Below are 144,179 nucleotides of genomic sequence, written 5' to 3'. Positions count from 1 at the left end.
AGAAAGCAGGCCAACCCAATCTTATGACTTCATTCATCATAACTACAACCCATGACGTCTCTATGGCTACACACAGTCATACTAGGGAGAATGGGGCTTCAACAGGAATTTTGCAGGGACACATTGAGCCTAAACACCAAATTAATTTGTCTCTCTAAAGCTTTCTCCATTTCTAAAATCATAAACTAAAAGACTCACAAAAGCACTATCAAAAAGATGATTTTTAAAAGTTCCTGGAATTGGATAATAAATAGTACTTATTTTTCTATAATTTACTTTTGTTATATTTATTGCAAAAATTTCCTATCATAATTTATCATTTAACTTGGTAATATATTTTGAAGAAAGTTTTTTGTTTCAGTGTGTTTTTGTTTTAGAGCTTCTATGTTTAGATATTTTTTTTCTTTTAGAACTCAGATCAACATTAAATGCCATTTTATTTAAATTAATTTAATTTTTACCTGTAGCTATTCACTAATTATGGTATTTATTTAGATATATGACAAGATGTTAAAAAAAAAAAAAACTTTGCTTCTAAATTGCTAATTAATTTTCAGAATTGTGTTTGAGTATCAGTATGGAAGAATAAGAAAAACAATCATGATGATTTCTTACAGCTAAATAGAGAAAAGAGAAGAAAGAACAGGAATAAAAACAAGTTTTATGGGAAAATACATTATTATTTATTTGGAAACTTCCCAGGTGGCTCAGTGGTAAAGAGTCTGCCTGCCAAGCAGGAGAAACGGGTTCGATCCCTGGGTTGGAAATATCCCCTGGAGAAGGAAACGGCAACCCACTTCAGTATTCTTGCCCAGGAATCCCATGGACAGAGGAGCCTGTCCATGGGTCACACAAATTGTTGGACACAATTTAGTGATTAAACAACAATAGTCAATGGGGTGGGCTATAGTCCAGGGGGTTGTAAAGAGTTAAGAACGACTTAGTGACTAAACAACATTTATTTTGACACTGAAATTAGGTGACTACTTTACATATGTTAAAAATTCAAACCATAAGACACACCTAAACTCTGGGGTGGAGGCTAGGGGTTTGAGCTAAAATAAATATAGCTAACTTTATAACAATGGCTGCAAGTCAGAGAGGAAAATAATTATTTCCAATTACTAAAAAGTAAAATATTTTGAGCTGTTATTTTGGAACCATTACAGGCATGTTGTAGGAATATTAAATAATTTTGCTACTATTGTTAAGAATCACAATTTATTGATACATGCATGTGTATGTGTGTACAACTAAATCACTTTGTTGTACCCTGAAACTAGCATATTGTAAATTGACTATTTCAATAAAAATGAAGCAATATTTTTATTGAGTATAAAGAACATTTAAATGATTATGAAATATTAAATTTAAATTTGAAATAACAGATTATATACATGCTATTTCTCATTAAAATATTAATAGTCTGACTCATGAATTTAAAAGATCTAAAAACAAATAGATGAGCATAGGCTATCTTTTTATGCTAGGAAGAAAAAGTCCAACAAGGTTATGACAAAAGAACAAAGATACTTTGACAGAGCTCCCATTGGACAACTTAAACAGTGTGAAGAAATGACTATGGTGAATTATGGTAAATGTATAAAAATTCATAAGATAATTACACTTTAAAAAAATAAGTATCAAATATCACTTAAGTTGCTAAGTCACCAATTCATTAGTGTGAAGTATTTATGCTACCTGTGCCTTATGTTTAGATGCAGAGTACCCAAAAGTAGATGTGGTAAATTTCCTTTTCATAGAATTCCAGGAGATAAAGGCAGAAGAAAAGATAGTACTAGAAAATTTCCATTAAAAAATACTAAGGCAATGGGTGCTAAAAGCATTCATCATTATCTTAATGATAAAATGTAAAAAGATTAGAGTCATCCATAAGGAATTCTTGCCTAAATATCAAGTCTATAGATATAACTTCAATTTACAGGAAATACTGGAGAGAGAAGCAAAATAACTCCATGAGGGACTAATCAGCAAATTCAAAAGCATCTCAGACAATCTGGGTGCTTTAAATATGAGCTAGGCATTAAATGATATTAATGAGCTACTGTTAATTCATGAGTTCTTAATGAGATATTAGCTACATCAATAAAAAGCCTGATTCATACGTGATAACTAGGGTTTGCTTTTACAAAAAAATAATACAGGCAGAGGATGAGATGGTTAGATAGCATCACTGACTCAATATGAATTTGAGAAAACTCTGGGAGATAGTGAAGGACAGAGAAGCCTGGTGTGCTGCAGTCCATGGGTTCACAAAGAGTTGGACACAACTTAGTGACTGAACAACAATAAATAAGTGAACACATAAAACTGGAAAGGATGTGTGAAGAGGTATGGGAAAAATTGATAATTGTTGAAGCAAGGTAATTATTAAATGTCATAATTCTGTCATAATTCTCTTTATTTCATGTGTGTTTGAAAAATTTTTAAAGAAAATGTTCAGCAAAATGAAAAGAAGTTACAGAAAGCCAAAATCATGTGGAAACTGAACTTATAAGGAGAAACCAGGTATAAAAAATTAGTAGAGAAAACAATATTAGGAAGGAAAAGAGGGAAATTGGTTAGCCTCTAAAGCTATCTAGAGTATCCACTCCTTGCAGCCTTAAAATAAATCTTTTCTTTTTAAAAGGTAAATTAGTGATTTATCAACCAAGTCATCCTAATTAAACTATTTCAGAATTAAAAATATATCTTAGTGAACAATGACTCAAAAGATTCAAACTCATAATTAAAGTTAACCTTTATTACTGAATGTTGTGAAAAAATTTTCAAAAACTTATTATAGCATATTCTCTTTAAATTAAAACACGAAACGCTAGGCCTCTAGTAAGAAGAGAGACAAATCCTTTGTCTATTTAATGGTCTTGCAGAATCTCACTACTTGGGTAAAAGACCTACTGAAGAGACACATTCAGTTAAACTGACTGAACTGAAGGGCTTTGAGGTCTTTAACTAAAACTCCAACATCCCTTTGAAAAATCAGGTCTTTTCTTGAACCGAGTCAGTGCGAACTACCGCTGCAGATCCCAGGGTGCTGGTTACTTACGGTTCAACCCTACGAGTTCCCAGATTCTAGTGGGGATGTCTCTACTAGAACTCCTCCTTTGCCTGGATTTATGCAGCCCAGGCTGGACAAAGCCCCTGGGTAACACTTTAGTGTTCTTAATGTGATAGCAGTTTTTTGTGCTCTGCTTCTCCCTCTGCATTCTTGTTTTGATTTTCTTTCAAATTTTATTTGGATTTTTTAATAATCTTATCAGGATTTTCAGCTTCTGAAACTCCAATACTTTGGCCACCTGATGTGAAGAACTGACTCACTGGAAAAGACCCTGATGCTGGGAAAGATTGAAGGCAGGAGGAGAAGGGGACAACAGAGAATGAGATGCTTGGATGGCATCACCCACTCAAAACTCAATGGACATGAGTTTGAGTAAAACTCCGGGAGTTGGTGATGGACAGGGAGGCCTGGCGTGCTGCAGTCCATGGGGTCACAAAGAGTTGGACACAACTGAGTGACTGAACTGAACTGAACTGAACTGAATCAGGATTTTGATATTCAGAGAATCGAAGATTTTTATTTTTATTATGGCATTTTCAAAGGCTTTCAATGGGATATTTAGTCTGAATTACCTATGTCACTGCTATCAGAAATTAGAATTCTCAATTTTCAAATGTTTAACAAGCAGATGTATATATGTTAAGCCATGGATTTAAGTGAGGCAACCACAACAATAGAGTGAGAGATTAAATGTTTGAAGACAAATCTTTGAAAATGTGAAGAATTGAGCAAATGAGTTTATGAAAAATCAGATAAACCAGTAAATCATTTGGAAAAGAAACAGAAGAAAACAGTATCAGAGGAAATAATGGTAAAGCTGGGTGTGTGAATGAGAGCCTATTCAATGCCAAATGTAGCAAAACCAATAAATAATGTAAAGCCAGAAAAACAATTAATGGATTTCCCCATGTGAAAGCATTAATAATTTTAGCAATAGCACTTTCAATGGAATGGAAGAGACTGAAGCCAAATCAGCACTACTCTGAAAGGGAAGTGGAGAATATATCAAAAGCTCTACATGTGTTTTCCAGAATCTTTAATGAAAAGAGAAGGAAAAAGAGAACCAAAAAGTCCAGAGAAGACTTAGTGCAATGTACTGAAGACTAAGTACAAGCTTCAGAAATGAACCACTAGAAAAAAACTAGAAACAATAGAAACAGAGGAAATGTATTGGCAGGACTTTGTTAGAGTTATTGAAACCCACTTAAAATTATGGTTATGGGCTTCCAGGTGGCTCAGTGGTAAAGAATCTGCCTGCCAGTGCAGGAGGTGGATAAGACACACATTCTCCCAGAGGAAGAAATGGCAACCCACCCCAGTATTCTTGCCTGGAAAAATTCATGGACAGAGTCTGGTGGGCTACAGGCCAGAGGGGTCACCAAGAGTTGGACATGAGTGAGCATACGCACACTGCTATGATTAAGGTGCTGAATTTAGAGATTCAAATACTATCATCTGACACCACCCCTCCATCTTCCTGAGACTGTGTCTACTTGGATAAAAATGAGGCCAGTGGTAAGACACATATTTAACTAACCATATACCTTCTAGTTCTAGGAACATCTTTCTTAGTCAGTACCTCTCATAGAAGAGTCTCAGAGAAGATAATAGTATAAGGAATGAAACAGATTATGCATACAACCCTTAACTACTACTGGATAAACAGCTTATCCCAGTTAGGGACATAAACTGTTGACGGATCATGCTTAGAATGTATCTGTAACTTAGTGGCCTGACCCAATCCCAATAGGAGAGAATGGGGCAAAAACAACCAATGTTTATGGAGTGGGAAATATACAGCATAAGCTCTTCTAGGAAGTAAGCAGAGAGATTCCAAAGGAAAAGTTTGAGAATTAGCCCTCTCATCTTCATTGAAGGTTCAACTATAGTTTCTGGAAATGGAGTAGAGAAATGTAAACAAGTAAGAAACTATCTAATTTTGAAAGAACTTAGAAAAATATTTAGGTAGTAAAAAAACAATTAAACATTATAAAAACTGTAATATATAGGAGAAATTACCATTTGGAACAAAAATGTGAAAAACATCTCAGGGCAGTTTGCAAAGCTATATCTAAATGCCCTATAAAAAAACAGAGGTAGAAATCCCCACAAATTGGATCAGCCCAGGATAACTTTATATACACACATATAAAAGAATAAAAAAGCAGATAAGAAACATCCTGTTATAGGTTCCACATGTAAACAGCTTCAAGTTGCCATCCTGTCATCACAACATATTAAAAAAAAAGAAAAAAAAAAAAAAAAAAAAAAAAAAAAAAACCCTCTACAGGCTAAAACAAAACAAAAAAAAAGATCAGCAACTCTTATTGGACCCATAAGAGAGGGGAAGGCACACAGGAAAACAGTTGCCCCCCAAAATTGGAGACAGACAAATACAGAGATTCAAGGCTTATGGAAGCAGAGAGTCACAAGCTGAAATCACTGCACCAGACATGTCTGGATAGGAGAACAGGAACCAAAATTGATGAATTGCTGGAGATTCAATTCTGAGCAATACCATAGGTGGGCCCCCACAATTTTGGGAGGTTTGCTTTCAGGCACTCAACCATGTTCTCACAGTAAATATCAGAAGTCCCCTCAGACTTCCCACAAGAAAAGAGGAGAAGGAGCCATCTTGAAACACTCCAGAGTTGCCTAACTGCTCAACAAGGCCTGTCCTCAGCGAGAAGTATTTGACTAGAGCCCAACCAGTTGCATATTATCAGAGTCTAACCGACCTGGGGAAGGGAGTTAACCAGCTCCAGCTGGGTCTTGCATTCTGCATAGAAAGTGGGAAATTCCCAATTCCAGCCCACTCTAGCCATCCTCTCACATCCAAGGAGAAAGTAAAAGAGAAACTTTTGTGAAATTCATGGCCCAGATACACATAGACTCTCTCAAAGACTGAAACCTAATCGTAAAACTTTGGTTTTGCATTTTTAACAATGAACAAAAGTAACTGTAGCTTGTACTTAAGAGTGTGGTTTGGGGAAGTGTCAGGGGACATTCAACTTTAAGGGATCCAATATGTTTTCTTCCTTTGCATGCCGTTTCTCAAGGACTCTCTGTTCCTTATCAGTTCCTGGAAGACAGGAATGAGCAGAGCTGCACACAGTTCTCAGGACTGAGATCATGGGAAAGAGCAGCTGCTTGGATTCTCTTCAGTGACTCCCTTCAGTGACCTTTTACTTAAAGGACTATCCATTTTGATGCAACTGGTGGAATTTCATTCTTTTTAGTGGTTGAATAATCATTTTATTGAAGATATATAAGCACGCATTTCTGCAAATAAAGTACCTTTGTTTCACTCGAGACTTGGGTCCCCTGCATCCTTCTTCTTGTCGACTCCAGTCCCCAGGTCCCGGTCTACAAAGACTGTGACAGGGAAGCAATTTTATCTCTTTTGTTAGATTAAATATACAACAAAATTTAATATTTCATGCAACTAAACAAAAATAATTTTGCTCTACAAAGTAGGCTTCCTTGGTTTAGATGGTTAAGAGTCTGCTTGCAATGCAGAAGACCCAGGTTCAATCCCTGAGTCCAGAAGATCTCCTGGAGAAGGGAATGGTAACCCACACAAGTATTCTTGCCTGGAGAAGTCCGTGAACAGAGGATCCTGGTAGGCTACCATTCATGGGATTGCATAGATTCAGACGTGACTGAGTGACTAACACAAATATAATATAGCTCAAAACATGAAACAAAATGCACTAGTATGTGTATAGTTGTAGTCATAGAGATAAGTATGCTAACTGAAAATTATATAATATGAAACATTAATGGCAAATATAAATGTGTATATATTCCCCACCCCCCTACGTTACACCACCACATCATTAAAGACCCAGTTATAGCAGTTCCTTTTACTTGGGACAACATGTCCTACTATCAAGAAAAAACTCTTAGGCATACCAAAAGACACAAAACACAATCCAAAGAGATAGAGTAAGAATCAAAACCAATCATAGTGGAAAGGTAGGAATTTTTAGGCTGGGAATTTAAAACTACCATGGTTAAGATGCTAAGGGCTCTCATACATAAAGTAGAGGCAGCAGAGAATAGATAGTGAATGTAAGCAAAGAGATAGAAAACATAAGAAGGAAGGAAAAAGCAAAAAAATAGAAATGGTGGAGCTAAAAAGGCTTATTTGAGAAATGAATGTCTGATGGGCTTGTAGTTATACTGGAAATGGCTGAGGAAAGAATCTCAGAAGATACTTCAATAGAATCCTCAAAAACTAAAAAGCAAAGAGAACAAAGATTGAAAAAAGGATAGAAAAAGAAAACAAAAAGAATATCCAAGAACATATCATTCTTGTGGTTCAGTGGTTCAGGGACTAAGTCATGTCCAGCTTTTTGCAATTCCATGGACTGAAGCATGCCAGGCTCCCCTGTCCTTCAGTATCTCCTGGAGTTCGCTCACATTCATTTTCATTGAGTCAGTGATTCTATCTAAACATCTCATCCTCTGCCACCCACTTCTTTTGCATTCAATCTTTTCCAGCATAAGGATCTTTTCCAATGAGTCAGCTCTTCCCATCAGGTGGCCAAAGTATTGGAACTTCAGCTTCAGCATCAATCCTTCCTATGAATATTCAGGGTAGATTTCCTTTAGGATTGACTGGTTTGATCTCCTTGCAGTCCAAGGAACTCTCAAGAGTTCTCTGACACCACCATTCAAAAGCATCAATTCTTCCTCACTCATCTTTCTTTATGTTCCAACACTCACATCCACACATGACTACTGGAAAAACCATAGCTTCGACTAGACAGACGCTTGTTGGCATTCTAATGTTTTCTTCTACTTTTTTGCATAAAAGTGGGTTTTCTCATCTCTCCTTGATATTCTCTGGAACTCTGCATTCAGTTGAGTATATCTTTCCTGTTCTTCCTTGCCCTCTGCTTCTCTTCTTTTGTCAGCTATTTGTAAAGCCTCTTCAGATAATCACTTTGCCTTCTTGCATTTCTTTTTCTTTGGGATGGTTTTGGGCACTGCCTCCTGTACAAAGTTACAAAGCTGCAACCATAGGTCTTTAAGCCTTCTGCCTACCAGATCTAATCCCTTGAATCTATTCATCACTTCCACTGTATAATCATAAGGGATTAGATTTAGGTCATAACTGAATGGCCTTGTGATTTTTCCTACTCAATCTAAACCTGAATTCTGCAATAAGGAGGTCATGATTTGAGCCACAGGCAGTTCCAGGTCTTGCTTTTGTTGACTGTATAAAGCTTCTCCATCTTCGGCTGCAAGGAATATAATCAATCTGATTTCAGAGCTGACCATCTGGTGATGTCCATGTGCAGAGTCTTCTCTTGTGTTTTGGAAGAGGGTGTTTTCTATGATCAGTGTGTTCTTTTGACAAAACACTCTTAGCCTTTGCCCTGCTTCATTTTGTACTCCTAGGCCAAACTTACCTGTTACTCCAGGTAACCTTGACCTCTTAATTTTGTATTACAATCCTCTATGATAAAAAGGACATCTTTTTTGCTCTCTAAGACCATGGGACAACCACAAAAGCTGTAACCTATATTTAATGAGAAGAGTGAAAAGAAAGTGTGAGAATACCAGAAGGTTAAAAAAGAAAAGAAACAGAAAAAAGTATTTGAAGCAATAATGACTGAGAATTTCTCCCAAATTCATGTCATATATCAAACTATAGATCTAGGAAAGGATAGAAGGAAATAATTAGTATTATTTTATTTTTAGAAGTATTAACACTACCCAGGAAGCTCAGCTGTTGTTGTTGCTCAGTCTCTAAGTCATGTCTGACTCTTTGCCACCCCATGAACTGCAGCAGGCCAGGCTTCTCTGTCCTTTACTGTTTCCCTGAGTTTGCTCAAACTCATGTCCATTGAGTAAATGATGCTATCCAACCATCTCATCCTCTGCCACCCCCTTCTTCTCTTGCCCTCAATCTTTCCCAGCATCAGGGTCTTTTCCAATGAGTCAGCTCTTCACATCAGTGTTATTTAAAAGTGGACTTGGATTAGTTATACATGTATATTGCAAAATTTAAAGAAATTACAAAAAGAAAAGATGTATAACTGATATTCTAAGACTGAAGATAAAATGGAATTATAGAAAATACTCAATTAACAACAAAAGGCAGGAGGAGTGGAAGACAAAGATGGGAACACAGAACAAGGGCAACAAATGTGGTAGATATTAATCCAATTATATCCATAATCACTTGGAATGTCAGTGGTCTAAAACCACCAATGCAAAGATGGAGGTTGTAGGAATGAATCAAAAAACACAACCCAACTGCATGTCATCTACAAGAAACCTGCTTTACACATCTAGAAATATGCACATTAAAAGTAAAGGGATAGAGAAATACATAACATGCTAATCTGAAGAAAGCAGAATCAGCTATATTAATTTCAGGCAAAGCAGACTTCAGAGTAAGGAAAGTTATTTAAGGTAAAGAAGGGCATTAATGATGATAACAGAGTCAATTATCCAAGAAGACATAATAGTCTTTAATGTGCATATGCCTAGCAACAGAACATCAAACTACGTGGAGCAAAAGACGATGCAACTCCTAGGAGAAATAGATAAATCCACTATCATAGTTGGAGACTTCAACACTCTTAGAAATGAACAGATCCAACATGCAGAAAATCAGTAAGAACACAACTGAACTCAACATCATCAATCAACTGAATGTAATCGATACCTACTACTTCATCCCAAAATATTGTTGTTGTTTGGTTGCTCAGTCATGTCCAACTCTGCAATCCCATGGACTGTAGCCTTCTAGGTTCCACTGTCCATGGGATTTCCTAGGCAAGAATAGTGGAGTGGGTTGCCATTTACTTCTCCAGGGGATCTTCCAGACCCAGGGGTTGAACTTGCATCTCCTGAATTGGCAGGCAGATTCTTTACCACTCAGTCAACAGGGAGGCCCATTAACAGTATTAAGTACACATTTTTCTCAAGCTCACATTGAACAGTCACCAAGATAGACCACATTTAGGTCCATAAAGTACACTTTAACAAGGTATAAGAGTAGATATCATACAATGGCTGCACAATGGAATTAAATTAAAAATCAATAGCAGAACTATAACTGGAAAGTCCCAAAATATGTGGAACTTCTGAGATAACACATGGGTCAAAGAATAAATCTCAAGAAAAATTTTCAAATATTCTGAACTACTTGAAAACGAAAATATACCGTCAAAATTTATGGGATGCAGTGAAAGCAGGACTTCCAGGGAAATTTAAAAATAAGTATTTAAAGTCAACAATCTACGCTCTCACCTCAGAAAAGTAGGAAAAGAAGAGCAAATGAACTTAACAGTAAGCATGAGAGAAGAAACAAAAAGAATTCGAGCAGAAATCAAGGAAATTGAAAACTGGGGCATCATTTTAAAAGAGCAAATTTTATTGATGAAAAACTGAATTGCAAAGAATAGAATTAGTTTAAAGACATTACAACCGCTCACCAAGATTCATACAATATGGGTAATTACCTTAAAGAGGAAGGAATTTTGGGTGCTAATAAGCTAATAAGCTAGTAATTCAAATTACCTTGTAGTTCACCTCACTGGCCTCTCAACACATTTAGTCATTCAACAAATATACATATTTCAATTCCTACCATGTTCTAGCTACTTTTCTAATAGCTATATACATTCTTTTTGGTAATAAAAAATTTTAAAGCTCCTAACTAAAAATAGCCCAAAACACACTCTTACCAACACACCAGAAAAGACAATTCAAATTCTTAACTCTTAACTAATTCGGCTCCAAGTTAAAAATCGCTGAATCATGTCTGTTTTCCCTCTGCTTCTTTTGCCATTTTGTTTCAATAATCAGCTATCTATAGACCAGAATGTGTAATTAGCCTCCACAAACCAATCCTACACACAATAATGGAGGAAAGGGATAAGAAGGAAAAAGATCTAAATTCTGAAATTCTTTGTCTTGTGGACCTCCTCCCTGCTTGTTTGAATTGGCAATTGGTCCCCTGCACATACTGGAATTGGATTCTAATTATAGGCCTGGAGAGAATGAGGAGTGCTGGGGAATGGACATGCAGAAAATTAACTTCCTCTTAAAAGGTAAACCCCTCTGACAAGGCACTGACAGTGTCTTTTTCACACAAGGGAGGAAAAGCGTTATCCAAGGAGAAAGACTGTGCTGAGATTTTGAGCAAAGTGAGCTTAGCTGGATGAGATTCTGATTATTCTAAGACTCTCATCACACAAAGACCCCAAAGTCTCTCAAAACTGTCCTCTGTCTAATTCTTCCCCATTCCCTCTCTCCCAAAAAGTAGGGGAAAAAAGAAATTCAGATTTGTGTTCCCTCCTCTCCCCCGACCTACCCAAACAGATTCCTTATACTCTATTTTACCTCCCTTTGAGCAAGTGTATTTTTTCCCTCCAATTCCTGCTCCAGTGCCCAAGAAGGCAGAAGACCTCCCAATACTACCCACCTGCCTTTTTTTTTCAGGAGAGGAAAATAGCTCTAAAACTCTTCTTATTCAAAGTGAAAGATCAGAGAGCTCAACTTAAGCCCATGTTTCAAGTTGCATTTTACCATTTAAACCTTTTCTTATTCTTGATCGGGCTTCCCTTGTGGCTCAGCTGGTAAAGAATCCACCCGCAATGCAGGAGACCTGGGTTTGATCCCTGGGTTGGGAAGATGCCCTGGAGAAGGGAAAGGTTACCCACTCCAGTATTCTGGCCTGAAGAATTCCATGGACTCTATGGTCCATGGGGTTGCAAAGAATCAGACATGACTGAGTGACTTTCACTTTCACTTTCATTTATTCTTAATAGAGATGATTTTTAAAAAAGCTCCTTCTCTCTACAAATTGGCATTAACAATCTGGTAAAGAAGAACTAGAATCAAGATTGCCAGGAGAAATAAAAATAACATATGATATTGATGCAGATGACACCACCCTTATAGCAGAAGGTGAAGAGGAACTAAAAAGCCTCTTGGTGAAAGTGAAAGAGAGTGGAAAAGCTGGCTTAAAACACAACATTCAAAAAACTAAGATCATAACGTCAGGTCCCATCACTTCATGGCAAATAGATGGGAAAACAATGGAATCAGTGACAGACTTTATATTCTTGGGCTCCAAAATCACTGCAGATGGAGACTGCAGCCACAAAATTAAAAGACACTTGCTCTTTGGAAGAAAAACTATGACAAACCTAGACAGTGTATTAAAAAGCAGAGAAGTTAGTTTGCCAACAAAGGTCCATATAGTCAAAGCTATGGTTTTTCCAGTAGTCGTATATGGATATGAGAGTTGTACCATAAAGAGGTTGAATGCTGAAGAACTGATGCTTTTGAGCTGTAGTGTTAGAGAAGACTCTTGCGAGTCCCTTGGACTGCAAGGAGATCAAACCAGTCAATCCTAAAGGAAAGCAATCCTGAATGTTCATTGGAAGGACTGATGGTGAAGCTCCAATACTTGAACCACCTGATGTGAAGAGTCAACTCACTAGAAAAGACCCTGGTGGCAGGAAAGATTGAAGGCCGGAAGAGAAGAGGACGACAGAGGGTGAGACGGTTGGGTGGCATCACTGACTCAATGAACATGACTTTGAGCAATCTCTGGGAGATGATGTAGGACAGAGAAGCCTGGCGTGCTGCAGTCCATGGGGTCGCAAAGAGTCAGACATGACTGGGCAACTGAACAACAGCAAAAGAAGAACTATAATTAATTGTCTCACCAAAGCATCCAACATCTATGTTGAACAGGAATATATCGGGTTGGCCAAAAATTTGTTCCGTTTTAAGTAAAAAGACATTTTTCATTTTAATCAGGAATTTTATTTAACAGTGTATTCACTGGCCAAGGGCTTCCCTTGTGGCTCAGGTGGTAAAGAATCTGCCTGAAATGTGGGAGACCTGAGTTGGGAAGACCTCCTGGAGAAGGGAAAGGCTATCCACTCCAGTATTCTGGCCTAGAGAATTCCATTGATTGTATAGTCCATGGGGTCACAAAGAGTCGGACATGACAGAGTAACTTTCACTTCACTTTCCCTCACTGGCCAAATAAACTTTTTTTTTCTGTTTATTTTTATTAGTTGGAGGCTAATTACTTTACAATATTGTAGTGGTTTTTGCCATACATTGACATGAATCAGCCATGGATTTACATGTGTTCCCCATCCTGATCCCCCCTCCCGCCTCCCTCCCCCATCCCATCCCTCTGGGTCTTCCCAGTGCACCAGCCCTGAGCACTTGTCTCATGCATCCAACCTGGGCTGGCTATCTGTTTCAACCTTGATAGTATACTTGTTTCAATGCTATTCTCTCAGAACATCCCACCCTCGCCTTCTCCCACAGAGTCCAAAAGTCTGTTCTGTACATCTGTCTCTTTTCTGTTTTGCATATGGGGTTATTATTACCATCTTTTAAAATTCCATATATATGCATTAGTATACTATATTGGTCTTTATCTTTCTGGCTTATTTCACTCTGTATAATGGGCTCCAGTTTCATCCATCTCATTAGAACTGATTCAAATGAATTCTTTTTAATGGCTGAGTAATATTCCATTGTGTATATATACCATAGCTTCCTTATCCATTTGTCTACTGATGGGCATCTAGGTTGCTTCCATGTCCTGGCAATAAACTTTTCAACCAACCCAATATTACGGGAGCCCCTCTTCTCCACAGGGACTATGTTTCAAGACCCCATTGATAATATACACTATGATTTTTCTTATTCATACTTATGATAAAGTTTAACTTATAATTTTGGCACAGTAAGAGATTAACAGTAACTAATAATAAAATAGAACAACTATAACAACATGCTATAATAAAAGATATGTAAATGTAGGCTTTGTCTCACACAAAAACATCTTAGTGTACATATTTAATGCCTTTTCCATCTTAATTAAGCACTTATCAATAATTGTGGCCACAATGTTTGCAGTTTGAGGGAAGACAGCAAAACTAGCACAAATTTCTTTTCCTTTCATATAAAATTTTTTCTTTCCTTATTAAGTCATAACTTTTCACCAAAAGGAAACATGTCATGATTTCTCTTTGGTATATCTGAATTGCCAGCATCACTATTTTATAATTTGGGGGTCATTACTTATAATATTAAGTGAAATAAAGGCTACTCAAACATAAGCACCACAACACAGTTACTTTCAACCTGGTAATTAAGACAGGTAATAAGTGACAAAAGAGCAGGACATGCTGGATAAAGAGATGATTCATGTCCAGGGAAGGATGGAGCCAGACCTTGTGAGATTTCTTCACACTACTCAGAATAATGCATAGTTTAAAACACGAATTGTTTCTGTAATTATCCATTTAATATTTTTCAGACTGCAGTTGACCTCAGGTAAATGAAACCTTGGAAAGAGAAAGTGCAGATAAGGGGGAGAATGACTGTATAATGTATTCAATATGGCAGGATAAACATAGAGAAATGAATCGTACTTCAGTACCCAACCTACCTACCAGAAACCCAAAAGTGACCCAAAACACTCTATTTCACACCTAAGTTGCAAAATTCCATGAATAAATCCAATAAGATAGTCAAAGTTTCATATGAGAAAAATGAAAATACATTATTGAAACCCACGAGGGGATAGTTAATAAATGGCACACCTGGATATTCCTTTTCCCAAGTTAATCTATTCCTTGAATTCATTATCAATGGCATTTTTGAAACCTGACAAGCTGATTCTAACATTCCTATAGAAAAATAAAGGTGCTAATATACCTAACAAGATTATGAATAAGAACAAAGACAAAAGCTGATTTCTTAAAAAACTGAAAATAGAACTGCCATATGACCCAGCAATCACACTTCTGGGCATACACACTGAGGAAACCAGAATTGAAAGAGACACGTGCACCCCAATGTTCACCGCAGCACTGTTTATAATAGCCAGGACATGGAAGCAACCTAGATGCCCATCAGCAGACAAATGGATAAGGAAGCTGTGGTACATATACACCATGGAATATTACTCAGCCATTAAAAAGAATTCATTTGAATCAGTTCTAATGAGATGGATGAAACTGGAGCCCATTATACAGAGTGAAGTAAGCCAGAAAGATAGCTACAAGTATACTAAACATATATATGGACATTTAGAAGAGGTAATGATAACGCCTGATATGCAAAACAGAAAAAGAGCACAGATGTAAGACAGACAGACTTTTGGACTCTGTGGGGAAGGCGAGGGTGGGATGTCTCGAGAGAAACAGCATCGAAACATGTATATTATCTAGGGTGAAACAGATCACCAGCCCAGGTTGGATGCATGAGACAAGTGCTCGGGGCTGGTGCACTGGGAAGACCCAGAGGGATTGGGTGGAGAGGGAGGTGGGAGGGGGGATCGGGATGGGGAATACATGTAACTCCATGGCTGATTCATGTCAATGTATGACAAAAACCACTACAATATTAAAAAAAAAAAAATAGAACCTTGCCAGACCACGCCCCCCCCAAAAAACTATAAAAATGTCATAATTGAAAAAGTATATCACTGATGCAGAGATAGACAAATGGATTAGAAAAATACAGTAGTGAGTACACAAAAGAACCCATGCACACAAATTCCCATGGGAATTTGTATATAATATGCATGGCATTTTAAATAAGTGGAACAATTGAACTACTCAATAAATGCAAAGGAGAATATTGGCTATTCCTACCACACTAAAAAGCAAAAAATTGCTGTTAAATAAAGGCATAAAATCCTAATGCAAATGGTAAAATGTGAAAAAAATTCTACATTAAAAATGTATGACTAGGATACAAGATCATGCACACAGTTGAAAGATACACAAGTGACTGAAAGAAAACATTTGCAATATTTATAACAAAATTTTTAATGTCCACAATACAGTATATAAGAAATGTTTCAATAAAAACATAAAAAATATTTAATTAAAATATACTTCTGGCATAGAGGAAAATGCAATGGCCACTTAATACAGGAATATTAATTAATACATGAATGAAATCAAACTTTATTGATAATCGGAGAAACATCAATTCAGCAATAATGATAAATTATTCATTACTCATTAAAATGGAAAAAATTAAAAGCATTTAATAATGTTCACTATTCAGTTGTGAGAAAATAAGCACTCTCACATACTGCTGGTCAATGTGTGAGTTGGAGGACACTCTGGAGGGAATTTTCCACCATCTATCAAAATTTTAAATCTATTGACTCTAACTCAATAATCTCACTTGGAAGAACATGGCCAAACAATATTCTGAGCATTTGTGTATGAAGACACATTTACAAGGGTGTTCACTGCAGTATAGTTGATATTATTGTAGAATTGTTTCTAATATTTCAGAATTTTAAACAACCCAAATATATATTTGCATATATGGAGACAAATTTCTATTCTGGAATACTACACAGCAGTTACCGAAAATCCAAGCTAGAACTATGATGATTTCATAAAAGATCTGTGGGGAAGAACATGTACTTGAGAAAGATAGAAATTCTCATGAAATAAGTGTACTATGCATATTTACTCCATAATCTTCTGAATCGTCTCAAATTTTTATAGTCACCAAGTACTGAAGCATTTGTTTTACTGTGTTTTAACTAATTAAAAGGTCACAAATAATCAGAATTGTCTTTGAGTCCTGATATTGATCCAGGTACACAATAATATTGATTTTGCACCTATCATCAACATTTATTAAGGAGGCTAAATTCCACCTAATTCCAAATTGTGCCAATGTTAAAATATGAATATCTCCCAATAAAATACGTATCTCTTAGTCTCAAACTCTTTACTTTTACTCTAGAATCCAGAATATTGCAATGTTAAAACAAGAAAAAAATACTCATTCATCAACTACATGCCCCCCAAGAGATCAGAAACCTCACTACCTTCTCCACAACTGTCTTTTCAGCACCAACAGAGGGCCTGGTGCTTATAGGAGGCCAATATTTTCTTAAGTAAATATAAATAGAATGAAAGGTGAGACTACCCTTTTTATAAAACTTTATAAAATAACAATATTTTGTTTCTTGTACTCCAATTATTTCTCTTGAGATTTGCAGTTTCTGTTACTCTCCTTTATTGTGCTAAGTTACTTTAGTCATGTCCAACGCTATGTGACCCTACGGACTGTAGCCGACCAGGCTCCTCTGTCCATGGGGATTCTCCATGTGAGAATACTGGAGTGGGTTGCCAAGCCCTCCTCCAGGGGATCTTCTCAACTCAGGGATTGAACCTGCATCTCTTATGTCGCCTGCATCAGCAGGCGGGGTCTTTACCACTAACACCACCTGGGAAGCCCACTTTCTTTTTAAATTATTAGCATCTTATTAGACGTCTTCAAGAGGAACTGTGCCTTTTAGGTTTCACTTCTAAGAAACACTTATAATGCCTAATACTTGGAGTATTTACATATATTTTAAATTACAAGTATTTTTTAATATCCTATTTTCCTCTAAACAAAAGCAGCATTAAATAGAAGATTTATTAAATATTTTCTGACAGGTACATTAGCTAACTTATGAAGGTGTGTTTACACGTTGCTATCAGAGGAAGCTTCATTGAACTGGGTTCAGCCAGAAATTTTTGTTTTACTTTTTAAAATGTTATTTACTTTTCATTGGAAGATAATTGCTTTATCATATTTGTTGGTTTCTGCCATACATCAAAATGAATCAGCCATACGTAAATATATGTCATTGGGTTTGGGCTCCCTGCATCATACAGCAAAATATCACTGGCTATCTGTTTTACACATGTTAATGTGTATGTTTCAGTGCTACTATCTCAATTTGTCCCACCTTCTCCTTTCTCTCCTTGGGCTGTGTCCACAATCTGTTCTTTATGTCTGCGTCTCCATTGCCGCCCTGCAAATAAATTCATCGATACCATCTTTTTAGATTCCGTGTATATGTGTTAATATGTGATATTTGTTTTTGTCCTTCTGACTTACTTCACTCTGTATAATAAGCTCTAGGTTCATCCACTTCATTAAAACTGAGTAAAATGTGTTCCCTTGTATGACTGATATTCCATTGTGTATATGTACCACAACTTCTTTATCCATTCATCTGTAGATGGACATCTAGGCTGTTTCCATGTCCTAGCTACTGTAAATAGTGCAGCAGTGAACCCTGGGATATGTGTCTTTTTCAGTTATGATTTCCTCAGGGTGCAGCCGGAATTTTAATAAGATTTTATTTTTATATTGTGGCAAAGAATCAATAGCTTGCTTCTCTCCTCCAATTTTCTACCTGAGTTAATCAGAAAGGGGAAATATATATATACATATTCACATACACAGATAAGATATACACACATATATGTGTATATGGGGTTTCCCAGGTGGCACTAGTGGTAAAGAATCCGCCTGTCAATGCAGGAGATGGAAAAGATTCGGGTTCGATCCCTAGGTCGGGAAAATCTCCTGGAGTAGGAAATGGCACCCCACTCCAGTATTCTTGCCTGAAAAATTCCATGGACAGAGGAGCCAGCCATGCTACAGTCCTCGGGGCCCCAAAGAGTCTGACACAACTGAGTGACTGAGCACAGTATGTGTGTGTGTGTGTGTGTTTGTGAAATCAAGACAGTATTGTTTTCCTAGAAACAGATTGTGCAGACATCAAGTTCCGTGATTTTAGTGTACCAAAACTTCAGATGAGCTGGGGAAAAGGGGGGAACAACCACTCTGTGGTAAGTTCTAGTGCTAGGGAAAATATTCCTCTCTTTATCATCAATTTAAAGCGTGCTGACACTGAGGAACAAATAATACCTATCTTTGAGATGTGTTCTTACTTAAAATATCAGTTCATAAAGTAATTAGTGAGTATGCGCTCTCTGTATTGAGAGAGCTGACCTAGAACTGAAGGATACTCATTCACCATTTCTCATCAGACAGAAGCACAGAATATTAGGGAGAAAAAATATTAATCAGTGCACACTTGAGCTGAAGTTTAGGGCACTTATAGAAAGTGGAAGGCTCTGGAAACTGTTAGGAGTAAGATCTCTTCCTATGAAAGATACAATCTTCCTTAAGATGTAATTGCGGGTGGAGAGGGAGGTGGGAGGGGGGATCGGGATGGGGAATACGTGTAAATCTATGGCTGATTCATATCAATGTATGACAAAACCCACTGAAATGTTGTGAAGTAATTAGCCTCCAACTAATAAAAAAATTAAAAAAAAAAAAAAAGAAATATAAAATAGTAAAATAAATAAAAAGGGAAATGAAAAAAAAAAAAAAGATGTAATTGAAGTCTGGTCCCTCTTCCTTGTGGGAGGGCATGAGGATGTGACACAGAAAGGCTTAGGAAAGGATGTATTGAGTCTAAAGCCCCACACCCCAAGGCAGGCTAGGCAGCAAAAAACAGGAAGGAGCAAACCAGTTAGTAAGACCATCCTATGGGTGAGCAAAGGTGATGCCTTGGAAAAAGAGGAGAGTTAGAAAGAGCAACAAACATCTAGGTTGCACTTCCGTTCAACTGAAATTTATATTATTTTTATTAAAAACAGCTATGAGCAATAAAACTTAGAGAGAACCTCGCTGTTCTCATGTTTTCTTCATCTGCAAAGACATCCAAGTCAAAACAAGTGAAACAACCTTGAAAGGTAGCTCAACACTCTTCTTAGATTTCCTTTCTCAATATGTACTTTGAGAAATCTGCAGATACCCAATTGAATAAATCTGAGTTAAAGTCCTTGATAGAGAATAAAGAACAGAGGTGTCCTTTTCAAGTCACTTTTATGACTAGCCCCAAACCGTAACTACAAGCTCAGAGTTCATACCAATGATTAACCCAGGAACAAAACTCCTCTACAATATTAATTGATCTAATAAAATATTCTTCCTAAGGCTACTTTTCACACGTTCATTTTATTATAAAGTAGGCAACCAGTCATAGGAGTTATAATTCTTTTTTTTTTTTTTTTGTATCCATATTCTGGGATGAAGTAATAGATAGCATGATGAGCTAGCCCTTTATAACATTGCTGCAGAGAAACTAAAAAAAATTAAGTTATAACATATCACAGAAGGTATCAAGGTGAGATCCTAATTTATAGAGTTGCACATATTTTCAGAGGGCTATAGTCTGTTTGTCTGTATCTTTTCTTCTGCATTTGACTTCTCCTAGACTTTTCTAGCCTTAATTATAGCCCTCTGATTTAAGCACATCTTTATAATCTGTTGAAATATAAAGGAGATCCATTTTAAACCACAAAGGACTGGCCAAACCTAGAAGTAAACATAAGACATTAGGCAAATGATAATAAATACTATACTTGAAAATTAATGTTTAGAATTATATCATTTCTTATGGGCTTTCCAGGTTGCTCAGTGGTAAAGAATCTGCCTGTCAATGCAGGAGACACAGGTTTGATCCCTGGGTTGGGAAGATCCCCTGGAGAAGGAAATAACAACCCACTCCAGTATTCTGGCCTGGAAAATCCCATGGGCAGAAGATCCTGATGGGCTACAATCCATGGGTTCACAAAAGAGTCGGACATGAATTAACAACTAAACAACAATCATTTCTTACAATGTGGGTTAAAGTTAGCTTGATCACATTCTCTGCTGTATGGCACTTTCATGGCTGTCTCAGCAATTTAAAGTTGTGATATATTTAGTACATGCTATGCAAGAAAAGTCTTCTAAGTTTTAGAGAACGAGGCTGCTATCTGGAGAAAACACAGAGTGACTTTGTTTTCTTTCTCATTACACAGAGTCCGCGATGTCCTGAGGCAAAGCTCAGAGCATACACTCTCCAGTTTGTTTTCCAAACTCCATCATCCCCTCCAATGAATGAAAGGGATTTGCAATTAGTTAGCTTTGGCAAGCCCATGGCAATGTTATTTTGAAATTACATTTTCTAATAAACTCCTAAAGAATGGTTTGCTGACTGCCTCTAAGCAAAGGTCTGGATATTGCTCTTTAAATAAAGAGATAGTCCCTCTGTCCATCTTCAGAACCTTCATAACTGATCTCCCTGTGATAATGACTCAACTTTTATTCTTTACTTCCTGATTAGTATGTAAAGAATTGAAATAAATGAAATCTATTAATTTGGGGGGACAGGCTTTCTCTGAAAATTCAGGTTTGGTCTTAAACACAGCATGTTCAGTCACTAAGGCACATCTGACTCTGCAGCTCCATGGACTGCAGCATGCCGGGCTTTGCTGTTCTCCACTGTCTCTTGGAATTTGCTCATGTCATACATAGAATATGTATGAATAGAAGTAAAAGTAAAAACTATTCAGTCATCTGCCCTATGATATTGAAGATCAATCAGGACAGTGATTAAGTTCCACAAACCGCTTGGCTCTTCTTTGTCATAGATCAAACTCACTTTTTTCTCCCAAGAAGTTTAATTTATTTTGACTATAGGAGAAATAGTCAAATTTATTCTGACTAAAGATCATTTTTTTGGATAGGAGGAAAGTAAATTCTCACCGATCCACCACAAATACCTCTTTAATTCTATTTATGCTGCTTATTTTCTACACTGATTTTTTAAATCATGCACAAATCTTGGAATCCTACACTACCTTCAAAACACAAAAGTCTTCTCTTTCTCTACTGCAACTACATATGTAGTTTTATTATCTTCTCATCCAATTGTTAAAATACTCTCTATAAATTCTCTTACCCAACCATCATATAATTTATGGAAAATATATCATCCCATATTGAAACTCAAAACAGGTAGAGTTTGAAGTGTTGAGTGTCATACATTTAACAAAGTCATCATTTTATCGTTGTCCCTCTGCTCATCATTAGTTGTATGAAAATACTCAAAAATATATTCCTAATGCAGAGGTCTATTACTTATTATTGTAGAAAAACAACAGTGGAACAAAATAAACTAGCTTCATCAATTAAATTTTAACCTGGCGGGGTGTGAGAGCAGACCGAATGTCATCTAAAAACTATTTTCCAAGAAGAAATGTTGCCTAAATGATTCAACAGAACAAGCATGTCAGCTAAGTGTTAGGAGCTGCTCATCAAGGAGAAAAAATTGAATGGATTTCCAATTTTCTTGGTCATAAGACTTCTAGAGAAGAGAACTTTTTCATAAGGCATGAAGGAGAGCATTAAATGATCACAAAACTGTTTGCCTCTCTAATCCCACATATTCTCAGGCTCTTTGGTTTCAGCTGTGCTTGATAATCTGGTGAATCATAGGGGAGTGAATTCATTGGGCCTCCAGGAGAGCTTATTTCCCTTCTCATCACACACATGGCTGCATTTCTAGGGCAGACAGAAGATGACGCTTCTAGGTACTCTCTCTAAGATAATTGAGGAATAGCTGACCCTGTGAAACTAGCAGAAGTTTCATCAGAATTGGTGTTTCATTTTCTTCTCTTCCAAAATTATTATTTCCTATCTTATCTGCTTCCCTTAGAAGAATGTATCTATGCCATGGCTAGAAATTTACGTAGGCAGAAAGATTAGGAGTAAAAAAAAAAAAGAAAAAAAAACAAGACTGTCAAATATTCAAATTGACACTTTGCCAATAGACAACTCTATTCTCCAGAATCAGAAGCAAATTCATTTTACCAAGTTTACCAAAGATGTTACAGTCAAAATCCAATATTGGCAGTTAGGTTGTTATCGACTTCAGTTGTTTTAAAACATCCTTAAATAAGATACTCCAGTTCCAATGACTGGAAACCAATGGCTCAATTGAATTTTTTCAAGCTTTCTAGATGCAGAAGTCTGCCCCATCCACTCCATCCTCCAAAAATGCTCATAGCAAAGGTTTCTCTGTAACTTAAAAGATGGATGAATAATGATGTTGTTATCAAAAGATCATCCATGCTTATAATATCATTGTACTAATTAGATAAATTATTTCCTCAGACACTACTCAGTATTAAGTACAAACTACAATTTTGGTCACTATTTTCTGTGTGACTCCCAGAAAATGATTTCAGAACCTTGAACTGAGGTCTAACCTACTTACTATTATAGTAAAAAATAACTACCATTTATTGAACAGTGATATTAAACAGTGAAATTCTCCAGGCATTGTGTCCAGTGTTTTACCCTATTTAACACTCAAAATAGCTATATGAGTTTAATATAATGATCTCCATTTTTCAGAGGAGAAAACTGAGGCATGTTGAACTCAACTACCTTTCTCAAAGTCCCAAAACACAGGAGGGATTTTAATGGAAAACTGTCTGATCCCAACTCCTGTCTTTTTAAACTGTGCCTTACCCTTCTTCCTCTTCCATTTGGTTTCAAGATGACTGTTCCAGTTTGTCAAAATTGCTAGGTTATGTAAATCCTGATAAATTCAACAAGCTTTTTTGAGACCAAATAAACATCAGTGTCTTTGATCCAGATAAAATAAATAGAAATGAAGAGTCTGTACCAGAGATTAAGGGAGTTTGGCTTTTGGAGAGCATGGTTGGATCTTTCTAAATATAAAAATTAATTATAAAGGAAAGACAGTTTTATATAGCAAATTTGTGCATTCTTTCAAATTCTCATTTAATCAAGTTTGATATCAAATTTCTAAAGCTCATCCTCTGTCATCCCCTTGTCCTCCTGCCTTCAATCTTTCCCAGCAGCAGGGTCTTTTCAAAAGAATCAGTTCTTCGCATCAGGTGACCAAAATATTGGAATTTCAGCTTCAGCATCAGTTCTTTCAATGAATATTTGGGACTGATTTCCCTTAGGATTGATTGGTTCGTTAACTCTAGACACAGTTCAAAAACATCTAATGTGTGTGGCTTCCCTGAATAAGATATTTTTTAAATTGACTTCAGAAGGTGAGAACTCATTGTTTTGAAACAACCTTCTAAATTTGATAACTTTGAAGTAAATATTTCCATCTTTTTTTTCTTAAATATCTTTGCACATCAGTTTTACTAAGTCACCTAAGCATTGCCTACAATTTGTTTGTTTATTTATAGACAGACTCATTGCATGTGGAATCTTAGTTCCCGACCAGGGATTGAACTCCCACTCCCTGCGATGGACGCATGGCATCTTAACCACTGGTAAGTAAGTGTAAGTTGTTAAATGTTAGTCGCTCAGCACCCAACTCTTTGCGACCCCAAGGACTGCAGCCCACCAGGCTCCTCTGTCCACGAGATTTTCCAGGAAAGGATACTGGAGTAGGTTGCCATTTCCTTCTCCAGGGGATCTTCCCAACCCAGGGATCGAAGCCAGGTCTCCTGCACGGCAGACAGATTCTTTACCAATTGAGCTACAAGGGAAGCCCCTTAACCAATGGACCACCAGAGAAGTGCCAATAGTTCCATCTCCTTAATGACAATAACATTTCATAAAACCTTAGGAAATGATTGTGATTAGTTTCATTAATCAGTTGCAATAATTTAATTTTAAAATGTTGACTTTGGTTTGCATCAGATGTTTGGAATTCTTCTTTTCTCAGTTTTTTTTTTTTTTTTAGAGTGTCTTTTTTAAATTTTTTTTAAATTTTTATTTATTTATTTTTCCATTTATTTTTATTAGTTGCAGGCTAATTACTTTACAATATTGTAGTGGGTTTTGTCATACAATGACACGAATCAGCCATGGATTTACATGTATTCCTCATCCTGATCCCCCCTCCCACCTTCCTCTTTACCCGATCCCTCTGGGTCTTCCCAGTGAACCAGGCTTTGAAATTTGTTAAAGGTGCTAGGAATAGAAGGGTCTCAATCTCTGTAGCTCAGGAGCGAATTTTCAGAGACTGTGAAACTTCCCTTCGTGGATGGACATAGCAGATGCCACAGTTTGTTTTTGTTTTTAATAAATAAACATTTCTAATAGAAAACCACAATATACTTCTTTAATAGAATTGCGAGTAATACTGACTTCTTTAGAATATTAGTGGTTAGCTAAACAGTCCTGGGTGTTCAATGGAAGGACTGATGCTGAAACTGAGACTCCAATACTTTGGCCACCTCATGCGAAGAGTTGACTCATTGGAAAAGACCCTGATGCTGGGAGGGATTGGGGGCAGGAGGAGAAGGGGACAACAGAAGATGAGATGGCTGGATGGCATCACCGACTCGATGAACTTGAGTTTGGGTAAACTCCGGGAGTTGGTGATGGACAGGGAGGCCTGGTGTGCTGCAATTCATGGGTCGCAAAGAGTCAGACACGACTGAGCGACTGAACTGAACTGAACTGAAACCCTAACTTCTTTGCACCATGACACATTATCTTTGAGAAAAGGAGTAGTAACAGAGATGGGCCAAATACAAAAACATTCAATGTGACCTGCTTGCAAAAACATATTTCTAAAGAACGCTGTACTTCTTTCTAATTTCTTAGACTACATGGAAAATAAATGATTTTAAAATGTGTATTGAATCCGATTTATTGTTCGTGTCAGTTAATACGCTGTGGGCTATTAACATCAAGCACATATGCCTGGCACATCATTATTTTTAAAGCGTTTTAACATGACACAGACAACAACAACAAAACCCAAATTGCACAAACTGCAAAGAATACTTAATTGTTCCCACTTAGAGGCTGAGAATCCTGTCTTAAATATCTTACATGACTATCTTAAGAACTCTAAGTTAGGAAGTGTCAGACCAAGAATGGAAGTCAAATTATTTTAATTTCTGGTGCAGAAATCTTTCCTCCACATATTATTGATTTCCTGAAAGGCTGTTGAAATTGGTAGCTCTTTTGTCCCTCCTCAAAATGGCCTTACTGAAGCTATGATGTTAGAGGACATGCACACTTTCCCATAATATTCCTGCTCCTCCCATGGGGAACAAGTTGTCAGTTACTTTTCATCTTTTTGCTACTCTGCCTTTTTATAGCAGCTCCCATAATTCCTCCTTTTAAATTCCTGCTACCAATTTGCTGTTGGCTCAAAATCCAATCATTAAGTGTTTAAAATAGGAATCTGCTGGCTATGAGAGACCATTTAAAAGTAAAGCATATGAGCTTGCATTTTACAGGAGATATTTGGTTGCTTTTAATAACTTTTTTCTGACCGAAAAGTAACACATGCTCACTAGTTAAAAAATAAAATGTAGAAAGATCTAAATAGGAAGAATAAATATGTCATATTTAATCTTAACAGCCAGATAACTCAATATTTTAGCATATTTTCCACTCTGCATATTTTAATATTATTACTATTAGTGTGATTATTATTAATGTTTTTATTATATATAAAGAGAACAGCTTATATCCTGCTTTTTTTCACTTAGAATTTAAATTGAAATATTTTCCCATGTCAATAAAAAATTTTCAAACACATTAATTTTGATCTCCACATGAACTTCATGTCTTAAATATGTCACAGTTGACTTACTTTTTTTCCTTGGTTCCACATAATGTTGCTATTGCTTTCATTTTTTGGATCTAATGCTATGAAAATCACTTTTGTCCAATTAGATTTCTATCTGTGAATTCATGGTCTAAGTTTATGAAAAATTTAGGCAATAGTTACAAAAGTCAAATTCTTTCTTTAGCAGTTAAATAAATTTATACTCCCACAAAAAATTAAATACACTTTAATTATTCTTAATTAGTTACTCTAGTTCTGATAGTGGGCTTGTTATTGTTCACTGCAGGGTTACAGGGTGGGTTCCAAATATCTGAGGGTGAAATCAGAGGTCTCTGAAAAATGAGCCGGGCTTCCCCGGAGGCTCAGTGGTAAAGCACCTGTCTGCAATGCAGGAGACTCGAGCTCAATCCCTGGATCAAGAAGATCTGCTGGAGAAGGAAATGGCAACCCTCTCCAGTATTCTTGCCTGAGAAATCTCATGGACAGAGGAGCCTGGAAGACTACAGTCTATTAGGTCACAAAAGAGTGGGAAATGAATTATCCACTGAACAACAAAACAACAAAAGCAAGCTGTTCCTATAATCAAGAATGCAAGGTTTTTATTACACAGCTAGAGAGTCTCATTATCCTTGAAATTCAATTTTATCATTAATAATTAGAAGTGATATTATTCATTCACACAAATACACAAAAGGCCCCGTGCTTTGAGCTGCCTTCGCAGCCTTTTGGGGCTAGCACACACACAGCCATATGCACACTTTCCCGCTCCCCTCTTCAGATCTGTACTTCATCCCAAAACAACTGCCTGAAGTTAAATTACAATCTGTAGCTGTGCCATAGCGTAAAGTTAATTAGTCCATACTGTTAGTGAATCTGTTACAAGAAAAAAGAAGGCAATCATAAAGCAAAATTTGAAAACCATGCAAATCTCCCAAACCGTATATTAGGATTCATCCTAGCCTGTTCAGGCTGCTATAACAAAATATTGGATTGGCCAAAAAGTCCGTTTGATTAGTGAAGACGTTGTTCAATGAAATTCTTGGTGAATATGAAAATGGGTCTTTTATTTTTTTCACTTGAAACCGAATGAACTTTTTGGCCAACCCAATACCATGGCCTGGGACAGAGTAGCTTATAAACAGCCATAATGTATTTCTCACAGTTCTGAAAGCTGGAAATCCAAGATCAAGGTTCAAGAATGACTACGTTCTGGTGAAGGTTCTTTTCCAGGCAATATCCTGCAGGGCTGGGGCAGGGCTGGCCCCTGGCCTGTTAGGAACCAGGCCACCGAGCAGGAGGTGAGTGGCACAAGCTAATGAATTCCATCAGCCACTCCCAACTGCTCCCCATTGCTCCCCCATCACTCCCATCACAGCCTGAAACATCCCCCACCCAAACCATTCCCCATCCCTGCCCCCCATTCACGGAAGAATTGTCTTCCATGAAACAAATCCCTAGTGCCAACAAGTTTAGGGACCACTGCTCTAAAAGGCTGAGTCAGTGCTCTGAGTCCACAAATCAAGCGGTGATAATTGGAGGGACATCAGGCACTATTACCCTAGGGAGCCACAAGCAAAATGCTGCTTCTTCTTCCCTCAAATTTATACTTCGCTGGCCTAGAGATCTTAGTTCCAGTTGGAAGAACAGTTTCACCAGAAGACACAGCAATTATCCCATTGAACTAGAAGTTAAGACTGCTACCTGGTCACTTCGGGCATTCATGCCTCTAAAGCAACAGGAGAAGAAAGAGCAATGCTGTGGCTGGGGTGATGGATCCTGACTACCAAGGGAAAGCAGGACCACTCTTTGGCAGTGGAGGTAAGAAAGAGTATGTCTGGAAAATAGAAAATCCCTTGGGGCATTTCTTAGTATTACCATGCCTGTAATTAAAGTCAATGGAAAACGAATACAGTCAGGGAGGAATGGTCCAGAAGCTTTTTTTTTTTTCTTAATTAGAGGATTATTGGGCTTCCCAGGTGGCACTAGTGGTAAAGAACCCACCTGCTATTTAGGAAATGTAAGAGATGCAGGTTTGATCCCTGGGTTGGGAAAATCCCATGGATGAAGGCAAGACAACCCACTCCAATATTCTTGCCTGAAGAATCCCATGGACAGAGGAGCCTGGCAGGTCACAGTCCACAAGGTCGCAAATGGTCGGACTGGACTGAAGTGACTTAGCGCACATGTACATTGTGTTGGGTTTTGCCATGCAACAACGGGAAATGACCATAATCTTATATATATCAGCCATAATTACATCCCCTCCCTACTGAGCCTCCCTGCCCACTTCCATCCCACCCCTCTAGGTCATCACAGAGCACCAGGCTAGGCTCCATGTGTTACACAGCAGCTTCCTAATAGCTATATATTCTACATATAATAGTGTATATATCTCAATGTTGCTTTCTCAATTTGTCCTACCCTCTCCTTTCCCCACTGTGTCTACAAGTCTGTTCTCTATATCTGCATCTTTGCTACTTCCCTGCAAATAGATTCATCAGTAGTATTTTTCTAGATTCCATATACATGTGTTAATATATTTGTTTTTGTCTTTCTGACATACTTCACTCTGTATAATGGGCTCTAGGTTCATCCACTTCACTGCAACTGACTCAAATTCATTCTACCCTCAGAATAGGAGAAAATAATTGCAAATGAAGCAACTGACAAAGGATTAATCTCCAAAATACACAAGCAGCAAATGAAGCTCAATACCAGAAAAACAAACAACCCAATTAAAAAAGTGGCCAGAAGACCTAAACAGACATTTCTCCAAAGACATACAGAGAGCTAATAAACATGAAAGGATGCTCAGCATCACTCATTTTTAGAGAAATGTAGATCAAAGCTACAATGAGGTATCATTGTATGAGCCAGGTGTATCATCACACCAGCCAGAATGGTCATCATCAAAAAACCTACAATGAATGCTGGAGAAGATGTAGAAGAAAGGGAACCCTCCTACACTGTTGGCAGGAATGCAAATTGATGAAACCACTTTGGAGAACAATATGGAGACTCCTTAATAAACTAGGAATAAAATTACCGTATGACCCAGAATTCCCGCTACTGAGCATACACACCTGAGAAGACCACAATTCAAAAAGACACATGTACCCCAATGCTCACTGCAGCACTATTTACAGAATCCAGGACATGGAAGCAATGTAGATGTCTAACAACAAATGAATGGATGGAGAAGATGTGGTATACATATAACAATAGAATATTACTCAGCCAGAAGCCTTTAGAATGAAGGTTTGGATCACTCCATCAGGTTGGATGGCATCATCAATTCAATCAATGAACATGAGTTTGAGCAGACTCCAGGAGATGGTGGAGGACAGGGGAGCCTGGCATGCTGCACTCCGTGAGGTCACAAAGAGTCAGACAAGACTGAGCAACTGAACATCAGGTAAAGCAGCATGATCAGGTATTTGATGAAGGCAAAGAGACTACAGAATGAGGAGTAGAAGAAGGTAGTTATAAATACCACCTACAACCTTGTGAGCAGTGACAGAAATGAAGACTGTAAGTACAGTCATCCCTTTGTATGTGTAGGGGAGTGGTTCCTAGACCCCCATGGATACCAAAGTCCAAGGATGCTCAAGTTGCTCATATAAAATGGCACAGCACTATCAACCCTTTGTGTCCATGGCTCCACATCTACTGATTCCAACCTTGGATTAAAATTCAGTCTATGGTTGGTTGAATCTATGGATGCAAAACCTGTGGATATAGATAGGGTGACTGTATTTATTGAAAAAAATCTATGTATAAATGAACCTACATAGTCCAAACCCATGTCATTCAAGGGTCAATGATATTTGCTCCTTATTTCATAATTAATATGTTTGTATTAATTTATACATATATTAAACAAGTATCTCTGGATTTTTTCCTCTTTCATTCTCTCATTTTATAGCATAGATGTATTGACTTTATATCAGTATTTAATTATTGTTAATTTTATATTGTAGTATTTAAGTTATAGGACATCAGAAGAAGAATAAATAACACTTAAATACTTCTTCTCCTGGGAAAGAAAGTAGTACATTTTTGGTTTGAATTAGGATAATTATACCATGTTAGTTGGAATCACAACCTTGCTACTGTCTTGTTTGGAGATTAAGTTTAAGGAGACAAGTGTGTGCTCAGTCGTTCAGTCATATCCAACTTGTGACCCCATGGATCACAGCCCTACCAGGCTCCTCTGCCCATGGGATTTTCCAGCCAAGAATGCTGGAGTGGGTTGCCATTTCCTACTCCAGGGGATATTCCCAACCCAGGGATGGAACCCAGGGATTAAACCCACATCTCCTACGTCTCCTGCATTTGCAGGTGGATTCTTTACCGCTGAGCCACCTGGGAAGCCCCAACAAGACAAGCGTGAGTGCCAAATTGATAAGCGGTGGGCTTGTGATGACAGTTTCATGTTTTAACTTGACCAGGCAAAGGAATCCCCAGATAACTGGTAGAACATAATTTCTGGGTATGTCTGTGAGGGTGTCTCCAAAAGAGATTCGCATTTAAATCAGTAGACTAAGTGAAGATGGTCATCCTCAACCATGCAGGTGGATACCATTCAGTCCCTCAAGGGCCTGGAGAGAACACACAGGTAGAGGAGGATCAAATTCACTCTCTCTGCTTGAGTTAGATATCCATCTTCTCCTCCTCTTAGACATTAGTGTTTCTGGTTCTTGGGCTCTCAGACTCAGATGGAGACTTGCACCATTAGCTCCCAACTCTCAGATCTTCAGACTTAGACTGAATTACACCACCTCTTTCCTGGTTTTTTCATCTTCTTATCAGCACATCATGGAACTTCTTGCCCTCCATAATGATGTGAACCAGTTCCTATAATCAATCTCTCTCTTTTCTCTCTCTCTTCGGTCTCTATCAACTATTCATCTATATGTTTTTGGTTCTGTGTTCCTGAAGAACCTAACATGTACGGGTGAGTAGAAAATCCATTTACACAGTATTAATGGTTTTTCTTCATTCCATTAACAAGTTATTGTATATCCCAAACCCTAGCCTTACATAAATAATTAGGAGAAGAAGTCGCCCTCTCAAACTGGAGATACTTACTTCCTCTTAGAGGATCCTTTCCCCAGGATGAGGCAGATCCAGCTCCACGTGTAACAAAGTCTTATTCTTAGGCCCAGTCCCATCATTTCTTTTCCCAAAACACTCTGCCAAGTGAATCCAGGACCAAAATAAGAAGAATACTATCAAGACAAAACAACTGCTCACTCTTATGGTCTATAAAATATAAGTCATGTATTCTTCAGTTCAGTTCAGTCGCTCAGTCGTGTCTGACTCTTTGCAACCCCACGAATCGCAGCATACCAGGCCTCCCTGTCCATCATGTATTCTTAGGAACATTTGTATTTTATACTCCTGCTTACATACTTTTCTTTCACTTGAAGTGATTATTTTCCTTTATCTTTCTCTTCCCTTGGTCCTGTGCACATTTTGTTGCTTTCTCTACTCCAATACTTTGGCCACCTGATGTGAAGAACTGACTCATTGGAAAAGACCCTGATGCTGGGAAAGATTGAGGGCAGGAGGCAAAGGGGATGACAGAGGATGAAATGATTGGATGGCATCATCAACTCAATGGACATGGGTTTGGGTGGACTTCGGGAGTTGGTGACGGACAGGGAGGCCTGGCGTATTGTGGTTCACAGGGTCGCAAAGAGTCGGACACGACTGAGAGACTGAACTGAACTAAACTGAAGAGAGAGAAATAGATAGTTCCATAGCCTTGTAATATCCCTATGGAAAAAGTAGGGTATCTTATGATTTCTAATTGATTTTTGCTGACTCATAATAACATTCTAAGTTGTAAGTGAACTATGTTTTAATTATAAGATATAATTATGTTTTAGCATATTATAACATAAGTTATGAACACTTTGCTATGAACCACTATGAAGTGAGAAATCCTATAATTCCTTTATCATACTTACCTTGAGTGAGGACCACTTGAATAGTTGGGTGTGTGTGTGTGTGTGTGTGTGTGTGTGTGCGCGCGTGCATGCGTGCACGCATGGTACATGCTTTGACTGAATAAGAACCTCTATATTGAGAGGCTCAGATCTCCTCAGCCATTCTTCCTAGTTCCCCAGTGAAGTTTGGCAAGTAACCCATAGTAACTTTCTCTAGTTTTCAAGCCAGTCTGCAAATAGACACTTATTACAATGATGTAAATGACAAATGATGTGTGCAAACAGTATGGTTTATGAGCAAATGCTAATCTAATATATGTTTTTTTTTCCTGGCTCACAAATAAAGGCTGACTCTTTGGGGGCTTTTGTTTATTTAAACCAAGAAGAAGAAAAGATGATGATGTATTGACAGTCTTCGGTATTTTTCCCTTGACAAATGTGTGGCAGCCTTCAATTGCATCCAAGTATTTCTGTTTTTATTCTCAATCCCATCTCTGAAAATGATTACTGTATTTTGCTATTGGTCTTACACTGACTAATTCTTCTACAGAATATTGATTTCTAATTTTGTTGCTGGCAGCTCATCATTCAACTTGTAAGACACATTATTCTTTCTGGGAATTGAAGTTTCATATTATCCATCTTGATCCTTTATTCTAAGCAACGTTATCTCCTTTTTTATATATATATATATATATATATATATACCTCAGGGTTCTTTCTCTCCCTAAGGACTTAACTTGTTTAAAAATGCATGATTCTTCATGGTATTTTTGTTAATGAGGTATTAAGCTTTGTTACAAGGCACACAGGGAGATTGATTTGGGAGCTTGATTTTTGAGGAAGTAGGAAAAAGCCACTCAATTAACCTTAATATTGCACTAGTGGTATAAACTGCATACTCAGAAACTCCCAAGCCACGAGGAAGCCAAAAAGAGAGGTCCAGGTTCTGTTTTCATGGAGTTTTCTTTCCTAGAATCACGTATGGATTTATCTTAGCACTATGGCATCTGTTTCTCTTGAACAAAAAGTGCAGTGAGAAGAGATAAATACATTGAATCAAATGAAGTAGAAGCCCAGATAGGTCTACACTATCACCTGTGTTTGTAATGGGTCAGCACCCTTTACAATTCTTTCCTGGTTTACCTTAAAATGAAGCAAGATTTGAATGTCAGCTGGCTCCTGGGCCAAAAGGATGCTTTCTCCAAGGGCATGGGGAGGGAGGGAAAGGAGAGAACAGAGGACTTTTACCTTCAAAGGAATACCTCACTGATGGCTCAGATGGTAAAGAATCCACTGGCTATGTCTCCACCCAGGTTTGATCTCTGGATTGTGAAGATCCTCTGAAGAAGGGAATGTCTACCCACTCCAGTATTCTTGCCTGGAGAATTCTACGGACAGAGGAGCCTGGTGGGCTACAGTCCAGGGGGTCATAACCTGGACACGACTGAGCCATTAACACTTTTCCCAACTCTGGCTTCTGCTAGCCTTAGGAGAATGCAGTGAGTCTCCCTGTCTGCACTCTCCCTTCGTTTACAAGCCAATCAGCACATCACTCCCACACTAATCTTCTAAAATGAAGCTTTTATCATGTCACTCCCCTGCTCAGGAATCTGTAGTGGATGATAATAATAGTATTAATGCCTCACATTAGCATAAAGGTTTTCCATTTACAGAGCGCTCTCCCATTTGCTATCTCATTTCTTCCTAACAACAAACTCCTGAGTACTTGCTACATCGTGTCTGAACGCCTTACACTGAGCACAATCTTAACGCTTTCTTGACTGGTCGGTTGGCTTTCTCTCTCTTCTCCCAAATGAAGCCTTCAGTCTCTCCTTCACCCCCAGACATCCTTCATGTCTCACCTTCAATCACTGCCTTTTGCATTCCCCCTGCCCTCTGCCTGAAAATACTCCAGCCTTCTTTGCCCCCAGATGAAAACCAGGAGCAATGCCTGATGGCCACAGGAATCATGGTTTCTTAGGAAGGTCTGTAATAGAACACCTCTCCTTTTTGGCTTCACCCCACACGGTTTGTGCCTGGACACGTTGGATGATTTCTTCAACTCCCATGAGCTGACCTTCATTAGTGAAGTTGTATTTGGCATATAAACTAACCCTTCTGACCCTTCTCTGCATGTCATGTTATTTTTTTGGCTCACTTTCCTCGCAGATTCAAGTTAGGCAATGACTGGATCCACCAGGAACTTTGCTCAACCACTAGGCACAGCTCTGAATTCAGAGTTTTGTCAGGATCCTATCATTAGAAAACCTGACATATCTACTAACCTCACAGAGAATCTGTAGAAGCGCTTTCTCCTTTTATTTTTATTACCTTCACTTTCTTTTTGGAAAAGCTTTAAAATGATCAACATGATATAATCTCCCCACTTAAAACCGGAAAAACTAATGAGGTAGGCGTAAGTGATGCAGACTTTCTTAACCTCTTTCATAACCTTGAATGCCTGCATGGAGATGTCTACTTCCTCAGTCTCCCTGGGAGTTAGATTCTAGGTCAGATGAAAGCCAAAGCCAAGGTTTTCTCCTCTATAAAATTATAGCCACAGTATGCACTCCTGAGACCTTTATGAAATTATTTGTAATGGGATTGTATTTTTCTGTGATTATTCAAATCGAGTGCTAAAAGTTCATGAAAATAGATGTCTAAGAGTCCAAAGTTAAAAAGTGCTCATCATTTCAGCATCTCTACAAAGAAAAGAGTTCTTTTTCTCTAATTTCTTTGTCTTTCTCTTAATTACTCTTTCTCCCACTTTCTCTCTCTCCTTCCCTTGCCTTCTTATCTCAGCTCTCCTTTTCCTCTCTTCCCTACTTTTTCATTTTAAAAAATTATTTATTTATTTGGCTGTGTGGGCCTTAGTTGCAGCACATCATATGTCTTTTCATTTTAGTCATCATGCAAACTCTTAGTTGTAGCTTGTCGGCTCTAGTTCCCTGGCCATGGACCAAATCCACCCACTCTGCATTGGAAGCAAGGAGTCTCAGCTGCTGGACCACCAGGGAAGCCCCCTTCTTTTTCTACTTCCCTCTTTTCCTCTCTTTATCCATTCCATCTTCCTATTGACTATGGTAAATTTGACTGTGTAGGTCACAACAAACTGTGGGAAATTCTTGAAGAGTTGGGAATGCTAGACCACCTTACCTGTCTCCTGAGAAACCAGTATACAAGTTAAGAAGCAACAGTTAGAATCAGACATGGAACAACAGACTGATTCCAAATTGGGAAAGGAGTATGTCAAGGCTGAATATTGTCACCTTGCTAATTTAACTTATATGGAGAGTAGATCTTGTGAAATGCTAGGCTGGATGAAGCCCAAGCTGGAATCATGATTGCCAGGAAAATATCAATAACCTCAGACATGCAGATGACACCATCCTTATGGCAGAAAATGAAGAGGAACTAGAACTAAAGAACCTCTTGATGAAGGTGAAAGAGGAGAATGAAAAAGCTGGTTTAGAACTCAACATTCAAAAAATGAGATTATGGCATCTGATCCCATCACTTCATGGTGAATAGATCAGGAAACAATGGAAACAGTGACAGACTGTCTCCTTGGGCTCCAAAATCAATGCAGATGGTGACTGCAGACACAAAATAAAAGATGCTTGCTCCTTGGAAAAAAGTTATGACAGTGCATTAAAAAGCAGAGACATTACTCTGCCAACAAAGGTTCCATATAGTAAAAGCTATGGTTTTTCCGGTAGTCATGTTTGGATGTGAGTTGGACCATAAAGAAGGCTGAGCACTGAAGAATTATGCTTTTGAGCTGTGGTGCTGGAGAAGACTGTTGAGAGTCCCTTGGACTGCAAGGAGATCAAACCAATCAATCCTAAAGGACTCAATTTGAATATTCATTAGAATGACTGGTGTTGAAGCTGAAGTTCCAATAATTTGGCCACCTGATGTGAAGAGTTGACTCATTGGAAAAGACCCCAGTGCTGGGAAAGACTGAAGGCAAGAGGAGAAGGGCACGGCAGAGAACAAGATGGTTGGGCAACATCATTGACTTGATGGACGAGTTTGAGCAAGCTCCGGGACATGGTGAAGGACAGGGAAGCCTGGCATGTTCAGTCCATGGGGTCGCAAAGAGTCAGACACGACTGAGCAATGGAACAACAACAATACTTTTCCACACTAATTCATTATTCATAGAAATTTGCCAGAGAATCTTAAATAGAAACAAATTTTTAATTAAATCATAATTTAATCAGAACTCAAGTCTGAGTAGAACAGTTCTGGAGAATAAGGTATGAGAGTGTATTTTTCCACCAAGATCCCCCAGCTCATCAAGAAACCCAAGTGACAAAGGCAACTATTGACAAATGGCCACAGTCGGTCACCTGGCCAGGAGGGGCCACTTCTGGTGTGTCTCCATCCTCCCCGCCACAGGCTGCTTTCCACTTCCTGTCACTGATCCCCTCGGCTGCCATCTTTCTTGATCACTCTGCTTTGTCCCCTTCAACTTTACTAGCAGATAGATTGCTCTGCCCATTATTCAGTGGAGAACCTGTACTTTTACACCCCCAATCATCATAACATACAGAGGAAAAACAACAATCTTTGCTCCAAAACCAAAAATCTAGCCTAGACTTAAACTATCAAAATCGATAATCCTACTCTTCCATTGCTTTGTTCATCCTAGTTTCTATGATTCCATTGACATCCTGATGACAAGCACATTTGCATCTGCTCTAAGCTACAGCATATTGTCACCCTACCCTGAGCCATACCCCTACTGGCCTTGGTGTCTTACCTGAGGATGTGACCTAGACCTGACCCCTGAGGGTTGTTGAATCCTCTCATCACCAAACCCTGCTCAGCCTGAAGATGCTGACCTGTTCATTTACAAATAAAACCAGGCATTAAAATCAAGATGCACCTAAATGGATTGTTCATGTGCCAATCACAATCTTTCTTTTCCCTACTATAAAATAATACCAATTATTTACTAATAATTAGAGTCAATAACACCTTCTGAGTTGTGATTTCCAAGGATAAAATAGCTTCATGTGAATTTGTCAGTGGAGCTTAGCTTCAGCAGTATAACTCTGGAACACAGAGTAAGACATTGTTTCCAGAATAACAAAGTACTTTGTTTTGTAGGGGTGAGGGGTCGTTTGCTTCATTTTTTTCATCTGTTTCTTTAGCGACTGTACCAGTTAGGGTTCTTCAAAAAAGAGGAGAGACAACAGTAGGTAACAGAGAAAACTGGCCCACATAACTGGCAGATAGCAAGTCCAAAACTCATAGGGCAGCATGCCGCAGCCTAGCCAAGTTGACACATAAGATTAATCAACAAGTGATGATATGTATTCATTTTAGTACCAGTTATTTAGTACCTAAAATGTCATAGGTGATTTTCTTGCTGCTTTGAGTGAGGAGTCCCTTGTAATCCTCAGTACAAGTCTATGAATTATCTGTTGCCATTTTAACTTGTGACATGAGGAAACTGATTCTCTGAAAAATGATTTTTGTCCAGTCACAAAGACAGTCCCAGCTGAGCTATTTTAAATCCTAAAAGATGATGCTGTGAGAGTGCTGCACTCAATATGCCAGCAAATTTGGAAAACTCAGCAGTGGCCACAGGACTGGAAAAAGTCAGTGCTCACTGCAATCCCAAAGAAGAACAATGTGAAAGAATGTTCAAACTGCTGCACAATTGCACTCATTTCACACGCTAGCGAAGTCATGCTCAAAATCCTCCAAGCTAGGCTTCAACAGTACATGAACCAAGAACTTTCAGATGTACAAGTTGGATTTAGAAAAGGCAGAGGAACCAGAATCAAATTGCTAACATAAGCTGGATCATAAAAAAGCAAGGGAATTATGAAAAAAATTACTTCTGCTTCATTGACTGCACTAAAGCCTTTGACTGTGTAGATCACAACAAACTGTGGAATATACTTGAAGAGATGTGAATATCGGACCACCTTAACTGCCTCCTGAGAAACCTGTATTCAGGACAAGAAGCAACAGTTAGAACTGTACATGGAACAATGGACTAGTTCAAAATTGGGAAAGGAGTACGTCAAGTCTTTATATTGTCACTCTGCTTATTTTACTTATATGCAGAGTACATCATGAGAAATGCAGGAATGGATGACTCACAAGCTGGAAAGAAGATTGCCAGGAGAAATATCAGTAAGAATATCAACAACCTCAGATATGCAGATGATACCACTTTAATGGCAAAAAATGAAGCGGAACTAAAGAGTCTCTTGATGAGGGTGAAAGAAGAGAGTGAAAAAACTGGATTAAAACTCATTCATAAAAAAAAAGATCATGGCATCCAGTCCCATCACTTTATGGCAAATAGATGGGGAAACAATGGAAACAGAGTCAGATTTCATTTTCTTGGGCTCCAAAATCACTGCAGATGGTGACTGCAGCCATGAAATTAAAAGACTCTTGCTCCTTGGAAGAAAAGCTATGACAAACCTAGACAGTGCATTAAAAAGAAGAGACATTACTTTGCTGGCAAAGGTCCATACAGTCAAAGCTATAGTTTTCCCAGTAGTCATATATAGATGTGAGAGAGTTGGGTCATAAAGAAGGCTGAACCCCCCAAAGAATTGATGCTTTAGAACTGTGGTGCTAGAGAAGACTCTTGAGAGTCCCTTGGAAAACAAGGAGATCAAACCAGTCAATCCTAAAGGAAATCACCCTGAATATTCATTGGAAGGACTGATGCTGAAGCTCAAGCTCCAAAAGTTTAACCACTTGATGCGAAGAAGCAACTCATTGGAAAAGAGCCTGATGCTGGAAAAGATTGAGAACAAGAGGAGAAGCGGGTGACAGAGGATGAGATTATTGGATAGCATCATTAATTCAATGGACATGAGCTTGAGCAAACTCAGGGAGATAGTAAAGGACAGGGAAGCCTGGCGTGCTGCAGTTCATGGGGTTGCAAAGAGTTGGACACAACTTAGCAACTGAACAACAAGACAGTATATGGTCCAATCAGGAGTGAGACTAGAGTATACTTGACTGCAAAATGTGACAGAATGAACACTTGAGATCAAAAAAGATTCAGAGAATTCAGATTCAGGTACCTTCTTTCACACTAACTAGCTTTTGAACTTGAGCTGTGAACAGCATTATTTTCTTCCTATCTGTAATGAAGAATTTGAATTGGATCTTCTCTAAAGATATTCTGTATTTCTATTTTTGTATAGTACACACTTTACCTGCCTCTCTTTTAGAATACAGATTCTCTTTTAGAATCTTTTAAAGGGAAGACATTTCTCTGAAGTTTGGGTTGGGTTGTTCTCTTGAGCCACATAATGAAAATTTTGTGCTGGTTGATTATTCTATTACAACAGAGAAAAGACAAAGCATTATAAGGAATTATGAATCTACACACTGGAAGGAAATCCTCTGATTTTGTTTTGCCTATCACCCTTCCCATCTGTATTTGTGTTAAAATGAAACAAAATACAATTTAAAGAAAAGGGAGCCAAATGAATGGAAGCAAACCATAAGCATGGCTGATGCCAGATGGTGAAATCTGCAGAGCTTCACTCAACAATTTTTTCTCCCTAGGTATCTTGGCCCAGTATCTACAGACTTCGGTAATGGAAAGCAAGTTTTTAACACCATTACCTCCTGCTGAGCCAATGCAGTTTATGAAAGAGCAGGCTGGATTCTTTTCATCTCATACATCAACTCCAGCACTGTCGGCTAAGTTCCATTTGCAGAATCTTTATTACTGCTGATGATGTCAGAGGAAAGGAACATAGTGTGATTAATAGATTGCAGGTGGAATTTACAACACTGGCAGCAAAAAAATGATCTTTTGATTTATCAACTGGGAACATTCAATATAAAAGTCACTGAGAGTGAATAAATGTGTTCAAAACTCACCAGATCACTTTAGAAATCGATTTTCTATTTATAATTACAATTTAAATGTCATTTTAAAAGCACACTTCCTTACTGTTTTGCATGTATTTCTTTAGTATATTAGAATCCTTTGCATGTCTAAGGGGAATCACTATAGAGAATTTTAATATAAGGACCCACTTTTGCTTTTGTGAATAACTCACTCTAATTCCAAGATAATGAAGCATACTTGTATATTTGCACTGAAGTTACATGATTTTTTATGATTACTGTACTCATTTGCTCAGAACGTAATATTTTCAGAGAGTCCAAGTTTTACCCTACTTTTCTTTTTAACTTCCTCTTTAATCAAAAGGACAGAATTTAACACCTTATTGTCTGACCTAAGCCTTTTTTCTAGGAGATCCAAATCAAGTTGGATTCTTTACTATTTACAGTAGTAGAGATGGCTAGTGTTAGGTAATGACTTTGTAAAAGGCTCACAACTTCTCGGAGTCAATTCAACTGCTTGCCTTTCTCATAACACTATTGCCTTTTAAATAGGCATCCAAATCTAAGAGTAGCTAATGCTACTTTTAAAAAAGAAATGGCACAAAGAATAAAAGCATTACTTTTAAAGAAGAATTCCTGGGTATTGCGAGATCAATGTGTTATTGAAAGGGTAAGAAATAAGTCGAGAAAAAATATCAGTTGAAATTTTTATAGAGTCCACTCTTACTCACATAATCCTAATTTGATTTTCTTTGTTGACTCTATAACAATTCATCCACTCTTATGGAGTTAGCTGAGATGGATTCTTCATTCAGTCTCATTTTTTCATTCAGCTGACATTTTTGATTGATCCTTACATGGTCAATTGTACTTGTAATGGAGGATACTTTTGATAGTATCAGAAATATGTAGTACATATTACAAAGGTCAGCTTTCAGAACATATGGAGAAAGCCCAAGGTAGTATCAGCTTCTGTGCATTAGAGATAACCTGTAGAATTCTTTCTATTACTTTTGTGGCATCAATACATTAAGGTCCATGTTAACTTTATAAATATAGTTGCTTGACAAATTTTAAATTTTGTATCAAAACACAAAATATCCTGGATGTGCAAAATAACCTTGAGAAAGAAAAACAAAACTGGAGGAATCATGCTCCCCAACTTCAGGGTATGCTACAAAGCTACAGTAATCAAAACACTATGGTACTATCACAGAAACAGATACGTAGGTCATCGGAATAGAACAGAGACCATAGAAATAAGCCCATACACTTTGGTCAATTAGCCTATGACAAAGGAGGCAATAATATCTAATAGGGAAAACAGTCTCTTCAATAAGTGTTGCTGGGAAAGCTGCAACTACTGTAGCTACATGTAAAAGAATAAAATTAGAACATTCTCTAACACTATATACTAAAGTAAACTCAAAATGGAAACCATAAAACTGCTATAGGAAAACATAAGCAGAACACTCTTTGATGTAAATCATAGCAATACATAGCACTATTTTTTGGATCTATCTCCTAAAGCAAAGGAGGTAAAAGCAAAAATAAACAAGTGAAAGCTAGTTAAACGTCAAAGCTTTTGCACAGCAAAATAAACCATTGACAAATTAAAAGACCACTTACCAAATGGGAAGAAACATTTGCAAATGATGGAACCAATAAGGGGTTAACATCCAAAATACATGAAAAGCTCATATAACTCAACATCAAATAAAAGCTCAGTTTAAAAAATGAGCAGAATAACTGAATAGACATTTCTCCAAAAAGGACAAGCAGATGGCCAATAGGCACATGAAAAAATGCTCAGTACTCAAAAATCATAACCATACCCAAGGTCATCTATATTGTCCTCCTATGTTATCTTCTAGGAGTTTTAGAGTTTTAATTTTTATATTTGGATCTATGATCCATTTTGAGTTAACTTTGGTAAAGTTATATCGTCTGTGTTTAGATATTTTTCTTTTACCCACGATTATTTGTTTTTTGAAAAATCTTTTCTCCATTGTATTACCTGTGCTCTTTTGTCAAAGATCAGTTGACTATATTCATGAGGGTCTATTTCTGGATTGTTATGTCCATTGATCTGTTTTTCCTTTACCTAGAGTGCCTGATTTTTAACCCCCAGTTTCCTTTTCATAGATTGAGACACTGAACCCTGCATGGTGGTGTCCTAAAATTATGTTGCCATGGTAAATTTGCTCACCAGTTGTCAGTTCTTTAATCCAATTTTCTGTTGATGGGAGGGGCTGTGTCCCTTCCCTGTTGTTTGACCTGAGGCCAAGCTGAAAATGAAAAGAAAGTTAGTCACTCAGTCCTGTCCAGCTCTTTGTGACCCCAAGGACCATAGCCCACCAGGCTCCTCTGTCCATGGAATTTTCCAAGCAAGAATTCTGGAGTGGGTTGCCATTTCCTTCTCCAGGGGATCTTCCCAACCCAGAGATCAAACTCAGATCACCAACATTGCAGGCAGACTCTTTACCAACTGAGCCATCACGGAGGCCAAACTATGGTGGAGGTAATGAAGATAAAGGCGACCTCCTTCAAAGGTCCCGTGCATGCACTATTGCACTAGGTGCCCCCAACCCTGCAGCAGGCCACCATCGACCCACGCCTCCATCTGAGACTCCTGGACACTCACAGGCAAGTCTGGGTCAGTCTCTTGTGGGGTCACTGCTCCTTTCTCCTGGGTCCTGGTGCACAAGGTTCTGTTTGTGCCCTCCCAGAGTCTGTTTCCCCAGTCCTGTGTAAGTTCTGGCGGCTCTGTGGTGGGGTTAATGGTGACCTCCTCCAAGAGGGCTTATGCCATGCCCAGGTCTGCTGCACCCAGAGCCCCTGCCCCCGAGGCAGCCACTGCTGACCTGAACCTCTGCAGGAGACACTCAGACACAGTTCTGCCTCAGTCTCTGTGGGGTCCCTGGGTCCTAGTGTGCACAAGGTTTGTTTCAGCCCTCTGAGCATCTCTGGCAGGTAAGGGGTTTGATTCTAAATACGATTTCACCCCTCCTACCATCTTGCTGGGGCTTCTCCTTTGCCCTTGGACGTGGGGTATCTTTTATGGTGTGATCCAACATTCTCCAGTCGGCGGTTGTTTGGCAGCCAAGTTGTAGTTTTGGAGTTCTCGCAGGAGAAGATGAATGCACATCCTTCTACCCCGCCATCTTATGCTAGACTCATATTTATCACTCAGCAACTTTTGGAGGCACTCCATCCCCAAGTACTTCCCTGATGAAGCAGTGCTGGCCCATGTAATATGAGAGTCTACAAGTCCTCCCGAAGGCATCTTTCAGCTCTATATCCGTAACTCTCCTCGGTGCCTCCTTGTAGCTGAGAAATCTGATCCGTGACTCCTTGGAACCCTGCTCCCTTCATCCCCTCAGCCGGGAGTCGGAGCCCACTCTCGCCCCCACCCCCCTGCCGCCTTCCCCTCCGCGGACTCCCTGGCTGAGGGATATATGCTACTTTGGCCAGCTGATGCGAAGAACTGACTCATTGGAAAAGACCCTGACTCTGGGAAAGATTGAAGGCAAGAGGAGAAAGGGACAACAGAGGATGAGATGGTTGGATGGCATCACTGACTCAATGGATATGAGCTTGAGCAAGCTCCCCTGAGTTGGTAATGGACAGGGAAGACTGGCGTGCTGCAGTCCATGGGGTCGCAATGAGTCGGACACCACTGAGAGACTGAACTGAACCATCAATCCTAATTATATACAATTAAAATGTAACTGTCTTCCTCTGAAGCCTGACCTTACCCTTAACCTTTAAGGCAAATGTATAAACAACTTCTTAATATTCAAATATACATAATCAGTCTTTTTCTAAAAGCTGCTTTCATTTTTTGCCTCCTGTAGGTCCTGGGAACCCTCATTACACTACTGCAACAATTGCCAGGAACTGGCATATCTTGCCAGTGCTATTGCAACAACTGTCTGCAGAGGTTGTTTCCATCAGAATGCTGCTCTTCCCATCTGCTTGATCCTGCAGTTTCTCCTCATTCCCCACATTGCCATTGGTAGTGATTTTGATAACACTGGAGAAGGCAATGGCACCCCACTCCAGTACTCTTGCCTGGAAAATCCCATGGATGGAGGAGCCTGGTAGACTGTAGTCCATGGGGTCGCTAAGAGTCAGGACACGACTAAGCGACTTCACTTTCATTTTTCACTTTCACTCATTGGAGAAGGAAATGGCAACCCACTCCAGTGTTCTTGCCTGGAGAATCCCAGGGATGGGGGAGCCTGGTGGGCTGCAATCTATGGGGTTGCACAGAGTCGGACACGACTGAAGTGACTTAGCAGTAGCAGCAGAATTGGCCAAAAGGTTTTTCTGAAAACGTTACAGAAAAACCTGAACAAAATTTTTGGCTAATCCAATATAAGAATCTTGCAGATTCTTGTGGCACAGTTTATGCATTGCCTTAAAAATTGCTTATCGTAATGAATTAAAATGAGTATTCACTAGATTTCACCTGGAGACCCAGGCTTAGCTTCAAGTTTTGCTAATAGCTATATATATTTTTCCAATAACCTGGAAAAACTACCAACCTTAGAAAAAAGTTTCTAACTCTTTTTGCATTTATTTTTGAAACTTTTTTTTAACAAGCAATGATGTTTCCAGGCCTTGTTTAAATTTGTTCAAAAGACTTTGTAAGGAATGTATATGGCATATGCATGCCTATATGCTTTGAAAATTATTATTCAAATGTTGATATTTCATTTTTATTCCAAAGGCACAGAAAATGATATTATTGGTTCAGTCATGTAGAAATAATTAATGATATGGTGTTTGAATATGTTTCAACTTTTTCACATTTTTTTCTGTTTCTGTGAGAACTAAACGCTTCTAGGAAGTATTGCCACAGGAATGGGCCCTTAGAGACTTCTTGCTCTATGAATATTCTGCTCCTCTGAGATTTTTTTGGAACTTCAGAATATATTATAAATGCTAGGAGATATTTTTACTTCAAGTGGAGCATAAACTGAAATTCAAACATTTTCAAATGAATGAGTGAAAATTAAAGAGATGTAGAGTTGCACTATTTCATCAGAGCATCCGAAAAAGAGTTTCCTGGTAAGGATGTTCTACGTGGATTTATCACCATGCTCATTCAACTATCCTACTCCTTCCCAGAGTCGCAGTTGTATCAGAGTCTCCATTTGTTCACACCCGCTCGTATAAGAGGCTTCTTCCCTGGTGGCTCAGGCCACAAAGAGTCTACTTGCAATGCAGAAGATCTGTGTTCAACCCCTTGGTTTGGGAATATTCCCTAGAGAAGGGAATGGCTACCCACTCTAGTATTCCTACTGGATAATTTCATGGACAGAGGAGCCTGGTGGGCTATAGTCTGTATTGTCAACTCTCCCTGCTTCCTCTTCTAAATCTCAGAATTCTCTTGCTTCTGCACCTTCCAAGTTCACTGTCATTGCTCCTACTCAGGTCCCATCACTCTGATCTAGAGTATTGTATAAATTTCTGAGATCTTTGTCACTTTACACTTTGCAGCCTCCACTGCCAATCAATGCTATCAGGTTAATCTATGCAAAAAATGCAGATCCAGATACATTTTTTTCCTCTTTTAAAGAAAATCATCAATATTTCTCCCTTTCCTTGAAAGGAAACTTAAATATATTAATATGGTTTCAAGACCTGTCTCAGTATAATTCCCAGATAACTTTTCAGCAATCTCTCAATCACGCTTTTCACATTCAATCTTTTGTCAATCATATTCCACACTATTTGCTATTTCACTAAAATGACACTTCTGGAGCACTTCACATCAAAATTGTTCTATTCTTCCTAGTTTCTGAGTTAAGGTAAGAATTTTCTATTTAAAGGGGCTCAGAAAAATTATACATGTGTTTGGAGGAAGATTTGAATACTGTCTTTGAGAAATTCTTGAGAATCAAGGGGTTTGCTAGTTTGTTGGAGTGGGTAGTTGTTTATTTGGTCTAGAAACAATAAAATAAATTTTGAGGCTGACTTTAAATATTTAAAACATATCACGATATACATGAAATAGACTAATTCTTGGTAATACAACAGGAATTGAAAGAATGGAATTTATAGTAATGTAGTCTTTGATGGATTTTTTCTTTCAAAACAAAGGACAGTTTTAATTGGCACTGGAAAAAAAGAACATGAGCTTTTTTTTTTTTTATTTCCTTTAGTCACTCAGTCATATCTGACTCGTTGTGACCTCATGGACTGTAGCACATCAGGCGCCTCTGTCCATGGAATTCTCCAGACAAGAATACTGGAGTAGGTGGCCATTCCCTTCTCCAGGAAATCTTCCCAACCCAGGGACTGAACCTGAGTCTCCTGCATTGCAGGCGGATCTCTTACCATCTGAGCAACCAGGGAAGCCCTGTATATAAAAGCCTCTTGATGAAAGTGAAAGAGGAAAGTAAAAAAGCGGGCTTAAAACTCAACATTCAAAAAACTAAGATCATGGCATCCAGTCCCATCAATTCATGGCAAATAGATGGTAAAAAAGTGCAAACAGTGACAGACTTTCTTGGGTTCCAAAATCACTGCCAAGGTGACTTCCTACCATGAAAGATGCTTGCTCCTTGGAAGAAAAGCTGTGACAAATCTAGACAACATATTAAGAAGCAGAGACATCACTTTGCTGACAAAGGTCCATATAGTCAAAGCTATGTTTTTTTTTTTCCAGTAGTCATGTACCAATGTGAGAGCTGGACCATAAAAAAAGGCTGAATGTCAAAAACTGATGCTTTTGAACTGTGGTGTTGGAGAAGACTCTTGAGAGTCCCTGGACAGCAAGGAGATCAAACCAGTCAATCCTAAAGGAAATAAACCCTGAATATTCATTGGAAGGATTGATGCTGAAGCTGAAGCTCCAATACTTTGGCCACCTGATATAAAGAGCCCTTTCACTGGAAAAGACCCTGATGCTGGGAAGACTGAAGGCATGAGGAGGAGGGAACGACAGAGGATGAGATGGTTCGATGGAATTACCGATTCAATGGACATGAGTTGGAGCAAAGTGAGAGATAGTCAGGGAAGGACAGGGAAGCCTATCATGCTGCAGTCCATGGGATCACAGAGTCAGACACGACTGAGTGACTGAAAAACTATATGTATCTATATGCACACACACTGCTAACCTAGTCCCTTTATATACAGAGACTAATATAATCCTCACTTCTGCAATATTTTTAGGAATGTTTACTGGTAAGAGCAGAGAGATTCAGAAAGGATTAAGCCACAAAGCCAAGATTTAAATTCCAAAATGGCTCACTCAGAATGAAGTGTCTGTCTTTACTCCTGGGCTCTGAGAACCTTGTATTGGAAGTAAGTGAACACTTGTCAACTGCCCAGTTATAAAAGAGGATGAAAGGGCTTTCTGCATTGACTGGAAGGAAGAAATCTGTTCTTTTAAAAAAAATACTCCTTTCAATGTTAAGATTTGATAATTTACTAGGCTAAAAAGGTTGATATTAGTAAACATTTCTTTAAATTTCTAGCTTGTTTTCCAAATGTATTGTTAGGAGTAGTCTTCAAATGATACTAAACAAGTCTCTGCTTTTTCCAGAGAATATTAATCTAAGGAAACTAATGCAAGCTTTCCTGTTTCTTGCTCCCACACACCTTCCCAAGGTCTTCTAGAAAAATTCACTTTAGGAGATTAATGGCAATATATTTTCGTGACATCTATGGTACAGGATTAGCCTCTATAATGGCATTTATATACCTTATTCATAAAATTCAACACTCTGAACTCCATTTCAGATTTTTCAGTGGCCTCGTATTGTTTCCTAATGATTTCCTAACTGATGCCTTCTTTAATACTAAACTTGTCAGAAGGCTTACAAAACTTCTTCAGAGTAAAGGAAACTTTCCAGCAAGGTAAGTCATTCTTCTTTTAAATTGGCTTATATGTCTTACAGTATATAAGTAAACATATGAATCAGACATAATTAACAAAAGAAAATAGCCTCAAAAACTAAAAGGATAGGCATCTTAAAAACTCACTTTAACCATGGTTACATTATATAAAGCAGACCTGAAAATAGAAGCACAGAGAAAAACAGCATATATGTGATTGTTCAGCATTTTATATAGTTTAGTACAAAAAGTAGCTCTTATCCTTTTGTAATACTACATTTTATAACTGAATGGCAACCCACTCCAGTATTCTTGCCTGGAAAGTTACGTGGATAGAGGAGCCTGGCAGGCTACATAGACCATAGTCACTAAGACTGAGTGACTGAGTGACTAAGCACACAGTTTGTCTTTATGCACATAGAATCATTTTCCAAGTTAAATAAACACGAATACTAGTCAATTCTTTAGGAATCCAAGCAACTCGGGACTGAATGTTATTTTTTTATTTACTGAAAAAAATATCTGTTAAGATCCAAGCGTATAACTTGAAAGGAGGCTGGGTAACAGTGGATTAAACTGGGTTTGCTTTCTTCAAGCAGTTTTTCCAATATTTGCTCAACTTAATATATTACCCCATCCATCACTCCTAGCTTGATTCTGACCAAGCAGCATTTCGACCTTGGCTGATACACTAGATTGGTTACCATCTTCTCTAGGTTCTTCTTTTCTTTCTAAAATGTACCAGCATTTGAAAAAGTTAGCAGCTTTAGTTTAAACTTTTCTTGTTCACATTTCAATCATTTCTGATTTGTCTGAGCAAAACTTTCTTTTATGATTACACAATCTGCATTTTTTCCAAGAAAGAGAAGTTACCTGGGAAATCTTTCTAGGTGAGTTTTTTAAAATAGATATTGATAAATTGATTTTATAATACTATTTCTCAGAAGCCTAAACCTTGATATTGGGCTGTAGTTGCATATTCCTTCCCACTGGTCAATCAGCTCTTTGGACTGTTAAGCTTCCGCTGGAGGAGGCCATGACACAGCTGAAAGCTAAACACAATAGGAAGTTCAGTGGTCATCAATATTTTAGGAGAAGGAAAGAAATAGCTGTTGCTGCAGTATTCAACATGGCATTCACTCTGCTGGCCTGAGATAAGACTTAGCACACTGTCATAAGTAAGTAAGGATCAAGCAAGGTCCAAACTGTAAAATCAAATTCAATATATTTGAAAGCAAGTGTTGGATACCATGAAGACAGCTGATCCCAAAACATACTCTTAAATTCACTGAACTGCTTTGGAATGGGCCAACAAGTTGTATCACAATACACCCAGACAGATAGATCATCTATGTCCAGAATTTAAATATTCCCTATGTTATATACAACTTTTAACAGAACCAATTAATTGATTATTTATTGATTATTATTAAAAATCAATTATTAACTAATTAGAGGGAGTATAGCTCAGGGGTGAGCATCTCACTGCAGATCAAAGGGCCCAGTTTAAATCTGAGTGCCCTGCTGCTTTGCTCACATTTTCAATTCCTGAAACAGAAGCTCTAATTTAGCCCCTTCCCCTCCATGCCACTTCTGAACAGTAAGTTAATATACTCAGATAGCAAAGAATCCGCCTGCAATGTAGGAGACACACATTTAATCCCTGAGTGGGGAAGATCCCCTGGAGAACAGAATGGCAATCCACTCCAGTATTCTGGCCTGGAAAATCCCATGGACAACAGAGCATGGTTGGAAAGAGTTGGACACGATGGAGTGACTAACTAATTAACTGATTATTATTTAACTTATTCATTGATTATTCAAGGCCCAAGTTTCAGGAATTATTTTTTTAATTAATATATATATATATGTTAATAACTAAATTTTAAATTCAAATGTGATTCATTTGGGAATCACGAGTAATAATAGTTCATTTAAGAATGATAAAAATACTGATTTAGTGTTTCATAGGCAGCAAATTCTTGTTGTTCATCACTCAGTCATGTCCAACTCTGTGCGATTCCAGGGACTGCAGCATGCCAGGCTTCCCTGTCCTTCACAATCTTCTGAAGCTTGCTCAAACTCATGTCCATTGGGTCGGTGATGCCATCCACCCATCTTGTCCTCTGTTGTCCCCTTGTCCTCCTGCCTTCAATATTTCCCAGCATCGGGGTCTTTTCTAAGGAGTTGGCTCTTCACATCACATGGCCAAAGTATTGGAGCTTCAGCTTCAGCATCAGTCCTTCCAATGAATATTCAGGGTTGGTTTCTAGCAAATTCTACTAGAATGTATTTGGTGATATTTTAAGAAAGATGAAATTGTCTCTGCTTTCAAGGAATTATAATGTAGTGCAGAAAAAAATAACTAGAGCTTATCATGTAATTTGAAAACATTTCTAAGGCACTAGACCATGATAATTCATAGAATTCAGTACCATGAAACAAAATGAAATAAAGAAATCACCAGAGCAAGTGAGCCAACATAGGATTATTGGTTGCAAAGCATTTTAGGATTAAGTATTATATAAGCTCCAATTTTCCATGCAGATCTAGCTGAGTGCAGACAGCTAACTTTTTACCACCACACATGAGTCTTGTAGGAAATCACCAGGCTGAATTTAGTCTCCGCCTGATCTTCCATTGGGCAAATCTGAATCTGCCAAGGGCACAATAGCTGCGATCACAGCTGGCACCATATTGCTTTCAAATTGCAAATTTCTCTCTGGCTCTATTAATAAGAGAGAAGATGAAGCGAAGGTTGCAGGAGCAGGCAGAAAAACTAAACTTTCAAAGCAGGGTGAATATTAATATTTAAGAATATAGTATTACTCAGTTAAGCATAAAACATGGTGTTAATCAACTATGCCAGAAAAACAAAAGGGGTTCCACCAAACTGGCCAGTGTAACATCGATTAGGCATAAAATCAGTGCAGCCAATGAGTGGGCTGTCAAATTCTGTAGTCAAAATTCAAGAGTTGATATTTGGCATACTTCTGACACTGATAGCAAAGGCAAAATGACTCTGTTAACCAAATGGAAGAAGAATGCTCTGAGAGACATTAAACCACAGGCTACTCTTTCTTTGACCTTGACCTTGCTCTTTCTCTGTCCCCTTCATTATTGGCGTCCTACAATTCCCTCCCCCAAACCTCCAGATTCTGTTCCACTCTGCCTTTTCAGTTGACTTTCTGGCTCAATTAAGTCAATTTATCTCTTCCTTATTTCTGTTTTACAGGCTCTTGCTTCTAGGCATTGAACCACTAACAGAAGTTCTTTAGCATGGCTGCAGGCTATCAAGCACTCCTGGGAGACAGAGTCTTTTTGACTACCATCCTCTTGGAGGACTTAAACATAAACTTTGCTAAAAATTTCCTGTGGTACTTCTGTAGGCTTCAGAAGTGCTCAACCATGAATTATCCATAATTGTTTTGTTTTTTCTGGTTGTAAGTGGATAGTCTATTTATAAAGTATCTATAAAGGAAAAGTTTCTTAAAATTGTATAAAAATGCTCAGTTGAATAAGACCAGAAAAACTTGAGCTTCTTATCAGAAAAATGTTACAGGGAGAAAGAACTTAAACTGTGCCTTAAACTTAAACTGGTAAAGCAAAATATAAATAAATACATACAAAAATAAAAACTAGCTATAAGGGAAATCAACACTGGAATCTGGGGTTCTTTACTATACCATTATTACTATTATTTTCTTATCATACAAGTAGTTCAAGTTATATTAATATTTTCTCAAGTTTAACAATTAAACTCTTCCTCCAATTTAGATGAACAAATTTAAGTTTTGACAGACAACGTTATCCACATCACACACATAAAAATAATTTTCTATAAAAACGATTGACTTATATATGATGTTTGTTTCTGTCCCAGGCCTCTAAAAGGCCAAAAAGAACTGAATGAAAACTATATTATAGAAGAAAGCCTGGTTACGTTCCAACAAAACTTCCTTTTTCTGGTAAGGACTTTAAAAACTCATTGTTTGGTCTTGAAGCATCATACCCATACCTGAAATATAGAAATACAAGGGTTGGGGAAATGGAGGGAGATAATTTTTGAGAGAATTGAGAGAGATAATATATTGTATGCATTATACCTTTCAGACATTTACTTATAATTACTGGCTTTGTATTTCATTCTGAACTTTCTCCTTCTGGAAATGCTCAGGAGACTAGTTTTTTGCACTGGTATATTTAGATCAAAACTATGGTTTTTCCAGTAGTCATGTACAGATGTGAGAGTTGGACCACATGCTGAGCGCTGAAGAATTGATGCTTTCAAATTGTAGTGCTGGAGAAGACTCTTGAGAGTCTCTTGAACAGTAAGGAGATCAAACCAGCCAATCCTAAAGGAAATCAATCCTGAATATTCATTGGAAGGATGTTGAAGCTAAAGCTCCAATAACATGGCCACCTGATGTGGAGAGCTGACTCGTAGGAAAAGACCCTGATGCTGAGAAAGTTGAGGGCAGGAGGGGAGAGGGTGACAGAGGATGATGGTTGGATGCCATCACCAACTCACTGGGCATGAGTCTGAGCAAACGCCAGGAGACAGTGAAGGACAGGGAAGCCTGGTGTGCTGCATCCATGGGGTCACAGAGTTGAACACGATTTAACAGCTGAACAACAATACTTAGATTTATCCTTTTTATTTCTTATAATTCTTTGATCAGAACTCTTTTATCTAAGTTTACTATCTGAAATATACTCAGTATACAAATATCTTATATTCACACACAAAATCATCTTCATGTTTTAGCATTATTGAATCATGTTTAATTATCCTTACTTCATTTGAAAAATATAACTATATTACTTTATTTTTCAAACATTTTTATGGTTATATAGTGTACATTTTTCTGAGAAAATCAAGCAGCACATATAACACCATGTTCTTTATTTCAAGTGGAAATTAAACTTTCTACATATAAATCTTATGTGAGTGCTGTTAGTATATACTATTTTCTTTCTTGTCTGGAATAAAAACATAAACCATAGTATACTCATCTACAAACTACCTCATCTACAAAAAATATATTCCACCTCAATAGATTGATATGAGAATCAAGTCATATATGTCTTGAACAATTTGCAATATTGAGCAGCTTTTATAGACTTCATAGTAATTTTAAATGAATTAAATATGCAAAAAATCGTTTTAATAGAGTATAGAAATATGTGGTTGGTAAATGAAGTTGCAGGCTATCAGAGCAGGATCAGTCCAGAATATGTGAATATATTATATTTAAATATATATATGGATATTGAAATATTTAGAAATTACTCATTTTGTCTACTTACAGTGATGTATCATTAATCTAGAGAGGGGAAAGAATCACTACTTAAAAATATTGAACTTTTAATAACACTTCCAGGGATAAAACTTCAAAAGCCTCAATGCTTCAAGCTAAACACCAAATTAATCAAATTTCATTTAATATCAAAATAATTATTTGTATCATTGAGGTTAATTATCAAAACAAAGTTCTTTAAAACATACGTCTTCTGATCTCAAAATCTCAGTCATGTAAGGAGAGTATAGACTGTAACCTCTCTTTTTTTTCACCAGTGGGAATATAATGGCTCCAGATTGATCCTATGGCTTTCCTAGGACTAATAGAAAGGTATGTGCAAAGAGAACAATGCTACCTTCATCCATAAACTTTCTTTGACTTATGCCTTGGAAGCTCCATTCTATGACACCTATTGATTCTTTAAAAGATAATTCTTCATATGAAAGGAAAATAATTATAAATACAACATTGACCCTTCCCATCCACATTTACACTCCCTATATAATTATAGCAAATAAAATAAATATGCTTTAAAGTATAAAGCTAGTCATTTTTTTGCAAAAGGGCATATCAGCTTTTGTAAATTATACCAGTCTAAACATCAGTATTCATGCTTTTATTTCTTCCTGTATTAATGTGAATACCCAGGAAGATTTAATAGCTGATTTAAGCATTCATTTTTTTTTCTTTCCAAATGCCGTACCTCTTAAGGTATATAATCAGATGAAAGTCTTTAGATAATATGCAAAAAAGTTGAATTACTTGCTACAGCTATGCTGTTGTTGTATTTTAATTCCTATCAAAATCAACTACATGTTTCAGGCTTCCGGACAGAGAATTCTGTACCTGCTGATGATGGAAACGGCAGTGTACTTATTGGACTTCTATGTACAAGTTTCCCTTTCCTTTCTGTCCAACCCTCAAAGCAATCATTAATAACTTAACCTTAAGTACAATGGGCTGTCAGTGCTTCCCCTCTATTAGAAGAAAATATGCCATCCACTTCCACAGAGAATAGATAATGCGAGCTGAAAATATGATAATATGAAAAGAGGCATTTATTCAAGCTATTTTATCTAATCCCATTTGACAACTGAAAGAAAGCAATACTCATTTTATCTTCCTACTGTAAGATTCCTAAAGAGAACAATTAAGGCAACATATCCTGGACTTTCAGGTAATAGGACAGGTTAATTAAAAGCTTTCTTTTGTGCCTGTGGTTCAGTATGACAGGTTTTATTGTTGATAATGATGGTGGTGGTGGTGATGGTGTTGATCTGAGAAGAAATCTCTGATTTTGGAGGTCACTTCCAAGTTAGAATTCATGCATAATGCGTATATATGGAATCTAGAAAAATGGTATTGATGAACCTATTTACAGGGAAAGAATGGAAACACAGAGGTAGAGAACGGACTTGTTGACCCAGTGTGGGAGGAAGAGAGTGGAATGAACGGACAAAGTGATATCAACATATATGCACCATTGGGTGTAGGATGGATAGCTTGTGATAAATTGCTGTGTAGGGAGCCCAGTCTGGAGCTCTGTGATAACCTGTAGGACGGGATGGGGGTGGGGGTAGGGAGGCTAAACAGGGAGGGGATGTATATAAAATTATGGCTTTTTGCATTGTTGTACAGCAGAAACCAACAGAACATTGTACAAAAAATTTTAAAACAACAAGAAGGAATTCGTAATGCAATTGTAGATGCCTATTCTCAACTTTTGGCATTAAAAATGTTTAAATACTGGTGATACAGAATAAGAAATAAAAATATAAATTACTACTACTTTTGTTCTTTTTTATTCCATCAAGAAAATTGCATTTTTCCAATATCAATTGAAGATGGCCAACAAATAAGATTGAATATAATGTGACTAACTGCTATTTCCAGAAAACTACAATATAATTCACTGCAGAGACATAGGATCAATTCCACTTAGCATGGAGAAGGAAGTTTGCCCAGTAGTGAAGCAGCCAACAAAGGTCCGTCTAGTCAAAGCTTTGGTTTTTCCAGTGGTCATGTATGGATGTGAGAACTGGACAATAAAGAAAGCTGAGAGCTGGAGAATTGATGCTTTTGAACCGTGGTGTTGGAGAAGACTCTTGAGAGTCCCTTGGACAGCAAGGAGATCCAACCAGTCCATCCTAAAGGAAATCAGTCCTGAATATTCATTGGAAGGACTGAGGCTGAAGCTGAAATTCCAATACTTTGACCACCTCATGCGAAGAGCTGACTCATTTGAAAAGACCCTGATGCTGGGAAAGATTGAAGGTGGGAGGAGAAGGAGAAGACAGAGGATGAGATGGTAGGATGACATCGCCAATGCATCGATGCCATCATCGATGGATATGAGTTTGAGCACGCTCCAGGAGTTGGTGATGGACAGGGAAGCCCGGTGTGCTGCAGTCCATGGGGTCGCAGAGTCAGACATGACTGAGCGACTGAACTGAACTGAACTGAAGCAGCCATGTAAGGTAATGCGTTCACTACCATGAATAATACACAGAGACTAGATAACCATTCACTAAAAATGGTCTAACCCAAAAAACAGGAATTTCTGAGAATAATGGATGAGCTAATTTACCCTAAAGTCCCTCCTTACCTTGTTATCATTCTATGCTTTTATGAAATTTAATGTGCTGTAAAACATTAAAATTGCTCAAGATTACTCCAAGGCACTAAGAGTTTGTGAGAAGAACTGTGTAATATGTAGAATCAACTCATATCAAGTGCTTGTATATATGCCATTACTTCCCAGGTGGCTCTAGTGGTGAAGAAGGAATTGGCAGGAATTCTCCTGCCAATGCAGGGGAAACAAGAGATGCAAGTTCGATCCCTGGGTCGGGAAGATCCCCTGGAGTAGGAAGTGGCAACCACTCCAGTATTCTTGCCTGGAAAATTCCATGGACAAGAGAAGCCTGGTGGGCTACAGTTCGGGTGGTAACAAAGAGTCTCACACGACTCAGCATGCACTCACACATATATATCACTATATATGAATCTTTCATTTAATTTTCACTGTCACTAAATATGACTATCCCCTCCTCACAATTAACAGAGAAAGAAATTTGGAGAAAGTCACACAGTGAAGTAGAGCTAGGACTCTGAAGCCTTTAGACTCAGCCACTCTGCTTTCTGCATTTAAAGTACTTGATGTGCTGCTAATTGTTTCTGAGACATGTGATTGTAACCCTATTAAAGAATATAGCTGTTGAAGTCTCAGAGAAGAGTCTATCCAAAATAGATCCTCTCAGGCAGTCTGCCAAAAACAAAATGCCAATAACCCAGGTTAACGTTTGAGCTCAGTCAGTTTATTTCAGTAACATCTCAACAGACAGCCCTGGATGTCCCTGTGAGAAACCCCAGCAGAGTTGTCAGAAGGACCTTAAAAAAGGCCTTGGCCATGCTCTCAGGAGCATTTCTAGATTCTTTCTGTGAAAAACAGGAATTTATTAGATCAGATAAAAAGCTTCCTGACCCCAATCACAGAAATCAAGTGCAATTTGCATGTCTTCCAAGTAGCTCTTCCCAGCTGGAGACTGTCACACACTAGTCTGCTCTTAATGGATTCTCAGCCTCATCTCAGTCTTTTTCACTGAAGAATTCTCCTCAACAAAAGGAAACCCTTTTATTCTGTTGGTGGGAATGTAATTGGTGCAGCTTCAATGGAAAACAGTCAAAAAACTACAAATAGAGTTGCCATATGATCCAGCAATCCCATTTCTGACCTTATATACAGAAAAAACTATAGATGCATGGACCCCAGTGTTCACTACAGCAGTATTTACAATATCTAAGACAAGGAAGCCACCTAAATGTCCATTGACAGATGAATGGATAAAGATGTGATATGTATATTCGATGGAATATTACTCCATCATGAAAAGAATGAAATAATGACATCTGTAGCAACATGGATGGACCTAGAGATTATCATACAAGTAAAGTAAGTCAGAAAGAGAAAGAAAAATACCATATGATATCACTTACATGTGGAAGCTAAAATATATCACAAATGAACTTGTCTATGAAACAGACTCACAGACATAGTGAATAGTCTTGTGGTTGCCCAGGCAGGGGGGTGGGGAGGGCTGGATTGGGAGCATAGGATTAGAAAATATTAACTATCACATATAGAATGGATAAACAATAAGGTTCTATTGTATAGCACAGGGAACTATATTCAATATCCTATTAATAGACCATAACAGAAAAGAATATAAAAATAACGAATACATATATTATGGATAAATGAACACTTAGCTGTACAGTTGAAATTAACACAATATTGTAAATCAACCATAATTCAATAAAATATTTTTACAAAAGAATAAAAAAAAAAGAATTCTCAGATTTTCTTTTTTTTTTACTTAAAGCTTTTGGCTTCCATTAGATTAATATTACTGTTCATTTCCTTCCTCATTTTACAAGAAGTGTATGTATCCAAAACAAGAGTCTGCTTATGTGAAGTGTTTTCATGTATTAATTGTTCAGCTAAGGAAGAGTCTACCCATTCAAACTTTTCTGGAAAATCTTTTTGAGTTCCTATACTTTACAACGCAGTTTCTGTACCCTCTAGATTCCCTGATTCCTCTGCCCGCCATCCTCATCCACTTGCTTAAAGAGGAGCCTCAGCTACTTCATATGACCCCTGACTGGGGTCACCTGATACCCCAGATGTATCAGCCTCTCCCAGGCATGGGGATGATTCTTCTACAAGACCTACATCAAACATGCTACAGCACCGGCAGTCCTTGTGCGTAAGTGAGGTCTTAGACTCTTAAGAGTCCCTTGGACATCAAGGAGATCAAACCAGTCCATCCTAAAGGAAATCAACCCCGAATATCCATTGAAAGGACTGGTGCTGAAGCTAAAGCTCCAATACTTTGGCTACTTATTGGGAAGAACTGACTCACTGGAAAAGACCCCAATGCTGGGAAAGATTGAGCTCAAGGGGAGAAGGGGATGACAGATGAGATGGTTGGATGGCATCACTGACTCAATGGACATGAGTTTGAGCAAGCTCCGGAAGCTGGTGATGGACAGGGAAGCCTGGCATGCTGCAGTTCATGGGGCTGCAAAGAGTCGGAAATGACTTAAGTGGCTCAACAACAGCAAGAGAATCTCTGGCTCCCCCTAGCAGCTGCCCTGCACCAGGTAGCAGAAGGAAGCCGTGCAAAGGAGTAAGTCCACTTGGTGCTATTTTGACAGATGGGCATCAGGATAAGGAAAGTGTCTGATGCGTAAAGTCTTCCCTCCTCTCTGGAAGCCTCTCCCCTGACTGAGTGATTAGCTCTGTTTCCTGTAAGGCTGTGCATCTTGGCAACGCACCAAACTGCTATTGCAAATGATTGTTTACCCTTCCACCCTCATTCATTCAGCCACAGGATTGCAGTCTCAAGTATGAGAATGTTAACTTTGCCTCAGTATGTCATTTCTAAGAGACATTGTCTGAACGTTTTTTTGTCCTTCTTAGCCTGAAACAGTGCTTAAAACAAAGAAAGGCAAAGACAGAAGCTTTATCAGGAGGAATGTTTGTTTATTCTATTACTAAAGCAATTTTCACAGATTTCTAAATGAAATCTGAACAATGCATAGACATATAACCTAACGTGCAGTTTTCTTGTTGTCTTGATTAAAATGTAATAAGATGACCTGTATTCCGTATTTAACTAAGCATCACTAGAATTTTAAAAATAGTCTTTCCAATTTGGAGGACAAGGTCTAAAACTTTTCAACATTTTTTACCCCTTAATTTCTCCATGTAGGTGGTGACTTCCACTTTAAAACCGAAAATGCTGCTGCCTAAGAATTTACGTTTGTGGTGCTTTAAGGTCAACAATTTAATTTTATGTAAGCACTTTCCTTTAATTTCCCTATTCTCATTATTGCTCACTTTCACATAAAGCTAAATGTACTTTTTCATCATCAAGGCAGTAGAAAGGTTAATTTAAAGCAAGAAGAGGGGAAAAAGTTAGCACTGTACATAGCAAACGTCTGATTGTCTTCAACTATGTTATTTGTTTAATCATTTTTGTCAAAATATTTTTTCTAAAATATACAGACATAAAATTAACACCCAATTACCAGTCATCCTCATCTACCTAATTCTAATATTTGGCAAATCTTCAGATTTTTAAAATTTAAAACATACATTATTTAGGGAACTGATTTGTACCCCCACTTATGTCAATTGTCTCATTCTCTGCCCTGAGAAATTCTATTTTCAATCTCATACACAGGTTTGTGCTATTAGTACGTGCGTATTTCCGCATAAAAATGATATTTTACTTTCTTACCAATGGTTTAATAATAGAAGTATTCACTCATGTAGATAAGCATCAGTATTTTTCGTGCCTTCGTGCGGGTGTGTTGTCACTTCAGTCGGGTCTGACTCTTTGTGACGCCATGGACTTTAGCCCCCCAGGTTCCTCTGTCCATGGGATCCTCCAGGCAAGAAATACTGGAGTGGGTTGCCATTTCCTACTCCAAGGGATCTTCCCAACCCAGGGGTCAACCCCACGTCTCTTATGTCTCCTGCACTGGTAGACAGGTCATTTACCACTAGCACCACCAAACAACAATCTAGGAATTGGATTTACTGTGAAAAGTTTGCACCCTTTGGACTTTACAGTCTAATTGAGAAACAAAAATATAAATTTACAAATGCTGTGATAATTGCTGTTAAAAAGCAGGATAAAGAGCAAATATACTTCTCAGCCATTACAAAGAATGAAGTTTTGCCATCTGCGGCAACATGGATTGACTTGGAGGGCATCATGGTATCACTTACATGTGGAATCTAAAGAATACAACAAAGAAGTGAATGTGATAAAAAAAAAAAGAAAGAAAGAAAGAAAGAAACAGACTCTGATATAGAGAAATACTCATGAGGAAAGGAAAGGGGGAAGCAACAATATAGGGACAGAGAAGTAACAGATTCAAACTATTAGGTATAAAATAAACTACAGGGATATATTTTACAACACAGGAAATATAGCCAATGGTTTATAATAACTATAAATGAAGTATAGCCTTTACAAATTTGACTCAATACACTGTACAACTGTAGCTTATAGCATATTGTACAACAACTTTACTTCAATTCAAAAAAGACCAAAAAAAAAAAAAAGAATAAGGAGTGTCAGAGTGGCAGATGCTAAAACATTTAGGCTGATGAGCAAAGATGTGAGTGAAGTAGTACAGAGACACTTTTGAGTAATTAGGGAAAAGTCTTCTGGAAAGAGGCAACGGAAATGCGCAGTTGAGGCATGCATGAGTTCAAGAACCAAAAAGTGATGGCAGGAAGTAAGTGAACATGAGAACATGAGGAGGAGTCAAGGGGAGGGCACTGCCAAGGTATCTTTTGTGGCAGTGGGATTTAGTACCCTTTTGTCTCCACCTTCTATTATTTCACTTTTCCCATCCTCAGCTGGCTGACCTGAGATCTTCCCTCTATAGCACTCGACTCCTTTGAGGGGCTGGAGCTCCCATTTCTCTGCTGGCCCCTGGCTGGGACCCACTTTCAGATCCTAGAGACCACTCTCGGGGCCCTGCCCATCTTAGTGGCAGAAGACCCCTCCCTTGTCAAAGCTCTCTCATGCTCCACATCCCTCCAAATTTTTCGGTCTCCAGCCAGAGAAAACTTCCGCTTTTAAAAGACTTCTGTGATTATTCCAGCCCACTCAGATCACTTCCATTATCTTTAAGTCAAATGATCTAGGATGCTATCCAAAGAAAATATTTGACTGAATAATCAAGGGCCAGGAATTTTGGAGGGCCGTCTTAACATTCTGACAGCTGCAGCAATCATTTAGTTTAAAGTAAGTAAAATTGTGATGATGTTTGTAGAACTCTGTAAATAAAAACACTGAATTGTGAACATAAAACAAACCAAGTTCATAATGTGTAATTATAGAACATGAACACTTTAAAAAAGACATCCATAAGCACAGTTTTATTTAATCTTTAGAAAATCCTATGTGTTGTAGTTAGTATTATTCCTATTTTCAGATAGGGCCAAACAAAGACAGAGTTTAAAGAATCCCAGTGAACACACAGTGGCAAAATAGATTTATATTCATATCTTTTGCAGCTTCCCTAGTGACCCAGACGGTAAAGAACCTGCCTACAATGCGGGAGACCTGGGTTCGCTCCCTGGGTCAGGAAGATCCCCCGGAGAAGGAACTGGAAACCCACTCCAGTGTTATTGTTTGGAGAATCCCATGGACAGAGGAGTCTGGTGGGCTACAGTCCATGGGGTCACAAAGAGTCAGACAGGACTGAGTGACTAACACTTTCACATTTCCTGTTTCTGTGTAAATATGAGAAATCTTTAGGATTGTTTAACTTTTTTCTGAAAAAGTAGACAGCATTTTAAAATGTAAATAATATTACAGAACAGTTTCATACTTATTCCGTAAAATCACTCTCAGTTTTTACAATGTTTCATTAGAATTAAAATTGAAAATACATAGGAATATCCAATTACTCTTTCCACAAACCCATCTCTCAGGTTGCAGGGAGAGAGGGAGAGAAAGAGAGACAGAGAAAGAAGTGTTATTAACAGCAGAATGAGAATGTCAGGTTTTTTTCACCATAGAGAGAACAATATAATGGTTTTAAGTGTCCCATATTACATATAGACTATTTTATACTCTACACATTTTGCCTAAGAGTATATAGTCTCAGATGCACAACATGAACCGTCACAGCTGTTATTTCCACTGTTTGAGAAACTACAACCCTTAAATAAATCCCATACTTAATTAGCAATGCAAATATTGCATAAAATATTTCTATGCTCCAGTTTTTTGAGTTGATAAAAATTCAGGATTTTAATAAAAGGAAGACAACTAAAATATTATAAGTCCAAAGAGAATGCAGGAATAAAATTGGTTTTAATTGTAATTTTTCCCCTAAAGGGAAAACATTTTCCTAATGGAAAGTATGTTTAGGGATTACCAAAATTTTTGAAGTTGCCTGACAGCTGCCTGGCACATTCACAAAAGTTATAAAAAAAAGAAAAAAAGTTTTGGAGAAAAGTTTTGAAGACTGTCAGACCTACATGCTATAAATCATTAAAACCTGCAACTACCTATTGCTTTTAATTCCATAAATGACAGAATATTCATCAAACATAGAGAAAAACCATATGTATGTGAATATATATTTCATTTTTTTTCATTACTATTGAACTATTGATTACCCATCTAAGATATCTTCAAGACGTGCCTTGCTTCTTATCCATACTGTGTCCTCTATCTAAAGCAAGGTAAAGCGCCATTTAGTTTTTTGGTCAGCAGTTATAGAAGAAATCACTTCCTGGTTTTGCTCACTTTCTCTAATACTACAAGAGTGTGTACTGGGGAAGGCGTTTGCTGAGTTGTCAGTTAGCACACATAAGAGCCACATGCGACTCAAATTTAGTGGTCATTAAACACTTAAAATAGTAAGGAGGTAGTTGAAACTCTCAGTTGGCTAAATTATGATCCTGGGGCAGTCTTTTCTTTATTGCTTGCATTAGCTTCTTGTCATCATTCACAGTGAAATTCAGGTGACAATCCCTGGTGTTTCTTAAATCTTTTCTAACTACATTACTCCAGGTATTCTGGTGGACTCCAGCACTGATCAAATCTTCCTTGAGTGTCAGGAATCATAAACTTGGAGTGAAAATGGAATGGATCAGAATGTTTATGTTAAACGAGACAGTATATTCATTGCATAAGTTTTCTACTTTATCATGATTTTTTTTTTCTAAAAACAGAATGCCCCAGAAGCCAGTGTCTTTTTCTCCTGGGAGAACTATAGCATCCTTAGTAACTGGTTAAGTAAACATACCTACTGTTTATTGAGAATTAGGTGTGCTGACAATTTGCTACAATACAATTCTGAACTTCCAGAATCTTTAGCAGCAATGTGGTATAGCATGAGCCAACTATGTAGCCCTCTATACAGCTTTAGAGCTATCTGAGTTGTTTGTTGTTGTTGTTGTTTATTTACTAAGTCTATCCAACTCTTTGTGACCCCATAGACTGTAACCTGCCAGGCTCTTCTGTTCACAGGATTTTCCAGGCAAGAATACTAAAGTGAGTTGTCATTTTCTTCTCCAAGGGACCTTCCCAACACAGGGATTAAACCCACATCAGCTGCATTGACAGGTGGATTCTTTACCACTGAGCCACCAGGGAACCCATCTGAGTTGTTTACTCGTTGAGATTTTTAACCACAATTCTCCAGAGTATCCAAAGTTCAAGACTATCTAGAGAAACTTGTCCAAGTTCATGACATCACTCTCTCTACTTCCTACCTAGTGAACAATTACTTTTATGGGGTAAATGCGGGAGGAAAAAAAAAAAAGCAGAAAGCAGAACAAAATTAACAAATTAGTGGGAGCTTCCCATTAGGTATGAAATGCTACATTAATGGGATCTATTGGAAATAGGATGTCAGTTAACTAAGCTTTCCACATATGATAACTCACACAACTGGAAAAGTACAAATTGACTAACACTTGGAAGAGGTACGTAACTACACGATACATCAGCCAGATGGTGATCCCTTAAAGGTGTCATTCACAGGAAACTGATATTCTGAGCGGGAAGAGAGAATGGCTCAGTGTCAGTTTGCTGGGGACAAATGTATCTATGTGTATATGTACACAGAGAGAGCTAGATGACAGATATAATATATTTGTGTTCTTCTGTTGCTAAGTCATGTCTGACTCTTTGCAGTCCCATGGACTGTAGCCCACCAGGTTCCTCTGTCCGTGGGATTTCCCAGGCAAGAAGACTGGAGCGGGTTACCATTTCCTTCTCTAGGGGATCTTCCCAACCCAGGGACTGAACCCATGTCTCCTGCATAGAAAGGTGAATTCTCTACCACTGAGCTGCCAGGGAAACCCATATATAGATATACGTGTAAGTATATGTTATATGTATAGATAATTAAATATATATATATATATATATATATATATATATATAAAATTTAAATGCCTTTAAGGAATTTTAGAAAAACTTATGGTAAGAAATTCCTTATTTGAACAGGCTTAAAACTTTTAGTATTAGGAAAAGTTTTTGTCCATGCACCCAACTAAACAAATATTCAGCATATAAGGGCTATCAGTTTTCAGAGAGAGCTAAAAATTAATGTGACAGATCTTAATATTGCCAGTTATGGTCTTGGCAGAGTTGGCTCTAGAATTTTCATATGTTGACCCATAAAAGGAGATCATGGCTTAATCATTTTGTTCTATTCTGAATGACACAAGAATTTTCTAATTACTATCTTTTTTGAATCCTGCTATCATTAAAGGAGAGTAGTGAGATGCCATTTATAAAACTTTTACCATCAAGGTGAAAATTATACAATTACATATAAAATACATTCACCTTTATTAATGCTATATGAAGAGTTGTAACCATCCCTACTTTTATAAATGTATTCAGTTGTTTTCTTCAGAAATTTTATGCTGAGTATAATTCTAATGCTACTAACACTGTTTTTGTAAAATTCATATTGAAGACATGGCAAGTTTACCTGAAGATGTCTTTTTTTGCGATTGTAGAGGATGAACTAAATTATGGATGACTAGAGCAGTAATGAAAGCACCTTTAACATGCTACTAAAGCAAAGGAAGAAAAAATATCCTCTATAGCCTCTGTAATATTAACAAAGAAGCTAAAACGTGAAAATTGTCTTCACCATGTTTTGGTATGTCTTAATGATGCCAGTTCTCATTTCATCATCCAAACTCCTCCATCACTTTGCAAGCAATTTAGTACTTTTTCATATAATTGGTCTTATTTACTCCTGTGGATTTTGAGTTGCCTATTTCATTTCCTCTGTTGGTCATTCACACCTCACCACTACCTTGAAGAACCACGCAGCTTCTCATAGGCCTGAGTGCCTTCCAAGGAGACAAAGGAGCAAGGGCAAACTGTGAGCAGAGCTTTTCTCTGACTCAGATCTCATTGATTTAGTGCATTCATCTAGATGTAGAGCACTTTACTGCAACTCTGAAGAAATTCAACACCATGAAAGAAAGTAAACATACCTTCCAAAGAAATACAGAGCACAATTATGAATAGCTCTTCTGGAAATACAGTACAGTCTAGGAGTCTTATTAGGCAGCACTGTACCAGGCATATACACTATGTGTCAACAATAAGCGTGATTTCAGTCAAGACAGTTTCATCAACTAAGGGAATACCCTTCTGTTCATTTTTTTTTTTTCACATTTATTTTTACTTATTTACTTATTTGGCCTTGCCTGGTCTTAGGGTTTCCCAGGTGGCACTAGTGGTAAAGAACCCGCCTGCCAATGCAGGAGACACAAGAGACACGGGTTCGATCCCTGGGTCGGGACGATCCCCTGGAGGAGGGAATGGGAACCCACTTCAGTATTCTTGCCTGGAGAATCCCATGGACAGAGGCTGGTGGGCTGCATTCCATAAGGTCTCAAAGAGTCGTACACAACTGAAGCGACCTAGCACATACACACACACCAGGTCTTAGATTCGGCATGTGGTATCTCCAATCTTCATTGCAACATGCTGGATCTTTTTTAGCTGAGGCATGTGAACTCTGAGATGAGGCATGTGAGATCTAGAGATCCCTGACCAGAGACTGAACCCAGGCCCCTTACACTCAGAGCATGGATTCTTAGTCACTGTACCACAAGGGAAATCCCCTGTTCATTTTTTGAAATTTTTTTATTTTGAAATAATTGTAGATGCACAAGAAGTTGCAAAAGTGAAGTCATCTATAGTCTTCAGAAATTTTAATGACTTACATAACTACAGTACAACAGCTACTGCGCTGTGCTTAGTCAGTCAGGTCCGACTCTTTGGGACCCTATGAACTGTAACCCACCAGGCTCCTCTGTCCATGGGGATTCTCCAGGAGAGAATACTGGAGTGGGTTGCCATGCCCTCCTCCAGGGGATCTTCCCAAGCTAGGAATCAAACCAGAGTCTCCTGCATTGCAGGTGGATTCTTCACCAGCTGCACTACCAGAGAAGCCCCGAAACAGTTAATCAGTGTCAGTATCAGTTCAGTCGCTCAGTCGTGTCCGACTCTTTGTGACCCCATGAACCGCAGCACGCCAGGCTTCCCTGTCCATCACCAACTCCCGGAGTTCACTCAAACCCAAGTCCATCGAGTTGGTGATGCCATTCAGCCATCTCATCCTCTGTCACCCCCTTCTCCTCCTGCCCCTAATCCCTCCCAGCATCAGGGTCTTTTCCAACGAGTCAACTCTTCGCATGAGGTGGCCAAAGTACTGGAGTTTCAGCTTCAGCGTCAGTCCTTCCAATGAACACCCAGGACTGATCTCCTTCAGGATGGACTTGTTGGATCTCCTTGCAGTCCAAGGGATTCTCAAGAGTCGTCTCCAACACCACAGTTCAAAAGCATCAATTCTTCGGCGCTCAGCTTTCTTTATAGTCCAACTCTCACATACATACATGACCACTGGAAAAACCATAGCCTTGACTAGATGGACCTTTGTTGACAAAGTAATATCTCTGCTTTTCAATATGCTGTCTAGGTTGGTCATAACTTTCCTTCCAAGGAGTAAGCGTCTTTTAATTTCATGGCTGCAGTCACCCACTGCAGTGATTTTGGGGCCAGGAAATTGGCATCGGTTTAGTATACAGACCTTATTCAGGTTTCACCAGTTTTTACATGCAGTGCTTTGCATCTCTGTGTGTGTATGCAATTTTATCCCATGTATATGCTTATGGAACCGCCACCAAAATAAAGATACAGACCTGTCCATCATCCCAAAGGAACACCCTCCCCTTGTTTCCAGCAAACACAAAACTGCTCTCCATCTTTATAATTCTGTTATTTCAAGAATATTGCATAATGGATTCATACAGTATATAACCTTTTTTGAAAGTAACATATTGTTTTCATTTGTCTCAGTGATTTAATTGAATATATTCAAATAACCTAATGTACTCAAATTTCAATAGTAAAGATGCTTCAGGAAGGAATAAATTATAGCATGGTTCTATTAGCATTCTAATCACCTGAGGAGAAATCAATACACTAGTAAAATCTGCATGTAGGATTAATATATTCTGGAAAATATTAATATGCTGTTGCTATTTAGTCACTAAATCTTGTCCAACTCTTGTGACCCTATGAACTGTAGCCTACCAGACTCTTCTGTCCATGGGATTTCCCAGGCAAGAATACTGGAGTGGGTTACCATTTCCTTCTGCAGGGCATCTTCTCAACCCAGGGATCGAACCCAAGTCTCCTGCATTGCAGGCAGATTCTTTACCACTGAGCTACAAGGGAAGTCCCTCTGAAAAATATATGAGAAGCTAAAAGCATGGCACTTCCTTGACTGCAGAATTTCTTCACCTTAGTATGTAACCTTGAGAATTCAGTCTTGAGAAGCTTATCTGTGTAACTTTTGTGAGTGACTATTTTTACTCAGAGTAATAATGCCCCTGAGATCCACCCAAGTGATACTAGGAATCTATAGTTTGTTCCTTTGTTTTACTGCATGGATGTACCACAATATATACATCTAAGCATTCACCCTCTGAAGGACATGGCATTGACTACAATTTGTGGGTGTAGCTGCTATGAACAATGATATGCAGTTTTTTGTGGACAAAAGGTTTTATTGCTCTGGGACAAATGCACAGGAATACAGTTGTTAAATTACATTATTTTTCTTTATTTAACACCTTGAAAAATTTTTACAAAAACAGGCTTTTTGTCAATTCTGATTTTGCAAAATAACTGCATCAAAATGTTGCTTTGTGGTTACTGAGTTTTCAGCAATTGCTGCTGCTAAGTCACTTTAGTCGTGTCCAATTCCTTGTGACCCACACTCTTTTTTAAATCATGTACCTGAGGGTGAATGCCTTTCCTGTCTTACCATAATTTCAGTCTTGGGTAAAACTACATTTAATTTTATAAGAATTTGCTAAGTTGCTTTCTAATATGACTGGAAATGTGGCTGTTTTTCAGAATGGCTGGCATTCCCACCAGCTGTGAGATTATTCAGCATCCTTTCCAGCATCTGGGGCCATTGAAGTTTTTTTCCCTAGTCATTCAAATGGATTGGTAGTGATATCTCATTGTCATTTCAATTTGCATCTTCCTAATGGCTAATGCTTATTTTCCATCTGTAAACTCTCTATAGTAAGATGTCTCTTCATACCTTTTTCCTGTTTTCTAAAGGTATTGTTTGATTTTCCACTATGCAGTTTTGAGAATTCTTTATTGCTCTAGATAACAGTTGTTCGTTGAGTATGAGGCTTGCAAATATTTTTCCCAGTTGGCACCTCTTTATCCTTTTAACACAGATTTTCACAGAACAAAATATTTTAATTTTGATGAAGTCCACTTGACCATACTCTTTTTAAGGATCATGCTTTTGAGTCAAGTCTAAGAACTCATTGTCCAGTTCTGAATCCCCAAATTCTCATTTTCTTTCTTAAAAATTATATAGTTTTATGTTTTACATTTATTTCATGGTTCACTTAATTGTTATTTATTTTTGAATTGAGATGTACTATAACATTGTGTTTAAGATAAATACAGTGTTGATTTGATACACTTATATATTGTGATATTATTACCATCATAGCCTTAGCTAACACCTCTCTTTTATCACAAAATTATCATTTCTTCTTCATGTGAGAATATTTAAGATCATCTCTTAGCAACTTTCTGATTAAAACGAGGGCAAAATAACTGAGTCCATTTTTGTATGAGGTATGAAGTTTAGGTCAAAGTTGTTTTTATTTATTTAGAGCTTTATCTGAACAGGATATTGAATTATATCAATTTCACATCCAATTTACATGGAAGTTATTACATAATTGCTATTTGACTTATGAATAGGATTAATATGTAATATCACAATCTCCCCCCTAATGTAATACCACTGGGACAAGTTACAGGGAAATGACTTGGGGCTTTGTTTTTCAAGTTTGTGTGTTTGCTTTGAGTGAGAATTTCTAGTAAAAAGTTAAAAGTTTATCTCTCTGCCTTTTTACAGAAAGTGAGGTTAGATCTTAGTGTTTTTAACAGAATTATTTGGTATGTACCTTATAAAATTTTATTCATTTTTTTTTTCTTTGCTGCACTGGGTCATCGTTGCTTCGTTTCCTCTAGTTGGGGCAAGTGGGGGTTACTCTTCATGCAGCGCTTGGGCTTCCCATTGCGGTGCCTTTTCTTGTCATGGGGCACAGGCTCTAGCTGCTTTGGCTTCAATAACTGTGGTGCACAGCCTTAGTTGCTCCATAGCATGTGGGATCTTCCCAGATCAGGGATCATATCTGTGTCCCCTGCATTGGCAAGTGGCTTCTAATCCACTCTACCACCAGGGAAGTCCCTAAATCTTAGTGTTTTAAATTCCTAGATCCACTGTCCTCTGAGCACATTAAGAGAGATGTGTTTGTCATATGTTTTAGGTAGATCTCCAACCCCACCACAAAACTATTCCAAAAAGTTGTCAGACACCTGAGAAACAAATTGAAACATATGTGTATCAGAAGATCTATGCCATGATCACAACATATAAGAACTAAAGTACCGTTGATTATAAAAGATACTTTTGTAACTGTCTAGCTATTATTCTGAAATGAACAACAGCTGTTATTCACGTTGTATTGGATGCTTAAAATCCATTAATTGATATGTCATTGGTTTCACGATAGCAAAATGGTAATCAACTTTTGGTAATGTTCTGAAAAACAAGGTACAATCTGTTCTCAATTTGCATAACATCTTCATTCCTAAAAATCTACATAAAATAATACATAAAGTATTTCTTATGCTCATTTTTAATATGGAGTTAAATTTTCAACTCAGGCCAACACAAATAAATCTTTCACCTACATTTAGATAAATGTAGAGATACTTGAAGGAGGCAAGACTTCGCCATACTGGAATATTTTTTACATTGCAGAACATCTAGCATTCGCAGCCTCTAATCAAATGCAAGAAATACTCCCAACAATTATTACCACCCAAGCACTCTCAAGCATTTCTTAAATTCCCCTTAAGAGTCGAACAGCATCACAACTAAGAAAATCTAGCCTATTTCAAATGGTACAAAATCTTATTATTATAAGCACCAATTAAATGAGTAAATCTAGTCAGTGACTAGATCAGAAGGGAGCTTATAGTTTTAGTGTCTCAAGTACTTAAATGTATTTATTAAAAATGTTACAACTATGCAGGCCACACAAAATATTTTGCAAGTATTTTTTACAATGATGTTTCTAATATCAGTATCACATAATTTCAACCTCTATGTCTTCTTATTGTTGATCTGTGCTAATTGTCTTTGCTTATCAGTTGAGATTTTCATGTTTTTGTTGTATGCTGAGTCATTTTTTATTTTATGAATTTTGGATATTATGTCAAGACTCTTTGTCTTATATCAATCCTACAGTGAATAATGGCGTTTTGTTTTTAAAATTAATTAACCTGATTAAGTTTAGGCCTTAAGTTCCAACTTGGCTTCTGTAGGCTGTTGTTTCAATGTCCATTCAGTTCTCAGTCTTCTTAGTTCTCCCACTGGCTCGATGAACATGAGTTTGAGCAAGCTCCAGGAATTGGTGATGAACAGGGAAGCCTGGCATGCTGCAGTCCACAGGGTCACAAAGAGTCAGACACGACTGAGTGACTGAACTGAGATCTAGCCCAGCTGTCCATTACTCACTAACCCAGATGCCTATTACCCACTGGTCAACCTTTGACATAGATTATGACCCTGTATGATCCCTGTGGAACACTACAAGTGTGCCACACAAAACATCAAAATCAATAAATCTTGTGTCTGTCCTCAAGAACACCTTAGCCAAGTAACAAAAACTGGCATACAAATGATTACAATATAGATGTATAGAAAATGATCATGGAAAACAAAGGAACAAAAATAATGTATCTACAGTTCAACATCAGTAAACTATCTTTTTAAAATGTAGTGTACAATTTTTTAGTTTATACTTCAAATATACATTTACTTCTATGGAAAAACTTGTTATCCAGACTGTTATATACCCTGTATCAAAACAATTTCAAAAACTTTTACTGAGACCATCACAGGTTCATCACCTGTAACAAACATGAGACAGAAGAATCCAAATTCCATGCACAAGAAAATAGTTCTAGTAGCAATTTGATCAGCAGGTGCTCAGTATTTGCTAGAAGAATGAATATTTTCAGGAAAAATCCAAAATTGCTTAAACATTTCTGGCTGCATGATTTATCCTACATATCCTCCCTGTAGGCTTTATTAATCACCCTCTCATATACAGCCCAGCAAAATATTGCCTTGCATAAATATATTATTTGCTGTCCTGGATTTTTTTTCTATATGTGCAACGTTTTTAAAGTATTTAAATTGCTTAGACTTAAACTTAGACCACCTTCTAGACATAGTTTGCCTTCTCTCTACTTGGTATAGCTGTCTAAGTCCTTTGAGTCTGTAACTATGTTGTGTATACATTTATGGCAATGCCAGGTGGCACTAGTGGTAAAGACCTCACCTACCAGGACAGGAGACTCAAGAGATGTGGGTTTATTCCCTGGGTCGGGAAGATCCCCTGGAGAAGGAAATGGCAACCCACTCCAGTATTCTTGCCTAGAGAATCCCATGGACAGAGGAGTCTAGTGGGCCATGGTCCGTGGGGTCACAAAGAGCCAGACACAACTGAAATGACCTAGCATGCATACCTACATTTATACTTTACTTATCTCTGGTTTCTTTCAATAGTAGCCTACATTGTGCCCCTAAGAGCAAGAGCAATTCTAGAGAAAAAGAGAGAGAGAGGAAAAGGGGAAAATGCACAGCAACCAAAGTGTAAATTATAGGTAGGGGATTAGAGTTGATGTATTTGTTCATGTTAGTGAATTTGAGATTCAGAGGAAAAACTAAAGGAAATATATCATAGTAAAGAATGAAAGAACATAGAAATTTACTTCTTATTTATGACAACAAAATACATTTTCGTGTCAGAGGAAAGAATTCAGTTTCTTCTATTTAATGGCATTTGATCAGTAAGCTTTTATGTTGCATACAGTTTCCTTAACATATAACTCCAAATTCATATAGGGATTTACTCTCCCACCCAAATTGTATTACTAGGTTTAAACTATTGATCTGTAGTGTTTTAAAAGCACTGGAGTTTACCAATAAAATAGCAATATAAGTATTTGTGTTTAATGCCTTTATTGTGATATAAATGTGAGAATAATGCATAAGGATATCCAAAAAAAAAATCTATTTACAAGTGTCTTTGTTCTAATGAGTCTAAATAGAGATAATGTTTCTGGCTTGTATCTAAATGCCTAACCAGTTATTGCCCAAAAATCTTTTCTTAGGAATTTAACATGTGACAGATTTTATTTCTTTGGGCTCCAAAATCATGTGATCAATGACTACAGACATGTAATTAAAAGACACTTCCTCCTTGGAAGAAAAGCTATGACAAACCTAGGTAAAGTATTAAAAATCAGAGACATCACTTTGCTGACAAAGGTCCATATAGTCAAACTATGGCTTTTCCTGTAGTCATATATGGATGGGACAGTTGGACCATAAAGAAGGTTGAGCACCAAAGAATTGATGTTTTTGAACTGCAGTGTTGAAAAAGACGCTTGAGAGTTCCTTGGACAGCAAGGAGATCAAACCAGTCAGTCCTAAAGGAAATCAACATTGAATATTCATTGGAAGGACTGATGCTGAAACTGAAGCTCCAATCATTTGGCCACCTGATGTGAAGAACTGACTCATTGGAAAAGACCCTGATGCTGGGAAAGATTGAGGGCAAGAGGAGAAGGGGACGACAGAGGAAGAGGTGGTTGGGTGGCATCAGTGACTCAATGGACATGAATTTGAGAAAACTCAGGGAAATAGTGAAGGACAGGGAAGCCTGATATGCTGTAGTTCATAGGGTCACAAAGAGTCAGACCAGACTTAGCGACTGAAGAACAAGAAGAGTGACTTGCCTTTTTATTGCAGTATTTATTTAAATGCACTAATTCCTATTTTGTGCTAAAGGAGCTGAATATAAATATAATGATGTGGCTAATTTTTAGATAGCATTATTTATGACAGCAAGACTCTTCCTTCTTATTCACTATCATCACACAGTGTTGCTCTGTGGCTGGAATAAATACACTAATCAATTTCTCATTCATAGATCTTGCTTCTCTTTATGTTAAATGTTTAAGAATTAGGTTGCAAAGTGCTCTCATATCCAAAGGGAAAACTATATAAGAAGCAAAAATTAATGCATGTGATTAAAAGTCATTAACAGAAAATAAATTATGAATGTCATAACATACACACAAATATCTAACCCAGAACATGCATGCATGCCAACTAAAATCCTATATATATTCACTTAATTTCTCTTCAATTAATTTAATTTTTCCACTTCTTCCATCATATTTATTCTCAGTGCATGACCTTACATCTTTCTCCACTGTGAAATTTGAACCCGTAACCATGCTCTTTACATACAGACCTACAGTATCTGTATCCATGTGCTCCACCTTCCCACATATTATAATAGATGAACATTTCCTTCACTTGAGTATTCCATCTTATTCCTTCTCAGCTACTCAAGAATTTTGTCATAGCAATTCTCTCTTCTACATAATCACTTTTCTCCTACATGATTATTCTAATCAGCAGAGAAACACATTGTGTTTTTCTCATTTAAAAAGGGAAATCTCCTTTTGGCTCCACCAGAAGCCAGCTAAGCTCCCTATTTCTGCTCATCAAGAGCTGTCCAAACTCAGTTGATCCCATTCCTCTCTCCAGTTTCCTTTAAACTCACTCTGTGTCAACTATCATTCCACACTTGAATGAAGCTAATTTTGCCAAAGTCAGTTTCTTAACCCCAACAGTCAGTTTTTAGTCCTCATCCTGCTTGACCCATTAGCACTATTTCACCTTCATCACTTTTCCTCGCTTGCTTCTTTCTTGATGCACTCTCTTCCCTTGATTTTCAGAACAATACACCCTCTTGATATCCTCTTCCTCCACTGTCCTCTTCTTTTCAAGTATCCTTTTCTTATTCCTCCTTTCTACCTAACCTCTTAAAATCACAGTGCTCCAGGACTTAGTCCTCAATCCTCTACTCCATCTACATTCACTGTATCACCGATTCTGTATAGTCTCTTGGAACTGAAGGTGGTCTTTATACCAATAATTTTCAAATTTTTATCCCCAACCCATACCTCTCTCGTGAACTTCAGAGTCCTGTGTTCAAATTTCTGCTCATTTCTCCTTGCATCTCTAGTGAACATTTGTAGGTAGCTATCTAATGAAAGGGGCTTCTCAGGTGGAGCTAGTGGTAAAGAACCTGTTTGCCAATGCCTGAGACATAAGAGACGTGGGTTCGATCCCGAGGTCGGGAAGATCCCCTGGAGCAGGGCATGGCAACCCACTTCAGTATTCTTGTCTGGGAAATCCCATGGACAGAAGAGCCTGGCAGGTTACAGTCCATGGGGTTGCAGAGTCAGACACGGCTGAAGCGATTTAGCACATACATCTAATGAAAATTCTACTTACGTATTTATTAAACATTTCCATTTGGACATCTCATAAATATTTCAAACTGAACTTCTGATATCCTCTAAACTGCCTGTGCCTGTATCTAAGTTGATAACTCCATCTTTCTAAACTTAAATGCTCAAGCCAAAAATTTTGCTTTATCTTAGAATCCTTTCTTTCTCTTATACCTACAGCTGATCCTTCAAAAATTCCCTTGACTATATTTTCAAAATACATCAACAATTTTCTCACCACTCACATTTCCAAATCTAACACCCTAATATGAAGCATCAGCTTCTCTGGTTAGGATTATCACAGTAGACTTCTAGCCAGGTCCTTGCCTCAAGCCTTGCCCTATACAAATATTCTCAATAAAGTAATGAGAGCAATTGTTTCAAAATGTGACTTGAATTATCACATCAAACCTACTTCAAATTCTCCATAGGTCTCCCCATTTCTTTCAAAGTCAAAACTGAAATCCTTATAGTAACTACACATTTCTACCTGACTTCTCTCCCACCCCATCCACCCCTCTACACGTGTCCTCTCACTCTCGGCATCACTTCCTCCACTCTAACAATATTTGCCTTATTGCAGTTCCGAGAACATTCCAAGCATAGTCTTATTTTAGAGCCGCTGCCCTAACTCTTCCCTACCTGTCACTTGTGATTCTCTTTTCCTAGGTATCCAGTAGCAATGAAGTACTCAATGAAGCAGAAGTAGATGTGTTTCAGGAATTCACTTCCTTTCTCCATGATCCAATGAAGTTGGCAATTTGATCTTTGGTTCCTCTGCCTTTGCTAACCCCAGCTTGTAAATCTGGAAGTTCATGATTCACGTACTACTGAAGCTTAGTTTGAAAGATTTTGAACATAACCTTACCTGCATGTGAAATAAGAGAAATTGTATGGTAGTTTAAACACTCTTTGGTATTGCCCTACTTTGGGATGGAATAAAAGCTTTTCCAGTCTTGTGGGCACTGCTGAGTTTTCCAAATTTGCTGAAATATTGAGTGCAGCACTTTAACAGCATCATCTATGAGGATTTGAAATAGCTCAACTGGGATTCCATCACTTCCACTAGCTTTAACCATATTAATGTTTCTAAGGCTCACTTGACTTCACACTCCAGGATGTCCGCCTGTACATGTGTGACCACACCATCCTAGTTATTAGGGTCATTAAGACATTTTTGGTATAGTTCTTCTGTGTATTCTTGTCACCTCTTCTTAATCTCTTCTGTCTCAGCTAGGTTTTTACCATTTCTGTCCTTCATTGTGCCCATTATTATATGAAATGTTCCCTTGATATCTCCAGTTTTCTTGAAGAGATCTCTAGGGTTTTCCCCTTCTGTTGTTTTCCTCTATTTCATTTCATTGTTTGTTAAAGAAGGCCTTGTTATCTCTCCTTGATATTCTCTGGAACTCTGCATTCAGTTGAGTATTGTTATTGCTCAGTCCCAAAGTAGTGTCCAACTCTTTGTGACCCTATCGACTGCAGCACACCAGACATCCCTGTCCTTCACCATTTCCCAGATTTTGCTCAAAGTTATGTCCATTGAGTCAGTGATGCCATCCAACCATCTCATCATCTGTTGTCCCCTACTTCTCCTGCCTTCAATCTTTCCCAGCATCAGAGTCTTTTCCAATGAGTCAGTTCTTTGCATCAGGTGGCCAAAGTATCAGAGCTTCAGCTTCAGCATCAGTCCTTCCAATGAATGTTCAGGGCTTATTTCCTTTAGGATTAACTGGTTTGATCTCCTTGCAGTCCAAGGGACTCTCAAGGTCTTCTCCAACACCACAGTTCAAAAGCATCAGTTCTTCGGCCCCCAGTCTTCTTTATGGTCCAATGCCCTCATCCGTACATAACTACTGGAAAAACCATAGCTTTGGCTATATGGAGATTTGTTGGTAAAAGGATATCTCTGCTACTTAATATGCTGTCTAGGTTTGTCATAGCTTTTCTTTCAAATGGAAAGCATCTTTTCATTTCATGCTGCAATCACCATTAGCAGTGAATTTGGAGTCCAAGAAAATAAAGTCTGTCATTGTTTCCATGTTTTCCCATCTATTTGCCATGAAGTGAAGAGACTGAATGCCATGATCTTAGTTTTTTGAATATTGAGTTTTAAGCTAGCTTTTTCACTCTCCTCTTTCACCTGAATCAAGAGACTCTTTAGTTCCTCTTCACTTTCTGTCATGAAGGTGGTATTATCTGCATATCTGAGGTTGTTGATATTTCTCCTGGCAATATTGGTTCCAGCTTGTGACTCATCCAGCCCAGCATTTCACAGTATCTACTCTGCATAGAAGTTAAATAAGTAGGGTGTCTTGAAGCACTCCTTTCCCAATTTTGAACCAGTCCTTTTTTCCATGTCTGAGTCTAACTGTTGCTTTTTGATGTGCAGGTTTCTCAGGAGGCAGGTAAGGTGGTCTGGTATTCCCATCTCTTGAATAGTTTTCTAGTTTGTTTGACACACACACTCAAAGGCTTTAGCATAACCAGTGAGTAGAAGTAGATGGTTTTCTGGAATCCATTTGCTTCTTCTTTAATCCAACTAATGTTGGCAATTTTATCTCTGGGTCCTCCACCTTTTCTAAATCCAGCTTGAACATCTGGAACTCCTCAGTTCATGTACTGCTGAAGCCTAGCTTGATGGATTTTGAGCATTACTTTGCTATCATGTGGAATGAGTGCAATTGTATGGTAGTCTGAACATTTTTTGGCATTGCCCTTCTTTGGGCTTGGAGTGAGAACTGACATTTTCCCGTCCTGTGGCCACTGCTGAGTTTTCCAAATTTGCTGGCATATTGAGTACAGCACTTTCACGGCATCATCTTTGAGGATTTGAAATAGCTCAGCTGGAATTCCATCACCTCCACTAGCTTTATCCATAGTAAATCTTCCTAAGTCCTGCTTAACTTCACACTCCAGGATGTCTGGCTCTAGGTGAGTGACCACAACATCATGGTTATTCAAGTCATTAAGACCTTTCCTGTACAGTTCTTCTGTGTATTCTTACCACCTCTTCTTCATCTCTTCTTTGTCTGGTAAGTCCGTACCTTTTCTGTCCTTTATTGTTACCATCTTGACATGAAAGGTTCCCTTGGCATCTCTACTTTTCTTATTGAGTACATCTTTTCCTTTCTCCCTTGACTTTCACTTCTCTTTCTTCCTAAGTTATTTGTAAAGCTTCCTCAGGCAACCACTTTGCCTTCTTGCATTTTTCTTTGGGATGGTTTTTATCACATTTCCTGTACAATGTTATGAAACTCTGTCCATAGTTCCTCAGGCATTCTCACTAACTGGCACTCAGATCTAATCCCTTAAATCTATTCATCACCTCCACTGTAGAATCATAAGAGGTTTGATTTAGGTCATACCTGAATGGCCTCATGATTTTCCCTACTTTCTTCAATTTAAACCTGAATTTTGCAAGAAAGAACTGATGATCTAAGCCACAGAGAGCTCTGAGTCTTGTTTCTGAAGACTGTAAAGAGCTTCTCTATCTTCAATTACAAAGAATACAATCAATCTGACTTCAGTATTGACCATCTGATGATACCCATGTGTAGAGTCAACCCTTCAGTTGTTGGAAAAGGGTGTTTGCTATGACCAGCATGTTCTCTTGACAAAGCTCTGTTAGCCTTTGCCCTTCATTTTGTACTCCAAGGCCAAACTTGCCTGTTTGGTAAATTGCTGGGTTATCTCTTGACTTATTTTTGCATTCCAATCCCCTATGAGGAAAAGGACATCTTTTTTTGGTATTAGTTCTAGAAGGTCTTATAAGTCTTTATAAAACCAGTCAACTTCAGCTTCTTCAGCATCACCCTTTGGGGCATAGATTTGCATTACTGTGATGTTGAATGGTTTACCTTGAAAGCAAATCCATGAATATTGTATGAATATAATAACCCCATGAATATGTTATGTCATATGGCAAGAGCACTTTGTAGGTATAATGCAGCTGGTCTCAGGGAGCAGAGAGCAACCACAGGTGGACAGCCAGCAGGGAAACAGGACTTTAGTCCTACAATCACAAAGAATGAATTCTGCTAAAACAACCTGAATGAATCTGGAAGCAAATTCTTCATCAGAGTCTTCAAAAGGAGTGTAACCTCATCTGCATTTGATTCAGACAATGATATTTTAGAATTTTTGAGCCAAGGAGATATAGATGAGTTTTTAAACTTAAAATGATGCTATAATGAAATCAAATGTTTGAATACCATGGAACAGGCTGACTGCATTTTGCTTTGAGGAGGGACATGAATATTGGGGACCAGAAGGCAGGCTGTGGAAGGCAGAATTCTAGAAACAACCCTTCCAAGATTTCAGTCCCTGTGGATTTTCAAATATTAAACTAGGTACAGTTTTGAATGGATTTTGGAAAAATAATTAAAGTGCCACATCAGTTAAATTAAAATATGCAGATTACTTAGGTGAAACTGATCTAATCAGATAAAAGCCACTAAAAGCAGTGTTCTTCTATTGGTGGCAGAATGGAAGAAGACTTCAGAGAGGTTTGACGTATGGGAAGAACTTGGCCTTCAGTGGCGAATTTGAAGATGGAGGGAGTCACACAAGAATTGAATGTGGCAGTCTCTGAAAATGGAAAGAAAGACCCTCAGCCAATATGCAGTGAGGAACAGTGTTGGACCTCAGCCTCCAACTACAGGGAACTCCATTCTACCATCAACCCAAATCCAGAGAACAGTGTATCAACCAAGGCCTCCCTATATCCATCCTGATACAGGTCAGCTCAATCAGAGGTGATCCTGGTGTGTAGCAGTGTAGGGGGTGAAATTTCAAGACTCTTGACAGAAAGAGAATAATTAATAGACAGTCTGTTGTGTAAAACCAATTCCCATAGGGACTTCCCTTCCAGTGGTTAAGACCTCACTTTCCAATGCAGGGATATGGTTCAGTCACTGATGAGGGAGCTAAGATTCCATGTGCCTTGTGATAAAAATAAATAAATGAATAAAATAAAAACAATTTTGTAAAAAAGAGTCTAAAAACTGTCCATATCAAAATAAAATCTTAAAAAATATTCTGATAGGGAGTTAAAATTTAGGTAAAGTAACTATTACTAACTAGGCTGAAAAGAGCTCATTAAGTTAAGAAACACTGAGATCTTAATGTGCAAAAATTCCCTTGTCACTTAGTGGAGAGTACATTCAACACTGGAAATAAAGAATCTACTTTCTTTGCCCAACTGAGTAGAGAGTAGAGAGTAAATAAATTTTTACTTTGATAGATTAGTATAGCAAATATCAATTCATGTGTGTCATTTATAAAAATGTAAACAAAATTGCATGTTAAAATGATTCATGTATCTGAAAATAAGAGATACGTGTATGCTTGCACGCTAAGTCACTTCAGTCATGTCCAACTTTTTGCAATGCTATGGACTGTAGATTGCCAGGGTCCTCTGTCCATGGAATTCTCCAGGTAAGAATACTGGAGTGGGTTGCCATGCCCTCCTCCAGGGGATCTTCCTGACCCAGAGGTCAAAACTGAGTCTCCTGCAATGCAGGCAGATTCTTTTTTTTTTTTTTTTTTAGGCAGATTCTTTACCACTGCACCACCTGGGAAGCCCAAGAGATGCATAGTAATCTGTAAATAAAAAGATTTCAAGTATTTTATCATGTATATTGTTTAATATGTGACTAGAAGCAAATTTCAATAAATTATACTTTAATGAAAAGTTCAGATCCTTGAAAACTGCTCTTACCTTTATTTCCCCATTTCTAAATTGAGCAAAATATTGCATGCCTATGGAGTTATATATAATGTGATAAAGGGATAGGTTGTGGTTTATGAAGAGATTGTAAAACCCATGAAAAGTTGCCCACAGCCAAAAGGAAATTAGGCCAAGCATAAAAAGTATATAGCTGGTGGAAAATAAGAATTTTAATAAAATTGAAAATACAACCCATCTCCCTTTCTTATACTTCTTCAGGCTACCAAGGTTCTTTCTCAGCCTTGTTTCATTGCTATAACATTGATAAGTTTAAAGAAAGCAGATAAAAGTTTTGAGAGCTGGCAAAATAGTTTTGGGTGTGAAACCATCAGACTGCTGATATAGAAGAGTTAGTTCATTGATAGCATTAAATGCAGTTGTCATGTGGGCGATCTAATAAAAAATGTAACCAAAAATGGGAAATATTTTACTTGTGAGTATTAGGAGAAAATAATAATTAAATTATAGATACAGAAAATAATTTTGAGACATCTAACCCAGCTTCTCAACTCAGTCAAGAAAACAGAGCATTAAATAGTAGAGTAGACATGAAAAGTCTGAAATTTGAGCCTATCTCTCCTGATCCCATCTATTATACTTTACTCTACCAGATAGAAATAATGTGTAAATAAAAGAGAAAAATAATTTGTCCTAAAGGAAAACAAATTAATCTAATAGCAATATGTGCCTTTTTAGATTATTGGTATTACCAAGATTACCATTAAATCAGGTAATAAAAAATGCCAGCACTTCCAGATGGGCTTCCTTTGTTCTTATTTTTAATAAAACAATGCAGAAATTAATATAATTAGTAAAGGGAAACTCCAGCTATATCTGAATCTATGCAAATTTATGACAAATAGCTTACTTAACCTTTCTCTAGTCTCAATTCATAATGAGATTTCTTCCTGCAGAGTTCAGTCCTCTTTGGTGATTTCACCATCCCGTAGTAGTGCTGACGGCTGCGAGCTTTCAAGACATGCACGAGACAGAGAGGTGAGTGAAGTCCTCAAAGCCAACTGTGTTCCGAGAACAAAAGCTCTATTTTTACTACACCTCTGTACATATCACAACAGAGGATGGGATGGTGGGATGGCATCACTGACTCAATGGACATGAGTTTGAGCAGGCTCCGGGAGTTGGTGATGGACAGGGAAGCCTAGCATGCTGCAGTCCACCCGTCGCAAAGAGTCAGACAAAATTGAGCGACTGAACTGATGTGCATACATATGCAAATACTGACACATTCCTTGAAAGTTTTGAAATGCATTCGGTTTTTTAAACTTAACTTCAGATCGGTTTACAACAAGAAGAATCCTAATCTGTGGATTAATTTCTGTGCCTACAACTGCTTTCCGCTAAGATTTCCCTATGCTTTGGTGGAAGATAATGAGGTCACAGATAAACACTATCCTATAGACTGCCGATTTCATTCAAAGACTTCTAAGAATTAGGCTTTACCCACATGTAGGACGGCTGAATCTTTGGGTAGGCTGGAAACACAAACTGAGTAAATAACATGATGTCTTCTTTCATCCACAGGGTAATCTGCACCGGTTCAAAGGACAGAACTGATGGAAGTTTGTCTCATTGTATTCAGCACTGAGCTAATTTCTAAAGACTGCAAAACAAAAGGAATAATATACTCTACTGGAAAAATTACAAAGATAGTGAGTGCTAATTCTAAGGTCTTCCACAGGGGCTAAAGGGAAAATTGAAATATCTAAGTTAAAAAAACAAAAACAAAAAAACACCCTTTCTTATGAACATTTTTGCCTTGTGCTGTGGGGTAAACTCAATTATTCAAATAGGGCTAAAAATCTATTAGAGCATCATATGCTATTTTATGACTATGTGTGCCCAGTCGCTTCAGTCATGGCCAACTCTTTTGCAACCCCATGTACTGTAGCCTGCCAGGCTCCTCTGCCCATGGAATTTTCTAGGCAAGAATACAGGAGTTGGTTACCATTTCCTACTCCAGGGAACCTTCCCAACCCAGGGATCAAATCGGCGTTTCTTGGGTCTTGTGCATTAGCAGATGGATTCTTTACCACTATTTTGTTCCTGGGAGTTCATAAAAAACATTAGTTTTCAACAGAACAGGAATGTTCTTTGTTTGGCCTGTCATCTTTAAATCCACTCTGTTCAATGTGGTGTTAAGTGTCTCATGTCTGTATCACCAGCTACACCAACAAGTATGCTTTGAAATGTTGAAGGCAGCCTTCCCAGAATGGTGATGTTGTCCATGTATACTTAAATTTTCACATCTCAGAAAAGAGATCAAGAGTCCTGGAGGAAAATGAAACTTTCTTCAAAGTGGCTGAAGCTTTTAAATTGCATATATGAAGTTAAGAGTCTTGTGGAAATGTATATTCTGATGCTAGGACTTTAAGTCCACAAGGAAAGCATGTGAGAAGAGAAGATGGGTAAGTGGAGGACAGAAAGGACTACCTGGAACCACAGTATGGCCCGGAGTCCATGAGGACTTGAAACCTGAGTCAGTTTATTGATGTCTGATCTGGAGGGTATGGGAGTCCTGCAGAATAATTTTTATAGCTTTAGAGAAGTATAACTGACATAAAATTAACTGCATATGAATATATATATATAGTCAATTATAATCAGAGAAAGCAATGGCAACTCACTCCAGTACTCTTGCCTGGAAAATCCTATGGATGGAGGAGCCTGGTAGGCTACAACATTGGGGTCGCTAAGAGTCGGACATGACTGAAGCGACTTAGCAGCAGCAGCAGCAGTCAATTATAATAGAAATTAATTGCATATAAACATATAATGTGTACTGTTGTATCAGTTTCCACACATACATACACAGTGAAACATCATGACAATCAAGATAATTAAAATATCCACCACCCCTCAACATTCACATGTCCACCTTTGTAACTGTTCCTCATGCCTTTCTCTACTCTTAACTCCCATCCCAAGTCACCTTCTAATCTGTTTTATGTCTCTTTATAGATTAGTTTGAATTTTCTAGAATTTTATGTAAACGAAATCATAGAGTGCGTATTCTTTTTTGTCTGGCTTTGCCCAGTCTAATTATTCTCAATTGATTCATGACCTTGTATATAATCAAAGTTCATTCTTTTTTATGGTTGAACAGTATACTATTGCAAGAGTATTACAATTTATTTAATAACTCATTTATTGATGGACTTTTGGGTTATTTTCAGGTTTGAGCTAGAACAAACAAATTTTATGAACATTTATACACATATGTTTATGTGGAAATACACTTTCATCCCTCAATGGTAAACACCTAGAAGTGAAATAGCCAAGTCCTGTCATAGTTATGTGTGTAAGTGATTTTTCTAAAATGACTATGCGTTTTTACATTCCAACAGCAGAAAGTGAAGAACTAAAGAGCCTCTTGATGAAAGTGAAAGAAGAGAGTGAAAAAGTTGGCTTAAAGCTCAACATTCAGAAAACTAAGATCATGGCATCCGGTCCCATCACCTCATGGCAAATAGATGGGTAAACAGTGGCAGACTTTATTTTTCTGGGCTCCACAATCACTGCAGATGGTAACTGCAGCCATGAAATTAAAAGACTTTCCTTGGAAGGAAAGCTATGACCAACCTAAATAGCATATTAAAAAACAGGGACATTACTTTGTCAACAAAGGTCCGTCTAGTCAAGGTTACGGTTTTTCCAGTGGTCATATATGTATGTGAGAGTTGGACTATAAAGAAAGCTGAGCACCAAAGAATTGATGCTTTTCAACTATGGTGTTGGAGAAGACTCTTGTGAGTCCCTTGGACTGCAAGGAGATCCAACCAGTCCATCCTAAAGAAGATCAGTCCTGGGTGTTCATTGGAAGGACCGATGTTGAAGCTGAAACTCCAATACTTTGGCTACCTGATGCAAAGAGCTGACTCATTTGAAAAGATCCTGATGCTGGGAAAGATTGAAGGCGGGAGGAGAAGGGGACAGAGGATGAGAAGGTTGGATGGCATAACCAACTCAATGGACATGAGTTTGGGTAAACTCTGGGAGTTGGTGACGGACAGGGAGGCCTGGCGTGCCGCAGTCCATGGGGTCGCAAAGAGTCAGACGTGACTGAGTGACTGAACTGAACTGAACAAGTTATAAGAAGGCTGCTGCTAAGTCGCTTCAGTCGTGTCTGACTCTGTGCGACCCCATAGACGGCCACCCACCAGGCTCCCCCGTCCCTGGGATTCTCCAGGCAAGAACACTGGAGTGGGTTGCCATTTCCTTCTATAAGAGGGCGGGTGGTTCCAAATCCTCGCCAAAATTATTTTGGTCAGTCTTCTAATTTTAGGCATTCAATTGAGTATGTAAGGATATCTCATTGTAATTTTAATTTGCATTTACTTAATGAGTAATGATTTTGGGGATCTTTTCATGCAACAATCATTAATTCATGGAGTTTTTTGTTGCTGTTTTTGTGTTTTAGGGTTTTACTTTGTTTGTTTCTTTGTTTTTGGTGAAGTGTCTGTTCAGCTTTTTTGACCATTTTCTCATTGGGTTGTTTACTAACATATTATATATAAGTAACATTTTATCTTTACATAGTTAATAGAAGCCATCACTTGAGCCTAGAATATTATCTTGACAAATTCAATTTGTTTATTAGAAAAAGCACTATTCATTCATCTATTTCCTTTTGAAGCAATCTTGGTAATTTGTGCCTTTCAATGAATTTTACACTTCATTTAAGTTGTCATATATTAGAATAGAGCTGTCCATAATATTTCTGATAATCCTTTTAAACTCTGTAAACTGTACTAATGTCTCCTCTCTCATATTTGTTTCATCCCTCCTTTTGAGTTTGGCTAGAAGTTTATCAACTTTATTGATCTCTTTTAAAAGTCAAATTTTGGACTCTTTTTTTCTATTGCTTTTCTGATATATACTTTTACCTTTCTTCTCCTACTTCAGATTTAATTTGCTTTTGTTTGTAAAGCCTTTTGTAGAGTGAAGCTGAGGTCACTGACTACAGTTCTTCTTTGATATATATAGTTGTCATCTCTGATCTTGTAGCTTTCATCTCTACAAGTTTGATTTGAGTCTTATTATATCCTTCATATATCTACTTAACATTCATAAGCTTTCTTCTAGTTTCTTACACATATGCCATATAATAACTGTTTTAATATGCTTGTCTATTGATTCTATCATCTGTATCTTTTATAAGAATATTTCTATTGATTTTTTTTTCTTCTCATTTTGAATCACATTTGCCTACTTCTTTTCATACCTAATAACTTTGGATCAGATGTCACAAACATTGTGAATTTTCCTTTTTTGGATTCTGCATATTTTATACTCCTGTAAATATTCTTGATCTTTGAGGTGCAGTAGAATTACTCAGAAACAGATTGACTCTCTCAAAGCTTGATTTTATCTTCTTTTAGGTGACAGCAGACATGACTTTACTGAAGAACTAATTTTGCTCCACTGTTGGGGCAATACATTTCTGAGTACTCTTCCCAAAGTTCTTTAATTACCAAATTGCAATCCCACTAAACGATGGAAGCAAGGACTTTTCTCACCCCTTGTGACCTCTGTAAATTTTTTCCTTTAGTCTTTTACTTGACCCTTTCCCGGCCTCAGTTACTTGTCTCACATGCATTTATCAGTCCTTAGCTAAAGATTTGAAAGAAAACCTTCTCAGATATTCAGACCCACATACTTCCTCTCTCTCTCAGTTGGTACTCTGCTTTGCAAATTTTAATTACTTTAATCTTCCCCCTTTTCTTCAGCTTAGCCAGTCCAACAGGCTCCAGTTAACTGAGCCAATCAGAGAGCATACCTCGTTCCGCCCACCCCACCCCCACCTCAGAGATCACAGGCCTGCCCTCTTTGATGTCTGAAGTCTGAAAATTATTGTTTTGTGTATTTTGTCTGATTTTTAATCTTTTCAGGTAAAAGGTAAGTCTGTTCCTGTTACTTCATCTTCCCAAGACTATTTTAACACCTTCATTTTGTATCATTGCAAAGAGGCATTATATTTAAAAACAGAATATCTAAATTCAAATTCTAAATGGATTTTGACCAGCAGTGTTCTATCCACAGCTTTTTTTTTTTTTTAAACAAACTATAGCAACTTTGGCAAGTAATTTGATGAATCACTATAAAACTATCTTTCTGCTTTCATAAAGTAGGGAGGGTTATTTATGCTCTACTTATTTACCAGGTATTGGGTGCAGGTCTGGGGACAAACACTATTTAGTAGACAAACACTAAATTATGAGAAATTGGTTTGTAATCTCACAGCTGAGTTTTCCTTCCCAAATCTAGTGCTGTTTCCATAATTGTCTACTTTACTGAATATACCATTTAGATATGGATTCTTGTCAATAAAATATTTTAAATGCTATCACAATTTTTCATATATTCTGTTGCCTTTTCAATAACTTTTGGAAAATGTGAGCCAATTTTTGTCAATTCAATGATAAGGAAAACTTGCCTTTAAAAAAAGAACCCACCCTGGATTTAGGATTAGAAATGACATTACATAAAATATCCTGGGGATATAAGTGGATTGCATTTTTTTAATACTTTCTATGCCCTCTCACCTCTAATGATATTTTTCCAGCATGTCTTTCTCAGTATCCTCCTATTTATCCCTACTCTTCCTGTGAAAATCAATTTAAGGAAAAAGTTATAAAAAACTTATACTATGGAGGATAAGTCATTCCAGGAGATAATACGGAGGTCTTGTTTGTTTAGTTTTGGTTTCTTTTCATTTGTTTGTCTGTTTTCATTTGGAGTTAAAAAAGATAACATAGCCTGTTTTTCAGTTTAGTTCAAAGAAGTCATATTTGAAGCAAATGACCAGAAATATTGCATCTAATCTTGATTCTTCTATTACTCTGAGTGAAGATTTGATGATGGGAATTTAACAGTTATCAAGGGATTATTCTGGTTAGAAATTATACAAAATTTCACTGAAATTTGAAATTCTGAGGTGTGCAAAACCCAGGACAGGGAGTGGGGAAGCAATTTGAGACCTGTTTCCCGCACAGAGTCCCAAAGTTCCCTTTATAGCCTGCGACAGAATTTATTCTGGATGTAGTTTTCTCATTTGCAAGAACAAAAATAGCTAAAAATTCATGCATTATCCACAGCACTAAGCACAGACAGTCCATGCTGAAGTAGCTCAATATATGTTTATGAATTGAAGCATGTTATTCAGTGTAACAAAACTCTCCAGAGGAGTTAGCAACCTCATTCTACTTATAAACTTCACCAGTTTTCAAAAATCAGGTGTCTTGAACAAAATGAATATAAATAGTTTTCATTTGTTTCTCTTTATGTTGAGTTTTTGGAAAGGCTGACTCAAGGAGAAAGAAAAATGAGAAAAAGGAATGTATTTTAAAAAAAAAAGAATGTATTAAAGTTGGTTAATTAAAGTCTAGACCAAAGTAATTAGTTTGGAAATGCTAACCTATTTCCACCAAAGTCATAATAATAGCTTCTGGCTACTAAGACTTTAGAAGATCTCTTGATATATATATATATTTCAGGTAAGAGAAAGTTTACAGCTGAGTCAATCTTAGTTTTAATCTAGCAAGAAAGCTCCTTAAACCAAAGTTTCTAAAGAAATTATTTAGGAAAGTAAATGAAGTTGATATCTTAGGGCAAAATTATACTATTTTAGGCTGAGTTTAATTAGGCAACAAACTAAATAGTGATTTCTTTTTGATGACATTCTAATTTGCTTTTTTAAAAATTAAATTTATTTATTTTTAATTGGAAGATAATTGTTCTACAATACAGTGCTGTTTTCTGCCATACATCAACATGAATCAGCCATAGGTATACATATGTTGCCTCCCAAGCAAACCTCCCCCCTACCCCATTCCACCCCTCTACATTGTCACAGAACTCTAGATTTAAGCTCCCTGCATCACACAGCAAATTCCCACTGGCTATCCATTTTACATTTGGTAAGTATATATTTTTATGCTACTCTCCCAATTTGTCCCCACTGTGTCCACAAGTCTGTTTTCTACATCTGTGTCTCTATTGCTGTTTTGCAGATGGGTTCATCAGTTCTAATGAGGTGAATGAACCTACAGCCTACTATACAGAGTGAAGTAAGTCAAAAAGAGAAAAACAAATGTCATATATATTAATGCATATATCTATGGAATCTAGAAAGATGGTACTGATGAATCTAGTTTACATTTTATTGCCTGAAAATAAATCTATGTATATCTTCAAAAGAAAATAAGATAGATTTGAGGATTATTAAATACTTTCATATAATCAATGCCTTTTCTGCTCATACTTCAATCAATGGTCAGTGATAAACTAATTGCTAACTTGTTGCTAAAGAGTCATTAAAAACCATGTAAGAAGGCATCAAGGATACTATACAGAGTTTGTGAATTAAGTCTGTCATGTGTGTGTGTGTGTGCATTTTATTTCATTTCTCCCTTTAAAAAGTTTCTGTCAAACTATCAAACCCACATAGAATTCTAATTTTTGGCAGGTATGGAGCCCCACAATCTAAAGGATAATTAATTCATCACGAGTTTTCTAATAAACAATGTGAGAGACATTTTTGTTACTGTATTAATTCAAGCTAAATATTTTTAAAGCTATACTGACATTTGACTATGCTTAGAACTCTCCGGGACTGGGGGAAATAAACTCCAAAACTTGTTAGAGGAAAATACATTCTTTGAAATTTACCCTAGCCACAGAAAAAAGTGGTGCTTAATCTTTTTTTCACCCTATTCCCTTAGACTGTGGTGTTTAATCTTTAATGTGTACAAGAATCACCTTGGCTCCTTTGGAAAAATGTCCATGAGTCCCAACATATGTGATATGCCTGCTTCTCTTAGGAATTTTCCTAACTCAATACCTATTTCCATCTATCCAGTAGGAAAAGTTCCCTCTTATGTATATTATTGGGAACAGTATTTCTCTCAGCAGATTCTATTCATATTTACAATAAGGAAAAGATCCTGTTGCTGAGAAAGATTGAAGACAAAAGAAGAAAGGGGCAGCTGGTTGAGATGAGATGGTTGGATGGCATCACCAACTCAATGGACATGAAATTGAGCAAACTCTGGGAGATAGTGCAGGACAGATGAGTCTGGCGTGCTGCAGTCCATCAGGTTGCAAAGAGTCAGACGTGACTTAGCAACTGAACAACAACAAAATGATAAGGAAAAAAACAGCCTGAATTAATAAATAAATTACACTATGTGGAAAATTTCTGAGTCATAATTTTCCCAACTGAAAAACCCAAGAATAGGCAATGTTAGAACATGGTTGCCAACATTAGTGATCATGGTGTCCTAGTTTTACTGGGTAAGACTGGCCTTCAGGCTGATGGGTGTGGGTGGTTTAGTTGCTAAGTCGTGTCCAACCCTTGCAACTCCACGGACTGTAGCCTGCCAGGCTCCTCTGTCCATGGGATTTTCCAGGCAAGAGTACTGGAGTGGGTTGCCATTTCCTTCTCCAGGGCATTTTCCTGACCCAGGAATCGAACCCAGGGTCTCCTGCACTGCAGGCAGATTCTTCCAACTGAGGGATGTTTTACTGGGTAAGACTGCCCTTCAGGCTGATGGGTGTAGGACTTGAGGGTAAAAGACATTCTCTCACAGCCTTCCAAGTCTATTTTCATTAATTATTTCACTATTCTGTCAGGCTCACACATTCACTCATTTAGTAACTCATTTGCTCAAAACAAATATACTGTGTATTTACAATGTGGCAGGCACTATGCTGAGGATGCAACATTGTTCAACACCTGTTTGACTGACCTCATACACCTTAATACTCAGCCCCACTCTTTCAAATATAGAAGGCAAAGCCACTGAGCAGTTCAATGATTATTTTGCATAAATGTATGCTTTTAATTCACCTGATTAATGCCTGATTAATGATAAAGCATGATAGGAGGCTTAGTCTTTAGTGATGACTAAACTATTGTTCTTTCCCTCAGACTATCACAGTGCTAAATGCAGGTAGAGAAGAAAGGAGGGGATGACTGACCCTGGAGAAATTATGATATTAATTCTTTAACATCTAAGTGTAAATACCTAAATTTCTACTCAATTTCTCCAAAAGAACATGCTGAGATTTTTATTTGATTGCCTTAAAATTAGAATTGCATTAAATCTAGCAATTTGAGGGAAAATGACATTTTAGCAACATTAAGTCATCTGATCTACAAATAGGTAATATCTGTTACCTATTTCTTTATATCTTATTTAATTTATCTTATCAATGAATTGTTTTTCAGGGCACTGGCATTTTGTTTGTTGTGTCAGATGTATCCTTAAATACAGCTTATCTTTGAAGTCTTGTGACTTCAAACTGTATCAGCCACCAACACAAAAGAATTTTCTAATACTGTTTACTGGGTTTACCCCAAAGTTCAAATGGTGAAGTCGTACCCTTCAATGCAACCTTATTTGGAGATAGGGTCTCTACAGAGGTAATCAGATCCCAATGATATATTTAGGGGAGTCTGTAATCCAATAAATACTAAATACTGATAACCATTTAAAAAGGGGAAATTTGAAGATAGTGGTGCACAGGAAGAACACCATGACACCATGAAGGCAAAGGTCAGAGTGATGCTTCTACAAGCTAAGATACCCCAAAGATTGCCGGAAAAAGAACAACAGTGAGGGGATAAGCATGGAATGGGGTTTGCTCATAGGCCTCCTGTGCATGCTTAGTAATTCTGCTGACGCTTTGATCTCAGACTTCCAGCCTCCAGAACTGTGAGGCAATGCATTTCCGTCCTGTAAGGCGCGCAGTGTGTGGTCCTTTGTTATGGCAGCCCCAGAACACACCCAAATGCTATATGGCCTCCCACTTCTGTATTCTCGCCTAGAGAATCCCAAGGACAGAGGAGCTTGGCGGGCTACCATCCACAGGGTCGCAAACAGCTGGACGTGACTGAAGAGATTTAGCAGGCATGCACAAGGTTCAGAATAACCTGGATTTTGTTTAAAGACTGGAAATAATTCATCTCCCTTTTTAGATCACAGATTAAACTAAGCCAACATCTCATCTATTTCTAAATAAATGAAGATTCTGTCAATTCCTTCAGACTCACAGATTATCATTCAGTAAGATTCACCTCCACAACACAAATGAGGGAGCACATTGAAAATAAGGCTGGCCCCAGTCACTATGGGCTCTAAAAGGACCAACCAGCGCTGTCCTGCCCTGAATCTTGCCTCACCCACGCAATGCACTGGGCTTTTTCTCTGTGTCAGCTGCTCTTTTGTTCATATGACATGTTTGTAAGTTGTACTAACTGACTCAAGGCTCTAGTGTATTATTTAGAGTAAATCACCAGTTTGGAATCCGTTAAGAATAGCCCTAAATTATACTAAATACCCTAATGGCCTGAAAGAGTTAACATAGCTTTCCTTCCTTCCTTCCTTTCTTCACATTCTCCCACATTTTTCTACACAATCTGCCACATTCCAGACAATTCCTGCCTGTTCAGGCAGCATCTCCTGGGAAAAACAGAGTTATGCACTCTCAGGAAAATGATGGGAACTTCCATTCTGAGTTCTAACCAACAGAAAAACACTGAAATTATTTATGTGGCCACCTCTGGGAACAATAAGCATGAGTGCATTCCACTTACATCTTAATTATTATCATTACACAGTAATAAAAATAGAAGGTTACACAGACCACAGCAAAAGCAAAAATAGCATCAACCTCAGAAAGGCTAAGACCCTACATACTAATCTTAACCTTCATCAACCCTTAAGCTCACGCTTCCATCAGAAGTTCCCTTGTGTCTTCATGCTCCTGTGTTCTTTCTTTAAATGCTTTCAAAAATTACTCTATGTGCTAAAGAATACAGAGTTATAATAACTTCAAGTTAATCTCCAAGGAAATCTGTAAGTGAATGGGAGAAGCACTAACTGGGAGATGAAGCTAGGAAGAAGGTGTGGTTTTAAGAGAAGTTAAAATCAGCTGGATCCCCCAGAGAACTCTGGAGCAGAAATTGCACCAGAGTTGTACCACCTAAATCAGGGGGACTAAACCCAGGGAATCTGACTGTTCCTGGGTATAATATGACATAAGAATATGAGTATTCTTATGTCATATTCTATGATATGATCATATGAATAGAATACTATGATATGATCATATCATAATAATAATAGAAATAAAGTGCTCAATAAATATAATGCACTTGAATCATCCTGAAACAATCACCCAGGTCCATGGAAATTTTATCTTCCATGAAACTTGTGACAAAATGTTTGGGGACACCTGCTGTACGGGATCATCAGGCAAGGCAATTCCCAGCAGCTCAAGTCAATCCTTCAGATATGGGTGCAACTAAGACACCTTTGTAACACACATCCGCAGCACCTGAGGATGGGCCTCTCAACTTAGTAAAGGAAACCTGGGTGGGACCTCAACAGCATCTGAAAGAACTCTCCATGTGTGTTTATTCAGTACCTGACTGATTTGTAAGTTATGATTATGAAAATTGTGATTAAGATAATTCATAATCTCCACTCTCCAGAATTTAAATCTTCTTGAGAAGATATGTATACATATACAGGATATGTATATGTAAAAAACTGAAACAATGAAAATAGGTTTCTATTTTAGCATAACCTATTATACTAAATCTGACAACCTTTGAATAGGTTACAGCAAAATATTTTGTCTTTGAGTTTATCTTAAGTGGGTTTATATGGGGCATGGAAAGAACTGTAAAATTTTAATATGAATTTTCCTTACAAAGCAATGAAACTTTCAAATTCCAGCTGCAGAAAAAGTGGTTTAAATAAGTTTGAAATTTTTTGAAGGCTGAGAAAGACAAGTGCTCGGGCCTGGTGCACTGGGAAGACACAGAGGAATCTGGTGGAGAGGGAGGTGGGAGGGGGAATCGGGATGGGGAATACGTGTAAATCTGTGGCTGATTCATATCAATGTATGACAAAACCCACTGAAATGTTGTGAAGTAATTAGCCTCCAACTAATAAAAAATTAAAAAAAAAAAAAAAACCTTAAGGGTGAACATTCAATTCAGTAAGAATGATATTTGTCAAAGAAGCCAAACACCAGATGGTATTGAAGAATGTTTTACCAGAACAACAATTTGTATGTTTTTCCCAATACACATTTTCCCATCTTTTCTCAAGCACCTCAGTATCCCAAGTCCTATAAATAAAAGTTTCTAAAGAAGGGTAAAGCTTCCCTGGTGGCTTAGCAGTGAAGAACTGCCAGTCAATGCAGGAGACACAGGTTTAGTCCCTCACTAGGGAAGATCCCCTGGGGAAGGAAATAGCAACCCACTCCAGCATTCTTGCCTGGGAAACCTCATGGAAAGGGGAACCTGGCAGGCTACAGCTATGGGGTCACAAATAATTGGACATGACTTAGCGACTAAAACAACAACAAAGAAGGGTAAACATGAAAATAGTCTTCCCTCTTGTACTATACACATAGGCAACAGACATTTGCAATAATTCTCTTACAAGGAAGTGTTTCCAAGAATAATTAAATGCTAAGGCCAAATATCGTTTGGTATCCGAACACATGAGTGGCTTAGACAATGTCTTAGAGAGCTGCACAATTCATAATTCTTGAAGAAATTTGAGAAAAAAAATGATTTTATGGTTAGAATGATGTGCCTAATATTTACCATTGTCTTAATACTTACCATTAGCAATAGTCTTGATGGCTACTCAAATTTCTACTTTCACAAATAATAGTGACAACTAAACTTTTCTGCATTGAGCTCTCTAGTTCAAAAGAACAGGTAGTTATTTTTACAGTATGAGATCAATGACAGAAAGCCAGTTTGATGAACTATGGCAAGCACATTAAGAGTTGCTTAATCATTGAAGAAAAAAAAAAAAACGATAAAAAAGATTCTGTTCTATGCCATATGCAGTTGAGTATATGCATGGAAACTTGAGTAGCTTCAAGCGAGAATATGCATCTCTTTCTTGGGAGACCAATATTAATTTCTATATATTCTGACAATTGACCTGGAGCTGAATTTCCAGAATGCTTTACATGTGATAAGGAGATGTCTGTGTATATGTGTGCTCAGTCATGTCCAACTCTTTGCAACCCCATGAACTGTAGCCCATGTGGTGCCTCTGTCCATGGGATTCTCCAGGCAAAATACTGGAGAAGGTTGCCATTTCCTCCTCCAGTGGATCTTCCTGACCCAAGTATCAAACCATGTCTCCTGCATCTCCTGGGTTGGCAGGCTGATTCTTTACCACTGAGCCACCTGGGAAGGTAACCCATGAACTGTGGCATGCCACACTTCCATGTCCTTCACTATTTCCTGGAGTTTGCTCAAACTTGTGTCCATTGAGTCAGTGATGCCATCCAAACCACCCCTCCTCTGTCACCCCCTTCTCCTCCTGTTCTCAATCTTTCCTAGCATCAGGGGCTTTTCCAATGAGTTGGCCTTTCACATCAGGAAGCCAAAGTATTGGAGCTGCAGTTTCAACATCAGTCCTTCCAATGAATATTCAGGACTGATTTCCTTTAGGATTGACTGGTTTGATCTCCTTGCAGTCCAAGGGACTCTCAAGAGACTTCTCTCCAGCACCACAGTTCAAAAGTATCAGTTCTTCGGCACTCAGCCTTCTTTATGGTCCAGCTCTCACATCCATACATGATTACTGGAAAAATCATAGCTTTGACTATACAGACCTTGATTCACAGAGTTATATCTCTGCTTTTTAATATACTGTCTAGATTTGTTATAGATTTTCCTCCAAGGAGAAAGTGTCTTTTAATTCCGTGACTGCACTCACCATCTATTTAAGCCCAAGAAAATAAAATCTGTCACTGCTTCAAATTATCCCCCATCTATTTGCCATGAAGTGATGGGACCAAAAGCCATGATCTTATTTTTCTGAATGTTGGGTTTTAATTCAGATTTTTCATTCTCCTCTTTTTACCATCACCAAGAGTCTCTTTAGTTTCTCTTCTCTTTCTGCCATTAGAGTGGTATCATCTGCATATCTGAGCTTGTTGCTATTTCTCCTGGCAATCTTGATTCCAGCTTGTGAGTCATCCAGCCTGGCATTTTGTATTATGTACTCTGTATATATGTTAAATAAGCAAGGTGACAATACACAACCTTGATATACTCCTTTCCCAATTTTGAACTAGTTGATTGTTCCATGTCTGGTCTAACTCTTGTTTCTCTTCCTGCATAAAGGTTTCTCAAGGGGCTGGTAAGGTGGTCTGGTATTCCCAGCTCTTGAAGAATTTTCCACAGTTTGTTGTGATCCACACATTCAAAAGCTTTAGCGTAGTCAATGAAGCAGAAATCAATAGTTTTTTGAAATTCCTTTGCTTTCCTATGATCCAATGGATGTTGGCAATTTGGTCTCTGATTCCTCTGCCTTTTCTAAATCCAACTTGAGCATGTAGATGTTCTCAGTTCATGTACTGCTGAAGCCTAGCTTGAAGGATTTTGAGCATTACTTTACTTGCACATGCAATGAGCACCATTTTACAGTAAAGCATTCTTTGGCAATGCCTTTTTGTGATTGTAATGAAAACTGACCTTTTCCAGTCCTGTGGCTACTGCTGAGTTTTCCAATATTGCTGGCATACTGAGTGCAGCACTTTAACAGCATCATCGTTGAGGCTTTGAAATAGCTCAGCTGGAATTTCATCACCTCCACTGGCTTTGTTTGTAATAATGCTTCCTAAGGCCCACTTGACTTCACATTCCAGGATGTCTGGTTCTAGGTGAGTGATCATGCCATCATGGTTATCCAGGTCATTAAGACCTTTTTTGTATGGTTTTTCTGTGTATTCTTGCCACCTCTTCTTAAATGCTTTTGCTTCTGATAGATAGGCCTTTGCTGTTTCTGTCCTTTATTGTGCGCATCTTCTCATGAAATGTTTCCTGCCATAGCAATATTGCTTACAGTCAGCTCTTCTTGACTGCTATATGTTGGATCAGACCTGCAGTCTAAAATATTTTAATTTAACAGCAATTTAAGGATTTCACAGTTTATCTTTATGGTAATATACATCATCTTTTCCTGGTATTCATCATTTTAAAATACATATTTTTTAAATGCCTGCAAAACCAGATTAAAAACATAAAAACACAAAGTTCAGCCATGAAAAGAACAAATACTTTCCCAGGATTAAAGGTATACTTCTGAGTTATCCCTTTGTTATTACCAAAACAAATGTTCATGGACTTCAAGTAACTTTTTTAAGGAAGGCCAACAAACTTGTTTACTCAGAATGAATAAAGCTAAGACATGTAAGTATAAGGTAACATGGTCAAATTCTTTACCAAGATTTTAGAAGTTGTAGCTGAAACTGATTTACTCTCTTACAGTAGCTTCTTTAGTAAACCATAGATGTATAAAAGTTCTTTCCATTTTTGGGAGTACCAAAAAAAAAAAAAAAAGAAGACGACGACATTAAGATAGTGTTTTATTGAATAATATGGAAAAAACAATAAATCAGTAAATCATACAGAGATGGTCACCAAAAAGACGTAAAATCTGGTTTTGGTTTGCAAACATATAGTAAACATAATTAAATATTGATAGTTATTATAATAAATATATATGGCTTAATATGTTTTTAGAGATTCTTAATTTTCTAAAGATTTTGAAAAATTAGTTTTTTAGATGTATTCTATGACTTGGGAAAGCTGAAAATCCTGGCTGTCATGTCAGGATTCATGTCATGTCAAGTGACATGAAAGAAGGTCAGGAAAATATTCCTCTTGCAATTACATTATCAGTATTAAGATGACCTCACTGCCTCTAGAATGGAGCTGTGATCTTGGCCTTGATTGTATAGCGCCCCTCTCATTATGACTAGTCAGTGGCCAGTCTCTCTCAATCTCTGCCCATAACAGATATGAACTGAGGGTTCATGGGCTACATTAACTCCATTCCAAGGAAAACAAGTGAACCTTTGTGGTCAGAGGTGGCCTTGCTCAGTTAGCAGAGGGTATATTCATCAGTAATGAAGATAAAATGTCAAGATATCAATAGTTTTTGTAACTATTATGGATGGGTAACTCTCTCTTATTAGACATGACTGGAAATGATTTGTCTTCCGTAATAGAGAAGGATTGCAGCGTGCCAGTAAAAGATGCTGTTGGGAATTACTTAATATAGTTATTCCCCTTGGAAGTTCAATGCATGATGCTAGAGAAAAATATGTTATCTACCCATATTTTAGCCCTATTTTAAAAGTAACCCTTGAAAATCTAGGATGTTGTTATACTTCATCATTGAGATAAAGTCTTATGTTTCAAGGGTAAACCTACAAAATAAAACAAGAGTTTAGACCTTCGGGGTATATGTTAATGTCTCAAACAAGAGCAAAGAAGTATTTATTTGTGCATCCATATAAGTTCCTGAGTGTGAGAGAATCTTCAAATATTTCACTGTAACAGGCATTCAGAAATTAGTGAGATAAAGACATTTATCAATAAAAATAAGCTATTTCCTTTTTTTCCTTACTTTGTTTTCCTTGCTAAGCTTTCTTCACTTCTAATGATGAGTACTAAAAGCTTGACCCCGCGTAGACGTTTGCTTTATGGGTTTCTTTTCTTCTGACTAAGGAAACTACATTTCTCATACCTAAGAGAACTTCTGGAGAAGATGCTTGAGAGTCCCTTGGACTGCAAGGAGATCAAACCAGTTAATCCTAAAGGAAATCAACCCGGAATATTCATTAGGAGGAATGATGCTGAAGCTGAAGCTCCAATACTTTGGCCGCTTGGTGTGAAAAGCTGACTCACTGGAAAAGATCCTGATTCTGGGAAAGACTGAAGAGAAAAGGTGAAGAAGTGGCAGAGGATGAGATGATTATATGCTCAGTCAGTCAGTTGTGTCTGACTCTTTGCAACCCACGGACTTTAGCCTGTGAGGCTCATCTCTCCATGGGACTTTCCAGGCGAGAATACTGGAGTGGGTTATCACCAACTCAATGGATGTGAATTTGAGCAAAATCAGGGAGATAATGGAGGAGAGAGGAGTCTGGTGTGCTACAGTCCATGAGGTTGCAAAGAGTTGGACATGATTTATTTACTGAACAACAACAAGTAACAGTGACAAAGTGTCTCTTTGTCACTATTCAATAATTTACTAAAAAATGCTAGATATGAACAAAAGGCAAGTTTCTGATAATCTGTATTTGGTTATTTATGAGTATCAAAAAATTCAAGCTAAAATAAGAGAACTCATTCATTTTTTCCAATCATCCAAATTCAATTACCTATAAAGTATCCTTGCAGAATACGGAAAATATGATCCTTGATCATATATAAACAGTTTACAATGAAATGTCCTAGAGATATCAGTACCAAGCATAGGATTTGATCTGGTCAATAAGTAGTTTTAATGTCATGACACATCTGGTCAAAATAGTTCCTTCTTCAAAAGGAAAGCAAATTGTATGGTGTGATATTTTCCATTTAGAGTATAACTTCAAAAATAAGTTATTAGCCTGTTTGTCATTAGATCCATAACTCCTTTGTATGTATATCAATAAGAATTTCATAAACTAGGCAGACAAGGCAGATGGAAGGGATAATGTATAAGAAAAGATTCTCTTTCTTCCTTCTCTGACCCCAATTTGGAGATATCATGGTGAAAAAGATCAGAATTTGCAAGTGTCAGGAAGTGGGGAATTCCCCCTTGTACCTCTCTTGAGTTCTTGTGGCTTCACTAATTATACAATTGACACAAGACAGATTAACAGAAGAGAAAGAAACAAATTTTAATTTGCAAATTTTAATCTGTGGCCAAGCAGGCAGCCTTTATACTTTTCAAACATGGTAACAATAAATTTGCAGGAAACTGACAGGACAAAATCCTTGGGTTTGGGGTGCTCAATTAGTGAAGAATCTGAACATTTTGGACTTGGGGTAGTAAGTTAAAGAAGTAACAAGGTTTCTTTGTGTATAAGCTTCTTGGCCCCAATTCCCTATCTCTGGTGATAAGGGCATCCTTATACCTCCAGATGCAGGGAGTGCAATTTTTACATGAGATTCATTTCCTGCTTCTATGAAGACAGAAAGAATGGGCAGAGTATATCCTTTGCATTGGCTCTCTCTTAAGTAACTTTAATTTAGAGTAACAAATATGCCATGGAGCAGCCTGTCCTGGGCACCAGCACAATCATGAGTTTGAATTATTAATTCTCCCAACTTTTAGCCATATTGCCTTGTGCAAATTATGCGACCTTCCTGGCTTTCCAGATGGTACAGTGGTAAACAATCTGCCTGCCAATGCAGGAGACAAAAGAGATGGGTTCGATCCTTGGGGTCAAGAAGGTCCCTTGGAGTAGGAAATTCCAGTGTTCTTGCCTGGAAACTTCCACTGATGGAGGTGCCTGGTGGACTACAGTTCATGGGGTCTCAAAGAATTAGACAAGACTGAACATGCACTCACCCCTGTTTCAGGTCTCTAACTTTTAAAATAAGGATAATATATAATATAAACAATATTTTAATACCATATAAAGTAATATAAAGAAATTCTAAGATGTTAAGTGTCTACAAAGTATCCTGGGTTATTATACTCAATCCATGCATAGTCTTCTAACACCTGTGCAAAGCTACACTTTAGGCATAGTGATTCTGACTGCAATTAAGGCCAACTCTTAACACCATTTGTTTTGTTGTTTCTCCAAGAATTGGCCTTAGATTCAGCCTTGGGTGTGAAGGGGAACAGAGCACGTCACCCCACAGTGTGCCACCTTGGCCTGTGGGTTAGTTTGAGCCCAAAGTGATCAAGATCCAGCAGATGCAAGAAAACCATTTACTTCTCCCTTAACTGCCTAAAAGAATTTAGATAGGGGGCCTGACCCAGAAAGAGAACTCTTACTAGAGGTAAATTTTTATCTGAACGAGTCATCTGCTTGGCAGGGCAGAAATCTGATTACCTAACATCTGACTCTTTGTCTTCCTGTGAATCACCCTCTTCCTCTAGGAGGCCCCAGGCCTCTATCCCATTTCTAAGCTCAGGATGGTGTATAAGTCTCATTTGTAGCCTGTCTTTGGGTCTCATACTTTTATTGGACTCCCATACACACACAATTAAATTTTTCTCCTATTAACTTGTCTTGTGTCAAATTAATTACTAGACCAGCCAAAGCACCTAGAAGGATAGAAGAAAAATTTGATTCTCCCCTATAGGGTACAGAATTCTTCTTTATTATCTCTGGGGCTTCTGCACTCCCTTCCATCTCAAACAAACAAACTTAGACATTTGAACAAATAAGCTTACTCATTCTAATTAAAATATAATGCAAAAAAAGAAACATTTCAGAAAATAAAGTGAAGAAGTATCAACACACAGCATAAGGGGGTGTGTAAAATGGGAAAGAAAATTATATTTTCAGCAAAAAGACCTGGTTTTCTAAAGAAGATAAATAATTAAATAGCTAAATAGATTAGAAGATGTTGGGGGGAAAAAAGAAAAATAAAAATGGCTTAACAGTACACATCTAACACACCCAAAAGTTTAACATAAATTCTGAGCCCTTAGTCCATGTGAAACCATAAGATAGAATTATATTTGATTGTATTTTACTTTTAAATTATTGTCTTGAATATCAAAGTTTTCAGGTCTTAGACATTTTATCTCTCTTATTTACTACTTTATCCTTGGGACAGAGAATAGTGGAATCAGTAGATATATGCTGAATGAATGTGTGGATAGATCGTTGATATTTAGATGGATAGATAGCTAATTTGGATGGATAGACATCACATTTTAGACACATTTGCCATCCTAATGCACTTAGCTTCAGGTTTTGTTATACATGATAAAAAACAAACATTAATATTAACATAAATAGATACCACCATAAATATGAATAGGGAAGCATAGTGTTTCTATAGAAACATTTATTTATGTGTTTCCATGGTGACTTCAGTGACACCTATTATTTATTAAAATAATTTTGCTTTTCTGCCTAGGGCCTGACCTAAATTCTATGATGTGAAGATTATTCCTAGTTTCCTCTGGTTTAAGAGAGGAAAAAGAAGAAAAGGATATAAGAATATGAATATCTATAAATTATGATTAACAGTGACTTTCTTTTTTGTTGTAAATAAACAAGTATACAACACAGATATAAATTATAGTGTTAAATTTTAACATTATACTGTACCTCTATGAAGTTCTTTTGGTAAAACAATGGATAAACTGCACAGATTTCTTTTCTATTTAGAACAAATATTTATTTCTAAATTTGTGATTTTCAAATAAGCCTTCCTTAAATGAATAAATGCATATGTGGTATAATACGTATATGAAAGAAAGTGAAAGTCACTAAATCATGACTGACTATTTGCAAGCCCATAGACTGTAGCCCTCCAGGATCCTCTGTCCATGGAATTCTCCAGCCAAGAATACTGGAGTTGGTTGCCATTCCCTTTTCCAGGGGACCCTCCCAACCCTTAAATACTCAGCCATAATAAAGAATGATATAATGTCATTTGTAGCAACATGAATGGACCTAGAGATTACCATTCTAAGTGAAGTAAGACAAGCAGAGAAAGACAAATATCATATGACATTACTTGTAAGTGGAATCTAAAAAATGATATAAATGAACCTGTTTGCAAAACAGAAACAGACTCACAGATGTAGAGAACAAATTTTAGGTTACCAAAGGGGAAAGGTGGTGGGGGGGTTAAGTTAGGAAGATCAACAAGGACCTACTGCGTAGCACAGGAAACTCTAGTCAATACTCTATAACAGCCTATATAGGAAAAGAATCTGAAAAAGAATATATATGTATAACTGAATCACTTTGCTATACACCTGAAGCTAGTACATTATAAATCAACTATCCTCATATAAAATAAAATTAAATTAAAAAAGAAGTTATAGCTTCTTCCATATTTTGTTATAAGAGTTTAGGATTTCACTTTTCATATTTAAATCCTTTATCTATCTGAATTAATTTTTGTGTATGGTTGGACATAGAGACACTTTTCATTTAATTCCCTTATGACTAACCAATCATTCCAGCACACTTGTTGAGTATTCTACTCTAACGCTACTAATCTTTTACAAGAATTTTATGAATGCAATGAATTCTCAATTCTGTTCTATTAGTGTTTTTATCTATCTGTGCACCAAATGTCCTATTTAATTATCATGGCCTTATGATATGTCTTGATATCTGGAAAAGCAAATCGCTGACCTGATTATTTTATTCACGAATATTGTGGCCTTTCTTCTTCCATCTGAAATGGTAGAACCAGCTAATCAAGTTCTCTTGTAAAACTCTTAGAGCTTGTTTGCAATCATACTAACATTAAAGGTTGATTTGAATAGCTGATTTTTGTCTTTCTATCCAGGAGTATGGTATGTCACTTCATTTATTCTTATCTTCTTCAGTGTTTTTCAATATTTTTTCCCTAAAGAGATATTTTACATTTCGTTTTCTACAAGGTTGTCCCTCTGTATATCTCTTTGTCAGTCTCTCTCATATGTACAGACTTTTGTTAGCATGGTCTATATATATATATATATATTTACATGTATATGAGAGAGAGAGACCTTGACTCTTGGGCCTTTGTCAGCATGGTATATATATATATATATGAAAGAGAGAGCAACAAATACAAAGAGAGAAACTTGGACGGCAAAGAGATCAAAACATTTGATCTTAAAGGAAATCAACCCTGAATATTCTTTGGAAAGACTGATATTGAAGTCGCAGCTCCAATACTTTGGCCACCTGATGAGAAGAGCCAACTCATTGGAAAAGACCTTGATGTTGGCAAAGATTGAGGACAGGAGGAGAAGGGACAACAGAGGATGAAATGCTTGGATGGCATCACCGACCCCATGGACATGAGTTTGAACAACTTCTGGGAGATAGTGGGAAACAGTGAAAGACAGGGAAGTTTGGCATGCCGCCGTTCATGGGGTCACAAAGAGCCGGACACAACTTAGTGACTGAACAAAAACAAAGAAAAAGAAACATATATATATATAGTTTTTGCATATATATACATAGTGCATGCATATGTACACACATATCATATATTTAAACATATATATGCTATATGATTCTGGTTACAGGAAGTTTGCTAAACTCTATTTTGAGTTCAAACTATTTAAAAACCCAGTGGATTCAGTTTCATGACTGAGTACCAAAGTAATAACCTAAAATTAGCATATACTGTCATAAATAGACACATATTTAAGTGTTTAGAAGATATGGTGGAAGAAAAGATTCTATTTTTAATGGCAGAAACATCAAAAGCAAAGGATAAAATAACTTGCTGTGAATTGAAAGAAAATACATGAGACATATGGAGAATATTTTAAAATAGATAAATACATTAAATGAAGTTTGAACAAATGAAAATGTATACTGAATATTTTGAGTTCAAAACACTGCATCATAAAATATGTCTACACCACGTTCCGCCCCCACCTGCATCAACACACACACACAGACATACACACAGGCACACTAAATTCTATGCCCTTTTCCCAGCTTTTTAGCACCAATTTTTATTCACCTTTGAATATATCATTTCATCTGCTCATTGCACTTTGTTTTTTCACCAGAATCATTTCTTTCCCTTCACCGTAATGTGAGCTCCATAGGCAAGTACACCTCCCTAAATTAGTCAACTTCTAATGCATAATAAGTATTCAATTAGCAAGTACTGTGGACACAAAAAGGGTTGCATAAATGGGAAAATATATCAGGTTCTTGTATAAGTACAATCAACATTAGATAGATAGATAGACAGATCAATAGACAGATTCATACTAGCTTTCTGTACCGCATTCCCTATTTAAGTTTTGTCATAGCACTGAAAACCTTTAGTTTATTATACTACTGATCCATTTTATTGTCCTATTGTTTATATAGCACCACTAAATTTAAGTTCCTTAAGGACAATGATTGTTTTCTTTTTTGTATTCCCAGCATCAGGACAGTGCCTGGCACAGAGTTAGTACAAAATAAATTATCCTACACATACAAAATACATTCAAATAACAATAAACTGTCTTCAGATCTATGTAAACAGATGTTGAAATTCTTATAAAACAATAAAAATATTCAGTGTCTTTTAATGAAAGGTCCATGAAGAAAGTCTCAACATCAGGAATTTAAACATATGAAGTCTCAATATTTGAAATAATATGGCACTAACCCATGAATTATCAGGACAGAAACAAAATATAACAAAAAATCAGACAAACATATATATGAAACTTTGCTATGTGAAAAATATAGCATCTCAAATTAGTAAGGGAATATCTACTATTCAATATAGTATTCACCCAAAACACACATCATAAACCAGGATAGACTTCATATAAATGATTTAAATATATGGTGTGAAGAAATGTTTGATGAGAAAACAGGCATATTGCTTCATAATTTTGGAGTAGGAAAGACCTTGTTGATTTTAAACAAAATCCAGAAGCCATAAAATAAATGATTGATAAAACAAACCTCATAAAAATAAGAAACTTCTGTAAGTATTAGGGAAATTAAAATTAAAGTAGTCTTGCTCAGGCTTCAGAAGTAAGGGAGCAGACTTCTGACTGACTTCTGACCTTGCCTGGACCCCCCCTGGACTACCTGTCTGCTTGCGAACACATCAATTGTTACTAGCAAGTTAAGCAGCTTGTTAGATAAGAAAGGGAGTAGGTTTTGGAATTTTTTAAGCCCTTGGAGTTCTGGGTAACCACCGCCCCCACCCTGGGGTCTAAGAAATCTTATGACTCACAAGGTGAGACAAACAGCTTTGTAAAAGTTAAAATAAAACTAAAGCTGCATTTTTGCATGCAAACTGATAATGATATCAGTTTGTGGCCTGGGATTATAAATGGGAGCGCTCAAAACTGCAATTTGAAGTCTCACCCATGGGGTAGACATACTACCTGGGACCCTTTCCCAATAGGGACTCCAGATTGCTGTTAACGAGGGCCTTCCCAGTACTGTTCAAGTCTGGGTGTAGGATGTTGGACCAGGTTGGTGATATATATGCTGTTACTTCTCTCTATTACTTCTATTTCTTTTCTTTTAATGACTGTGTATTGAGACTAAGTCAAATAATCTTCCACAAACATTGAAATTGTTTCTTTGTGTGTAACATGTAGTTTCTTTTGTTAATGAACACCTACAACCTAAAACTGGAAGGGAGAGGAGTTTGGAGAAGAATGGATACATATATATGTATGGCTGTGTTCCTTTTCCGTTCACCCAAAACTATCACAACATTGTTAACGGGCTATGTGAAAGTGAAAGTGTTAGTCACTCAGTCACATCTGACTATTTGCAACTCCATGGACTGTATGTCCCGGCAAGAATACTGGAGTGGGTAGTCATTCTATTCTCCGGGAGATCTTCCCAATCCAGGAATCCAACTTGAGGACCTGGGTATTGCAGGCAGACTCTTTACCATATGAGCCACCAGGGCACCCCTGCTCCAATACAAAATTAAAAGTTAAAAAAAAAAAACAAACAAACAACTCTTGGCAAAGCAATAAGGGAAAATAAGTAAGGTAAAAAAAAAAAAATGGGTAAAAACATGCAACTCACATCACAAAAGCTAATCTTCTTAATATACAAAAAGCCTCCAGAAATCAATCACAAAAGGTCAATAACACAATAGAAATATGAGTAAAAAACATAAGCAAATACTTGTCCCCAAAGTGAGGTGATTCTTTATCATATAAAAATTGCTGAATTTAACTCATAACAAGAGAAATGCTAATTTAAACTGCATAGGTTTACATTTTTTTCACTTATCAGTTTGGCAAATATCCAATAAGGCATTAACACCCTCTGTTGGTAAGACTAGGGGGAAATATACTATTGATGCTAATTACATGGCTACCAACCTCTATGGAGAACAATTCAACAGTATTTATCAAAATCACAAATGCAATTTTTAACTCAACAACCGCACTTTTGAGGAATTTTCCTAAAGTATACTTGCACATGTACAAAATATCTTGGATATGATGCTGTTTTAGGGGGGAAAAAAGTCTGTAAATAGGAGACTGGTTAAATAAATCACTGTACTATCCCACTGTAAAATGAACAAGAACATCCTCTGTGTGTGTTACTCACTCAGTCGTGTATGACTCTGCAACTCCATGGTCTGCCCATGGGATTCTCCAGGCAGGAATACTGGAGTGGGTTGCCATTCCCTTCTCCAGGAGATCTTCCCAACCCAGGGATCAAACCTAGGTCTCCTGCATTGCAGACAGATTCTTTACCATCTGAGCTACCAGGGAAGCCCAAAAATCAGGTGAACCACAATATAATGATAAAATAATACAAAGATGTACATAATGTCATGTGTTTGAAGAAAGCGAAGTCTAGAACAGTATGCATGCTATGCAGATATTTATGGGAAAATAATAAAAATGCTTATTTCTCTATTTAGATTTGAATCAGAAATCTGTGTATGAATACAAATGACAGTTAGGTGTAAAAAAGCAGAAGTACTGGGAAGATAAGACAGAACCTTAAAGCCTCCTACACTGCTTAGCAAATTGCTTTTTTCTATTGTTATTATGTTTTTTTAAGTAAGTATTAGGCCAAGCATATGTATATTTACCTGATCATTTTATTGGAAAATATTTAAATACCATTTCCCATATGCACTAATTCAATCACACTGATTCAAGATGTTTACAATCATTACATGATACTGTACTGGGGGAGATAGAAAGCATCTTCACAAGATGCTTATTAGCATTGATGAGATAATACTGCATTCTTTACTAAACTTATTCTTGCTTTCTCATAAGACATGCTCAGACAAAGTTTTCTTTTGCTATTAGTATAGGTTTTTAAAAGTGTCTCAGCTTTGATTTCACCATTCAGAGGTTATGAAATTCAGGCAGTCAGTAGACCTTGATCTTAGTTTACAGCTTAGTAATTAAAGTATGGCTGAAGTATCACCTGGAAGCTTATTAGAGATGCAGAAAGGAAGGTTCCAACACAGAACTGTAGAGACAGAACCTTCATTTTAAAAAGAGCCTCAGATGATGTTATGCCTGTGAAGTTTGAGAAGCACTGATTTACAGAACAATACGCCTAGCTTTTTTGGCTACTCACAACTTACCGACTGAACAACAACAATATATACATGCAGTATTTACACATATTTTAAAGTCTCCTGTAAATTTTTCTACCTTGCATTTTATTTGCCATTTCTCTCTCGCGCGCACTCTCAGCTTTTCTTTTCCCTGCTGAATGTTTTTCTTTGTCTAAGTTCTTTTCCTGTTCTTCTGTTATCAAAATATCAAGAAATCTTTAGTCTGTGGGATCGGGGCAATTTTATACTGTTTTAACCTACGCGGGGTGCTTCCTTGGTGGCTCAGACAGTGAAGAATCTGCCTGCAGTGCAGGAGACCCAGGTTTGATCCCTGGGTCAGGAAAATCCCCTGGAGAAGAGAATGGCTACCCACTCCAGTATCCTGGCCTGGAGAATTCCATGGACAGAGGAGCCTGGCAAGCTACAGTCCACGGTATTGCAGACACTACTGAGCAACTAACATGTCCATTCGCACACTTTTGACCTATACTAGAAAATGTAACCCTCTACAAACTTCCTTGCAATAATTTTCTTCAATCTCTACTGTTTTAATTTGTTTCTGATTATGGGAGAGTGTCACTTATTTGGATACTGCTAAGGTGGCAGAGTGGTGAGTAGTAGGGCAGTAAGAGATATTGCAATAATTTTTCAGTTTTACATGGTAAATAATCATAAGAAAACCAGTTTTATGTGTTCACAGGCAGAAGTTACTTTTAAAAAGGATCTTTAATGTTAAATATCTAATGAGTATTTTAAAATTTTACTTGGGGGGATCAATAATCCATTTTTGAGAATCTTAAGAAAAACTTTTTCAGTAAACTGCTTTAGACAGGTGTATAAAGCTTTGCATATAGCTTCTGGGCATCCTTGTTCTCTGAAACCTACATGTGGCTCTTGAAGCCCATATCCTAAGCTCAAGCTGAAATAAATATGGTTATCTACACTTCCTTATCAGTGTTTTAAACAACTAAAAAATACAGATTGTCCTGTGAAAGAAAGTGAATGTCTGGTCCCTGCTGATGTAATTGTGAAATATTGGTATAATCATAACAAACCAAATGAAATATAAATTTCCTTTAGTAAACTGAAGATAATTAATTCCCTTCCAGATGATGAAGTGGAGAAATCCAATAACCATTTGTTTTATGATGTAAAGCTCCTTACATGCAAAACTGGAGGGTCAGGAACACTCAGCCAACTGAGCAATTGGGTTGGCTGCACATCGTCAAGTGCTGCATAATTTAGGTCAAGCAGGTTAATTAGCATATTATTGTTTGGCCAAATGAACAGTAAGGAGTTGCCAAACCTACATTCCTTAAATAGTAACACATAAATCTTGGTACTGTGGCACTTCTACAGATGGCAGCATGCTATCTGATAGATGGAAAGGGTTGCTTGAGCATAACATTAGGATTCAAAATAGCAAAGGAACTCTACACTGAACAAATTTCACCAGGGCCGCAGAAATTTATCATGTTTGTTTTGTCACTGTAACTCACATTTCCCCAACTCAATCTCATAAAGAAATAAAGGGACAAATATAGAAGGTAACAAGGGAGGGAGTCAACAAAAACAGTTTATGCAAAAATAGTGTACAATAAACTCCATTCTATGAAAGGAATGATGTAAACTGTCGCATTGTTGCTTTGCTTTGTATGGATTATAAACTTCTAGGTTTCTTCCATTTGTTTCTTACTTATCTTGCTCTTTACATTATCACACAGTATGTACAGAAGCATTTGGTCAAGTATTCATTCTTCATTTTATTGTATTTTGCTTTCTATCCAAAGGGCATTACATTTATCCTTAAATAAAAATAGAACATAAACGCACACAATGCATTAGGAGAGCAGTCTCTAAGAAAACGTTTAATAAGAGGAGAAAATGGCCTTTATTTTTTAGCTAAAGATCTTTTTGGAAATCATAATTTAAATCCTGTTTCCTGTGTGTGTCAGCGGTCCACAGAGTCAACCCCAGGTTTGATGATGCACTGGAAGTATTTATGTGACCCAGAAGTGCTGCTGTGGTTTTAGTTTATTACCAAAAGAATATATAGATTACATTCAGCAAAGCAAAAAAAAAAAAAAAGAACTATATCGGGCAGGTGCAGAAGAAACCAGGCAGGAGTTCAGTTGTCTTCTCCCAGTGTATTTACACAGTTAGTATTTAATTCTCCCAACAACATGTGACAACATCTAGGAAGTGCTGCCAGCCAGGAATTTTGGTATCTAGTAATTTTAGTTGAGAGCTGGTCATCTAGGCATGCAGCACCTGTGTGACTAACCTCAACTACTCCACTGTGAGCCTCTCAGAGGTCACACTGATAAAACATGGCTCAAGGCCTGAAACGTACATGCAAAAATTGGCATTTACCATAAATCATGTGAGCATAATCTATCTGGTGAGGACCAAAGTTTCAGTTACACAAAGATATTCTTATCAGACAGGATAATCCACTGGCTCAGAAGTTACCTCCCAGGGACCATCCAGGGGCCAATTCTGAAGATCTTTGGAATGTGCAGTGTTTGAGCAACCTAGCAAGGTGTTGTTCAGCTGCTAAATTGTATCTGACTCTTTGCAACCCCATGAACTGCAGCACGCCAGACTTCTCTGTCCTTTACTGTCTCCCTGAGTTTGCTTAAATTCATGTCCACTGAAGTCAATAATGCCATCAACTATCTCATCCTCTGTCGCCCCCTTCTCTTCCTGCCCTCAACCTTTTCCAGCATAGGGTCTTTTCCAGTGAGTCAACTCTTCCCATCAGGTGGCCAAAGTATTGGAGCTTCAGCATCAGCAACAGTCCTTCCAATGAATATTCAGGGTTGATTTAGTTTAGAACTGACTGGTTTGATCTCCATGATTTCTAGGGGACTCTCGAATGTCTTCTCCAACACAATTGGAAAGCATCAATTCTTCTGCACTCAGCTTTCTTTATGGTCCAACTCTCACATCCATACATGAACACTGGAAAAACCATAGCTTTTAGCTTTGACTATACAGACCTTTGTCAGCAAAGGGGTGTCTCTGCTTTTTAATGTGCTGTCTATGTTTGTCACAGCTTTTCTTCCAAGGAGCAAGTGTCTTTTCATTTTGTGTCTGCAGTCACTCTCTGCAGTGATTTTGGAGCCCAAGAAAACAAAATCTGTCACTGTTTCTACTTTTTCCACATCTACTTGCCATGAAGTGATGGAACTGGATGCCATTTTTTGAATGCTGAGTTTTGAGTGTTTAGTTTTTTGAATGTTGACTCCAGATGGCTCTACCCATTTCTTCATTATTCTTCCCAATTTTTCTGCAAGCTATGCAATTATTTTTCAGCAAATTAAGTATATGTTAAAATTTCCCTGAGTCAGATTTTGTTGCTTTCAACAAAGTACTTTGGGTTATGTAAGAACTTACTAGGAACTTTAAACAATACAGAAATAAAGGAACAGTTATAGGGAACATTTCTAAATTTGTAACAAAAGTCTACTAACAGATTTCAAGGTTAGCATAATTTTTTAAGGACTTGAATACCCTTCAATGACTACCAATTTCTTCCCTAATTCTGTCTGAGTAAATTCTAATATGACATGACTTCAGTGGGTTCTGTTGTGAAGTCTAATGAGAGTCTCAATCTCTCCCAAGCCACTTCTTGGTCTTTCTAAATGTGACTTCAATATCACCTTTAATCCTGAGCTTCACTATTTTGCAATTCTCTGGTCCTATCAAATTTCCCTGAATCTAGGCTTATTAGGGATAAAGATTCTGATTAAGTAGTTCTAAAGTTCTACCTTATACTTCAAATTATTTTATATTAAGGCTAAATTTCATACACCTTTCCTGAAATATTTGTGTCCCTAAGCCTTAAGGAAATTTAGTTCGCATTCAGGTCCAATGTCACTCTACACTTTTAGTGGCACTCAGCTTTGTCTAATTTCACTATAGGTCATTTGATTTTTGATGATGGACACATGTTTCTAGAAGCCTTTATGAAATGAAAATAAAATAATCTTTTCATCTTCTGAACAGTCATGCCCAATCTAAGATCTTCCATTGAATTCTTATTCTAGATGAAGAAAAAATATATTTCTTGATTTATTTGCAAAGCAGAAATTCTTAATAAGCCCTGAAACCCAATCCTGAAGTCCAGTCCACCCTTCAACCTAGGAAGGAAGATTTTTGCCTTGATTCATGAACCCTCTATTGGCTATATCTCTTCCAATAAACAAGGTGAGTTTGCAAATCAAACTGATGTTCCCACTCCAAGTTACCCAGTATGTTTCTCAATTATAATTCAGATTCTTAGAGCCAGAGACTACTGCTCAAATATCCCAGACCTGCATACAGGGCATGTGCAGACTTTTTCCTAAGGTCTATTTTCCTGAGAGAGACCATGTAGCATATATATTTATCCCCAGGTCCAAGAAGCCACCATTTGCAGAAGTGTGGAAAGAGCCTGGGCATGTGGGCTGTGTGTCCACAAATGTGCACAAGGCCTCTCACAGTGTGGGGCCCAGCAAGGATAGGAAGAAAAGACAGGTGGGCTGGTGTAAAGAGCTGAAGGCTGGGACTACCATCATCCTGCAAGTCACTATAAGAACCCAAGAATTTTAAATGTAAAGTGGGCCTTTCAGGCCATTATGGAAGACATTTGTCTAGACAAGAAAATAGTTTTCTGACTTTATTTCAATTTTAAAAGATATTTTCACATATGGTGTATGGACTCCACTTGTACCCATATTCTAGGCAAGGTTGCTAATATCAAAAACTTGGCCCATCTTCTCTGGGATGAGTTGTTCAAATCTATACTTTTTATAGAATATGTTTTATAGTAGGAATTAATGTATTTTGCAGAGGTTATATAGACATATTGTGACTTAAGGGGATGGACAATTCACATATTTCTAAGATTGTCACACAAATTGGAGAAAATTTACCAAGCTTAATTACCATATTCAGAAATTGTAGAATAGGATCTGTTTCATGCAGAACCTACATTTTGCTTTTCCACTTCAACCAACTCTTGTCCACTTTTATCCTTTTCTAATCTTTTGTTTACTTTTTACACACAATGTTAGAAAATAAATGCTGTCCTGCCGTGGCTGTGAACTCTTATCTTCTGTAGGCAGGAGACCTGGGGCTCTAATCCAGATTTTAGAGAACAGGGACTGAGTGTTGAAGGAGGAACTTGGTTAATCAAAGATTTGGGGACAGAAGGGAAGAGAAGGCCCTTAAAAAAAAAAGAAAGCACAAAGGGAGAGAGATAGGCAAAGCCTAGACAAAAAATAAAGAGGCTATCACAGGAGCCAGACACTATGGAACAATCAGTTTTAGGTAAAGAGAACAAAACACAGCTCCTGGAGAAATTCCCTAAATCTTCTAGCCACAGAAGATAACGGGACACTTGTACTCACGTTTGGCGGGGAGGGTACTATTCAGGGGTGAAAAGACAATTCAGACATTGTGGATATGAATGTAAGCCCATTCTAATTAAAAGTGAATACTTCCAAGATGTAATTATAAAAGAGTAGCTGTGTTTGTTAAGTGAACATGTCAGGAGTGGGGGCAATGAGAGGGTAATGATATGTACAAAGTCTCAGAATTGAAATTAAAAAAAAAAAACAACCCAGGAAAAAAGGATGAAAAGAAGGAAGGGAGTGATGAAAGAAGAAAACATGCTTGTTCAAAAGGCAAATCTGGGAAAATAACAGGACTTTTTTGGAGATTAGAATAATAAATAAATTGTAAAATCAGAAAGAAGAGAAGGTAAACTAAATGTTAAATTTTAGGCAGATTAAAATAGCAGAAGAGATGTGAGAAGCTTAATATAGCCCAAATAAGCTCTCGTATATTAGATCAAGCAAGACGATGAATAGGTAAGTTTTGGAGGAAAGGAAGAGAGAGAGAAAAGGACATAGGATGAAGATTAATCAAATCAAAATCTCTAGATATTACAGGGAGTCCAAATACCATTCCTACTACAGATAACATTGAAATCCAGTTGACAATCAAAAATCATTCAGTCACCCAGCCATTATCTGTTGAGTACTTCCTATGTGCTGATCCCTGGGCTTTTTACCACCTATAAAGTACTGAACAAAGGAAATATGATCCCTGATCTCATGGGGACTTACTGTCCATGGGAGCAACAGATGATGAAAAAAAAAAAATTTACACAGATTCATTGTTGTTCAGTCACTAAGTCATGTGTGGCTCTCTGCAACCCCATGAACTGCTGGGTGCCAGGTTTCCTTGTTCTTCACTGTCTCCTGGAGTTTGCTCACACTTGTGTCTGTTGAGTCCATGATGCCATCCAACCATCTCATCCTCTGTCATCCTCTTCTCCTCCTGCTCTCAATCTTTCCCAGCATCAGGGTCTTTTCCAATGAGTTGGCTCTTCCCATTAGGTGGCTAAAGTACTGGAGCTTCAGCATCAGTCCTTCCAATGAATACTCAGGGTTGATTTCTTGTATGGTTGACTGGGATGATCTCCTTGTAGTCCAAGGGACTCTCAAGAGTCCTCTCCAGCACCCCAATTCAAAAGCAATAATTCTTTGACACTCAATCTTCTTCATGGTCCAACTCTCACATCTGTACATGACTACTAGAAAAACCATAGCTTTGACTATATAGAACTTTTTCAGCAAAGTGATGTCTCTGCTTCTTAATATGCTGTCTAGGTTTGGCATAGCTTTTCTTCCAAGGAGCAAGCGTCTTTTAATTTCATGGCTGCAGTCACCATCTGCAGTGATTTTGTAGCCCAAGAAAATAAAATCTTTCACTATTTCCACTTTTTCCCCATCTATTTTCTATGAAGTGATGGGACCTGATGCCACACAGATTCATAAACTAATATAAATTGAGAGGCTGAGTTTCCAAATATAAATTATCATGTTATAAAGCAATGTTTCAGTATTAAAACTAGGAGTTCATGGACCTCTAGACACTAATATCAATGCATGATCTGAAATATGAAGGGAGTATTGGCCAAGTATTGAGAGAGACTGGGAGCAGTTCAAGTGAAGAAAAGAGGATGTGCAAAAGCCCTGAGCTGAAAAAGGATTTGATGTATGTGGGTTGCTGAGTAAAGGCCACTGTAGGTGGAACACAGTAGGTATTATAGAATTAGGTCATGTCTACTGGTTTAAAGATTTTGATTTTTTAATTGAAGTATTGTTGCTATAAAATATTATATGTTACAGGTGTACTATAGAGTAATCCATAATTTTAAAGGTTATATTCCATCTATAGTATTATAAAACTTTTCCATGTCCCCTGTGTTGTTCAATATATCCTTATAGCTTTATTTATACCCAATAGTTTATAACTCTTATTCCCCTCCTCTCCCCCCTTCGTGATTTATATTCTAAAGAATAAACACTCATTTTCAGTACAAGGTAAGACCAGACCAATGCTCAGAAGTACATAGTAAGTCAAAGAAAGCAATCAAGATAGGCTGGCTTTTTAAAATTGGAATATGTTGAATCAAGTGAGTTTTTCTAAAATATAGAGATTGTAAGATTTTTGGATATACGGGCATGTTAAGGAATATGAATCTTAAGGATACTAGGCTAGAGACAACAAAGAATATTAATAAGAAAAGAACATATGGACCAAACATAAACTCAAGCTGTTCCACACTCATGCAGAAGATAATCATGCAGAAGATAAGGAACTTTGGATCGCAAATAGCTCTCATAAAAATGGTTGAAATTGTTTGCTTAAGTGGAATATTCATAAACAATGCATGGTGCATCAGAATATCATAGATTCCACAGCTCTACACAGCTGTGTTACGTGGTAGTAACATCTTTCAAGTGCTAAGAAAGCAAGACGAAGTCTACACACACAATGCTATAAAAATGATGACAGCTACTCATCACAGGAAATCGGAGTCATTATCAGAGGAACTGGCATCAACATCTACTGAAGGATATCTGAATTAAATGAATTCAATTCTGTATTTATGTGTTACATGAAAACTAGAATATATCTATGTTTAGCTACTTATATCTGATTTTTTGCATTAGCTCTAACAAGATCTGGAAACATGAATTCATCATGACCTCCAAAGAAATCTTTCTTATGAATGAGAAAAAATGAAAAAAGCTCTGAACTTAGAATAGTCTAAGACTATTGTCCTAGTGCAAAATTCTTTGCTCAAAAGCATTTCATCTTATCTTCAAGCTTCAGTTTCTTCTTATGCAAAATAAGCATGAATTCACATTTATTCTTCATTTTCACTGTGCATGTTAAGAGCACTAGTATATTGTCATGGTTTTGAGGGAAAGCTCTACTATTTAACAACTTGAGATAATCTCACTGTGTCTCATTTTCTTTATCTATAAAGTGGACCACTTCTTGGAATTATCAGAATTAAATCTTTCAGATTAGCACTCATACTATACTATGGGACAAATGGATATTATTTATTGTTTTACTAATGTCTGTTGAATATGTAAAAACTACTTAAGATTATAAAGAGCTATGCAAAGTGCAAGTCATTAATATTTTTTGTGACATTTAAATTTCCTCTTAAATTCAAAGTTCATCAATATGAAATTTAGTCCTTTATGACAGTCTGATTTTTGTGGCTAATTGTGACCCTGATGTTTGTGGCTAATTCTGACAATTGTCAGTTAGCATAAAAGAAATGTATCTGATTGCTTAATATACAGCAGATATGACTAGTCAAGATTGGCCATGACAAATATTTTCATAATATACTCTACAGCCATGCTACAACCATGCTCCATGCTGTTCTGGGCCCCTGAGGATTACCTGTATGGATTGCATCAATAGGATAACGATGCTTCTTGCTTCCAGTTGAGTTCAGCCAATGAGGAGCTCTAGAATGATCAGAGAAAAGGAGAGAACATAAGTTCTTTAGTTATATTCATTCTCTGCTCTTTCTAGTCTGGTAGTATCAATTTGTAAACCACGTATTCCACTGATTGCTTTCCTTATGCATGTTGTCTCTCCACCAAAGCCTGTTCTCTATTGAAGGCAGCTGGCTTGGCCTGAGTTTATCTCCATCTCTCTGTTTCTTTGGCCCTAGGAGTGGTAGCAGCTCCACTGCTATCATTCCAGGCCCCTGTACTATTGCGGGTCCCTAGCAACCTGCCCACATCTCCGTCATATGGCACATTGTAAATAAGCCTGCTTTGAATGGTCCTAATTAAATATCTTACTGAATGGACTCTAATAGGAATCTTATTCTCTAATTTTACTCTCTCAGATTTTTCATTGCAGATGATGTATACACTCTGGCACCATGGAGCCCCAGAATTCCACTTTGACAAGACTCTACAAGAGTCAGTTCTGGAGGAATTGGGCTTCCCTTGTGGCTCAGTTGGTAAAGAATCCACCTGGAATACAGGAGACCCAGATTCAATCTCTGGGTTGAGAAAATCCCCTGGAGAAGGAAATGGCAACCCACTCCAGTATTCTTGCCTAGGAAATCCGACAGACAGAGGAGCCTGGCAGGCTACAGCGTATAGGATCACAAGTGTTGGACATGACTTAGCAACTAAACCACCACTATAAAGGTGCTTGATTATTCATTCCATAGGCAATGTTTGGCAGAAAAGCAAACACTTCTTAGGAAGAAGCCCAAAAAGCTGAATGTGTTAGTTAATGCTATGGCCCACGACTTCTTGAGACTCTAGAGTGGGGAGGCGGGGGGTGGTGGGAAACTCAAAAAGGGAAGGTGTCACCTTGCATGTAGGAGTATAAATTGACTAGTTTCTATTTGGGCACATATATTAATGCACCCTCATTTGTACCTGCAAGTTGATGATGCCTCGGTTCAGTTCAGTTGCTCAGACATGTCTAATTCTTTGTGACCCCATGGACTGCAGCACTCCAGGTTTCCCTGTCTATCACCAATTCCCAGAACTAGCTCAAACTCATGTCCATCAAGTCAATAGCACATATTCTTAGATTATTATTTTTCAATAATGGTTCACTCTTTGTAACAAGTGTACCATACCATGTTAAAACTAGGAGAAATGGTGTGGAATATCTAGGAACTCTTCTATCTTCATAATTTTTTTCATTTTAAGAAATACTTATTCATTCATTAATAAACTAACAATGATAAATCCATTGTACTTTAGTTTACATTTTAATAACAAAAATTATTTTTCAAAACAAAATGTCGTGGGAAGGGCGGTGTGGTCTTACATGTCACCCACACCTGTCTCTCTATTTTAAAATGTTTAATGAAGTATAGTTGACTTACAATGTCCAGTTACTTTCAGGTATGCAGTAAAGTGAATCCGTTACAGAGGTCAGCATATATACTGGTGTTTAGATTCTTTTCCCGCATAGAGTACTTTCCCCATTACAGAGCACCGAGTGGGGCTCCCTGTGCTGCGGTGTAGGTCCTTATGAGTCACCTATTTTACGTCTGTGTTAGTTGCTCAGCCATGTCCTACTGTGTGCAGTCCCATGGACTGTAGTCCTTGCGGCTCCACTGTCCATGGGATTTCCCAGAATACTGGAGTGGGTGGCCATTCCCTTCTCCAGGAAATCTTACCAACCCAGGGATTTAACCCATGTCCCCTGCATTGCAGGCAGATTCTTTACTGCCTGAGCCACCAGGACCAGGTGTATACATCAATCTCAATCTCCCAATTGATCCCTCACCTGCCTACCCCCTGGCAACCATTAGGTTATTTTCCATGACTGCAACTCTATTTCTGTTTTGTAGATAAGTTCATTTTTACTTTTTTTTGGACTCCACACATAAGCAATATCATATAGTATTTGTCTTTCTGTATCTGACTTACTTCACTCAGTATGACAATCTCTGGGCCCACCCATGTTGCTACAGATGGCATTATTTCACTCTGTTCTGTGGAGAAAAGTATGGAAGTTCCTTAAAAAACTAAAAATAGAGCTACTATTGATCCAGCAATCCCACTCCTGGGCATATATCTGGAGAAAACCATACTTGGAAAAGATACACGCATCCCAATGTTCACTGAAGCACTATTTACAGTATTTACACTATTTACAGAAGCAACCTAAATACCTTCACAATTTTTTGTGTAAGTCTAAAACTGATTTAAAATTTTAAAAATAATTTTTTAAAGCAGCACTTCTGTGAATATAAGTAAAATGCCTTATGTATTAGAAAAACTTATAATGTGAATGAAAAGAAAGGATAATGTCTTGTCCACATAGTCTGTCCTCACTGTGGACTTATAATGCAGCACTTTATTTCTATTATTTGTGTAAATTATATTCGAGTAATATTTTTAAAAGTAAATAAATAAAAGCAATGCACAAGTGCTAAGTCACTTCAATCATATCTGACTCTTTATGACCCCATGGACTGTAGCCCACCGGGCTCCTCTGTCCATGAGATTCTCCAGGCAAGGAGTGAGTTGTCATGCCCTCCTCCAGGAAATCTTCCTGATCCAGGATCGCATCAGTGCCTCTTATGTCTCCTGTATTGGCAGGTAGATTCTTTACCACTAGCTCCACTTGGGAATGGGAAGCCCCAAAACATTGAGCAATCAGTCAAAAAAAAAAAGTTGATTAGGTAAAACAGTGATTCTCAGGTGGGGGATTATGAAAATAGGGGAATTTATGGAATTTTATAAAAAGTCTTTTTTCACTTGTGGGTATGTGAGATATCTGAACAGTGTGTGTGTGTGTGTCTTTTAAGAAGCATAATAGATTTTGTGGAATAATTTTACATTTGATTAAAAAGCTGGTTTTTTAAAATTCAAGATACATAAATAGAATTCAAAATTATCTCTACTGATGAGAACTAGACCAAAGATTTATTTGGTGCATATTATTTATTCTCAACTCAAGTAGAAAGTATTTTATTGTGTTTAGTAAAATGGTACAAAAGAGAAAGTCTGAAAATCATTAATCTATAGAGAATGCAAACCAATCATAAATATGATTTTAAGCTCCAGGTCAGAGAGAAGAGTGATGATATTGATACATCCACAAAACTAGAAATGAAGTTACTTCAGTAAAGGGAAGACTAGCAAACTTACCAAAAACAAACTATTTTGGAGAGGGAGTGAGGGCTCTATTTTGAGAAATCAATAATAAAATGGAACTAGGAAAATTGTTAAACAAAAGCTACAGATCTGTGAATTATGAGCCTAAAGATAACAGTTGATGTTATCTTCTTGCCAAAGGCAAGAAGTCATAAGAAAAAGTGCTGAAACTATAAAGCAATGAGACCAATTACACAGGTCTCAGATCAAAGTTTCTCACTTCATTTGGGAGTTCCTTAATTAGAGGCCAATGACATGAAAGAAAGGGTGGGTTTTAAAAAGAGGTTGAACAAAATAATCAAAAGAAGCAGGGGTCAAGGAGGATGATTTGAGTAAGAAGAGAGAGACTTGTACTCAGTTCAGTTCAGTCGCTCAGTTGTGTCCAACTCTTGGCGACCTCATGGACCACAGCACACCAGACTTGCATGAAGTAGTTGGAAAACCTAGAATAGCTAGGTTGTGACCTCTCTGAGTTCAAAAACTGTCTTGTTCATTACAGCTTGTAACATTTGGCACAGTGCTTATCACATGGTAGGTGCTCATTAGTATTTAAGTGGATAAACAGTTACAGTGGAGGTCACAGGAACAAAACTAGACTGCAGCGGGACTTCCCTGGTGGCCCAGTGGCTTAGACCCCATGCTCCCAATGCAGGGGGCCCAGGTTCAATCCCTAGTCAGGGATCTAGATCCCGCAGGCTTCAACTAAGAGTTTGCATGGTGCAATTAAAGATCGTGCATGCTCAAGGAAGATCAGATTGAAGATCCCACGTGCCACAACTAAGTGCAGCCAAGTAAATAAATAAGTAGTAAAAAAAACCAAAAAAACCTAGACGGCAGAGAGTTTAGCAGTAAGAAGGTATTGGGAAGTACACAATAATGTGATATTGCAGTTGAGAGAGAGGACAGAGTCAAGTGAAGGGAAAAAGAAGAAAGAAAGTAAAGGAAAAAAAAAAAAGCAGGAAAAGAAAATTGGCACAAGGAGGGAGGAGAGAAAAATAGATGTTGTTGTGGAGTTTTTATTGTCAGTGCTTCACACTAAGTAGTTTGTTACAACTAGGCTTGCCCACTAAGTCCTGGTGACATACAATGACTTGGTGGTATTAAAACACATCCTCAGAGTGTTTCAGGCCAGAGAGTTTTCATGTTGAAACTATCTTAGTATTCCTCCATTATTTATTATAAAAGGAAAATGAATAGGAGAAAAATTAATGATAAATTATTCTTAATTACCTCCAACTGAGTAAATTACACCTACAATATAAATTCAATTTGGGAGTTCTCTAGCTGTAAATCAAAGGATGTTCAGAAAGAGTCCTGTTTTTCCTTGAGAACAGCAAAATAGATACAGCAAAGACCTTGTTCTTTATTCCCACAAATAGCCCATCATATTCCTTCTTATTTTCTAAAGGCATTGAAATTTATGCAAGTGAAGTGGGTATTGATAGAGAAGATAACTATTAATATTTCTAGCACTTTAGATTTTTTGAGCAATCTTCTGTAAAATGTCCCATGTTTTAGGACTATTTCAAATCACTTTAAAGAAGACATTCTAGATTGTTCACATTTCCTCTATAAAAGAAAAAAAGGAAGAGTATTATGAGATAAGATTAGAGAGGTCATAAAGCCCAAGGGGCATGAGGTGAGAGAGGAGGGCATGAGTCTTAGGTTTATTAGGTGTCAAACTTCATAGACCTGGTTCTATCCTCTGCTCCGGAATATTTTCACAAAGGGCATCTTTAACAGAGTACAGTAATTTTCATTAAAAAAAATGTTATTTGTCATTGAAAATTCTGATGTATTTTAAGAAGATATTATTTTTATTCAAGAACTCATCCTACTAAGACCTTTTTCTGACTTTATTTCTCCTGTCCTCTGTAAGTGGTTTTATTTATGATCTTTTATTAATGGTATGTTACTTTAACATCAATAACCATATGCATAAGGAAAATGTAGGTGTTAATGCAAGATGATTTTTTAAAGTTTCTGAGGGTTTTGCCATTAAGGTTCAAGTATTCAACTTAAAACTGAATTACCTAAGGCTAGTTGAGGAAAAAACTTCCAGAGGTGAAAAAAATTGCTAAAGAGACTTAAATAGAAGCAATAAGCTTCTTGAAGGGATTAGCAAGAAATAGAGTCACATTTACAAACAACAGAGGCTGCCTTTTAATAATATGGTTCTGTTCATCCAGGTCTAAAAAGGTAACACTCCCATTCAAAAGATCATTGCTTTGCAAGATATTTAAAGCAAGAATATGACCATGGTACAATACAAATAAAATTGTGAAATCAGGAATTAGCGTGTGGGTGTAATGTTGTCATTTATATTCTATAACACAGAACATTTAATAAATTAACTGTCAGCTCTGAATTCCTTGGAGTTATTTGTTCTATAAGGTTTATTCTACACTTTCTTTCTTTGGGGAATTGTTAAGTCAACTGACATGTAGAAAAATGCAAAATAAAGGATATATGTCCTTCTAAACTCCTAGTTCTGTGTTAAGACATGAGATATTTTAAGGCTATTTTGTGTTCTTTCACATAATATAGGTGTAATTTACTAGTTCTATTGGGTTGATCAAATAGTTTGTTTGCGTTTTTCCATTAACATCTTATGGAAAAACTGAAATCAATGTTTTGGCCAACCTAATACTTTACACCAGGTACTCTTTCTGAGAGTCCCTTGGACAGCAAAGAGTCACTCCTAAAGGAAATCAACCCTGAATATTCACTGGAAGGACTTATGCTGAAGCTAAATCTCCAATACTTCAGCCACCTGTTGTGAAGAGCTGACTCATTGGAAAAGATCCTGATGCTAGGAAAGACTAAAGGCAGGAGGAGAAAGTGGCAACACAGGATGAGATTGTTGACTCAATGAACATGAGTTGAAGCAAACTCTAGAATTCTAGACAGTAAGGACAGGGAAGCCTAGTGTCCTGCAGTCCCTGGGGTCACAACGTGTCAGATCAGACTTAGCAACTCAGCAACAACAAACAACTATACCTTTGGTTGGTGTATATGCATTGGGATAGCTTGTTGTAGCATGTTTCCTAATAAAAACCTCCTACTTCTGCCTTAGTTAAACTCCTTTGGAAGAGGCTATGGAAGTCCCATTTTGTATGGCACACTTTTGGAAAGTAAACTTGGCTCTGGTGAGGCTTGTGTGTGTGTTAATCACACAGTTGTGTCCAACTCTTTGCGACCCCATGGACTGCAGCCTGCCAGGCTCCTCTGTTCATGGAATTCTCCAGGCAAGAATACTGGAGTGGGTTGCCATTTCTTTCTCCAGGGGATCTTCCTGACCCAGGGATGGAACCTGGGTCTCCTGCTTTGCAGGCAGATGCTTTACACTTTGAGCTACTAGGGAAGGTTTCTGTACATTAAAAAGTTGATTCCAGTTCCAAAAGTACTTCACTCAAACTCGGGGAGTGACAGAGCTCCAGAGACTATGACTCATTATTTCATGGCAACTCCCTGTTGCAACCCTCAAAAACACTACATTCATCTGCCTTAATGATTTCTCACTAGTCCTCTTTAGGGATCTCTCTGCAATGTTCTACCTTTAGCTTCTGCATTTTCATGTTAATTATTTTTTTTTACTTCTTTTGTTTTTGTATTCCTATTAGCTTTAAGATATTTTCACTCTATTAGCTGTACTATATTCATCCTTCAATTTTTTCTGGATCTTAGTGTCGATTTATACTATATTGGAAGTCTATGACTGCTCATTTGGGGCCTATTTTTATTTATGTGCCTAAAGCAATCCTCTGCATTTGATGAATTGATTTCATAGTAAGAGAAAATGTATTGTGAAGTGCTCTATGAATATTCCACCTCAAAATCCCTTTTCCTAATGCATAAAGTACACAAGATGACAAGACTCTTCTTAATATGTTTGAAAAATGAATCATGAACAATATTTCAGAAATAGCATTGCTACTAACTTCCAACACTAAACGAAGGAAAACAAAGAATTCAAGGACAGCTGGAGATACACAGGGCAAGCAGAAATGCTGCCCATTCAATGAAGAGCTGTTTGCGTTTGCCAGAATTAGAGGAAAAGTAGACAAGAAGAAAATTTTTCTTTTCTTACACCTGCTGAAAAAAGTGCGTGCATTTTCAAGTTTCACTGTGACGGATAATTCAATGTGCCATGAAGTCAAGGAAACAACAAACAGCAATAAAAAGCAGTGGCAAGGAAAAATACCTGGCCCAGTTTTCTGCCTTAGAAAGAATGACAAAAATAATAGAAGCAAAGGTTGCATTTGTCACTTTCCTAACATACAGCACCCCTTTCCTAAGGGGTATATTTTTGCACACACTAAGGACAACTCTGTGTTAAACCTAGTTGTATGGAAGTGTTGCCTAAGATTGCTTGAGCATCATACCTCCTCATAAAACAAGAGGCTGTCCCGAGAGCTCCAGACATCTAAATAAGGCTGCAGAGAAGATATTATATCAAGCAGGAGACAAATTTGGTTTAGTTTGATCTGATGGAGGGTTTCTCAGGAGTATGCTAATAAGGAAATTTTTGTCAGAAAGCATTCAATCTCATAAAAGCTATTGTCAGGACAGCTGTTAACAGCATTAGCAACACCAATAAAATCAAGCTGCTCTCCTCCTCAAGAGCTGAAAAATCTGCCTACCTGAGTTGGACTCATAAGTATACCAAAAAACTGCAGTAAGCTACTCTTGTGCAATAAGCAAAAATGATACCACACAAATCATTTTCAGAGGCTTGGCTGCTAAGTACCTATTACGGCTAGACATAGGGCATTAAGAAGCAGTAGACCATGTTGCACTGGCCCATTTAAGCTGTATACACACAGTGTATTCATTGTTGGCATAGTAGTAACCCACCCGCATGCATCAAGCTAGAACTACCACATAAAGGCAAGGACTGTTAGAAGAGGTTATGGAACATGAATGGAGTTGGGGGCACAGGGGAGTTGTAAGAGCCATAAATGCAGGCTTGAGATCAGAAATCAAAGTGAAACAGAATGTTCTCCCCATCCTTCCCTCCTTTATTCCTGAGACTCATTAAAGCAGTTCAAGTAGTACAGAAAAGCAGCTCATAGGAGAAACTATCACAGGAGGATTCCCCAAAACACAGCAGCTTCCCTAACTCACAAGGAATCAGCTCTGTCTGATTCGGGAAGAAGAGTGCAGGAGGTCAGAGAAACCAGCAGCATTGCAATAAATCCTTTCAATGTCTTTTCTTTGTTTTAATCTTATTATTATTATTATTTGTCTTTATTGAGGTATAAGTGAAAGTGAACGTGAAAGTCATTCAGTCGTGTCTAACTCTTTGCAACCCCCTGGACTGTACTTAGTCCATGGAATTCTCCAGGCCAGAAAACTGGAGTGGGTAGCCTTTCCTTTCTCCAGGGGATCCTCCCAACCCAGGGGTCAAAGCCAGGTCTCCCATACTGCAGGCAGATTCTTTACCAGCTGAGCCACAAAGGAAGCCCAAGAATACTGGAGTGGGTAGCCTATCCCTTCTCCAGTGGATCTTCCCGACCCAGGAGTAGAACCTGGGTCTCCTGCCTTGCAGGCGGATTCTTTACCAACTGAGCTATGAAGGAAGCCCACAAAACATTCCACCCATTCAAAGTACATATGTAGATCCATGATAACAAAAAATGGATTATTCCAAAAAATTTCCTTAAGGCCCTTTTTAATTCTTTTCCTATGTTCCCCACCTTCACCACCCCCTATCATACCACAGTCCCTTGTCGCCAAGCAAACAGTAATTGCCTTCTGTCACTAGAGATCAATTTTCCTTTTTTAAAAATTTTGTATGAATTGTATTTATTGAATAATGCAACATACTCAATTTTTGTGCTTCTTTTGCTTACTATAATTATTTTGAATGTATCCATGGTTCACAAGTATTAATATCAACAGTTGACTCAGCATAATTTTGTCCAACCTAATTCTTCCAAGTGTATCAAGGGTTTATCCCCATCTATTGCTAAGTTTGGGTCTCAGAACCTAAACATAAATGGTGATCAATCAGAGGCTTTAACTTTAATTAATGATGATTTGTGTAACTTTTGATACTTTTTTATTTCCATTACATAGAGATAAGTTACATCAATAAAACCATTTTTCCTGCTACCTGCTAGGTGTCTTATCATTTGCATACTCAACTGCAAGTGTGTGCTTTCCTGTGAAATGCTCATCTCATAGCTGAAAACAAAGATAACAAAACCCCAACAGACTAAATTTAAGGAGAGTTTGTCCCAAACACTGCTAAGTGCAGATTGTCAATTGTACACTACTTGAACAAAAACCCTTCACTACATAATAGTTGTGCAACCCATAAGAAGAATGCCCCATACTGTGCCTCTGTTTCCTCTGAAAATTGATTAGCAAATTTTTATGAAGACAAAGTGAGTAAATATATGTGAAGCCTCTAGATGAGGGTGAAAGAGGAGAGTGAAAAAGTTGGCTTAAAACTCAATATTCAAAAAATTAATATCATGGCATGTGGTCCCATCATTTCATGGCAATAAAAGGGGGAAAAGCAGTGACAGAGTTTATTTTCTCGGATTCCAAAATCACTGTGGATGGTGACTGTAGTCATGAAATTAAAAGATGCTTGCTCCCAGAAGGAAAGCTATGACAAACATAGTGTATTAAAAAGCAGAGACATCACTTTGTCAACAAAGGTCCATATAGTCAAAGCTATGTTTATTCTAATAGTCATGTATGGATGTGAGAGTTGGACCATAAAGAAGGCTGGGTGGCAAAGAATTTATGCTTTCAAATTGTGGTGCTGGAGAAGACTCTTGAGACTCCCCTGAACTATAAGGAGATCAAACTAGTCATTCCTAAAGGAAATCAACGCTGGATGTTCATTGGAAGAACTGCTGCTGAAGCTGAAGCTTCAATACTTTGGCCACCTGATGTGAAGAGCCCACTCATTGGAAAAGCCCCTGATGCTGGGAAAGATTGAAGACAGGAGGAGAAGAGGGTCTCAGAGGATGAGATGGTTAGATAGCATCACCAACTCAATGGACATGAATTTGAGCAAACTTCAGGAGATAGTAAAGGACAGAAGAGCCTGGTTTGCTGCAGTCCATGGGGTCACAAAGAGTTGGACACAACTGAGTGACTGAACAACAACAAGAATATGTAAAGCAGTTAAAACAGTGCCTTATACATGGTTAGCAACAGGCAAGCATTAGCTGTTGTTGGAAGTGGCAGTTGTGATGTTATTGATGAAATTATTTAACAGAGGATATACATTCCTGATCCATATCAATGTTAGTGAAGCAGAAATGGATTTTTAGCCTTATTTTTTTTTTTTTTTTTTGATTTCTTATTCCTATTTGGAAGAACATAAAAAGTAATGAGATACAGAAAAAGTGTGACAACCAACCTCCCTTAGCTTTCTTATTGGTTTTTCTCTGATTCTCTTCTTGAATATTGAATACTGGCAAGCAAAGCATCATAGCATATCTGTGGTTGACCCATTTTCCTCATATAGTGATAAATCAGCCTTCCACAACTTCTCCCCAACTAAGATTAGGAATTCTCTAGTGTGGATATCAACTTCCTACCATATTGTGTGAAAGAGATGGTATCTGAGAATGCAGAAGAGAGTCCTTTCTATGATGTCCTCTGTGCTTCCAACTGTGCAACACGGATCTAAAGCAAAGGCAAAAATACAAATCAAGCTTTTTGCCACATTTAGAAAGTCTTATCTTCATTTGGAATTAGCTTTTGAGAGTCTAATCAGTCATAGCATTTAAAATATTATCAGGAAAGTGAAATGCTAGATTGCCATATAATTTACCAAGTTTGAAATGGGAACCCAGTCACTGGGATAAAACACCAAAGACAGAACACAAAGGCCTTGCCCTGGGAGAAGGAAACTAGCAAAATGAGTAGAATGGTCAGGGTCCCAGCCAAGTAAACCCCAGTTTCATGGAAACCATAGAACATTCAGAGGAAACTATACAGCAGTTTGTAATCCGGCAAAACTCATCTCACATACTAGCAAAGTAATGCTCAAAATTCTCCAAGCCAGGCTTCGACACTACACAAACTGTGAACTTACAGATGTTCAAGCTGGATTTTAAAAAGGCAGAAGAACCAGAGATCAAATTGCCAACATCCATTAGATCATCAAAAAAGCAAAAGAGTTCCAGAAAAACATCTGCTTTATTGCCTATGCCAAAGCCTTTGACTATGTGGATCACAATAAACATTCTTCAAGAGATGGGAATACCAGATTACCTTACCTGCCTCCTGAGAAATCTATATGCAGGTCAAGAAGCAACAGTTAGAACTAGACATGGAACAACAGATCGGTTCCAAATTGGGAATGGAGTATGTTCAAGGCTGTATATTGTGACCCTGTTTATTTAACTTACATGCAGAGTACATCATGTGAAATGCCAGGCTGGATGAAACACAAGCTGGAATCAAGATTGCCGGGAGAAACATCAATAAACTCAGATACTCAGATGATACCACCATTATGGCAGAAAGCTGAGAGAGTCAATTCCTATACAGATTGATAAGAAGTCTGGGGTCCCTGAGGTGGAGAAAGGGGTCTGGGGCTTTTGAAGAGGAGATAGGGGTCTGGGGTTCTCAAGAATGGAGAAAGGACAAACTCTTTTTTTCCCTCTATATTCCTTAGTCTTAGTCACATAAAACCTTCTTTTTTTTTTTTTTCTTTAAGCCTGGAACTGATGATTACACAAGAAACAGCTCAGTTTAAACTCTGTACTAGGGATTATATAACAAAAATATACCCTGCTTGAGCACAGTTTCTCCTTCCTGAAAACCTTCTGGCTAATCCTGTTGTCTTAAAATGTAAATGATGGGAGTGGGTCTAGTAAGATCTTTACAACCTTGAGGCATTCTTTTGATTTATTTTAATAACTAATTTTAAAAGTATATAACTCCCTTGCTAACACTAGCCAGTGGGGCACTCTCCGTCCCCCTTCTGATGTCTATGTCAGAAACTTTCTCTGCCCTTTTTCTTACTTTAATAAAACTCTGCTACACAAAAGCTCCTGAGTGATCAAGCCTGGTCCCTGGTCCCTCCCAAGCTAAATCTTCTTCAGAAATCACTAATCGGATATCATTCACCATAAGCTATCAAAGCAAAGAACTAAAGAGCCTCTTGATGAAAGTGAAAGAGGAAAGTGAAAAAGTTGGTTTAAAACTCAACATTGAAAAAACTAAGATCATGGCATCCGGTCCCATCACTTCATGGCAAATAGAGAGGGAAGCAACAGAAACACTGACAGACTTTATTTTCTTGGGCTCCAAAATCACTGCAGATGGTTACTGCAGCCATGAAATTAAGAGACACTTGCTCCTTGGAAGAAAAGCTATGACCAACCTAGACAGCATATTACAAAGCAGAGACATTACTTTGCTGACAAAGGTCCATCTAGTCAAAGCTATGGTTTCTCCAGTAGTCATGTATGGATGTGAGAGTTGGACTTATAAAGAAAGCTGAGAGCTAAAGAATTGATGCTTTTGAATTGTGGTTTGGAAAAGACACTTGAGAGTCCCTTGGATGGCAAGGAGATCAAACCAGTCATCCCTAAAGGAAATCAACCCTGAGTATTGATTGGAGAACTGATGCTGAAGCTGAAACTCCAATACTTTGGCCACCTGATACAAAGAACTGACTCACTGGAAAAGACCCTGATGCTGGGAAAGATTGAGGGCGGAAGGAGAAGGGACAACAGAGGACGAGATGGTTGGATGGCATCACCGACTCGATAGACATGAGTTTGAGCAAACTCTGGGAGCTGATGATGCATAGGGAAACCTGGTGTGCTGCAGTGCATGGGGTCACAAAGAGTTGGACACAACTGAGTGACTGAACTGAAAATTTGGGGACTGCTTCGTGAAAGCTCCTAAGGAGCAGAATTAGGAAAAAGGATTATTTCAGATCTAGATTCATTTCTACCCCTCAGTATGCACAAATATGGCTCTGCATACCAGCTTTTACCAGTTTTTCACGCACACCATCCAATAAACTCAAATACAACATATATTTCTAAGCTCCATTAGCATTATAAGAAACTTAAAAAGTGAGAGTTCCTGCCTTCAAGCACCTTACTTTTGTACAAAAATATAATAGTTTTAAATTTCTCATTAAAAATAAACAAACAATTATATTTGTTTTATAGCAGGAATTTAATGTTAAAATATTCCATTATAACTAACAACTGAAATTGATTTTTAAGTAAATTATCCAGAAGATCTGGAGAAGGGAATGGCAACCCACTCCAGTATTCTTGCCTGGAGAATTCCACGGATGGTGGGGCCTGGTGGGCTACAGTCCCCAGGGTTGCAAAGAGTTGGACAGACTGAGCGACTAACGTTGCTACTACTACTACTACAGCGTTATGTAATTGAGGTGAAAGTTTATTAAGAAAGTTAGTCTTAAAGTCTAAAAATAAAGAAGGATAACTTAAAATCTCCTCATTTTGTAGTGTGAAATGAAAATATCTTCTGTATATAAATAAACAAGAAATGTCACAGCGATCAGTGATTTCTGGCCTCCAAATGTGAATGAGGGCTCCCCAAACTGCAATCCAGGGGATGCTGCCACCCCCACCCCCACCCCCACCCCACTCCATAGTGATTTCTGAGGAGCTGGGGGAAAGCAAGAAGCAAAGTGATCAAGGAAACAGGATTGGCCCCAGATAGCTGAGGTGCATGTGAAAGGAGTGAATTCAGTGAGCTCAGAGGCTTGCATCTTCCCATACATAGAATGGTAAATTCTGTAACCTGACACCTGATCTTCGCTGTTCAGACTGCCTGCTCTCTTTGTTGCAAACTTGTCAGTAACCTGATTTCCCCTCCTGCCTCCTTAGAGCAGTTTTTTCAAAGCTATTGCTCTCTCCCCATCTGGCTCAGAGCCCTAAACATTCCCATCAAATAAAATAACTCTTTCCGGTCGTGACTATACTTTTCAATCAACAGTAGCATAGAAGGAAACTATTATTTCATCCATTTGGCCTTCTTTAGTCTAAAGTTCATTAGCATGTAATAGTTTAGTTTAGCCATATACAGAAAGTTAGGGAAGTATATTCCTGTAGATTCTACTTTTTATAAACCCTACAAAGGGTTTAGGTATTGTCACAAGTAGAATTAATTTGCATCATTTGAACACCTTCTATCACTGGCTGAAGCCCACTGTAGTCCATGGTGTTAAACTAGAAGAAAAATAACTGTAACAAGTCTCCCAAAGCCTGTAATTGAGTATTAGATTATGTAAAGGTAATTTGCCTATTCAGTTTAAAACCTTATATAATTCATAAGAGGGTACCACTGAAAAGATTGGTAGACTTCACAGGATAGCACTTCATCTTCTTAAATGCCTTAAATGCCTCCTTAAAAGCCTAAAGAGCTTTAAAGGACTCTTATTCTTTCATAATCAAAAAGCTTAAAACTTGTACTCTAAAATTATTTCTGCAAAATATGTCAAAAGCACATTTGCCAAATATATCCTATTGTAGAGTCAAGCATTTTGGAATGCAAGAAGGTAACCCTATTTTGAAAAGAGGGCAGGGCTTGCTGACATAACACAGAATGTCACAGAGTACAGTATATTTTTAATAAAGTTTTGAGCATCTAGAATATGCTCTCACTTATCGGTAGGATTAAAAATATAGCTTTACACAAGGGGAAAAAAAACTTAAGTGCTATTTAGGGAAACTATATGGTGTGCTGTGCATTTATCCAGAATCAGTACAATTTTTCTTTCATGCCTGCGACATTGGTCATTAATCTTTGCAAGCAGCCAAGCGGAAATCTGAGGTGTCATCCACGCATAGCATTATATTCATAGACTACTAGTAGCACATTTTAAAGTTCAGTTTACTGAATCATTGAGCAACTTACTTTCTCTCAAAGAAGTTCACTTTGATCCATACCTGTCAAACTGTCAATGATCAGAGATCTCTACTGAATTACTTTTAGCAGCAGAATCATTTTTCAAAGCAAGAAAGCATACAAGCGCATTTTGATTGCAGTTGAAAATACCTTAAAGGGCATTAAATTTGCACAGAAATAGCATCTTAAGTGTAATAAGAGTTTTAGCAAATCAAGATCTAACTTCTTTTTGAGGATCAATGGATGTGTGAAAGTCATTCAGTCATGTCCATCTCTTTGTGACCCCATGGACTGTAGCCCACCAGACTTCTCCCTCCCTGGAATTCTCCAGGCAAGAACATTGGAGTGGGTTGCCATGCCTCCTCCAGGGGAATCTTCTTAATCCAGGGATGGAACCTGGGTCTCCTGCATTCAGGTGGATTCTTTACCATCTGAGCCACAATGCCATTTCTTAATTTAGGAGTCTAGCTGCCACTGCTCAGTAACATCCAGGAAGGTCTCAAAGAATTACATCAATTTCAAGATAGTTGAATACAGCCAAACACATCCCAAGGTGATTGCAGAAGAGTTGCCTTAGACACACATGGTTTAGATATGTCTGAATTATTATTTTTTAAAAATGGAAGATATTCAGAAGACCTAGATATAAACCTGGTCCCATCTTTTGCTAGCTATGTGATCTCGGACTTGGAATATACCTCTCATAATCATCTAGAAAATAATATAGCTTGCTCCACCAAACATAAGTAATGCCAATAAAGTTAAAATGAAATTATGTGTATGAACGTGAAATTCCAGTCTTAAATGCTTTCCAAGAAAAGATTTGATTATCACCCTGCTACATTTTTGCCTCTTCAAGTGTCACCTTCCCATAGTATTTCAAGATAAGATGGTCTGTTCCACACTCATTCCTAAACTAGTTTACATACCTACTTCTGATTCCTAAGTATGACTGTCTGTCTTGGGCTCCACTGCATGTATTATGGTCTCACCCTAGACTCCTTCCATAAGGTGATGCTCCTGCCAAAGTGAACCCAGAGGAAGGGGTTGCACTTCTCCCCTCCCCTGCCCTTAGCTTTACAAATAACTGAAGCAAGGTGGTTGCATCAGCAGATTAAGAAACATTAGGCATCTTGGAGGAGACACTACAACGCATTGTGGCAGAGGGAATGAGTGAGTTTTAAAATCATTCAATGTACCGTGGCTCTTGCAAGTTTATCATAGCAACACCCACTAAGAATTTTCAGGCTAGACATCCTCTGGATCATCAAAAAAGTGAGAGAGTTCCAGAAAAACATCTATTTCTGCTTTATTGACTATGCCAAAGCTGTTGACTGTGTGAACCACAACAAACTCTGGAAAATTCTTAAAGAGATGGGAATACCAGACAACCTGAACTGCCTCTTGAGAAACCTGTATGCAGGTGGAAGCAACAGTTAGAAGTGAACATAGAACAACAGGCTGGTTCCAAATAGGGAAAGGAGTATCTCAAGGCTGTATATTGTCACCCTGCTTATTTAATTTATATGCAGAGTACATCATGAGAAACGCTGGGCTGGAGGAAGCACAAGCTGGAATCAAGATTGCGGAGAGAAATATCAATAACCTCAGATATGCAGATGACACCACCCTTATGGCAGAAAGTGAAGAAGAACTAAAGAGCCTCTTGATGAAAGCGAAAGAGGAGAGTGAAAAAGTTGACTTAAAACTCAACATTCAGAAAACTAAGATCATGGCATCTGGTCCCATCACTTCATGGCAAATAGATGGGAAAACAGTGGAAATAGTGACAGACTTTATTTTGGGGGGCTCCCAAATCACTTTGGTGGTGACTGCAGCCATGAAATTAAAAGACACTTTCTCATTGGAAGAAAAGTATGACCAACCTAGACAGCATATTAAAAAGCAGACATGTTACTTTGCCAACAAAGGTCTGTCTAGTCAAAGCTATGTTTTTTTTTTTTTCAGTAGCCATGTATGGATGTGAGAGTTGGACTATAAAGAAAGCTGACCGCTGAAGAACTGGTGCTTTTGAACTGTGGTTTTGGAGAAGACTTTTGAGAGCCCCTTGGTCTGCAAGGAGATCCAACCAGTCCATCCTAAAGGAAATCAACCTGAATATTCATTGGAAGGACTGATGCTGAAGCTGAAATTCCAATACTTTGGGCACCTGATGCAAAGAACTGACTCATTGGAAAAGACCCTGATGCTGAGAAAGATTGAAGGTGGGAGGAGAAGGGGACGACAGAGGATGAGATGGTTGGATGGCATCACCAATTCAACAGATATGAGTTTGAGTAAACTTTGGTAGTTGGCAATGGACAGGGAGGCCTGGCGTGCTGCAGTCCATGGGGTCGCAAAGAGTCAGACACGACTGAGCAACTGAACTGAACTGAGATATCCATGGATTTTCCAGATAATGACCATCCATCGTTCTCTCTTCCTCTAACCTACAAATTTCAGATTCCTGTTTTTTTGCCTGCAACATATACCTAAGTCAACCTTTGCATAATCCCTCCCAAAAGAGAGATAAGTATTAAAGAAAATAGTGTCACTGTGCTCCATTTCTGTACCCTTTCCAATAAGTCAATTTTTTGAATTATTCTCTAAACAGGTGTTAGATGTGTATGTGTATTTGTTTTGGTTGTTGCTTTATAGTAATTAATATTTTATGTATAGTTCTCACATACCAGAAGAGTGACAAACTACAATTATAAATATTAATGCAAAAATAATGAAATCTTTCTGAAAAAAAATGAGCAATATGTTCAAAGAATAAAGTCATGAATGTTTGGTGTTTATTCCCAGATTGGAAATGACCCAATATTGAGAAATATAAAAATATTATTCTCCTTACTAATAGAGCTAACACAAAAGTTACATGATAATTTTCACAAGTGCTAGAAAGGTATTTGACAAAATTGAAAACCTACTCTAGAAATTATTCAATTATATAGGAAAAACTAACTTCAAAAATGTGTTTACGTATAATTGTGTAACTAGGATTATATATAATATATGATATATATGACTATATGAAATATTATGGACATTTCCATCAAAAATAGGGGGAAAATTTAAATATTGTTGTTATATATAGTATTTAATATTGCACTCTAAGTGTAAACCAATATAGTCAGAAATAAAAAATTAGTTTAAAATTTCTTATCCTAGAGGATATGACCATAACCTGGCAAAAGGCAAGAATATATTGAAAGATTATTACTATAAAAAAAAGAAGAAAAAGGAATTAAAAAAAAGACACAAAAGGAGAAAAGATTATTGACAGTAGCAAGCAAAAATGTAAAATATCTAGGAATAAGCTTAAAAAGGAATATGTAAATCCTACATGAGGGAATTTTTTAAACACTAGTGAAAATTCAACCAAAAAACACTTGAACAAGTGGAAACCGAAGAATTGCCTTAGGCAGGAAGCCAATACAACATCATTCTTATCAGAGCCATTTATAAATTAACTTAAAACTAACAAAAATACTAATATGTATTTATTGTTATAGAGTTAGGGTATCTTATTCTAAACTTCATTGGGGAGAATTAAAAGATAAAATTTTAATCAACAAATTTAAAGATATAATAATGATGATGGGAACAGCCACAACAGATAGTAAAACACTATAAATTCTCAAAACTAAAATGTAGAATACCTCATTTCACTATAACTACCAACAAACAGAAGAACATTTTAAAAACCAGTAATAAGGGATCAGAATGGTAGAGTAGCAAGACTCTTAACTCAATTCATCCCACAGACACGCTAAAACTACAACTATATATATATTCTAAATATACACGTTTAGAACCCTTCTGGAGATTGACTTGTGAAATAATAGAATGGCTCTTCTAAAACTAAGGATATATCGAAAAAACACTGAAATGTGTGGAAGGGGAAGGGAAGTAATCTAGTTAGGACTCACACCCTCAGAAGGCAACCCAAAAGAAGGAGATATCATAAATTCAGAGGTCTTCCCTTAGGAATATGGTGTCTAAACCCCACATTGAGTACTCCAGACATAGGGTCCAGCCCTGGAAAGATAAGCCCCCTTAAATGGAATAAAATTGCTGGGAGAAATATCAACAACCTCGGATACGCAGATGATATCATTCTAATGGCAGAAAGCAAAGAGGAACTAAAGAGCCTTTAGTGATGAGGGTGAAAGAGAAAAGTGAAAAACCTGGCTTGAAAATCAACACTCAAAAAACTAAGATCATGGCATTCAGTCCCAGCACTTCACAGCAAATAGATGGGGAAAAGGTGGAAACAGTGACAGATTTTATTTTCTTGGGCTCCCAAATCACTGTGGATGGTGAGTACAACCATGAAATTAAAAGAGGTTTGCTCCTTGGAAGGAAAGTTATGACCAACCTAGACAGCATATTAAAAAGCAGAGACATTACTTTGCCAACAAAGTTCCATCTAGTCAAGGCCACGGTTTTTCCAGTAGCTATGTATGGATGTGAGAGTTGGACTATAAAGAAAGCTGAGTGCCGAAGAATTGATGCTTTGAACTGTGGTGTTGGAGAAGACTCTTGAGAGTCCCTTAGACTGCAAGGAAATCCAACCAGTCCATCCTAGGGGAGATCAATCCTGAATATTCATTGGAAGGATTGATGCTGAAGCTGAAACTCCAATATTTTGGCCACGTGATGCGAAGAACTGACTCATTTGAAAAGACCCTGATGCTGGGAAAGATTGAAGGTAGGAGGAGAAGGGACGATAGAGGATGAGATGGTTGGATGGCATCACCGACTCAGTGGACATGAGCTTGAGTAAACTCTGGGAGATGGTGAAGGACAGGGAAGCCTCGCATTCTGCAGTCCATAGGGTTGCAAAGGGCAACTGAACAACACTGAGCAACTGAACAACAACAAATAGTTTTGGAAACAGGCAGGGCTTACGACCAGGAGAGCAGAAAACAGCAGGACTACAGAAAACTTTGCTCTTAAACAGCATACAAACAGACTTGCTCCCATCAAGTCCCAGAGCAGAGGCAACTGATTAAAAACCAGTAAGCACTCCAGCCAGCCTGTTAAGATCATCTCTACAGCCCAGCCTGTGCTAAGCTGTAGCTCCAACCTTACTCCCCATCATGTTGGCAGCCCGCAGTGCATCAGGGAAGAAGCCCCAGATCACTCTGGGCTCCAGCTCCAGCCTCTGGTTTCCAGACATCCTTTACCAATGTGGTAGCTACCAGTGCACCCCAGGAGCTGCCCAGCCGTGCTGGGCTTTGACGAGATCATCCTGACGAAGTGAGGACCCAATGTGCCCTGGGAAAAGCCCCAGCTTGCAGTTTATTCAGCTCCAGTCCTTCTACCAAAGCCACTGGGCACATACAATCTGCATAGTGACGCTCCCACACAAGGACACATATTTGAGACCAGGATAGGTAACTGTTTCGCCTACTTTTCTAAAGACAGAGAAAGTCAAAAAAATGAGAAGGCAGAGAAATATTTTTCAGACAACGAACAAGACAAACCCCAGGAAAAAAATCCCAAATGAAACAAAGATTAGTAAGTTACTTAATAAAGGTTTCAAGGTCACAAAAATACTTACTGAATTCAGGAGAAAAATTAAGGAACACGGTGAGAACTAGAGGGCATCAAGTAGCGGCTATCAGTAAAGAGACAGAAATTTATGACGAAAGACTGGATGGTTCTCCAGTCAAGGGTGTCTGCTCTCTTAATTCTATTCAGCACAGCACTGGAGCTTCCAGCCAGGACAATTAGGCAAGACAGAGGCCATCCATACATGAAAGGATGAAATCAAACTACAGCATTTTGCAGAGGACATGCTATTTTGTAAAAACTCTGTTTGCAGGGCTGTAAAACAGCCCTTGATGTCAGGCAGAAATTTCAGCTGTTTGATTATACTTTTCACTTCTCCACTTCCCCAAGCCCAGTTCTAACTCAAAAGAACCCAGTTCTTTCTAATTCTTTATTTACCTTTTTTGTGAAAGAATAACCCTTTTCTGCCTGACTTTTAGATGTTTGCATATCTTCTAATTGGAGAATACCCCCTACTGTAATAACCCCTCTCCCTTTATTGCAACAGTCATTTTGAACAAAATCTCCTAAATTGAGATTGTTTTTTGACACCTTGCAACCACTTGTAAGCAAATGTGTCTGTTGTACTTTACTGGTTTTTCATTGCAGAATTGTTTATGATAGCAAAATATTAAGAACAAATGGCCATCAATGGGACACAAGTCAATAATATAATAGTATATCAACACAGTGAAATGCCATGAAGCTGCAAAACAGAATGAAAATCTATGCTCAGTCATCAAAAGATCTTTAAAATGCACTATGAAGGAAGAAAGCAAGCAACAGAATTGCATATATGGTGTTCAGCCTTCTGTGTTAAAAAGCGAGCGCTATAAACATATATTCTAATTTGCTTATATTTTCAGAAAAGAAAACAATAAGCAACACTTTAGAAGGAAGGCATAGGTGGATGGGAACAGCATACCTCTTATTTTAATTTTGTCCTGATTTTTGTACAAGTGAATGTACTGCCTATATAAATACACACACACACACACACACACACACACACAAAGAAGCTAGGCTGGGAGCTAGCTGAGAGCATTGCTAACCATCTGGATAATAAGCTCATTGAAGCACTACTTGCTAGGACTCCATTGTCACTAGCACATCTCTTCTGGGGAGAGGCAGCAGATGAGGCTACAAAGGTCTGCTGTTTCATCTTATTTCTGTGTTTCAGGGTGTGCAGCCTGCCTGTCTATCTCTTGAGTTAATACTAGAGAGACATCATCAGCTTTGTATGTTGCACTCCAATTTACCTCTTAAGACTCTTCACACCACTCAAGAACTGACTCTGAGATATAAAGGGTCACATTCATTGTCATGGAGCCTTAGCAGTTTCTCAGAGGGAACTCTTCCTACAGTTTTCATCCCTGTTTAGGCAATTTCTTCACAAAATTCAGATGGCCATGTCTGTGTCCACTGAAGTACACCACCACTTCCTAAGACCGTGTCTGTAGTCAAATATTTTGCCACCATTTTTTCAGAGTTGTTGGAGATTCTGTGAAGTATAAAGAGCAATCATTTCTCTTTCCAAACATTCAGATTTAAATGAAATTTGGTTAAAAGCAAAAAACATTTTAAACTCATGCAACAATGATCATCTTATTGATAGAAATCATGTGTTCCTTTTTATGTCTTTAACATTCAGAATGATGTCTGGCATATAGTGTTTATGAAGTGATTGATGAATGAATAAGTGTTTGGATAGATAAACTGTGTGTCACATTTCAAAACTTTGCAGAAATATCACATAATGTCTCATCAAAAACCCTATACCTCAATCCTTGTGAACTTGAGGCTATGTTATTAAAGCATACATACTTAGAATTGTTACATATTTCAAGTGAGTTGAACGTTCTATCTCTAGATCCATGACCTAAAAGCTGCTTTTGTCTTTTGTTAATACAGCTGTACCAACTTTTTTGGTGTGAGTATTCACTCAGTATATCTCTTCACGGTCTTTCAACTTCTCATTAATTTTAAATAGTAGATTGAATTGTTATCCACAGCTATTTACCTCCTGGTAATGATCCCATAAAGATGGACTATATATTCTTGGAGATTTCCCCAGGGTTCCTGATTCAGTAGGTCTTCAGTGGAGACCAGAAATTTTGCATTTCTGATAAGTTTCTGAGTAATGCCTTTGCTACTGGCTTGGGACCACATTTTAGAAGCATGTTTCATGCATGTTCACCTCATGTAAGAAGTGCAAGAAAGCGAGGCTCATTACAAAATTATATTTTATACCACTGCTTGAATATTCTCTCCTAACACTGCATTGCAAATACACGTGGTCACGCCCCAAATCAATAAGCAGGAATTCATATTTTAAGCAAATACTCAGATGAGACCAATGTTACTAGTCTGGCAACCAAATCTGGAATAGCACTTGTTTTCTGTCTTACCCTCTGTTCTGAATTTTCTGCTTTTTTTCTTTGTGATCTATTTGAATAATTATTTATTTTTTCATCTTTCTCTCAGTTCTCTCTTCTGCTGTGTTCAATCTCTTGCCACATACAACCGTTAAGCTTTTAACTTGTGCTATCTTGATATTCATTGAAATAAATTCTGTTTATTGTTCAAGTCTACTACTTCATATTTATAAAACCTTACCTGCTAGTGATTTGATGTTTGACATTATATATTTAAGCAGAGTAAGCATAGTTGTTTAAAAATTTATGACTGAGGGTTGCAATTTGTTGAGTTCTGCTAATTCATATTCATGATGCCTTGTTTCTCAGTGTGACTAGTTAATTTTTAAAAAATTAACAGTCATTGGTTTTAATAAACTATTTGTGAACATTCTCTGGGTCTAGAAGGCATGAGCCTCTTTCAGAAACACTTTCCATGTGCTTCTGCCAGGTACAAAGAGTTACTGCAAGTGAGGGATCACCTCAAATAAAGCCCATGCCTTGCAATTCCATGATAACCCTGGACTAAGCATACCTAGAGAGGAGATTCATTAAAAGGCAGGTCCTTGGTCATAAATCTTTATTTTTCTCTTTCTATTTCATTCTTCTGTCTTCCTCAGAGCTATAACAGCTTCCTCTGAAGTCTCTGGGGTTTCAGGATCAGGTGGGGAAAAGTGGAATTAAATTTATTATGCCATTATCCAGGCTTCCCTGGTGGCTCAGATGGCAAAGAATCTGTCTGCAATGCAGGAGACCAGGGTGCAATCCCTGGGTTGGGAAGATCCCAAGGAGAAGGGAATGGCTACCCACTCCAGTGTTCTGCCTGGAGAATTTCACTGACAGAGGAGTCTAGCAGCCTACAGTCCATGGGGTCTCAAAGAGTCAGACATGACTGAGCAACTAACATACATATGGATGTGGGTCTTTGAGAGCCCAGCTTTATTGAGAGAAGTAATTCTATAGGACACTAGACCTTGGTCAGGTCCTGGGACTTAAGTTCTGTCCTTCTTACTGTGTAATGCTATCACACCAAACCCTAGAACTTTATCAGCAAATATCCCCAAGGCAAAAATATAATTAGTGTTCGTCTCTCTGGCTCAGATGGTAAAGAGTCTGCCTGTAATTCAGGAGACCCAGGTTTGATCCCTGGGCCAGGAAGATCCCCTGGAGAAGGAAATGGCAACTCACTCCAGTATTCTTGCCTGGAAGATCCCATGGATGGAGGAGTCTGGTGGGCTACAGTCCATGGGGTTGCAAAGAGTCAGATATGAATGAGCAGCTAACACTTTCACTTTTACTTTCTCTACTAGCAGGGTGTTACATAAATATTGGACCTTGTTGTCTGTCTGACTCCACATTGATTTATAATATGCTTTTCTGATAACACATTTCTTCCGGCAACTCTTATTAGTTTCAGTTGGAGAGTTGATCTAAGTAACCTTATCTTTCATTACCAAAAACTAGAAATACCCTTGATGTTAAAATATGTATTTTGACAAGAATGTGGATAATGTTGGTAGATACTAGGTGTAAATGCTTTTAGAAGTGTAAGTAATACCTTTTTTAAAATTCTACTTTAAATATATTCCTTTCGCTTGAATGATAAAACCCCACTGTGAAGCAATTTAGGCTAACCTCAGATGACTTTGAAATCAGCATTCTTAATCCTGCTATAGCATATGGCTTTTGTTCTATTTTATAACTAATGTTTCACCATAAGATTATGACTTTTTTTGGCACTCGTTAGAAACTAGCTATAAATTTGTTGTAAAATGAAATCTTGACTTCTAGGTAGTGTAGCAGTATGCAAAAATTAAAATAAGAGACTTAATTCTCCCCATTAAAAATAAGGGAAGAAATTTGTCTCCCCCCTCCCTTTCTTAAAATATGTACTTTGGAAAACTTGTAAGTTCTTTCTCCATCTCTTTGAAATGTATGTAAATCTTTTTAAAAGCTAAATAAGCCTCTTACCAGTTTCACAGCCTAGAACCGTGTTTCTCAAGTGCCTGGAAACCATCTCTTTGAAATGTAATCACCCAGGGTGGTAACCCTACCTGCCAGTCCCCATGGGAGCGTGACAGATTTTTCCCTTGCTTCAGTCCTGTCTGATTCTTTAGGACCCAATAGACTGTAGCCCATCAGCCTCCTCTGTTCATGGGATTTTTCAGGCAGGAATACTGAGTGGGTTGTCCTGCCCTCCTCCAGGGGATCTTCCTGACCGAGGGATCGAACCCACGTCTCCTGTGTGTCCTGCATTGCAGGTGCCTTCTTTAATGTTGAGTCACTGGGGACTCCCCTTGCAGCCTAACTCCAGCCAAAGCTGCCTCTCTCCAAATCACAGAACTGCCTTCCAATAGAAAGATATGAAAAGTTTACTTTTTTTTCCCTGTAGATAAAGCCAATTAACTAACACAGATGGTCACTCCAATTAACAAATAAATTTATAATGAGTAAATGGTGCTGACAAGTGTGCTTATGTGAAGACTGATTTGGTTTATCTTGAGAAAATGTGTACAGTGGGTGTATCTTCTTGGTTACATAAAAGAGTAAGATTTCTTTATAATCCGTGAACTCTTTTTAGTGGATTATATGTGGTGTATGTCACATTCTGGTTTAATGCTTACTCAGTAGTAAAAATTGTTTACTTTCCTTCCTACCCTTGTAGAGATTTCTGGGTTGAGAGGAGATTGTGTTTTTAGTTACATTTCCCCAATAGTACTGAACTACATCTTAAATGAATTGCTATTAAGTACATAATGAGATTAATAGCAAGAAATCCTTAGACAAACTAGAATATATAAAAGAAAATATCTGTTGACAACCAACTAGAATGTGCTTAACCATGGAAGCACATGGAATTAAAACTGTAGTGTTGCTAGAAATGTTATTTTTAATATTCATTAAAGGTAGACATATTTGTTTTGTAATATTTGGAACAAGAGATATAATACTGTTAATGCTTATATTTTGTATTTTTGTAGTATTGTCATTTATAACTATGGCTCAGATTTATAAACTTATAACAAATTTCAGCACATAAAAGTATGGAAATTTTGTATTTTAAGGGTTGAATAGTGCTCTTACAATTATAGACATTCTATGAATAAATGGGTTGAAATAAAATATAGCATCATAATGCAAATTAATGAAATAATTAATAATGATTTCTATACCATCCAAGCTCATTTCCAAAACCCTAATTCAAATTCATATTGAGCATCAAACTATTTCTTAATTACTACAAGAGTTCAGTTCAGTTCAGTTCAGCCACTCAGTCATGTCTGAAGAGTTACCAGTCTACAAATACAAAAAAAAAAAAGAGTACTCTTGTAAGTTATACAAGTAGGTTTCACCTACTATCATTTGATTATTCCATTATTACTGGACTTTTTTCCTACTTTTTAAGCTAACCAACTCCTTACTACCCCTGTGTCCCATATTATGCAGTTAAATCTGTTTTAACTGTGAGTTTGTGTGTATATATGTATGTATGTGTGTCATCAAATCTTAATTGATGTGCCATGTTTTCTGAACATTTTTTAAATACAAAGGTCTGATCCCTTCCAAAAATTAGAAAGAAATCAAGTTCTTCCATTTAGTCTTAATGGTTTCTATTGCCCTCACTACGTACCTTCATATTTATACCCTCAATGACTATCTTAAACATTCCAATCAAATTACACTGCAGTTCTTGTTATCATTTACAATGACAATGACTATTTTTGACTGGTACCTTTAGTCATTTCACTTGCTGAGTTTGGAAAGGCCAACAGTCCTTCTTTTAGTATCCAAATACAAACCCTTTCTCATGATTCAGATTAAGCTTCCCCTCTTCCATTTTCCCCAAAGATTCTCATCCATATAGAGCAGAGCTCTCTTTATTATTATCTCTACTAAGCTGAACAGAACCACACATCTGAAACTTCTTATTCACCAAACTCTTTAATACATTATAACATACCACAGTTTTTCTTTATGCAAATTCCCTTTCCAAGACTTAGATGAGCCTGATTATCTATCAACTATACTATTATTATTATACAACATATAATTTCTAAAAGCATGTGATTGTTAGGAATATTCAAATGTCTACTTTCCCATCTTGCCCTTCCAAGCCTTTATTCACTATACTTCATGAGTTTTGGTACTTCAAGTGACTATTCTATAAAAGATTGTTATTATTCATAGCAATGAGAGGAGAACTTTCTTTAAAAAATTTCATTAGCACTCTAACCATCTGATGATAATTCTGCTTTGCATAATTCTATCCCTATGCCTTTCAGCTATTAGTAATAAACACTAAGAAATATGAACTATAACAGAAAGGGGAGATCGCAAATGCCTTAGAGAAGCCACTTAAATAAATTAAGAAATGCACTTGTAAAATAGAAGATCTACTATCCACAGTTGTTAAGATGATGCAATAACCAGAGGGATTTCCTAGAAAGGTGAATCATATGACATAAAGTTTGTAATTTGAATTGTGCATGTGCATGCTAAGTTGCTTCAGTCATATCCAACTCTTTGTGACCCCACGACAAGCTCCTCTCTCCATGGAATTCTCCAGGCAAGAATACTGTAGTGAGTTGCCATGCCCTCCTCCAGGAGATCTTCCCAGCCTAGGGATCAAATCCATGTCTCTTATATATCCTGCTTTGGTAGGCAGGT

The sequence above is a fragment of the Cervus canadensis genome, chromosome 3 (genome assembly GCF_019320065.1).
Source record: "Cervus canadensis isolate Bull #8, Minnesota chromosome 3, ASM1932006v1, whole genome shotgun sequence".
Taxonomy (NCBI): domain Eukaryota; kingdom Metazoa; phylum Chordata; class Mammalia; order Artiodactyla; family Cervidae; genus Cervus; species Cervus canadensis.
Note: the sequence above shows the minus strand (reverse complement) of the source record.